Source organism: Lactuca serriola, chromosome 5 (assembly GCF_051521515.1).
Source record: "Lactuca serriola cultivar US96UC23 chromosome 5, Lser_US96UC23_V15, whole genome shotgun sequence".
Lineage (NCBI taxonomy): Eukaryota > Viridiplantae > Streptophyta > Magnoliopsida > Asterales > Asteraceae > Lactuca > Lactuca serriola.
The window spans coordinates 268923430-269067608 of NC_136412.1; the positions used below are offsets into that span (position 1 = coordinate 268923430).

The 144179-nt window shown below is 33.8% G+C and overlaps 2 protein-coding genes, 3 long non-coding RNA genes and 1 pseudogene across 11 annotated transcripts; 2 read left to right on the forward strand and 4 right to left on the reverse strand.

Moving 5' to 3' along the window:
- Positions 1-3034: 3034 nt before the first annotated feature.
- On the reverse strand, positions 3035-50551 carry LOC145054263 (uncharacterized). 5 transcript variants are annotated; one of them, XR_013684740.1, is made up of 14 exons: positions 50258-50551; positions 50136-50184; positions 49924-49957; positions 49351-49485; positions 49013-49070; positions 48894-48940; positions 48691-48778; positions 41693-41758; positions 20797-20997; positions 20488-20709; positions 20276-20310; positions 19736-19870; positions 19547-19634; positions 3770-5256 (listed from the first exon to the last, which is right to left on the reverse strand). It is a non-coding gene; the product is annotated as an uncharacterized LOC145054263 (long non-coding RNA). The 5 variants fall into 5 exon arrangements; XR_013684739.1 differs by lacking the exons at positions 3770-5256; positions 49013-49070 and adding an exon at positions 3035-3373 and having other exon boundaries at positions 48894-48966; XR_013684738.1 differs by lacking the exons at positions 3770-5256; positions 49013-49070 and adding an exon at positions 3403-3763 and having other exon boundaries at positions 48894-48966.
- Positions 50552-58928: 8377 nt separating this feature from the next.
- LOC145051624 (uncharacterized) lies at positions 58929-61580 on the reverse strand. Of its 2 annotated transcripts, XR_013683739.1 has the most exons (7): positions 61478-61580; positions 61199-61398; positions 60962-61121; positions 60318-60498; positions 59590-59765; positions 59293-59368; positions 58929-59180 (listed from the first exon to the last, which is right to left on the reverse strand). It is a non-coding gene; the product is annotated as an uncharacterized LOC145051624 (long non-coding RNA). The 2 variants fall into 2 exon arrangements; XR_013683738.1 differs by having other exon boundaries at positions 58934-59180; positions 61199-61574.
- A 13271-nt stretch (positions 61581-74851) lies between these two features.
- On the reverse strand, positions 74852-75452 carry LOC145051625 (uncharacterized). Its single transcript, XR_013683740.1, has 2 exons — positions 75270-75452; positions 74852-75189 (listed from the first exon to the last, which is right to left on the reverse strand). It is a non-coding gene; the product is annotated as an uncharacterized LOC145051625 (long non-coding RNA).
- A 2278-nt stretch (positions 75453-77730) lies between these two features.
- On the forward strand, positions 77731-81165 carry LOC145054265 (Lycopene beta/epsilon cyclase protein). Of its 2 annotated transcripts, none has more exons than XM_079002417.1 (16): positions 77731-77997; positions 78116-78233; positions 78332-78513; positions 78605-78712; positions 78825-78889; positions 78969-79074; positions 79151-79234; positions 79348-79494; positions 79570-79698; positions 79803-79870; positions 79984-80102; positions 80183-80250; positions 80380-80493; positions 80562-80684; positions 80763-80854; positions 80950-81165. In XM_079002417.1, exons 1-16 carry the CDS (start codon positions 77845-77847, stop codon positions 81071-81073), a joined length of 1800 nt encoding a protein of 599 aa, XP_078858543.1. In that variant the 5' UTR covers positions 77731-77844; the 3' UTR covers positions 81074-81165. The 2 variants fall into 2 exon arrangements, with proteins under 2 accessions (XP_078858543.1, XP_078858544.1); XM_079002418.1 differs by having other exon boundaries at positions 78335-78513.
- LOC145054266 (coiled-coil protein) lies at positions 81113-82775 on the reverse strand. The gene is made up of 5 exons (XM_079002419.1): positions 82320-82775; positions 81918-82039; positions 81665-81756; positions 81479-81565; positions 81113-81387 (listed from the first exon to the last, which is right to left on the reverse strand). Exons 1-5 carry the CDS (start codon positions 82682-82684, stop codon positions 81280-81282), a joined length of 774 nt encoding a protein of 257 aa, XP_078858545.1. The 5' UTR covers positions 82685-82775; the 3' UTR covers positions 81113-81279.
- An 8619-nt stretch (positions 82776-91394) lies between these two features.
- Positions 91395-92630, forward strand: LOC145050484 (U-box domain-containing protein 4 pseudogene; annotated as a pseudogene).
- Positions 92631-144179: the final 51549 nt, after the last annotated feature.

A 144179-nucleotide genomic window follows, 5' to 3' on the forward strand; every position in this document is an offset into this window, starting at 1 on the left:
AACGTCCCTGCTCCTTCCATCAGGGAGAACTGCTCACTCTAGATTCAATATTCCGATTGAATTTTCAGATAATGTTGCATGCAACATTACAAAAAAGACAATGCTTGTTGAGCTACTAAAACAAACTTCCATTATTATATGGGACGAAGCACCAATGAGTGACAGACGTTGCTTTGAATGTCTAGACGGCTCCTTAAAAGATATTCTCGAATGTGAGACGAAAGTTTTTGGTGGTATGTCACTATTATTAGGAAGAGACTTTCATCAAACATTACCTATGTCTCCAAGAAGTACAACCTTTAAACTTATCTCCCCCACCTTACCTAACTCATATGGCCATATTTCAGGTTGTATAAACTAAATGATAATATGCGACTTAAGAACTTCTCCAACTCACTGCACACTGACTTAAGTGTCTCAGAGTTTGCATCTTGGTTACTAACAATTGGTGATGGGGTTATTGGTGAAATTGATGCATTTGATAAAACAAATACTAGATGGGTTGAAATTCCTCATTCATTCATTATACCTCCACCAGAAAATGAGTTAGACCCTTATAAACTTTGTATATGGAGATGGTATTCTAACAAAACCTTCTGCTGTTGTGTTATCTGGTAGAGCAATTGTCTGTCCCAAAAATGAAACTATCCAAAAAAAAACGACATAGTTCTACAGAAAAGTCCTGGGCATTCAAAGATGTATGAAAGTGTTGATAGTATCAACTTTAATGACAACCAAACTACAGACTTTAATATTTTCTATCCATTGGAATATCTTAATATCTTGACCTTCCCTAGCATACCCACACATTCACTATCAGTGAAAATTAACACACCCATCATGTTGATTCGGAACATAAACCAAAAGGAAGGTTTATGCAATGGAACACGGTTGATGGTTTCATAGTTACTGGCAAACGTCATAGAGGCAACAATTATAACCGGGACTTATATTGGCAAAATTGTATTTCTGCCTCGTATTAGATTCATACATAAAGCTCCTGACATACCTTTTACCTTCATTAGGAAACAATTTCCAGTTAAAGTTTGTTACGCTATGACTATTAATAAAAGCCAAGGCCATTCTTTAAAAAAAATAGGCGTTTATCTAACAAAATCAGTTTTCACACATGGGCATCTTTATGTTGCCTTATCTCGTGCTACATCTCCAAAGTCAGTTAAAATACTCATACCAGAAAAACAAAACAAAAAACGTTGTTTTCTAAGACTTTATACATAATCTTAATAACTGAGTGGTCAAATACATATTTACCTTTTACAATTATATAGAACAATGTAACGCATTTATGTTTATTTTATTCACTTCACTATTCTATAAAACATTATATTTATTAGTACATTCAAAAATCATAATTTACTTCCTTTTTTATTATAACATCAGACATGTCTCAAATAGCAACAACGATCTCAGAAATACATTATGGATGTCCAGGAACACCACTACAGGCATATGATTAAGTGTCTCCTCATAAGAAATTTATATTGTTAACAACCATTGCTTATGTGACAACAAAAGTATAATGTTTTTATCATATTTAGGTTTGTATCTTGCGTATATGGACACCACAGATAAGAAATCATGAGACATGGTTCCTGGTTGTTAACAAAAATATAAGTTATTAACTGCCTTGCCAACCTCTGTTTCTTGTGCAATTCTATACTAACTTGCTCTAATTTGTCAATTATATATAAGGGTGATGCTATCCAAATTCTTGGACAACGAAAAGATCAGAGTTTTCTACAATCCGTTCTCATACCTTCTAGGTGCTATACAATCGAGAAGTATGGATGTGGAGTGCCAGATCGTTATCAAAAATGGCGGGACAATGATGTTTATATAACTATTGGGACGGCGTCGTCTATTACAACTGTTCCAGATGTGTTGCATTCCCAAATATTGGTTTAACTTCATTTCCAAAAAACAGATACCAAATTACACAAACCGACATGCAAGTTTTAATATATGTCAACATGAAACATATATTGAAAAAGAAAATTCACATACATTATTAACGTGTAATAATAACTATTTCTATTCTACCTAACATAGTGTGCATGCGTATTGTAAATTAACATTATTTGCTTGCATATTTTGTAGGTGTCTTCACTAAGCTGATTAACTGCAGAAAGAAAGACAAAGAACCATATCTGCTACTAATTCTAAAAAATGAATTATAAGTAATATATTTTCAGCATTATTTTGGTAGGTTACTAACGTATGTGAATCCTGTGAACATTAATGATGATGATATTGCAATAAGTTTGTGGAAAGAATGCACTAACACAACTTCAAAGTTTGATCGTACTGCTCTTCAAAGTGTTGTTGCTCCTGCTGTAGTGGCTATAACTAGTGTCAACATGTATTGCAATATCATCATCATTAATGTTCACAGGATTCACATACGTTAGTAACCTACCAAAATAATGTTGAAAATATATTACTTACAATTCATTTTTTAGAATTAATAGCAGATATGGTTCTTTGTCTTTCTTTCTGCAGTTAATCAGCTTAATGAAGACACCTACAAAATATGATCTAATGCATTACATGTTGATGGTGATGATATTTGCATGTTGCAGTTACAAAACATTCCTTCAGTCACCTGTCATTTTTGATTCCCCAATACTATTGTCAGAAATAATCGAGAAAAGTCATTCAGATCTTACAGTATGTTACACTTCCATCCACATATCAACAAACAAGAAACTTTATTTTATGTTTTTATACAAATTATAAAAAAGTTTCTATATATCCTATGTTAGTGCATTCTTTCCACAAACTTATTGCAATATCATCATCATTAATGTTCACAGGATTCACATTCGTTAGTAACCTACCAAAATAATGTTGAAAATATATTACTTACAGTTCATTTTTTAGAATTAGTAGCAGATATGGTTCTTTGTCTTTCTTTCTGCAGTTAATCAGCTTAGTGAAGACACATACAAAATATGATCTAATGCATTACATGTTGATGGTGATGATATTTGCATGTTGCAGTTACAAAACATTCCTTCAGTCACCTGTCATTTTTTATTCCCCAATACTATTGTCAGAAATAATCGAGAAAAGTCGTTCAGATCTTACAGTATGTTACACTTCCATCCACATATCAACATAAACAAGAAACTTTATGTTTATGTTTTTATACAAATTACAAAAAAGTTTCTATGTATGTTATACAGAACAAAACTTTTACCATAAGGGCTTCCATAAGTGAATACATCTTCTCAGACTGTTGGTAACAGGTTAACTGTCCAAACTGCAAAACTTCAACTTTTAAACAAGGCAAAAATTGGTTTTGTTCGTTAGATGGCATACTCAGCTCTCCAACTAGCACGTAAGTGTACTTCTGTAGAAAATGTTATTTAAAAAAAAAAATCAAATTTAGCATAAATTTAGTGATACATACGTGTAGGTACAAACTAATTTCAATAATTACGGATGAAAGCCATTCCATGACTGTTGTATTAGAGGATGACGCAGACCATAGAAAAGAACTTCCACCAATTGCCATTATATAACAAGGCATACAAAAAAAAAAATGAAAATGCGTAAGACAAATACATCAACAGACAACAACATTCGCTTCATTATTACAGATATTGAAAAATTTACTTCTGAAGAAGTATCATTCATAACAACACCGCCTCCTCACCATGCAACGTCTTCAAAAAAATACCGAGAAGGAGTATAATGTCATCTCCCAACAAAGTAGATTGAATGTTAGAAGATCACTACCCTTTGAAAACCAAGGTAAAAGTTAATATCTGCTATATACATATACGAAAAAAATAAAGTTGTTGACTATGGTAACTTATAAATGCAGAGACAACAAATACTAAACAAAAGGCTGCACGTAAGACATTATCGAAGCTACTTCGTTGTATGTTTATCGTAACATCATCACCAATGTTATGTAATACATTAAAAGTACGTAAAACAACCGTTTGCCTTTCCTGTTTTGTAGAAAGCGACACATACTCTACTCTATGTAAAAAAGACCCATTTGACTACAATCGTACAACAAATGAATGCCTTCTTAAAAAAAAATAACATTTGTTGTTTACAATAATAGTCTAACATGATTAGCACTACTTTTGCATTATAGTATCAAAATACTGATAATTAAATGACAACTAAAATATTTCGTGCTATATGATCATGATACCACTTATCTAAAATACAATGTTATAATTAAATCAGGTGATTAGCTAAAACACAATAATATAATTAAATGCTGATATATATACAATATTAAAATAGGGTACCAATTGTTTACTCCACAAATTATAAACAAAAATAAAAAACAAACTTCATTTTTTTATATTATTATTAAAAAAAAGGTTTTAATCCTTGTTGTAAGATCATAATTAAATAAATATGTAGACGATTAACAAAACACTACGTTAGGTACACCAACAAGACTCATTTTGGTTTAACAATTACGAAAATCCAATGGACTCATAAACAATTTATAGATCATAATTAAATAAATATGTAGACGATTAACAAAAATGAAGAACATTGTAATAAATAAAACTTGCCACCATTTAAAACATATTGACACCAAAACATAGTAATATTATAAACATACACATGTAACTCTACTATCATGTCATCGACTAGAACCTACTATAGCTTCCATTAGGAAGAGATACCATTATAAGCCACATCACATCGACAATTACTTTCTGGAAGGTGGATAAACAGACCTATGAAAAGAAAAACCTCACACATGGACGTCTATAACAATACATAAAATTATTTGTATGCGTAAACTTACAATAATTTGCGTACATAAAATGTCGTTCTCCAAAAAACAATAATACACACCACATAGCATAAACGTATCCTACAAATCAAAATAAATAACACAAATTTCAACAAAAGTATGACGATTATCATTGATTTCCTTAGAGAAATTGGAGATCTACTTGAAGCAGATCAATCAAAGTTAGAAGAAAGCTTCACTCTTGATAAAGATGTCCACCTATACATGGAAAATCACGCAGATGATCCTGACGTTCAAACACTACAGAGCATATTTGAAAAGGCAAAAATAGAAGACCTATCCATGCAGGACAACGTTTCTTTTATGCTCGGATCCATCCATAAAAGAATCGGCAAATATAAACGCGCAATGAAGGACACATCCACTAACTGAAAATTCATCTCGAATCCACCTCTGAGGTAGTTGTGTCGTTGCTCTTGTAATCCTTCCAACGTCTATAACTAAATAAAGGAGACGATGTATGTAAAAAGCAGTTATGTACCAAGTCATGTAATCCTTTGTATGATTATAAATAAATAAATAGATAGATAGATAAACACTTAATGTAACTGTCATTCACAATAAACAAATTATAATATAATCCTAACAAATAACCCAAAAAAACATCAAGGGTTAATGCATGAAATCTTATGTACATAAATAAATTAACAAATGAATATAAACACCGGAATCCCCCCCCCCCCCATCCAATAACCCCTTATCCCCATAAAATATATTATCTCACAATAAATACCCTACGTTACTGACGATACTGACTTTACCATTAATCCACATTTAATAAATTCATGACAACATACTTCCAACTATACATTAACAACAAGCACTAAAAAAAATCTGTTAGTGTAACACGTCACAGTTTCAGAACATCGCAACTCAATAAACATGCATACATCTGTACACCACGTGTTCCCTAACATTAGCTTTGGTACCGGTTTCGTGCAAAAAAATTATTCCACGACCACTATAAATACCACCTTTAACAACAAACATAAACATACCCCATACAACATTTTCACAAAACAACCATCAAATACATCATGAAAGGTAGCGATGTTGGAGACATGGTTGACACAATCCTCCGCCATAAGATACAAACAAGAAACATCATCCGGTCACTAAAACGAAAACTTAGAGCAGATCGTGCTATGAAAAAAAACTCTAGCAAAAACAATATCTAAAAAGCCACACTTCCTCGACTAAGCTATCTCAACAGAAATCCTCAACAGCGAAGATGTATTTAACACCAAAGCAACATACATGATTGTAGCACTGGAGGAAGAAATGAATGAAACTATTACGATACTAAACAAAGTTCCAAACAACCTTCTCGTCAAGTAAATATCTAGTTTCAGTTATTATCTTGTGACATAATGATTGTGTGTTTGCATATCTGTTTATTTTGTTATATTTTTGTTTGATGCTTCAAATTTGTCTAAATTTGTACTTCAGTCCCACCGACTTCTATGTACAATTCAAATAACATCTTAACATATATGTCACCCTGTAAACTCGTTCACTACATTATGTGTATTTTAATTTACTTATATTAAAACGTTTGTTTAATATATACACATAAAAAATTTCAAAAAAAAAATCATACGTAATAAAGGAAAGTTAATCTTCCATACAAATATCTGAAACGACGGCTATAGGTTACATTTATTGCAAATAACCAATCATACACCGTCAACGTCTCGGAAACTAACACCTACATTAGCTATCCACTAACCTTATTAAAGATCGAAGTCTATACATAAAAAGCGAGCAGCTCTTCCAACATTGTCATACCACTACCATCGACACCACAAATAGGCCTCCAAAGGAAAATGAAGCCACAACAAATGGAAACCATCCTTACTACTCTCATCGCCCACCAACAATTAGAGAAACTGTCATTGACCAACATGGAAGAAGAAGCCTGGGAACATCTAAATTACAAAAAAAAAAAACTCCTAACATGGACCCCCAACCGCCGTACAACTACCTAAAGAGGCAGAAAATCGTATTGGAGAGCAACTATGAGACCGCTAAACTGATCAAGACCATGCACGCCATGCAAAAGAAATACGACCAGCCTATCGAAAGTTTTAAAAAAGAAATCAAAAACTTCCCTGATGACAACCATCCTTGCATCTAATATGTTTCTATGCTTATTGTCATCTTTAGCTGCCTTCAAGTATGTTGGCTTTCCAAATATAATGTAGTATTTGGTATGTAACATCTATGTTATATGTAATATCCTTTTGCAACAACTATAGTATGGTTTCTTATTTACTACACCTTTAGGTAACAAAAAAAAAAAATGAAACCCGACGCCAAAGGCGTAGCTAATTTCATCTAGTTTGTATGGAAGATTAACTTTCCTTTATTACATATGATTTTATTTTGAAATTTTTTATGTGCATATATTGAACAAACGTTTCAATATAAGTAAATTAAAATACATATATAATGTAGTCAATGTGTTAAGTAAATTAAAATACATATATAATGTAGTTAATGTGTTGACAAGGAAACATATATGTTAAGATGTTATTTGAGTTGTACATAGAAGTCGGTGAGACTGAAATACAAATTTTGACAAATTTGAAGCATCAAACAAAAAGATAACAAAACAAACAGATATGCAAACACACAATCTTTATGTCATATGATAATAACTAAGACAATATACTTACTTGATAGGAAGGTTGTCTGGAACTTTGTTTAGTATCGTAATAGTTTTTCATTCATTTCTTACTTCGGTGCTACAATCATGTTTAGTGACCGGATGATGTTTCTTGTTTGTATCTTATGGCGGAGGATTGTATTAACCATGTCTCAAACATCGCTACCTTTCATGATGTATTTGATGGTTGTTTTGTGAAAATGTTGTATGGGGTATGTTTATGTTGTTAAAGGTGGTATTCATAATGGTCGTGGAATAATTTTTTTGCACGAAACCGGCACCAAAGCTGATGTTAGGGAACACGTTGTGTACAGATGTATGCATGTTTATTGTGTGGTGATGTTCTGAAACTTTGATGTGTTACAGTAACAGATTTTTTTGAGTGTTTGTCGTTAATGCATAGTTGGAAGTAAGTTGTCATGAACTTATTAAACGTAGATTAATGGTAAAGTCGGAAATTGTCAGTAACGTAGGGTATTTATTGGGGGGGGGGGGGGGGGGTCCTATGTTTATATTCATTTGTTTATTTATTTATGTACATAAGCATTAACCCTTGATTGTTTTTTGGGTTATCTGTTACGATTATATTATAATTTGTTTGTTGTGAATGACAGTTACATTAAATGTTCATCATTTTATTTATTTAATTATTTATTTATTTATAACCATACAAAGGATTACATGACTTGGTACATAACTGTTTTTTACATACGTCTCCTTTATTTAATTATAGACGTTGGAAGGATTACACGAGTGACGGCACAACTACCTCATAGGTGGATCCAAGATTAATTTTCAGTTTGTGGATGTGTCCTTCATTGCGCGTTTATATTTGCCGATTCTTTTATGGATGGATTCAAGCATAAAAGAAATGTTGTCCTGCATGGATAGGTCTTCTATTTTTGCCTTTTCAAATATGTTCTGTAGTGTTTGAACGTTAGGATTATCTGCGTGATTTTCCATGTACAGGTGGACAACTTTATCAAGGGTGAAACTTTCTTCTAACTTTGATTAACCTACTTCAAATAGATCTCCAATTTCTCTAAGGAAATCAATGATAATCATCAGGCTTTTGTTGAAATCTGTGTTATTTATTTTGATTTGTAGGATACGTTTATGTCATGTGGTGTGTATTTTGGTTTGGAGAACGACATTTTATGTACGCAAATTAATGTAAGTTTACGCATACAAATAATTTTGTGTATCGTTGTAGACATCCATGTGTGAGGTTTTTCTTTTCATACGTCTATTTATTCACCTTCCAGAAAGTAATTGTCGATGTGATGTGGCTTATAATGGTATCTCTTACTAATGGAAGCTATAGTAGGTTCTAGTCGACGACATGACAGTAGAGTTACATGTGTATGTTAATAGTATTACTAAGTTCTGGTGTCAATATTTTTTAAATAGTGACAATTTTTATTTACTACAATGTTCTTCGTTTTAATTAATCGTCTACATATTTATTTAATTATGATCTATAAACTGTTTACGAGTCCATTGGATTTTTGTAATTGTAAAACCAAAATAAGTTTTGTCGGTATACCTAACATAGTGTTTTCCAAAAAAAAAAAAAAAACGGAAAAAAAAGCTCTCATATTGTTATGTAGTTGTATAGAAATTTATTTAATTACTATCTTAATTTTGTTGCAAGTATATTCTATATAAAAAAACAGTTCGTTTTTTTATTTTTGTTTATAATTTTTAGAGTAAACAATTGGTAACCTATTTTAATATATATATATATATATATATATATATATATATATATATATATATATATATATATATATATATATATATATATATATATATAGGAATGAGTTCTATGGAAAACAAATAACTAGGGCAACATCTATCGGAACCAATAATCAAATGACACGTGTCCATTTCTTTCTTCACAAGTAATGTATTGTGGAAGTTATTGTGGAAATGATGTGTTTTCATGTTTTCATTGGTTCAAATATGTGTTGCCCTAATCATTCATTTTCCATATAACTCATATATATATATATATATATATATATATATATATATATATATATATATATATATATATATATAGAGAGAGAGAGAGAGAGAGATAGTTAGGTTCAAATGTTTTCTACAATTATTGTGTGCATGTATGCACCAATCACAAATTAGCAAAATATTAAATCATTTTTTAAATCAATAAGGGTAATTTGGTAAATGGCTTATAAAATCAATTAATTGAATTTAATATACAATCCTATAAACTTGGTAACTTTGTTTGATTTTGAACCTATATTTATGTTAATATATTTATTCAAATCTACGTCTTTGATTTCCATTTAAATTTGTGAAATCAGTTTTAAAACCTATAAACCATCGACGCCTTTCAGTATCTCGCCGCTACCTCTTATTCTTCCTCCCCCTCTACTGTCGGCTCGATCAACCATCGACGTGGGTCTGTTAATGTTTATCAGACAAAAAAATGGAAGAAGAAGGTTGTTCTTCGAATACTCTATTTACCGGTGCCGAGGCTGTGATGTTGTTCTTCGAGGTAATTTTGCAATCTTTTACCCTAATTCATATAAATTAAATTACTTTATCTTCATGTTTTGTAACGTGCTTATATATGAATTTTGACTTTTGATGGTCAAATCATTAGCTTTCTATGTTTTAACTACAAAATGTGTAAGAGCTGTGTCGATTATTGAAAGAAACTTGTTAGTTACATTAATTTTATAGAAACGAATTCATATATTGCTATTACAGTTATATGAAACAGATTAATTTGGAATGAGAATTATAGAAAAACAATTGAAAGCCTCATAATTAAAGCTATATGATGGTATGCGTATTATAGAACAACGATTGAAATCATAGTAATTAAATATGAGTATTAAATTATTGTTATATTCTTGATTTAATGATTGTTTTGTTCCTTTATCTATTAATATAAATATTGTTGATTATGGTATTGTTGATATTGCTATGTTTTGGATGACGATTCAAACAATACTTTTTGAAGATATCATTACTATGTCTACTTTTGATTCTTTAATTCTATATTACATTCTTTAATTATGTTATAGTCTTTGTTGATCACACCTAGCACCCAAATTATTATTCTAACTTCATTAATTGTTTTAGATGAATTTTGGCTTGTTTGATGATAATGTCTAACAAGTGTTTGTTGAAATGCCTAAAAGAGAATCTAAAGAATTTAACCTTGTGGTATGCATTCTGTCAGAATTATTAGCAACATATGTTTTATGTAATTGTTTAAAAAGGTAATTAATTTGGAATCTAAAATTATATTAGCAGTAAATACGATACTTTTGAATGTATTGTATGTATTCTATTAGAATGTATTCTGCCAGAATAAAATCTATGTATTCTGCCAGAATGTATTTTTATGTATTCTATCATATTCTATATATTCTACCAGAATATATAAAGTGTTAGTTAATTGCAAGTAACATGTTTTTAACCATTATTAGTTTTTGTTGTATTTGTGATAGGAATGTATGGAAGAATGCGTTGAAGACCTAATAGGAATAACTTGAAGATTGAATAAAGTTTGATCATACTCACAATTTAAGAATGTTGTTATTTTTTAAGAATTTTATTCATTTTTGTTGATATTCTATTAGAATATGTATAATTATATTAAAATGTATAAGTTCGGATGTATGAATTTGTATTTAATTTCAGATGTATAATAGTATATTAGAATGTTGTTATTTTTCAACCTCGGATTCAAGAATTTTGTTATTCTTCAATAATATTCTAATAGAATAAAATTCAGAAAAACATCATTCTAACAAAAAAATATTCTGACAGAATAAAATCAGTTATGTTTACAAATTACGTTAGAATTGAAATTGAATTAATTAAAAAAAAATCAGATTTTTTAAAATTAGGAGAATTAATTATCCCTAAAAATCCGAAAATTTCTTTTTATAAATGTAGTTAATTGTCCAGAGGGTTTTCTAAAATTTGTGTGATTATATGATACATGTTAGCCCATTGTAATATCATACACTCTCAAATAATGTCCATTGATTAATTTCATCCGTTGGTCCAGATATGTGCATTCTGACACACAATAGTTAGTAAAAACAAAATAACCTAACTATATATATATATATATATATATATATATATGAGAAATTAAATATCCTCCTACTTTCTGTTCCTAATTTTCTTCCTACCTATTTAAGATGATGACAAGTGTACAAATTTAACATCAAATTCAAATTTAAATTAAATTAAATAACACTTGTCACCATCTAAAATAGGTAGGAAGATATTAAGCAGAAAAAGTAAGAGTATATATATATATATATATATATATATATATATATATATATATATATATATATATATATATATATATATCAACATTTAGTTATATTATTGTGTTTTAGCTAATTACCTCATTTAATTATATTATTGGACATCTTAATGGTATAACACCAAATCGTCACTCATTTTCTTCCATCCTATATACCACAAACACATAGGATCGTTAACATCACATAGAAGAAGCAAATAATAGAACAAAGAGCGCAACTGAGACGACGTTGTCAATTCAGAAGCCTGAATAATAAAAGCATCCATATATTCACTGTCATCCCCTATTAGACCTAGCGCGTCACAGGCACCACGGAAATGAGGATATACAGTGTCGGAAATGGTACGCAATTCTTCATAAGATTTACAACCTTTTTGATGAGAAAGTAACATCCTTGGGTAAAATAATTCCCCAGCAAATGGATGCAAAAATATAATTTTGCCTAATGCATGGGAAGTGGAACGTTTTCTTCTTTTCCAAGCTTTTACCTCTTTGTCCCACCAATATCCAGTAGGGTAGGAAGTATACGTAAGACCATGACCAAACACATCCTACTTATTATTGTCAAACCAACTTAGTAACACATCCTACTTATTATTGTCAAACCAACCTAGTAACAACAGAGTACTACCAAAAGTGGGATGTTCAACAACCTGCTTAATATGAGTGTTCTCTTTGAAGAAGATAGACTGCATATTTGGCAAATGTACACGAAGTATCACAACAGGTAGATCTCACTCATGAACAGGGTAATCAAATGTATAGGTAGTATCACAACAGGTGGATCTCGCTCATGAATAGGGTAATCAAGTATACGCCACGCAGCCTCATGAGGAACACAGGACGACCATCGATGTAATATTTTATCTCATCAACTACAACACCTTCCACATAAGTAAAGGCTTCAGAAAGTTGCACATCCTTCTGAATAACAAATCTAACACATTCCATTCCCTTTGACATATATTTGAATAAATACTTAATCATCATGTTCCACCCACAACACTCAACATCGATATGTGCGTTGAAACGACTACCCAACCTTTTGTTATACGGGACTATGTACCTGTTATCTATTTGCACACCATTTTGTAACGTATGAAACGCAACTATATCTCTTATATAATGAGCATAACCATCCTTGTCAAAAACTATAGCAGTACGAAAGGGTTTTGGGTTTACATTTACCATCATTCATACATGGAGCCTTAGTATTGACCAAACCACATGGTCTATGTATAATTCAGCGGTAATATAAGCATCAATGGCATACAGGTCCTTTATCTTATGAGAATCTACTATCCATATCAATACATGACAATGTGGTAAACTCCTTTTTTGGAACTGAATGGTATATAAATTTGCAACAAACCCAAAAGAAAAAAAAAATTAAGAAACCTAAGAAACGTATGATCAAATAAATATAAAAAAAATTACTTAAAGTTTTTTAATTTGCAGAGACAGCAACTTACATGCTGATGTTGGGCCAAAAATTTTATAACACTTCAAGTATGCAATAAAGGCGTCAAACTTTCATCCGGAAACCACGTGAAATTATATCAACCCTACTGCGCACATTACATGTAAAGATTATAAAATATTGTGGATTCTCATACTCGCGACAAATAAAAAGAGCATCATGATAGTGGTTGTACATATATCGTGGACCACCAACAAAAGATGGAGACAAAAGTACACGCTTACTAATACATCGACTTTCAGTATCACTCTGTGATATGGCATCGTAAATACCACTAACATACGCTGATCTAAATTGATTTTGATTATGTTCATAAAAATCAAGACGCGAAAGTTCGAAACCAACATACGCATCAACTAAATATTGCTGGAACAATCTACATGAATTCAAGAGAAAAGAGTATACACCATTTCTTGTGTGTATGTGGTAACTGTAATACATGTTAATAGTGAGATTCCTAGCCTTCGAACCAATTTCATTTATTAGCTTCAAACGCGGAGACCAACCGTCCTCACCATAAGGGGAACAAAATAGGATACTACAAGGGCATGTAGCTAGGATGAAGTTTACTGACCTTACGTGGACTTCCAGTTTTGGAATGTACAATTATATCATACGTACTACCAACTGCATCTTCACTAACAACGATACAACCCAAAGTACTAGGCGCGCTGGAGGACCATATAGACGGTCAGGAATATCATTAAAAAGACAAACTGCATACTCAGGTAAGTTCCTTTCACCAAATCATTTGCAGTTTTAAAAGTCCTAACGCATTCATTATGAGCTGTAAAATATCCATAAAAGATTTAACTATTGTTGGATCAAAAGAGTGGCTATCAGTATTTCGCAAGGCAGAAAGCGTATTATGCAACTCATTATCTGTGTCAGCCATATACAACTGCAAGAACTTTGGCCCTGATACAAATCATAATATGGTCATTAGAAGGGCAAATGAACCAAAGCTGCCACATGCATAATCTAGAAGAAGTAAAAGGCTAAATCAAGAATATGGCTAAAATCTGTTATGAAGAGAGATAGAGTAATAAATAGGGAACATGATTTCATTTGTTAGTCGTCTAGACTTTTGATATTTTGATACAGTTTGTATTCGCTTTAAGCCTTGTGGCTGTGAGAGAGGGGTTACCCCTAGAACAATCAATCGATTGTGTTTATCTTCTAAGTGTTATAACATCTTCTTCCTTATCATTCTTCTTTGTTCGGTCCCGACAGGTCGGACCAATGATGAAGAACAGAAATTATGATTGTAATGAAAGTAATTGAGCACAGAAGAATGATAAGGAAGAAGATGTATAACACTTAGAAGATAAACACAATCGATTGATTGTTCCATGGGTAACCCCTCTCTCACAGCCACAAGGCTTAGAGCCAATACAAACTGTATCAAAATATCAAAAGTCTAGACGACTAATAAATGAAATCATCCTCTCTCTCTCTCTAATAGATTTTAGCCATATTCCAGATTTACATTTTTACTTCTTCTAGATTATGCCTGTAGCAGCTTTGGTTCATTTGCCCTTTTAATGACAAGCACCTGAACCGAGACCTAAAGCTGAACCGCTGAAGGAACCTCTTTCTGTTGTTAAAGCAAGTACGCTACCGCCCTTTCCTCTATCAACTAACATCGGAAACGTGGAAAGAGCTCAGTCTTCTAGCATAGCGGAGTGAGATATATCGAAGAATGAACTTAGCCTACCATATTATGATCTGTATCAACCCCTTTTTGTCAACCACACCAAAAACACCTATCCAATGACAAACCTGACCGGATACTTTGAATACATACGGACCAACCGTCTTATTAATATCCTCATCTACCTTACCTCCGAACGATATCATACTGAACATATTATTATAACCCCTTATGTTCTTCATGAAAGGGGGAAAATCATATTTAGGAAGTAACAATTCAGGAGGCAGTAGCGGATATAGCAATACAACAGAACTAGACCTACAACAACGCATAAAGGCAGGGGAATCTGGCCGCGATAGATACAAAACCCTCTCATCAAACTAAAAAAAAAGCACCACATGATTTACAAATATAACTGCAATCACCAATATCATCATAAGAAGGCAAAGGCGAACAACTGTTAGAAAGGGATGAAGATAATCGTTTTTCAAGAGAAGTGAAGCTAAATGAGGAGAGAAATGACGTTTGAATCCCGACATGAGATTGTAACTACGTTAAATTAACAAGCAGTACACAATATACTTAGAAAAGAAACAAAGACATGGACAGAGAATAAAAATATAGAAGCGGAAGAAGAAGGAAAAGTAAAGAAGAAAGGAGGATACAAGGAAAAACAAAGGAAATTGTATTAGACGAGGAGGCCGGCAAGGTGGCAACAAAAACAGATAAGAAGGAAAAGAATAACGAGAAGTATTGGGGCGTTTGAATGAGAAGATCTTCGGTGGCAAAAGAGAAAAGAGAAAAAAATACACTACAACTAAGGTTTTTAGGAATTTATTTATAGTATATACTAATATCTGAAACAACGGCTATAAGTTACATCTATTGCAAATAACCAATCATACACCGTCAACATCTCGGAAAGTAACACCTACATTAACTACCATTCACACCACAAATACCCCTCCAAAGGAAAATGAAGCCACAACAAATGGAAACCATCCTGACTACTCTCATCGCCCACCAACAATCAGAGAAACTGTCAATTGACCAACATGGAAGAAGCATAGGAACATCAAAACTATAAATAAATAAATAAATCCTGGAGCACGTGGACCCCCAACCGCCGTACAACAACTACCTAAAGATGCAGAGAGCAACTATGAGACCAATAAACTGATCAAGACCATGCACGGCATGCAAAAGATATACAACCAGCTTATAGAAAGTCTCAAAAAACAAATTAAAAACCTCCCCGACGACAACCATCCTTACGTCTAATATGTTTCTATGTTTATTGTCATCTTTTGCTGCCTTCAAGTATGTTAGCTTTCCAAATATAATGTGGTATTTGGTATGTAACTCCTATGTTATATGTAATATCCTTTTGCAACAACTATAGTATGGTTTCTTATTTACTACACCTTCAAATAAAAATAAAAATAAATAAATAAATAAAAACGACGCTAAAGGCGCAATTAATTTCATCTAGTTGGTATGATTTTACAAATGAAAATGTGCTTTTAGAAAGAGAACTCAAAGTACAATGCTATGAGTGGTAAATATTTTAGAGTAGATGCCTAGATAAGTATAAATATGTGAAGAAACTTTAACAAAATGTCTTGATAAAAGAATATTTAAAGGAAAAACTGTTATAAACAAACAAAAAAACTAAAAATTGGGATGTTTTTCAAAGGGAATTGTGCTTTAAATAAGAAAACTAAAAGTACAATGCTAAATTTGGTTGGTAAAATTTTTAAAGTAAAACATGTAAAGATTTTTTAATATAATGTGTTGGTAAAAAAATATTTTAAAGTAAGAATGTTGTAATAGAAAAACAAAATCTTAAAAAAATGCAATGCTTTAATTGGGATGATTTTTCAAATGGAAGAGTGCTTTTAATAATATAACATAAAGGAAAAATGTTGTAAAAGAAAAAAAAAAAACAAAACAAAAAAAAAAAAAAAAAAAAAAGTAGAAGGCTTAGATATGTAAAAAAATGTAAAGATTTTTTATGAAATGTCTTGATGAAAGAATATTTGAAAGTAAAAATATTGTAACATAAAAAAACTATGTAGTGCAAAGCTTCAATTGGCATGATTTTTCAAAGAGAATTTGCTTTTAATAAGAAATAAGAAAGGTCAATGCTATAATTGGTTAAATTTTCTAAGTAAAATGTTTGATATGTAAAAATTATACTTTTTTTAATTAAATGTCCTAAAAAAGAATATTTGAAAGTAAAAATGTCATAATAGACAAAAAAAAAATTAAAAAGTGCAATCCTTTAATTAGGAAGATTAAAAATGCTTTTAATAAGAAAACTGGAAGTACAATGCTATAATTGGGAGATTTTTCAAAGTGAAATGCCTGGAAAATGAAAAAAGTGAAAAGATTTTTATGAATAATGTCTTGATTAAAGAATATTTGAACGTAAGAATTTTGTAATAGTAAAAAAAGCATATAAAAAAATGCAATGTTTTAAATGGGATGATTTTTCAAACTCGAAAATGCAAAAAATGAAAAGATTTTTATGAATAATGTCTTTGATTAAAGAATATTTGAATGTAAAAATTTTGTAATAGTAAAAAAAGCATAAAAAAAATGCAATGTTTTAAATGGGATGATTTTTCAAAAGAAATGTGTTTTTAATAGGAAAATTGAATGTACAATTCTATAATTGGTAAAAGTTTCAAAGTAAAACGCCTAGATAAAATGTAAAGATTTTTGTAAAACATGTCTTGATAAAAGAATATTTGAATGTAAAAATGTAACCATGTTGTAAAAAAAATTGCAATGCTTTAATTGAGATGAATTTTTAAAAGAAATGTGCTTTTAATAATGAATTTTAAAGTACAATGCTCTAAGAAAAGGCATAGATAAGTAAAAAATGTGAAGATTTTTGTAAAAAGATGTCTTTATAAAAGAATATTTGAAAGTGAAAATGTGGTAATAGTAAAAAAAAATGCAATGCTTTAATTGGGATAGTTTTTCATAACAACCGTGTTTTTAATATGAAAATTGAAAGTATAATGCTCTAATTGGTAAATTATTCAAAGGAAAATCCATAGATAAGTAAAAAATGTAAAGATTTCTGTAAAAAGATGTCTTTATAAAAGAATATTTGAAAGTGAAAATGTGGTAATAATAAAAAAAGTGCAATGCTTTAACTGGGATAGTTTTTCAAAACAAACGTGTTTTTAATAAGAAAACTTAAAGTACAATGCTCTAATTGGTAAATTTTTCAAAGTAAAATGCCTAGATAAGTAAAAAAACGTAACAAAAAATTATATATAATGTCATGATAAAAGAATATTTTAAAACCAAAAGGTTGCAATAGTAAAAACAAAAATAAATAAATAAATAAATAATAAAAAAATAAAAACAAACTAAAAGTATGTAATGTTTTAATTGAGATGATTTTTCAAAAGAAATTTGCTTTTAACAAGAAAAATTGAAATTACAATTCTATAATTGGTAAATTTTTCAAAGTAAAATACCTAGATAAGTAAAATATGTAAAAATTTTGGTAAAAGATTTCTTGATAAAAGAATATTTGAATGTAAAAATATTGTAATAGTAAAACAAAACTAAAAAAATGCAATGCTTTAATTGAGATGATTTTTCAAAAAAAACAAATGTGCTTTTAATAAAACAACTTAAAGTAAAATGCTATAATTGGTAAATTTTTCAAAGTAAAATGCCTAGATAATTAAAAATGAGATATTTTTGTACAAAATATATATTGACAAAAGAATATGTGAAACTATAATGTTTGAATAGTAAAAAAACTAAAAAAAATGTAATGCTTTAATTGGAATGATATTTGTAAAAATGTCTATAAAAAAGACTATTTGAATGTAAAACTGTTGTAATACAGAGAAAAAAAAACTAAAAATGTGCAATCTCTTTAAATGGGATGAATTTTCAAAAGAAATGTGCTTTTAATAAGAAAATTGAAAGTAGAATGCCATAATTGATAAATTTTAAAAGTAAAATGACTAGATAAGTAAAAAAAATATAATGATTTTTGTAAAAAAATGTCTTGATAAAAGAATATTTGAAAGTAAAAATGTTGTAATAGTAGAAAAAACTAAAAAAAATGCAAAGCTTTTAACTGGTATGATTTTTCAAAAAAAAATGCTCTTTTAATAAGTATACTAAAAGTACAATGCAAAAATTGGTAAATTTTTCAAAGAAAATGCCTAGATAATTAAAAAAAAGTAAAGATTTTTGAAAAAAAATGTATTGATAAAAGAATATTTTAAATTAAAAATGTTGCAATAGTAAAAAAAATACTAAAAAAATGCAGTGCTTTTAATTGGGATGATTTTTCAAAAGAAATGTGTTTTAATAAAAAAGATGAAAAGATAATGCTATAATTGATAAATTCTCAAAGTAAAATGCCTTGATAAGTAAAAAAAATGTAAAGATTTTTGTAGAAAATTTCTTGATAAAAAAATATTTGAAAGTAAAAATGTTGTAATACGAAAAAAAAAATGCAATGCTTGAGTTGGAATGCTGATGAATGTAAGCTATCATACAAAAACAAGACTTAAGAAGACAAAAGAAAATATAAAGATGTTTAGTAGAAATTAAGAAAATACCTGGAATAAGACCTGAAAGTATTTTGGTATCTCTCAAAAAACTTGGAGCATAAGGAAGATTCAGCATCTCCACTATAACTGACAACAACTAACAACACACAACAAAATACACAGAAAGTTTAGTATCACTCTCTATTCTATCTTACAATGTCAATATTGAGTTTATTCAAGAGGAGAAGCAAAGTCTACCTCCTCACAATCGGTTTCCATGATGCTTATTGCATTTCAAGGCTTTGATTCAATGATATCAATGTAGTATTTTTTTTTTTCTTCTTGTTATATCCCACAAGGATGCTAACAACAGGACAAAGTGTTGTCTCTAATCTGCATTGAAAACAGGAAAATATTAGGGGTGTTTTGGTCTGTTTTTTAAAGAATGGAACCTGTCAATGAAAATAAGAAATTCAGGGAATCAGAACTGCAATCTGTCACATTTATTCTTCAATTTAGGGTTGCAGATAGTAGGGAATGGAGGCTTAAATTAGGGATTGTAGACTTGTAGTGAAGTAGTATAGCCCTATTGGTTTATCTTTTTGAGATTCTAAGTTCAGTATTTATCTACTCAATTATTTCACTTTTTTTACTTTGTCATTCCATTCCAACAAAAATGAAAATTGCAAAGCAATTACGAAGTCCACAATTTGTTTGATTGACATCAAAACTCAAGAATGCAAACAGAAGACCAAAAAGTAAACATAACCAGGTAACAACAAGAACACAAGAGCTTACCATATTTACTCTTCTGGCGACACCAATCCTGCAACCTATGTGAAAAACGAAATCAATAAGTAGAGCAACACGCAGAAAGGATTTAAAAAAAAAAAAAAAAACAGATGATTACGTGGACCATCAAATACGATAACCTCAGAGCTGTAAGCATCTCAACCCTGGTGCTGAATCTGAATGCTAAACAAATAAAAACATTCAACTACATGTCTTACTCTTTGTAAAAACAGATCAACAACCTTGCAAAACTCTTATTTGATTACGAAGGCATTCTTTTGGATTCACTTTGCAATGATTCCAATGTCCACGTGGACCAGCAGATAGTGGGCTAATATGTGGTGAAACTCTCAGAAAATGGAACACCACTGGACGTATCTCAGTACTTTCATCGAACACTTGGCGTGCCAACTTTGAAACTCCACCTCAACATGTAATTTCTTTGTGGAAGGACCAAATTTTCGAATCAAATCAGCAGAAGAAATACAATTTAATAAAATATGAAAGAACTAGACATCATTAGTTACCTGATTCAAGATTAAAAAAAAATCTCCAGAAATACGCACATAAAAACAGTCGTATGCTTCACTTCTTGCTAAAATCTTACAGAAATCACCACCACCGCCCTCTATTCAGATAATAACAACCCTAGTTTACTGCGATGGCTTTCCTTTCCGACGTCGTCGCAGGGATGGAGAATGTGTATAGTGGTGTTGGTGGTCCAGGCCCTGTGTGCAAACAAACTGAGATAATAGAAGAATAAAGGAAAAGATATATATATATATATATATCCGATTTTTGTGTGCATCGATTTATGTTTTTTGTGTGCAGAAGAAAGCAAAGCCCCTGTGGAATAGGTCAAGGCGATGGATAATCTGTATTGAAAAGAGATTTCTTATTGGAAGGAAACGGCGGTGAGACAAGAGGTGGCAAAAAGGGGAAGCACAGCTGGCGGAAGTTCAATGGAATAGACATTATTCAGCTGGAAATAACCCCACACACGGCAAACATGCAAGAAATACTGCCGACCGACTCAAATCCAATGGAAAATCACAAAAACCAATCCGAGAAGCAGAAACAGGAAACCGCCAAAAGAATACCATGGTTACTGTTCATAAGAATCATGACTATTGTTAAAGTACATACTAATCTTAAAGTATTAAATAACTTGAAAATATGGAAACTTTAGTTGAACCGACTTTCCAAATTTTGCATATTATTAACCAGTCAAATTACTCATATGACCGAGTAACTTGCGGGTCTACTTTATTATTATTTTTTTTTATCTAATACTAATATTATCATACGGCCGTTCGAAAATAATAGTTTGAAATGTTTTTTATTTAATAATAACTAGGTGAAACCCATGTATTACATGGGTTTATTTAAAAAAAATTAAATATAAAATTTTAACAATTTGAAAACTTTAAATTTATAAGAAAAATAAGAAATTTTTTGAATTATTAAAATTAATAAGACTTTAATGCATTAGATACATTACATATATAAACCATTTTCTAATAAATACCTTACATATATATTACCTTATATATTAAATGTGGATTTTAATTTAACTGTGTCCAAATGAATGAGAAGATGACATGTGGCAAAGTCATTTTCATTTATTAGGGTAGATTATTAGACAAAATTGCAAAAATGGTCCCTGTGGTATGCATTTTTTTAGGGTTTTAGTCCAAACCCTGATTTTTTTGGCTCCGTGGTCCTTTTGACCATGTTTGCTTGTGATTTTGGTCCCTCATAAAACTGAAAAGACTAAAATGCTCTTTCTAATATCATTTTTATGTTTTTTCATTTTAATTTAAAGGAAAAAGAAAATAGTTAATTAATTTGGCTCTCTCTCTCTCTCTCTCTCACACACACACACACTCTCTCTCTCTCTCTAGTTCTTCAATCTGTTCTTCAATAGTATACCAGACCTAAAATTCAACCGTTCCTTCATAAACCAGTTCTTCATTTTCATTCTTCGATACAATTATGGTAATCAAACCCAGTTACAGCTGCTTTAACTTTAAATCAGACCTCATTTTATACATCTTTCCCTCCCTCTTTCTTCCCCAAACTCAAATACCTAAAATCACTAAACCAACATGAATCTGGTAATCATTTTCAAGATTGAGGAACTTTCAAATACCTAAAATCACAAAACCAACAAGAAGGGATGGGGAAGAAAATGGTACTCACTCTTTCCCTAATTTGATGATTTCTTCTCTCCCAACCACCCTTCTCTCTACTTCGCTATTCTCTCATATCTCGACAGCAAACAACCCATCACATTCCATCTACTTCTGTTACGGGATATTCTATCACCAGAAAGAGATCACGAAGATGATGATATGCCTTATTCCTCCTTGTCACTCTGATCTGCAAATGGGGTCACAAACAAGCAAGAACAAGGGACGAAGATAGTGATAATCGGTAGCTGATGATGGTCTCGTTAGGAACTAATAATGAAGATGATGGGAATCTGGGTTATCTTGTACATATTACAATGGCTAAAGCACAAACATCATAAACTTGTGCCCATTAACTATGTGTGTGTAACTTTGAATATTCAAAGTGTTGTTGTAAAGCTTTCATATACGAAACAGGTTCTATGATTGAGATAATGGTTGGTAAGCATCGCTTAGAATATTAAGTTCAAGATATGGGCTAATTTTGGTGTTTAGTATTGTGTGAGGTTTGAAGAACATCATCTGAGTTTCCAATAAACAAGAAAGGGAAGAGTGAAAGTTGGAGTCTGAACCTTGATCGATGAGAGAGAGAGAGAGAGAGAGAGAGCTCTTATCTTTTAAATATTAAAGTAATTAAACAAGTATTAAATTTAAAAATAAAATGAAAGAAAAATAGAAAATAAATACACTAAGGGTATTATAGTCATTTTAATTTTCGGAGGGACCAAATACGCAACGGAACTAGCTCAAAAGGACCATCAATCCAAAAAAGTCGGGGTTTGGACCAAAACCCCAAAAAAATGCATACCATAGGGACCATTTTTGCAATTTTGTCTAATTATTAATTTTTTAACTATAGTTCTTTTTTTGAAAAAACTATAAAAATGATTCTATTTTTTTTTTTTTTGCTAAGGTCCAAAATAGTTTCATATTGCAAAAATTGTCTTTATTTGAGGGTTTTTCATTAGGGATATATCCCTAATTATAACAAACGCTAAAATGTCTCCGAAATACCCGAAATATTGTTAAGGGCCATTTTCTAGTCGGTTGAGGGGTCTGGATATGTTGAAGGCCCTGAGAGGTGGTACAGACGTGTCGAAGGCTCGGAGAGCGGTCCAGATAGACTGAAGGCCTACAAGGTGGTCCAATCATGCTGATGGCTCATTATGCATGCTGTTTGTTTATATGATATGATTATAATTGTATGACGTTGGTATTTTGGGGAAACTCACTAAGCTTCGGGCTTACGGTTGTTGATTTTGTTTTAGATACTACTGATGATCGCGGGAAGGCGAAGGTGTGATCATACACCTCCTTATGTTTTTATAGTTTGATTCTGGGATACTCTGACATTAAACCATTTTGAAAACATGTTTATAATAATTATTGGTTTTTAAATGATTTAAAAAGTTTTAAATTGGCTTTAATTTTATGGATGTTACAAGTTGGTATCAAAGCCTTGGTTTGAGTGCATTGGAGGAAACACTTGTGTGTCTCTAGTCTCAAACTAAGGACAAGATTTTAAAATGATTTTTCAAATGGTTTTCAAAATACTAAAGGAGGATGCAAGTGTACGATCAGCCGGAGCCAGCGAAGTAGAACAACATGCTAGTACTAGGCTAGGGATCTTCAGGAATTGCATGATAGAATTGCTTGATTATATGTTGCCTGCTAGCCTAGGGTTTTTCCTTATGTGAAATTAACATCATTATTGTAGTTGCTTAGTGTATACATCACGGCCGTACATAATTAAGATCTTATAGCCTGAGAATGTTTGGTTTGGCCTTATTTCTTGTTCTTGTCTGATTAAGGGCTTAGGTTAGGATCAAGTATTCGAAAGTCTATAAGGTCCAGCGTTATGTATGGCTAGCATCCACGAGTGTTGCAGAGTTGGTGGAAGTTTCATGGATGGGTGGGTAGTGCGAGACCGGGAGGCCAGTTATGAGATATTTAGCATTCCTCTAGGAGTGAGGATTGAGAGCTCGCCATGTTTATATATATTGTTAGGGCGTTGTGATGATACTTGAGACGAATATGGGTAGGTGTGGAAGGTAGTATGGACCCGTACTACTAAAAGCACAAGACCCATATGTGTAGCAAGGAAGTCACAACCCCTAGGGTTTGGTTGGGAGTAGGTTCCTCGTTGTTTATGCGTATTATATGATATCTTCCTGGTATACTTTCAGTATGGTGGTTACGAGACGATTTAAGGCCGGATCTGGGTTAGGATCAGGAGCTGGCAGCCAGGATAGGCCAGCGGTGACAGAGGATCGCGTCAGGGAGATTATTTGGGAGGAGGTGGTCGAGATTGTACGGGTCGGAGATGTTTGGGTCTATTAAGACCTCCATGGTGAAGTACTTTGAAGAGCGCTATGCAGCCATTACTGAGACGGCTGACGCAGCAACTTCAACAATTGTAACAACGGCAGGGGGAAGAGCTAGCGGCCAGGATAGGTCGGTATTGTCTTTTGATCAAACGCAGGAGATGATTTCCGTAGAGGTATCTCAGATTTTTCAAGAAGAATTGTTGGGTGTCGTAAACCGGGTCACCTCCAGGGTGATCGCCAAGCTCGGGGAGCAAATTGCAGTGCTACAAACTATGAGAGACGTTGCTGCTGGGATGACCATTCGGGGGTCATAACTAGGAAATAGGAGGAGGGAATTTTCAGCAGAGGACGAAGAGTTGGAGGTTGCTGACCTGGGTACTGGAAGTCAGGAAGGTCAGGAGGTGTGTGGAAAGTGTGGGGGAACCCACAGATTTGCTTGTCACAAATTCGGTGCTACAAGTGCGGAGAAAGAGGGCATGTGCAACAGGATTGCAAGAAGGATCATATATGCTTTCACTGTCACCAGCCAGGTCATTTCAGGTCCAACTGTCCTACGTTGGGGGCGGAAAATCTCAGGTAGTTGTTCCTCAGGAGGTCAAAGTCGAGCCGCAAGAAATCTCAGGCATGTAATTGGAAACCTCCCCCCTCCCCCCTCATTCTGTAATAATATTATGGTCAAATCGTCTTTGATCTGTATTGGTCTTGCCTTGGAATCTCGTTGAGTATGGGTAAGCAACAACTTCGGGTTAGTTACCTATTTTGTTTAATCTATGTGTGGCGGAGCTCATAAGTCGTTAGGTCACTAGAGGTGCCAGGAGAATTTTATTATCAAAAGATTGTAGGTAGTTAGAGTTCAGAGATTTATTAGAGGATGGGCAGTAGAATGGTTGATCGGTGGATCGGAATTTTATCATCTATGGCACGGGTTGTACCCTTTCAGTTCCTCCGAGTTCACAGGAGGGAGCAGGCTTGTGACCCAGGGTCAGGTGGTATTTCCAGCCTGGGGTCCGTTGGTCGCAGAAGTTGGCAGCAGTATTTCAGAACTGGTAAGCACAGGTGAGTTAATGTGGCGAGAACATCTTGTGAGGCAAGTAGGTAACATATTCTCAAGATAGGTCGGGTGCCAGATTATCTGTTGGATTGCAAACAGGGATCAATTCATGTCACCTGGGATTGAAAGGGGGAGTTTTCCTGCATACCCTCACGATGGTCAGGGTAACCCAGGAGGAAGAAGTCAAGATTTCTTCGAATGCTCTTAAGAGTGTGACATCTCCTGTATTCTTCGGGGTAATATCATGAAATTGTATTGTGTTCGAATGTTGTTGTATTGGGTAAGTTATATCCCGGGGTGACTTTCTGCTATGCTCGAGCTGATTTCTAACCAGTAGGTAGTGGTTAGTGTCCCAAGTGGGGGTGAATTGGGAATTCTCAGATGGAGCATCAGCCACTGAGGGTTATGTTTAGCTAACAGGGTTCGATGGTACTTTCGACACGAGTGTGCGGGTTCTTTAGCTTATGTGGTGGATACGCGGGTCAGGGATCAGACCACGGTTTCCCGAGAAGGTTGGGCGATCAACATGAGTTCTAGAGTTAGGTCGGGATTATAGTCTGCGGATTGGATCAGGAGTTTGAAACCCCAAGTGGGAGAGAGTTGGCTATATGGGAGAGGGCACCAGGATGAGTCCAAGGTTATGCTCAACAGACTTAGGGCGGTTTGGATAGACTGAAGGCCCGCAGGGCGTACCAATCAGGCCGAAGGCCCGGAGAATGGTCCAGACAGGCTGAGGCCCAGAGAGACGGTCCAGACATGCTGAAGGTTCTAAGAGTGGTCCAGATAGGCTGGAGGTCCGGTGAGGCAGTCCAGTCATGCTGAAGACTCTGTATGTATTTTATTGGATCTACGTTTTGGCAATGAGCGTACTGTTTTGTGATAATAACCCGTGGAACTATATGTTAGTTGTGCTTGTTGGTTATCACCTATGGGGTGCCCTTAGGGAATGTCGACGGTCATGTAAGAGAGCCTGAAGACTCTTGGGCAACAATTTGTTCTAAAAGGAAATCGTGTATGGTAGGACTTTTGTATTGTGATGCTTGTTTGGTGTTGTGTGGGACAGCGATTAGGTCCCCTCAAGGCAGTGAAAGGAGGAGAGTATCTCTAGGACTCATGAGGATGGACAATCAATGTAATATCGACAAGGTCGGTATGAGATTAGGAGCATTTCAGCCATGGACTGAGGACCTGGTAGGGGCATTCCAGTCATGGGCTGCAGGCCAAATAGCCCGAATTGATGCGTTGATGGAGATCGAAAGACCCATTAACTAGTTGGTTTGGATAGGAAATGGTCAATGACCGTTGGGAGTGTCAGTCGGGTATCATAATGCATATGGGGAATGGTTGCCCCGTATCCGTGCTTGTTTGTAAGTTGTTGTTAGGGATCAGATGTAATGTGGAAGTTATTGGTTGATCATCTCCGTTCGTCGCTCCAGCGATTGGTAATGGCATGGTAAAGAGTCAGAGGTTATACTAAGGTCTTTGTGTATTATATGGATTTGGAATGTGAAAGGTTCACTATTAACCTGTTTGAGGGTCTTTTCTGCATGATTTGTGGTAGTTTCAGTCAGGAACTTGAGGTGGATTATGGACGGCCATTTCAAGATGTCTTATAGCGGAAACTTACGTTGTGCATCCGTGTGAGGCATGCACTCTGGAGGTTGGTGAGGTAAATGGGGGAAAACTTTTGCTTGTAGGGTGGATCGCGAGTAGCAGGCGAAAGGTATGATATCATCTACATGAATCGAGGGTTGTTGGATTAGAGCATCCCTATATGTCAGGTTCTGAGAACCAGGTTAGATCTTGCTCCTGATTATCTATGGCAACACATTGTGTTGGGAGTGTTGAGGCGGTCCTTCTTGATGCAGTAGACCAAGATACCTGGTGCGGGCCGACTGTAAGTCGTAGGCACGGAGACTCAAGAGGAGCAGTAGGGTTGCGACAGTAGGCCAAGATACCCGGTGTGGGTCGACTGTAAGTCGTAGGAACGAAGGCCAGGAGGGGTGGTAGGGTTGAGGCGATAGGTCGGCAAACCCTGAGGATTTCAATCCGGTGGTTAATTGGATTCGACATATTGATATTCCAGCCCGAGGCTGATCAGTCCAGTCACAGGTGTTTGTGGTTATGCGTTAGCAGTTAACTGTTATTATATGTAGATTCGGGAGCTGAAGGAAGCATTATCCTGTCGGCACAACAAGGGTTCATCTCCTAGTTTGCCTCCCGTAGTCCGTGTTATCTCTGAAAATTCGGTCATCGAATAAGTTCCCTTGAAAGAATATATAATCTTTTCTCCAGTAGAGAATTATCGGCAGCCGCGTATGATCCATGATTGTGTTCTGGGAAGGACTCCAGGTTTTCATGGTGCGGTCTGCTTTAGGAAGAAGGGAATTTGGGTTTCCGATATATCAGGTCATTTCGGGTTTTGCCAAGGTTGGAAAGGCATCGTATTGACTGGGTCTCCTGGAGGAGCTTGGTCAGGTTCACAACACTTCTTATGTCTTGCGGTTGCGGAAGTGCGTGTTAGGCGAGGACGTCGTGGCATCATTAAGTGATCTTCACGACGATGAACGCCTGAACTACGTCTAGAGGCCGGTGGTCGTCTTGGAACGAGAGGTAAAGGTTCTGCATAACAAGGAGGTACTTTTGGTATATGTATAAGTGGCAGTGTCGAAAGGGATACGATTGGGTTTGGGAGTCAGAGGTTGGAATGCAAGAGCATTGTTCGAATGTGTCCAATGTAGTAGGCTTCGAGGACGAAGCCTAGTTCAAGTGGGAGAGAGTTGTAACATCCCAATTTTCAAGAATGAGATTTACGGATATCATGCAATTAAGGAAGTCTACTCGACGAGTTAGAGTGTAGAGTTTTAGTCAGCCCGCGTGATTTATGAGGACTACTCGACGAGTCGGAGGATCCCAACTCAACGAGTAGGAGCTGGAAAATGAAACCCTAATTTCCAGGGTTTTGCACCTTATTTAAAGGGTCATTAGCCTCCCTCGGCCTCCCTTACCGTCCCTCTTGAGCTCAGAAAACCCTAATCTCGCGTACTCTCCATTATTGTGTGTAAAGAAGCTTGGAAGGTGGATCTTGTGAAGAAGGCTTGAAGTCTAAGGAGCTTGGAGCAAAGAGAAGCTGGTGGATCCAACTCTACTTCATCTTGACATCATTTTGAAGGTAACAAGTCGTTACCTTGACTTATCTTTAGCTAGCTCTCTTCATGTAAAGGTTTAAGGCAATTTTCTAGTTGATTGAGGGTTATTTCGGGTATTGGGCAAGATCTGAAGTTGTAACTTCAGATGTGGACTCCTCTAAGTCCCTATACTCATAAAGTTATTAGATTTAGCAAGCTTTGGCCCTTCTCTTTGGGTTAAACCTTTCCCTTAGCTTGGTTTTGGCATTTAGGACCATACATGTACGTAAATTTTGCAACTTTACGTGGAAACCATGCCCTAGGAGGTTAGATCTGCCATTTGGAGCTTTAGGGTAGCTTAAAATTGTTTGAATGAGAAATTGACTGAAGGGACTCAACGAGTTGCCTAGTTAACTCGACGAGTCGAATGAAGATTGGACGAGGTGGGTTTCTACAAGGACTCGGCGAGTCAATGAGACGACTCGACGAGTCCGTTAGGGTTTTCCCGACATTTGGACACGCATGGACTCGACGAGTTGTCTGGAAACTCGGCGAGTCAACTAGCGTTTTCATGATTTCTCGAGTCCTGGAAGGACTCGACGAGTCAGTGAACTGCACTCGACACATTGGGTCAACATGGACTGTTGACCTTGACCATTGACTTTGATTTTGACCAAGGGTTGACCAGTTTGACCTCTGGGGGTATTTGAGTAATTTAGGAATTTATGGAAGTGGATCATTGGTGGATGTAGGTCTTGGAGTTGGAACAGTATTTGGATGAATTTGACATTATCATTCCGAGCTACTTCTGAGGTGAGTTGTCCTCACTATACTAACAAGGTCGAAGGCACTAATGTCGGCCCTTTTCGGATTTGTATCTGGGTTATTTGCATGTTATGCTTGTTGGTCGGTATCTTGGTTATAGGATGTTGCTATGATTAGTGATCTGTTAGATCAGTTTGACTGTTATATACATGCTATCGTATGATATTTATGTGGACATGATTGTTTGATTGGGGTTGGGTTGAGGCGAACCTGCTTTGTGTTGAAGGCCAACATACCTGGGTGGACCGGATAGACTACAGACCCGGGAGGGCATCTTAGTCAGGCCGAAGGCCCGGCGAGCGGTCCGAATAGGCTGAAGGCCCTGAGAGGCGGTCCAAACGTGCCGAAGGCTCTGAGAGCGGTCCAGATAGACTAAAGGCCTGCGACGCGGTCCAGTCAGGCTGATGGCTCATTATGCATGTTGTTTGATTTTATGATATGATTATGATTGTATGGTGTTGGTATTTTGGGGAAACTCACTAAGCTTCGGGCTTACAGTTGTTGATTTTGTTTAAAGTACTTCTGATGATTGCGGGAAGGCAAATGCGTGATCGTGCACCTCCTTACGTTTTTATAATTTGATTATGGGATACTTTTAAACCATTTTGAAAACATGTTTGTAATGATTATCGATTTTTGAATGATTTAAAAAGTTTTAAATTGGCTTGAAATTTATGGATGTTACATTTAAAAAACTCACTTGAGTAATCGAATAAAGTATCGATGTTTAGTTTGACAGATTTTATAGTAGGAAGATAGATCGTGAACAATTTAGTTCCCAAATGGTTCGTCATATTGTTCAAATCCGGCTTCACCTGTTTATGTTCCTAACTTTAATAATGACCGTGATTTACTTTTTGCTCCTCCGAAAACCACTTAAGATTATGAAACTCTAATCAGTCAAAATGTTTATATTTGAACTACTTTGCCTAACACAAACAGAACAACAACAACAACAATAGTTGTCAACTCAATCATTCCTACTAATCACCAAGTTTATGGAAAACTACCATCTACAAGTTCACATATGTAGGGTTTTGATCGGGTATAACTTTCGGGTTTTGGGTAGTTCACGTAGGGTAGATCGAGTATTATCTAATAAAAGAATAGTCGATAACCGAACTGAATAAAATTTAGGTAATCGGTTACAAGTAAGTCGGGTATTAGGTCGGGTTTAGGTATTTTGGGTATTACCCGGAAAAAAAAACTTTCCTTTTATTTTGATCATTTATGCTAATTAAATATCAAAATGACACTTGTGTCTTAATTTTATACATAAATAATTGATTATTGCATTGAACTATAACAACAAGAAGAATTACAATTCATTTGTGTAGGTATAACCGATGACAAAATTCTATTTTGTTTCTTGTAGCAAGAGTTCTACTTGGACATAAGATAAAATACATGGACCTTTTGTTTAAAAAGTTTCATTTATTAATAGATAAATGATATATGTGGCATTTATTCATATAAATTATAAATCTCTATACTAATAAAAGAATAGTTTCAATCTTCTTTTGTCATGTGTAACTCTAATACAATTCAACATTAATAATATGACATGTGTCAAGGAGATATATTAGGCAAATCACTATCATTATTAACGAGGTTAAGGTTTTAAATAATAGATTTTAAACTTTTTATAGAAACATTTACTTTTTTAATTATATGTTAAATTTGAAGTTATAACTAACTTTAAAAATTTGGTATATCTTTTAATTAATAATTTATTTAAAATACTTGATTAATAATTATGAATTTTTGCTATAAAAATTGATTTAATTTCGTAACCGCGGTTTCTGCGGGTTATAAACTAGTTATTTATATAATTGAAGTTTGGGTTAGGGTTGCAAGATCATGGATGCAGCAACGCAATTATGGACATTACCTTATCCAAATATGGAACTCATTTAGTATTTGTAACTATGTAACTAAAATTGTACGCAAATTAGTTTTTTTTTCAAAATAAACAAATTTGAAAGTTGGGGAAAGAGGATCTCTAGAGAATCTTATATTCTTTGCCAAGATATATCCCATTTTTTTCCTCAATATTCACGCCATATTTACTATAGGATTATATATTATTACAACAATATATGAATTTGGTTGAATTGAGATTTGACATTTGTTTCAGGTTGAATTTGGTTATTATTTCTATCACAAACCATTTTATAGAAGTTAATAGTGAAGTCAATAACTATGTAAATTAATAAATAAATACAAATTCAATAGTTATTATAACTAGTATATTGTTTTTATTTTATTTTGAAAGAAAATCAGGTATTCAAGTAATCAGTCAATGCAAGGCTTACGTACGTTCAGCGTACCTCTGGGTACGCTCCACATTACCACATACTCGCATGGATTAGCCAATTTGAGTTAACTCGATTGGGTTGACTTAGTGGAATTATGATGTTTGACCAAGTTTGACTTTTGAGGGTATTTTGGGTATTTTTGGGATTTTGATGGAATTGGTCAATTGGTGGTTGTAGGCATTCGAGTTGAGAGCTGAGATTCGGAGTCGAGCCTTATCAATTTTCTGCAGCTTGTGAGGTGAGTTTTCCTCACTATACTTTCGGGTCGAAGACACCAAGGTCGGCACATTGGTTTCATAACCCGATGTTGTTGATATGTTGAGTATGGTATAAATATGCATACTGCTCTTGATATGCTAGTCTGGTAGATCTGTAAGACTAATGTAACTGCCTGTTTATATGTATATGATATTATCTGTTATATGTTGACATATTATGTATGGTGGTTGAGGTTGTATTGCTCCGTGTTGTAGCCAACAAACCCTGGAGCAAACCAGATATGAGATGAGGGTTAGGGAAGGCATGCCAAACTCATACTAAGGGCACATGAGCATTCCAGATACAAGCTGAGGACCGGGAAGTGCATGCCAGACTCATACTGACGGCTTAGTGGTATTCAGTCTGAGGACTGATCAGGCCAGGGAGCAAGCCAGACATAAGTTGTGGGTCCAGGGGGCAAGCCAAACTTGTGCTGTGGGCTCAGGGGTAATCCAGTCTGTTAGTTGTGGACTCATTGCATGTTGTTATTATATTTATGCTATTTGCTTGTGTATTGGTATTTTGGGGGAAACTCACTAAGCTATGTGCTACAAATAATCATGTGGCAAATAAATAGATATGTGCTACAAATAATCATGTGGCTACTAGAAATTTACACACACACACACAAAAAAAAAAAAAAAAAAAAAAAAAAAAAAAAAAAAACCAAGTAATTGTGCCATAAATGTTTATGAGCATAAAACTTATTTAAAATCGGATAACTTGGTAAAACATGAATTGTATATTATGTCTCAGAATGTCACGATTACATAAGTATTAATAATACATATATTTAGACTACGATCCCTCTAGATTATAAAATTAATGCCTAATATTTATAACATTTGTCTAATATTCCTCCGCAAGCTAAGGTCGGGGAGCGACTCTTAGCTTGGACCGCAAGAACTAAAAACGGTGAGAAGGTAGCGGTTTGGTGAACACGTCTGCAATCTGGTTATCTGTATTGATGAACTGAACCAGGAGTTGTTTTCGGGCAACCTTTTCTCTAACAAAATGAAAGTCAACCTCAACATGTTTGGTACGAGCATGAGAGACAGGATTAGCAGATAGGTATGTATCACCAAGATTATCACACCATAGAACTGGAACAATACGAGTAGAAAATCGTAGTTCCGGTAGAAGAGTTTGAAGCCATGTGAGTTCAGCAACTATATCAGCTAAGGCTTTGTACTCAGATTCTGTTGATAATCGCGAGACAGTCTTTTGTTTCCTAGCAGACCATGAGACAAGATTAGAACCGAGATATATAGCATATCCCCTGATGGATCGACGGTCATCCGGGCAACCAGCCCAATCAGAATCAGAGAAAGCATTCAAGGCATTAAAAGTGGAATCTGTGTAAGAATGAAGAACACTATCGGAATTGCGTTGAAATAAAAGTCCACTTGTTACTGTACCAAGTAAGTAACGCAAAATGCGTTTAACCGCAGACCAATGATTCTGATTCGGAGAGTGCATAAATTGACACACTTTGTTTACCGTAAACGAAATATTCGGGCATGAAAGAGTCACATATTGAAGTGCACCAACTGTTTGGCGATATTTAATCGGGTCTTCAAATGGTGGAATGTCGCCTAGGGCAAGATTGGTGGTGGTAGTAATCGGAAATGATACAGATTTGGCATTAGACAAATTCGCTCGTTCAAGTAGCTCGAGTATGTATTTTCTTTGAGACAAAACAATGTCGGACCCCTATTTAACAATTTCAACCCCTAAAAAATAAGATAAAGACCCCAAATCTTGTAGAGCAAAAGTGCGACTAAGATTCTGAACAACCCGGTCGATATCAGCGGTACTGTTTCCTGTGAGAATAATGTCATCAACATAAACAAGCATATACAAGAGAACATCGTTAGAGGAGTATTTAGAAAGTGAAGGGTCCGTTTTAAATACACGAAAACCAAGAGCATGAAGTGCTGTCAACAACCGATGAAACCATGCTCAGGGAGCTTGCTTAAGTCCATAGAGAGACTTGTGGAGAAGACAAACATGATCAGGTTTGTCCAGATCAACAAAACCCGGTGGTTGTTGCAAGTAGACTGTCTGTGTGAGAGCGTCATGTAAGAAGGCATTTTGAACATCAAGTTGTCGTAAGGGCCAATTCTGTGAGACTGTCAAGGATAGAACCACCCGAATTGTAGTCGCTTTGACAACTGGACTAAAAGTCTCATGATAATCAAGACCATGTTGCTCACGATAACCCTTTGCAACAAGACACGCTTTGTAACGTGTAATTGCCCCATTCGGACCCCTTTTGAGCTTATAGACTCATTTACAACCAACAACATTAGCATTCGATGGAGGAGGCACTAAGGACCAGTAGTAGTATGATAGGAGGCAGGATTATATGGTTGAGAGGGTTTAGGATTATGACGCAAATTAGAGGGACGAGGACGAGGTAGAGAGGAGGAAGTTTCGGGTTGGGAGGTAGAAGTTGCTTGTTGAGATGTGGTGTTTTCTGGTTGAGAGGTGGTGGTAGTTTTAGGGCGTCATGCAAAAGGTATAAAGGAGAGGCGGAAGAGGAGGTTCGTGTGGAGATGTAAGGGAAGAAGATGATGAAGGAGATGGTGTAGGTGATGTAAGAGATGTATTGGAAGGAGATGGTGTAGGTGATGTAGGAGGTGTAGGGGATGTTGCGTTGAAGAGCAGAATACTCGTCGGCCATGACCTGACACCATTGAGGCGATTTTTTAGCAACGTTAAAGGTGGCTGGTTCGGTAGGAATAGTAGTAGTATGATAGGAGGCAGGATTATATGGTTGAGAGGGTTTAGGATTATGACGCAAATTAGAGGGACGAGGACGAGGTAGAGGAGGAAGTTTCGGGTTGGGAGGTAGAAGTTGCTTGTTGAGATGTGGTGATTTCTGGTTGAGAGGTGGTGGTAGTTTTAGGGCGTCGTGCAAAAGGTATAAAGGAGAGGCGGAAGAGGAGGTTCGTGTGGAGATATAGGGGAAGAAGATGATGAAGGAGATGGTGTAGGTGATGTAAGAGATGTATTGGAAGGAGATGGTGTAGGTGATGTATTGGAAGGAGTGGATATGTCAGGTCCAGGATTAGGATAAGAGGATGTATAAGGATCAAAGGAAGATGTGGGTGGAGATGGGGGGCTGATTTGGTAAGGGAATAATTGTTCATGAAAACGGAATGACGAGCGATATAAAGGCGTTCGGAAAGAGGGTCGAAGCACGGATAACCATGGTAGGAGGTGCTATATCCAAGAAAAACGCATGGAAAGATCTAAAATCCATTGTATGCTTGTTATACGGACGGAGATGTGGATAACATCGACAACCAAACACACGAAGAAAGGAAAAATCAGGTTTCTGTTTGAAAACATGTTCGAAAGGTGAGATATTGGAGTTGGTGCTAGAAGGCATACGATTTATGAGATAGACGGTTGGGTCAAAATCATAATGCCAAAATCGTTGTGGAACACCAGATTGAGCAAGAGTGAGGTCGGTTTCGACCACATGATGGTGACGACGCTCAACAACGTCATTCTAAGACAAGCGATGAGTAATGTCGAGAGATGAGAAAAACTTAGAGAGGTTTCGAAATTCACCTCCCCAATCAGCTTGAACATATTTTAGTTTGGTTTGAAATTGTCGTTCTACTGTAAGAAGAAACTGTTGGAAAGTACCATAAACATCAGATTTGGATTTTAACAGAAAAATCCACATAAAACTAGAAAAATGATCAACACATAGTAAGAAATATCAATGGTCTTCAAAAGAAGTAACAGGGGTTGGTCCCCAAACATCACAAAAGAGTGAATCTAAAATATGAGAACTTTTATAATTAGAAGATGATAGATGAAGTTTTGAAGATTTTCCAATAGAACAAGAATCACAAGGTGAACTGACAAAATTGTTTGATAAAGGTAAACTATATCATGAAATCATTGACTTCAACAGTTGCGGATGGGGATGTCCAAGTCGTTGATGCCAAGTGACGAAAGAAGCACGGGTAGCGGAGAAAGCAACTTTAGACGAGGTAGACTGCAACTGCGGAAGGTGAAAGGAGTAAAGGCCGCCACTATTTGGACCATGAGGAGGATAGTGTGAGTATTCTTGTCCTTCACAGCAAAAAAAGAAGGGTGAAATTCAAAATAAACATTATTATCATCGCATAAATTTTGAACAGAAAGAAGGTTTTGTTTGATTATCGGAACATGAAGAATTTGTTAGAGATGAAAAGTTTTATTAAGAGAATAGAGTTTAGAGGAGCCAATATGGAGAATGGGTAAACCTTTACCGTTGCCAACATATAAGTTGTCATGGCCATGGTATGCCTCGGAGTGATCAAAGATCGAGAGATCGGATGCAACATGATGACTAGACCTAGTATCAGTGACCCGGGAAGAGGAGGCCCGGGATCGATAATCTGCAAAAATAGCAGATGGTTGTTGTTCCCTCACACGTATGGTGGAGGGATCTCAAAAAAATGACAATTTTTATTAGCTCAAAGATTAACATGTCACATCATTTATTAAATGTCTCGGACTCGAGACTAACACTAGGTCTTGTTAATTTGCATTTTCTTGTTTGACTTTATTTGTAGGGTTATGTTTAAATTCTTCACAAATAGAACCCAAGACAAAGAATTCACAAACAAAGTCGGACAAGAAAATGAAAATGAACAAAGGATCAACGCAAAACCTTAAGAGTAGAAAGAAAATAAATGGAAAAGATCTCTACAAACAAAGTCACACAAGTAAATGCAGTTAGAGAAGAAATCTAAAGCATAGCCCCACAAACTTAACCCAAGAAAAGAATTCTAACGCAAGATAAGAAAATGAAGCCATATAAGAAAATGAAAATGGGAAATACTTCTAAAATAAAGCCCTACAACAAAGAGAACCCATTAAAACAATCCAAAAGAAAAATCCAACAAACAAAGCCACCAAGAACTCTAAAAACAAACAGAACCTATAAATAAAGCCAAATAAGAACTTTACAAAATAAATAAAATGCAAATGGATAAGAACCCCAATAACTCTACATAAAAAGTAAATCCCTACAAACAAAGCCACATAAGACAATGCAAATGGATAAGAACCCCCAAAGTGGATTCCTTCAAACATAACTCTAGACAAGACCTCCAAGAAAAATCCTATAAACAGAGCTCACATAACATCTCTACAAACCAAGCACTAGCCTACAAATAAAAGACACAAGAATCGTACAAACAAGGCAATCCCACTAAACAAAGCCACACAAGAAACGAGGCATGGATTCAAGTAGAACCCTACAAACTGAACTCAACACATGAATTCCAAAGCAAAATCTTACAAACAAAGCCACACGTGAAACAAAGAAAGCAAAATCACACAAGAACTTCAAAGTAAAATCCTACAAACTGAATCAGGACACAAATACTAAAGCAAAATCCTACAAACAAAGCCACACAAGAACCAAACAAAATAGAACCCTACAAATAAAGCCACAAAAGTACTATCTACAAAGTAAAACCTTATAAACAAAGTTACTCCACGAACAACGTAGAACCCTACAAACAATATAAAACCCTACAAACAAAGCCACACAACAAAATACAAACAAATAAATGTATAAACAAGGCATATAATAACTTTGCAAATAAATAAAAACTCTACAAACAAAGCAAAACAAGCCATACAAGAAAAAAAGACACAGTTTCAAACATAGAAACCTATAAACTAAACCTAAGACGTGAATTCCAAAGTAGAATCCTACAAACAAGACCACACTAGAACCCTACAAACAAAGTCACACAAAAAAGGGACACAAATTCAAAAGTAGAACCCTACAAATTGAACCAAAGACATGAATTCCAATGCAGAATCTTACAAACAAAGCCACATAAGAACACGAACACAAAAATAGATCCCTCCAAACTGAACCAAGACATGAATTCCAAAGCAGGATCCTACAAATTAATCCACACAAGGAACAAATAAAGTACAACCCTACAAACAAAGCCACACAAGAAGTCTATTAAAAAAAAAGTAGAATCTTATAGGCAAAGCTACTCTACTAACAAAGTAGAACCCTGCAAACAAAGCCACATAAGAAAAGGGACACAAATTCAAAAGTAGAATCATACAAACAAAGCCACACAAGAAACAAACAAAGTAGAACCCTATAAACAAAGCCTCACAATAAAATAAAAATTGATAATTGTAAAAACAAAGCCACATAAGAACTTTGCAGACAAAGCAAAACCCTATAAACAAAGCCACAATAACTCTCCAAACAAAGTAGAACCCTACAAACAAAGCCATACAAGAAAATACAAATGAGAAGAATTCCAAAGTAGAACCCTACAAACATAACCATAAAAACAAAACCATAGAACTCCACAAATAAACCCTACAAAAGAAATCTACACAAGGCCTCTACTAATAAAGCTACACAAGAAAATGCAAGTTGACAAACAATATCCAAAGCAGAACCCTACAAAAAAAGCCACACAAGAACTCTACAAATAAAGCAAAACCTCGCAAACAAAGCAAGTACCATACAAAAACTCTACAAACAAAACAAATCCCTACAAATAAAGCCACAAAAGAACACAAACAAAGCGCAACAACCCTAGAAACAAAGCTACACAAGAAAATGCAAATGGACAAAGAATTCCAAATCCGAAGCGTACAAACAAATTGTGTTTAATTAAGATGTAAAATATATTGATAACCTAGGAAGAGTAATGACACCTTAATGGTTGATGATTGGCGGAGGGCAACTAGGGTTTGAACAAAAGTAACTATTTATGGAACTCTCAAGCATGACCAAAACTATAAAAAACCAATCTTGCTATCGCCCAAAAAAAAAGAAACAAAACTTGTAATCAACACAAAATATGTTTAGGGCATTAAAGAAATGGATAGAAAGTAAGAAAGTGTGTTTAACTAAAGCAAGAAAGAATCAGGGAACATGACTGCAATAGCTTATGCAAATTTTTGTCGGTGGCTTTTTGAACCTATTACTAGATTTTTCTAAAACAAATATTATTAACCGTAAACAATTAACTAAAAGCAAGTCTCTACAAAAAACACTGATGGTGCATAAAATGATTAATGACTTACCAATTAAGGGATACTTTAAAGTAAAACTACATTTGGAAAAAAAATCTATATACATGTGAAATTAAACAACCAAAAGTAGAAAATAACACTATGATCAGGCTTATAACCAAGACACAATAGTTGTATTAGCCAATAATAATATATCTGAAATCAAATAAGCATTAGTAACTAATAAATGCTCATGGACAAAGGCAGAAACCATAAAAATAAGAAATAACAATACTAAATTGGGAAAGCTTTCAACAGATTCAAGAAAGAAAATTATCGGCAATAACATATCAACCATCCCAATCAGATATAATTAATGTTATTGAATTGTATATCCTATCCATTACAAACAAATATATGAGAACCATAAACACACAACACCAATTATGAACTATGACAGATTATCAATACACATTGGAGGAATTCAAACACGAACAAACATTGAATCCATCAAAGAATATGGGGTTGGAAATCTTCCTGGAATTTCTTCTTACCTTTAGCTTAAAACATAAATAAAACTTAAAGACATATTAGTAAATATTTCACAGCATTGTCGATTAAATAAATAGCCAACATAAAAAAAACCCTAGCAACCCTACCTAAAGATAAAACTGCAATTGGACATGAAAATGTAAACAAGAAGATATTTTCAGTTGTGAAAAGTCAAGTCTGACCAAGAAAAAGTTGTATCGGGTTTTAATATAAAAATTACAAGACAACATGCATAAAACACACCATATACAAGTAAATGATTTGATGAAAACACTGCAAAACAAGAGCTAAAATGATGTGTTGATTGCTGTTAAAGATCATATATATTCTAAAACTCTTTTAAGGATCCAGTAAGAATTACACTTACATTTCCAACTAAAATGAGGCAAATAAATAAATGTTACATAAATTCAAAGACAGAAACTAAATATCCCTAAGTAATAAACAACAACACGAGTAAGTAATAAAAAATCAAGTGTTGGAAAGAACACTTGTCACCAAAAGTAAAATTCAAAACAAAGAAAACCATAACTTATTTCCTTGACACAGGAGAGTTTATGAACATAAAACTTAATTAAAATCGAATCAGAATCAGATAATTAACTCATAAAAGATATTTGAAACAATTAAACTAAATATATTTACAAAACATAACAGATAAATACATCAATCAAAACAAGTAATCCACACAAGAAACAAATAAAGTAACCCTATAAACAAGCCACACAAGAACTCTCTACAAAAAAAAAAAAAGTAGAACCTTTTAAGCAAAGCTACTCTAGTAACACAGTAGAACCCTACAAACAAAGCCACACATTTACTCTACCCAAAAAAAAGAACACTACAAACAAGAAAAGAGACACAAATTCAAAAGTAAAACCCTACAAACTAAACCAAGACATGAATCCCAAGGCAGAATCATTCACACAAAGCCACACAAGAAACAAACAAAGTAGAACCCTAGAAACAAAGCCACATAACCAAAACAAAACCATACAACTCTACAAACAAACCCTACAAAAGAAATCTACACAAGACCTCTACAAATAAAGCAAAACCTTGCAAACAAAGCCACACAATAACTCTACATACGAACAAAGCAGATCCCTACAAATAAAGCCACATAAGAACACAAACAAAGCGCAACCACCCTAGAAACAAAGCTACACAAGAAAATGCAAATGGAAAAAGAAGCATAGTGTCTAACATATTATTACTAACCTAGCAAGACCAATGACACCCTAATGGTTGATGATTGGCAGAGGGCAACTAGGCTTTGAAAAAAGTTAACTATTTATGGAACTCTCAAAAAACTATAAAACACCAATCTTGCTATCACCAAAAACAAAAATAATCAAATATCTTTTTGACATAAAAGAAATGGATAGAAAGTAAGAAAGTGCATTTAACTATAGCAAGAAAGAATCAGGGAACACGAACCTGCTATTGCCTATGCAAATTTTGGTCTGAGTGGCTTTTTGTAGGAATCAAATATCTGTTAAGAGATTTTTCTAAAGCACATAATATGAACCGTAAACAATTAACTAAGAGCAAGTCTATACAAAAATAAACCAATTAAGAGCTCTTTTATAACAAAAAAAAAAAAATTAATGGTGCATAAAATGATTAATGCCTTACTAATTAAGGGCTCTTCTTATAACAAAGAGAATGAGAACTCTCATTAATCTCAATATTAAGAAACACCACCTATGTTATCAAAAAACTTGTAAATAAACTTAATATAATAATGAAGCTAACCTGCCATAGATGCCGCAAATTTTGATCAGGTGGCTCTTTGAATCTGCCACTAGACTCGGTAAGAAACTGAGAGGGAAAAAAAATAAATCAAAAGTGAGTCTTGATATATACCAATAATAAATAAATAAATAAGTGAGTAATTTGACCATTAAATATAAATAAATAAAGCCAGAAATGGTGTAAGTTTTGAATTGACAGCTTTTTGCATTTCACATGTATGATAAATTTAGAACAAAAACTAATTAGTAATATTAAATGGAAAATATAAAAGTAGCTAGCCCAAGTGGGTGAGGGATATTATAAAGTAAAACTACGTACATTAGGATAAAAAAAAGTAAGACGAGAATCATATACAGGCAAAATTAAACAACCAAAAGTACAAGACACAATAGTTCTATTAGACAATAATAATATATCTGAAATCAAATGAGCATAAAAATGTAAACAATATATTTTCAGAGGTAAAAATGTCAACTCTGACCAAAAAAAAAAGTTGTATTGGCTTTTTATATAAAAACTACAAGACTACCTACCACCTTTTACAAAACACAATATACAAATGATTTGATGAAAACACAGCAAAACAAAAACTAAAATGATGTGTTGATTGCTCTTATAGATCATACATTCTAAAACTTTTTTTTTTTACATTTCTAAATACATAGCAGTATAAAATGAGGCAAATAAATAGATACATACTACAAATAATCGTGTGGCTACAAGAAATTAATAAAAAAAAGTAACAATGCCATAAATGTGACATAACTTCAAAAGACAGAAACTAAATATCCATACAAGTAATAAAAAAGCAAGTGTTGGCAAGAAAACTTGTCACCAAAAGTAAAATTTCAAAACAAAGAAAACCATAACTTATGTCCTTGACACAAGAGAGTTTATGAACATAAAACTTATTTAAAATCAAATCAGATATATAACTATTAAAAGATATGAATATATTTCATTAACTTGAGTAAACAATTAAATAATTTATTTACAAAATAGAACAGGTAAATACATCAATCAAAACAAGTAAACATTTTACAAATTAAAAGTAAGAAACAAGAAACGCAAACCTGCCCATATGCAAATATTTGATCAAGTGGCTTCTGAAACTGATTTTTCTAAAACAAATATTATCAACTACTAAAAACAAATAACCATCAACAGAGCATACAAAAATGTAAGGAATAAAATACATTTCAAAACCTGTCATAAACATAGATATGCTGTACAATGCTTTTAATGGTAGGTTGTCAATGTAAAATGTCTTGATAAAAAAATATCTGAATGTTGTAACACAAAGAAAACGGAATACTGCAATGGGTTGATTTTACAAGAGAAATGTGTTGTGATTGCTAAATTTTTCAAAGTAAAATGACTAGATACTAGATAAGAAAAAAAAATGCAAAGATTTTTTAAAGTAAAATGTCTTGATAAGAAAATTTTTGAAAGTAACAATGTTGTAGTGGAAAAAAAAAACTAATAGGTGCATTGTTTAAAATTGGGTTGATTTTCATAATAAAAGACCTTGGTAAGAAATTTTTGAAGCAGAAAGAAAACTGAAAAATCAAATGCTATAATTTTTAACAGGATATGTGCTTAAAATATAAAAAGTGAAAGTACAATGCTATAACTCATAGATTTTCCAAAGTAAAATGATTTGATTATGAAAATTTATTTAAACTGTAAATACAATGCTAAAATTGTTAAATTTTTCGAGGTAAAATGACTTGATAAGATAAGATTAAAAAAAAGTTGTAATATTGCAACTAAAAGAAAACAATTGGGTTGATTTTTCAAAGAGACAGGCGCTTATAATTGGTAGGATTTTTCAATGCTCTAATTGGGATGAGTTTTCAAAAGAAATTCGCTTTGATAAAAAAAATCTGAAAGTATAATGGTATAATTGTTAAAATTTTCAAAGTAAAATGCCTAGATAAGTTAAAAATGTAAAGACTTTAGTAAAAATGTCTTGATAAAAATATCTAAAATTAAGCACGTTTTATTAGCAAAAAAAAACTAGGGTAAATTACACCAATCGTCCCTCGTGCACATACCAGAAAGCATGTTTAGTCCCTATTTTCAAAAATTAACTCCGACCGTCCCTCGTTTGCTTAAAACTTGCTAACTTCGTCCCTGATATGTGTTTTTGTTGCGAATTTAGTCCACTCCACATTTGAAATGACCATTATGCCCTAGGATCTTTATTTTTAATTAATTTTAATATTATTTATTATTAATAACAATTAAGAAAACAAATCTCTAATATCTATCTCTCTCACACGTATGAAAAATTGAAAATACCACCACCACCTCTAATGTCTCTCTCCCCCCCCCCTCTCTCTCTCTCTATCTCCATTCTTCTTCAATACAAAACAAACACACACACACACACACACAAGAAGCCATCACATTGACTTGAAGAACCTCAAATCACTTCACTCTGACTTGAAGAAGCCATCAGACTACAAACTGAATCCTCAATGAAGCTATAATCTACATCACGAGGTAAATTAGCCATCGTCGACTTACACCATCTATGAGGAAGATGAAGTAGTGGTGGATGGAATCCTCCTCGATTTGGTGGCGGTGGACATCACGTTCGTCGATATGATTCTGTCGATCGAAATCCTATTTCTTCTCCTGCAACTCGTTAGTTCCAATTTGCAGGTTTAGGGTTTAGTTAGTTTTGATTTGTAGGTTTAGGGTTTGATCTTTGAGGTTTGATTTTTCCGATTTGTAGGTTTGGGGTCTCGTCGGATCTGTGTGGAGGAAAGAGTGGGATGGTTCCAGAAATTGAAGTCGACATCTAAATTATACGTTGGTGGTGGTCGTCGTTCTTTAGCAATCGGCGAGTTTAGACCATGGATGGCGATTGGAGAGTCTAGATCAGACAATTTATGTGACATTTATAAAATCACATATTGCAGGGATGGAAACTGGCTCCTACGATTCACCGGTGGAAATTTTTGGTTGGTTTAAGATACGAATGATCGCCGACGATGTATCAATTTTTTGAGAGATTATTTTGGTTGTGGATGTATCAATTTGATTTCTTGAGAGATTATTTTGTTTTTTTTTTAATTTAAAACTGATAAATAAATAAAAGAAATAAAAAAAGAAATTATTAAGGGTAAAATGGTCATTTCATGTCAATAGGGACTACGCATGCAAGAAAAAAACAAATTAGGGACGGTCCGAGTTAATTTTTGAAAATAGGGACTAAACACGCTTTTTGGCATGTGCACGAGGGACGATTGGTGTAATTTACCCAAAAAACTAAAAAAAATGCAATGCTTTAATTGGAATGATTTTTCAAAATAAATGTGCTTTTATTAAGAAAGCATAATGTATAATGCTATAAATGGTAAATTTTCTAAGTAAATTGCCTAGATAAGTAAAAAATGTACAGATTTTTGTAGAAAATGTCTTGATAAAAAAATATCTGAGAGAAAAAACCAAAAAATGCAATGCTTTTATTGGAATGATTTTTCAAAATAAAAGTTCTCTTATTAAGAAAACAGAAAGTAAATAATATAAATGGTAAATTTGTCAAAGTAAAATTCCTAACTAAATAAAAAAATGAAAAGATTTTTGTAAAAAATGTCTTGATAAAAAATAATCTGAAAGTAAATATGTTTTATTAAAAAAAATAGAAAAATGTAATGCTTTAATTGGGATGATTTTTAAAAAAAAAATGTGCTTTTATTAAGAAAATTGAAAGTAAAATGCTATCATTGGAAAAAATTTCAAAGTCAAATGCCTAGATAAGTAAAAATTGTAAAGCTTTTTTAAAAAATGTCTTGATAAAAAATATTTGAAAATAAACATGTTTTAATAAGAAAAAAAAAACTAAAAAAATGCAATGCTTTAATCAGATATTTTTCAAAAGAAATGTGCTTTTATTAAAAAAAATTGAAAGTACAATGCTGTAATTGGTAACTTTTTCAAACTAAAATGCTTTGATAAGTAAAAAATGTGAAGACTTTGTAAAAAATGTCTTGATATAAAATTATTTGAAAATAAAATAGCTTTACTAGAAAAAAAAAACAAAAAACAAAAAATGCAATGCTTTATATGGGATGTTTTTTTCAAAAGAAGTGTGCTTTTAATAAAAAACTAAAAAGTACAATGCTATATCTTGTAAAATTTCCAGAGTAAAATACTTGTACAAGTAAAAAATGTAAATATTTCTTGTAAAAAAATGCCTTGATAAATGAAGATTTGAAAGTCAAAATGTTGCATTACAAAAAAAAAAAGCAAGCCTTTAATTGGGATGAATTTTTAGAAGAAATGAGTTTTAATAAGAAAACTGAAAGCACAATGCTGTAAATTGTAAAATTTTCAAAGTTAAATGCCTACATAAGTAAAAAAAAAACATTTTTTGTAAAATATGTCTTGATAAAAGAATATTTGAAAGAACAATGTTGTAATTGATAAACTTTTCAAATTAAAGTGCCTAGGTAAGTAAAAAATGTACAAAATTTTACAAAAAATGTCTTGTTAAAAAGATATTTGAAAGTAAAATGGTTTAATAGGAAAAAAAACTAAAAAAAATGCAATGCTATAATTGGGATGATTTTTCAAAAAAAAATGTGCTTTTATTAAGAAAAAAGTACAAATGTTGTAATTGATAAACTTTTCAAAGTAAAATGCCTAAATAACTAAAAAATGTAAAGAATTTGGTAAAAAATATAAAGATTTTTGTAAAAAATGTCTTGATGAAAAATATCTGAAAAAAAATATGTTTTATTAGAAAAAAAAAAAAAAATAAATAAATAAATAAATAAATATAATGCTTTAATTGGGATGATTTTTCAAATGAAATATGATTTTATTAAGAAAATTGAAAGTAAAATGCTATCATATATAAATTTTTCAAAGTAAAATGCTTTGATAAGTAAAAAATATAAAGATTTTGTAAAAAATGTCTTGATATAAAATTATTTTAAAGTAAAATAGCTTTACTAGAAAAAAAAAACTAAAAAAAAAAAAACTAAAAAAATGCAATGCTTTATACGGGATGTTTTTTTCAAAAGAAGCGTGCTATATCTAGTAAATTTTTCATAGTAAAATACTTTTATAAGTAAAATATGTAAATATTCCTTGTAAATAATACCTTGATAAAAGAAGATTTGAAAGTAAAAATGTTACATTGCAGAAAAAAAAAACGATGCTTTAATTGAGATGAATTTTTAGAAGAAATGTGTTTTTAAAAAGAAAACTGAATGAACAATGCTCTAAATTGTAAAATTTTCAAATTAAAATGCCTACATAAGTAAAAAAAAAAAAAACATTGATAAAAAATATTTGAAAGTAAAAATGTAGTAATAATTAAAAAAAAACTAAAAGATGCAATGCCTTAATCGGAATTATTTTTCAAAAGAAATGTGATTTTAATAAGAAAATTGAAAGTTCAATGCTGTAATTGGTAAACTTTCCAAAGTAAAACGCCCAGATCAGTAAAAAATGTAAGATTTTTTTTAAAATTGTCTTGATAAAAAAAATATCTGAAAGTAAACATGATTTAATAGTAAAAAAAAACTAAAAAAATGCAATGCTCTAATTGGGATGAATTTTCAAAAGAAATCTGCTTTGATAAAAATAATCTAAAAGTACAATACTATAATTGGTAAACTTTTCAAAGTAAAAGTCCTAAATAAGTAAAAAATGTAAATATTTTTGTAAAAAATGTCTTGATAAAAAACTATCTAAAAGTAAATATGTTTTATTAGGAAAAAAACTAAAAAAAAAATGCAACGCTTTAATTGGGATGATTTTTCATTAAAATGTTCTTTTAATAAGAAATAGAAAGTACAATGCCGTAATTGGTAAACTTTTCAAAGTGAAATGCCTAAATAACTAAAAAAATGTAAAAAATTTTGTAAAAAATGTCTTGATAAAAAACATCTGAAAGTAAACATGTTTTATTAGAAAATAAAAAATTAAAAAAATGCAATGCTTTAATTAGGATGATTTTTCAAAAGAAATGTGCTTTTATTAATAAAATTGAAAGTACAATGCTATAATTGGTAAAAATTTCAAAGTAAAATGTCAATAAAAGATGTTTAGATTTTTTAATAAAATGTCTTGATAAATAAATATTTGAAATTAAAATTGTTATCATAAGAAAAAAAAACTAAAAAAACACAATACTTTTATAAGGAAACTGAAAGTAGAATGCTAAAATTTGTAAAACTTTCAAAGTAAAATGCCTAATTGTAAAACATGTATAAAATTTTTAATAAAACGTCTTGATAAAAAATTTGAAAGTAACAATGTTCTTAAAAAAACAAAAGAAAAAAAAAGAAAGAAAACTAAAATGGTGCAAAGCTTTGATTGGGCTGATTTTTCAATCGGAAATGAGCTTTTAATAAGAAAACTTAAAGTACGATGTTGAAATTCATAAAAAATTCATAGTAAAATGCCTTAATGAGTAAAACATGTACAGACTTTTTAAAAATATCTCTTGATAAAAAAAATTGAAAGTAACAATATTGTAAAATTAAAATAAACAAAAAAACACTAAAAAGGTGCAAAGCTTTAATTGGGATAATTTTTTTAAGTAAAAGTGTGCTTTTAACAAGAAATCTTAGTGCAATGCTATAACTGTTATAAATTATAAAGTAAAATGCCTAGAGAAGAAAATAATGTAAGGACTTTTTAACAAAATGTCTTGATATGAAAATATTTGAAAAAAACAATGTTGTAAAAGAAAAAAAACTAAAATAGTACAAAGCTTTTAATTGCAATGATTTTTCAAAGGGGAATCTGATTTTAATAAGAAAATTGGGAGTAACATTGTTGTTACAGAAAAGTCCAAAAAAGTGCAATGTCATTATTGGGTTGATCTTTAAAGAGAATGTTTTAAAGAAAAAAAAAACAGAAACAGAATCTAAAATGCATAGATATGAAATGCTAATCATTGTAAACTACCATAGAAAACAAGAATGAAGAAGACACAAAAACATAAAGATGTTAAGTAGAACAGAGCAAACCTGGAATAAAAGCTGAAAGTAATTTGGTATCTCTCAGAAAACTTGGAGCATAAGAAAGATTCAGTATCTCCACTATAACTGACAACAACTAACAACACACAACAAAATATACAAAAGTTTAGTATCATTCTCAATTCTATCTTACTCTTACATTGTCACTAAGAATATTCAAATTAGAAAAGATTGAAAACAGCAAAACATGCCTAGCACTGAGAAAGAATTCCCACATCTCAACTTAAGTGTCAAAAGCCTTCAGTTTCACCTTCAAATTGGTGTCTGTTATAAAGAATCAAAAAAGAAAACAACAAAAGATTTACTTGACCTTAAAAGAGCATACAATCTTCTTCCTGATCCTATAAACAGGTTGAATTTTGGTTCCTCTGGTTGCAAAAGGATAAAATGAAAAACAAAAAAGAATAATAATTACTCGCATATAAAATTAAATAGCAATGTATTTTACTGTTTTGAAAAATAATATGTAACAAAAGTGCAATGTCAATATTGTTATCAAAGTGAAGGAAGGTTGCTACTATAGATAAAAATATATATAAGTTTGTTGCAATTATGGGAAAAAGTACATATGTACATTTCTATTATGCATAAAAAAATTAAGTGCAATGCCTAAATTGATGAAAAAAATGAGTATATCATATTGTTTACCTCACAATCGATTTCAACGTTGCTTATTGCATTTGAAGGCTTTGATTCAATTATATCAATGTAGAATTTATTGTTGTTATATCCCACTATAATTCTATCTCCTGTCCTGTTGTTAAACAAGACAAGTTCTTTAATCTGCATTGAAAACAGGAATGGAATCTGTCAATGAAAAAAAGAAATTCAGGGAATCGGAATTGTAATCTGTCGCATGTTTATTATTCTTCAATTTAGGGTTCCAAATAGGAGGGAATGGAGGCTTTAAAATTGGGATTGCAGTGGAGTAGTAATGTAGTATAGGTATTAGTTACTTAGTTTTTCTTTTTGATATTCTAAGTTCAGTACATATCTACTCATTTATCCCACTTTTTACTCTGTCATTCCATTCCAAAAAAAATGAAGTGCTCCAAAAGAAAAAGAATTATGGTAGCTTTTGAACCCAATCCTGATATTTCTCAAACTCAAGATTATTTGACAAAGTCCATTGTTCGTTTGTTTGACATCAAAACTCCAGAATGTAAACAGAACACCAACAAGTAAACATAACCAGGTAACAACAAGAACACGAAAACTTACCATTTTACTCTTCCGGAGAGACCAATCCTGCAACCTAAGTGAAAAACGAAATTAATAAGTAGAGCAACACGTAGAAAGGATTTTAAAAAATGGAACATATGCGCACCAATTGAACCAATTAAGGGCTTTTTTGTAACAAAAATAAACCAATTAAGGGCTCTTTTTATAACAAACAAAAAAATTGATGGTACATAAAATGATTAATGACTTACCAATTAAGAGCTCTTCTTATAACAAAAAAAAATTAGATCTCTCCCATATCTGCAAAGTTAAAAAACACCACCTACATCATCAAAAAATTTGTAAATAAACTTAGCATAATGATGAAGCTAACCTGCCATAGATGCTGCAAATTTTGATCAGGTGGCTATTTGAATCTGCCACTAGACTTGGTAATAAATTGAGAGGGAAAAAAAAATCAAAAGTGAGTCTTGATAAATACCAATAATCAATAAATTAAAAGTGAGTAATTTGACCAATAAAGAAAGCCAGAAATGGTGTAAGTTTTGAATTGACAGCTTTTTGCATTTCATATGTATGATAAATTTAGAACAATAACTATTTAGTATTATTAAATGGAATATATAAAAGTAGCTAGCCCAAGTGGGTGAGGGATATTTTAAAGTAAAACTACGTACACTAGGAAAAAAAGTCATATATATATATATATATATATATATATATATATATATATATATATATATATATATATATATGAAATTAAACAAGCAAAACTACAAAAATAACATTATGATCAGGCTTATAACCAAGACACAATAGTTGTACGTATTAGCCTATAATAATATATCTGAAATCAAAGCATTAGTAACTAATAAATGCTTATGGACAAAGGCAGAAACCACACAATACATAAAGATGTAAACAAGATATTAAGAAAAAGTTGTATAAAAAACTACAAGACTACCTACCACCTTTTACAAAACAACATGCATAAAACACCATATACAAATGATTTGATGAAAACACTGCAAAACAAGAACTAAAATGATGTGTTGATTGCTCTTAAAGATCATATATTCTAAAACTCTTAATAAGAATTACACTTACATTTCTAACTACATAGCAGCATAAAACGAGGCAAATAAATAGATACATACTACAGATAATCATGTCGCTACTAGAAATTTATAACAAAAAAAAGTAACAATGCCATAAATGTGACAAACTCAAAAGACAGAAACTAAATATCCATAAGTAAACAATAACACAAGTAAGTAATAAAAATGCAAGTGTTGGAAAGAAAACTCGTCATCAAAAGTAAAATTTCAAAACAAAGTAAACCATAACATAAAACTTATTTAAAATCAAATCCGATAATTAACTCATAAAAGATATATAAATATATTTCATTAACTTGAGTAAACAATTAAATAATTTATTTACAAAATAGAACAGGTAAATACATCAATCAAAACAAGTAAACAATTTACAAATTAAAAGTAAGAAACAGGAAACACAAACCTGCCCATATGCAAATATTTGATAAAGTGACTTCTGAAGCAGATTTTTCTAAAACAATTATTATCAACTACTGAAAACAAATAACCAGCAAAAGAGCATACAAAAATGTAAGGAATAAAATACATTTCAAAACCTCTCATAAGGATACACATGCTGATAATTAGTACAACATATTTTCTTATTGAATGTTGTAACAGAAAGAAAACAGGACACTGCAATGCTTTAATTGGTTGATTATATAAGAAAAATGTGCTATGATTGGAAATGACAATGTTATAATGGGTTGATTTTCAAAGTAAAGACCTTGGTAAGAAAATTTTGAAGCAGAAAGAATACTTAAAAATGAAATGCTATAATTGGATTAAATTTCGAAGAAAATGTGTTTGTTTTAAGAAAACTAAAAGCGCAATGCTTTAAATTGTAGCTTATAATAAAAAAATTAAAAGGACAATTTGATAGATTTTCAAGCTAAAATGCTATAATTGACATTTACAATGTTGTAACAGAAAGAAAACCGAAAAGCATAGTGCTATAATTAAAAGATTTTTCGAAATAAAATGATGTAGAAAAAAGAAAAAAGAAAAATGCAATGCTATAAATCATAGATTTTTCAAGTAACATGCCTTCATTAGAAAAAACTGATAGATTTTTCAAAGTAACATGACATTACAAGAAAAAAAAAACATGAAAGTTACAATGCAATAACAGAAAGAAAATTGAAAAGTGCAATGCTATAAACGGGTTGATTTTTCAAAGGTAAATATGCTTATAATAATAAAACTGAAAATGCAATGCAATATTTTATAGATTTTTCAATGTTGTAGTAGAAAAGAAACATACTGAAAGTGCAATGCTAAAATGGGGTTGATTTTTCAACAAGATATGTGCTCAAAATAACTCAATAGATTTTTTATAATGAAAAATTTTGATAGATTAAAATAAAAAGAGTTGATAAGATTTAAACAAAAAAAAGTTGTAATGTTGCAACTATAAGAAAACAAATGGGTTGATTTTTCAAAGTAAAATGCCTTTATAAAAAAAAAATGATAAAATTTTCAAATAAAATGATTTCATAAGACTTTTTAGACTTAAGATTATTAGATTTTTCAAATTAAAAAGTTGTAATGATGGATTATTCAAAAAATAAAGTGTTTTGATGAGCAAAAAACCAGGATAAATTTTCTAAAGTAAAATACCTTAATAAAAAAAAAGTTGATAGACTTTTTAGACTTGATAAAATAAAATATGAAAGTAATAATGATGAACAAACAGCAAAATGCAATGCTATAAATGTGTTAACTTTTGAAAGAAAAATGTGCTTATTTGAAGAAAACTGAAAGTACAATGCTATAGTGGGTAGGTTTTCTAAAGTAAAAAGCTTTGATATAAAAAAATGATAAATTTTTCAAAGTAAAATGCTTTGAAAGAAAATGAAATAGATTTTTCAAAATAAAATCACTAGATAAGAAAAAATTTGATGGATTTTTCAAAATAACATGCCTTGATGAGAAAACTATTATTATTTTTTCAAAGTAAAAAAAAAATGATAGATATTTCAAAGTAAAGTGACTTGATATGATAAAATACATTGATAACAAAAAACTGCAATTCTATAAATGGAATTTTTTTGAAACAAAATGTGCTAATAAGATTTTTTTGAAAGTTACAATGCTATAAACTGTAAAGATTTATACTGTATGATTTTTCAAAGGGAAATGTGCATTTAATAAGAAAACAGAAAGTATAATGCTATAACTGGTAAAATTTTCAAAGTAAAATGACAAGATAAGTAAAAAAAATGTAAAGATTTTTAATAAAATGTCTTGATAAAAAATTATTGGAAAGTAAAAATGTTATAATAGAAAAAAAATCTTAAAAAGTGCAATGCTTTAATTGCGATGATTTTTTAAAGTACAATGCTAAAATTGGTACAAAGGAAAATGTTTTTTAATAATAAAACTAAAGCTATAATGCTAAAAGTAGTAGGCTTAGATATGTAAAAGATGTAAAGTTTTTTTTTCTAAATTTGTCATAAAATAATATTTGAAATAAAAAATGTTATAAAAAAGCAATAAAATAAAATAAACTAGAAAACTGTAAAGTTATAATTGGGATGATTTTCAAAAAGAAAATGTGCATTTAGTAAAAAAAACTGAAAGTACAAAGCTATAATTTGTAAAAGTTTAAAAGTAAAAAGCCTGATATGTATAAATTTAAAGATTTTTTAATAAAAAGTGCAAAACTTTATTGGGATGATTTTACTAAAGAAAATGTGCTTTTAATAACAAAATTGAAAAAAACAGTGCTATACTTAGTAAATTTTTCAAAGTAAAACGCTTAGATAAGTAAAAAAAAATATAAAGATTTTTGTAAAAAAATGCCTTGAAAAAGAATATTTGCAAGTAAAAATGATGCAATAGTAAGAAAAACAAGAAAAACATTTAATGCTTTAATTGAGATGATTTTTTTCAAAAGAATTGTGCTTTAAAAGAAAATTGAAAGTACAACGCTATATATGGTAAAAAATTTGAAGTAAGAAGTTTGAGAATTTTTGTAAAAAATGTCTTGATAAATGAATATTTGAAAGTAAAAATGTTGTAATAGTAAAAAAAAGCTACAAAATGAGATGCTTTAATTGCTTTTTCTATGGAAATATGCTTTTAATAAGAAAACTGAAATTACCATGCTATAATTTGTATGTTTTCAAAGTAAATGCCTTAAAAAGTAAAAAAAAAATGTAAAGATTTTTGTAACAAATGTCTTGATAAAAGAATAACCGAGTATAAAAATGTTGTAATAGTAAAAAAAAAAACTAAAAAAATGCAATGCTGTAATTGGTAAGTTTTCAAAGTAAAATGCCTAGATAAGCAAAATGCAATGATAAGTAAAAAAAGTAGAGATTTTGTAAAAAAGTATTTGGTAAAATGTTTTCCAATGTAAAATGGTTTTATATAAAAAATTATAAATTTTTCAAAGTAAAATGCTTTCATAAGAAAAGAAATACTACTTTTTCAAAGTAAAGTGACTTGATACGGTTAAATGCCTTGATAGCAAAAAAGTGCAATGCTATAAATGGAAATTTTTTGAAATAAAATGCACTAATAAAGTTTTTTTTAAAGTTACAATTCTATATAGCGCAAAGATTTAATTTTATGATTTTTCAAAAGAAAAGTGCTTTTAATAAGAAACCCGAAAGTATAATGCTATAATTACTAAATTTTTCAAAGTAAAATGCCTAGATAAGTAAAAAATTGTAAAGATTTTTGTAAAAAATGTTTTGAAAAAAGATTATTTGCAATGCTATAATTGCTAAAAAAAATTAAAGTAAAATGCCTAAATAAGTTAAGAATGTGAAGATTTTTGTCAAAAAAGTCTAGATAAAATAATATTTGAAAGTAAAAATGTTGTAATAATAAATAAATAAATAAATAAAAAAATACAATGCTTTAAATGAGATGATTTTTAAAAAGAAATGTATCTTTCTCAAAAGAAATGTATCTTTCTCAAAAGAAAGATACCTAGATAAATAAATATATGTAAAGATTTTTATAAAAAATGTTTTGAAAAACAAATATTTACAAGTAAAATGATGTAATAGTAAAAAAAGTAAAAAAAGTAAAAAAAGAAAAAACGGATTGCTTAAATTGGGATAAGTTTTCAAAAGAAAAATGCTTTTTAAAACGAAACTCGAAAGTACAATTCTATATTTGCTAAATTTTAAGTAAAATACCTTAAGAAGTTAAAAATGTCAAGATTTTTGTAAAAAAAATCTTGATAAAAAATATTTGATAGTAAAGATGTTGTTATATTAAATGTAAAGATTTTTGTAAAAAAATGCCTGGATAAGAAAACAATTTAAAAATTTATATAAAAAATGTCTTTGCTAAAAGATAATTTGAAAGTAAAATTGTTGTAATAAGAAAAAAAAACTAAAAAATGCAATGCTTTAATTGGGATGATTTTTTCAAACGAAATGTACTTTTAATAAGAAAAATGAAAATACAATGCTATAATTGGTAATTTTTCAAAGTAAAATGCCCATATAAGTAAAAAAATGTAAAGATTTTTGTAAAAAAATCTCTTGATAAAAAAATATTTGCAAGTAAAAGTGATATAATAATAAAAAAAAAAACAAAAACAAAATCCAATGCTTTAATTGGGATGTTTTTTCAAACAAAATGTGCTTTTAATTACAAAACTAAAACTACAATGCTTTACTTGTTAAAGTTTTCAAAGTAAAATACCTTATGAAGTTAAAAATGCGAACATTTTTGTAAAAAAATTCTTGATAAAAGAATATTTGATAGTAGAAATGTTGTAATAATAAATGCAAAGATTTTTGTAAAAAAAAAAAAGATTTTTCTAAAAAATGCCTAGATAAGTAAAAAATGTAAAGATTTATATAAAAATGTCTTGATAAAAGAATATTTGAAAGTAAAAATGTTGTAATAGAAAAAAAAAACTAAAAAAATGCAATACTTTAATTAAGATGAATTTTTCAAACGAAATGTGCTTTTAATAAGAAAATTGAAAATACAATGTTATAATTGGTAAATTTTTCAAAGTAAAATGCTTAGATAAGTAAAAAATGTAGAGATTTATATAAAAAAAATGTCTTGATAAAAGAGTATTTAAAAGTAAAAATGTTGTAGTAGTAAAAAAAATTTTAAAAATGCAATGCTTTAATTGGAATGATTTTTCAAAAGAAATGTGTTTTTATCAAGAAAAATGAAAGTACAATGCTATAATTGGTAACTTTTCCAAGTAAAATGACTAGATAAGTAAAAAATGTAAAGATTTTTGTAAAAAATTTCTTGATAAAAGAATGTTTATAAAGTAAAAATGATATAACAGGAAAAAAACTAAACATTGCAATGTTTTAATTTGGATGACTTTTCTTAAAAGGAAATGTTTTTAATAAGGAAACTGAAGGTACAGTGCTATAATTGGTAAAGTAAAATGTCTGGAAATATATAAAAAAAATTATCGATTTTTTGATAAAATGTCTTGATAAAAGAATATTTGAAAGTAGATATGGTGTAACTGAAAAGAAAATAAACTAAAAAAAAAAAGCAATGCTTTAATTGGGATGACTTTTCAAAAGAAATGTTCTTTTAACAAGAAAACTAAAAGTACAATGCTATAATTGGTAAAATTATCAAAGTAATACGCCTATATAAGTAAAAAAATGTAAAGATTTTTGTGCTTTAGATAGAATGAATTTTCAACATATATGTGCTTTAAAAAGAAAAGAGAAAGTACAATGCTAATAACTGGTAAAATTTTCAAAATAAAATGCCTACACAAGTAAAAAAATGTAAAGATTTTTGCAAACAATGTCTTGATAAACGAATACTTGAAAGTAAAAATGTTTTAATAGTAAACAAAAAAACTAAAAAATGCCTATATAAGTGAAAATTGTATGATTTTTGTAAAAAAAATGTCTTGACAAAAAAATACAAAAATGTTGTAATAGTAAAAAAAACTAAAAAAATGCAATGCTTTAAGTAGGATGATTTAATAAAAGATATGTGTTTTTAATAAAAAAAAACTAAAAGTACAAAGCTATTATTGGTAATTTTTTCAAAGTAAAATGCCTAAAAAAATGTTCTGATAAAAGAATATTTGCAAGTAAAAATGATGTAAAAGTAAAAAAAACTAAAAAAAAATGCAATGCTTTAAGTAGGATGATTTTATAAAAGATATGTTCTTTTAATAAATGAATAAAAGTACAAAGATATAATTGGTAAATTTTTCAAACTAAAATGCCTATATAAGTAAAAAAATGCAAAAAATTTTGTAAAAAATGTCTTGAAAAAAGAATATTTGCAAGTAAAAATGATGTAATATTAATTAGAAAAAAAGTAAAAAAAATGCAATAAGAAAACTGTACAACGCTGTAATTGGTAAAATTTTCAAAGTAAAATGCCTAGATAAGTAAAAGATGTAAAGACTTTTTAATAAAATGTCTTGATAAAATAATAATTTGAAATTAAAATTGTTTTAATAGGAAAAAAAACTTAAAAATTCAATGCTATATTTGGTATTATTTTTCAAAAAAAATGTGCTTTTAAAAAGAAAACTGAAAGTACAATGCTATAACTGGTAAATTTTTCAAATTAAAATGCATACTTGTAAAACATTTATAAATTAAATTTTAATAAAATGTCTTGATCAAAATGTTTGAAAGTAACTATGTATCTAAAAAGGTGCAAAGCTTTGATTGGGATGATTTTTCAAAGTAACTGTACTTTTAATAAGAAAACTTAAAGTACAATGCTGCAATTGGTAAAATTTTCAAAGTAAACAGCCTACATAAGTGAAAAATGTAAAGATTTTTGTAAAGAAATGTCTTGATAAAAGAATATTTGAAAGTTTAAATGTTGAAATAGTAAAAAAAAACTAAAAAAATGCAATGCTTTAATTGGAATATTTTTCAAAAGAAATCTGCTTTTAATAAGAACAATGAAAGTACAGTGCTATATTTGGTAATTTTTTTCAAAGTAAAATGCCTAGATAACTAAAAATGAAAATATTTTTGAAAACAATTTCTTGATAAATGATATTTGAAAGTAAAAATGTTGTAAAAGGAAGAAAAATTAAAAAACGTAAGGCTTTAATTGGGATGATTTTTCAAAAGAAATGTTCTTTTAATAAGAAAACTGAAATTACAATGCTATAATTGATAAATTTTTCAAAGTAAAATGCCTAGAATAGATAAGTAAGAAATGTAAAGATTTTGTATAAAATGTCTTTGATAAAAGAATATTTGAAAGTAAAAATGTTGTATTGGTAAACAAAAATTAAACAAATACAATGCTTTAGATGGGATGATTTTTCAAAAAAATATGTGCTTTTAATAAAAAAAAAACTAAAAGTACAATGCTATAATTGGTAACCCTTTCAAAGTAAAATGCCTAGATAATTTAAAGATATTTTGATAAAAGAATATTTTGATTTAAAAATGTTGTAACAGGAAAAAAAACAATGCTTTAAACGGGATGATTTTTTTAAAAGAAAATGTCTTTTAATAAGAAAATTGAAAGTACAATGCTATAAACAGTAATTTTCAAAGTAAAATGCCTAGATGAGTACAAAATGTGGATAATTTTGTAAAAAATGTCTTGATAAAAGAATATTTGAAACTAAAAATGTTGTAATAGTAAAAGAAAATTTAAAAATGCAATGCTTTAATTGAGATGATTTTTCATAAGATATGTCTTGAAAAAAAAATATTTATTCTAAAAAACTGCAAAGCTTTAATTGAGATATTTATTCTAAGGAAAATGTGCTTTTAATAATAAAACTTAATACAATGCTATAATTGTTAAAAATTTCATAGTAAAATGCCCAAAGAAGAAAATAATGAAAGGACTTTTTAACAAAATGTCTTGATATGAAAATATTTGAAAGTAACAATGTTGTAAAAGAAAAAAAAACTAAAAAAAATTGCGATGATTTTCAAAGGGAAATGTGGTTTTTAATAAGAAATTTGAAAGTAACATTGTTGTTACAGAAAAGATCTAAAAAAATGCAATGTCATAATTGGGTTGATTTTTAAAGAGAAAATGTTTTTTATAAAAAACAGAATCTAAAATGCGTAGATATGAAATGCTAATCAATGTAAAGTATCATACAAAAACAAGAATGAAGAAGACACAAGAAAATATAAAGATGTTTAGTAGAACAGAGCATGCCTGGAATAAGAGCTGAAAGTATTTTGCTATCTCTCAGTAAACTTGAAGTATCAGTTTCTCCACTATAAGTGACAAGAACTAAAAACACACAACAAAATATATAGAAGTTTAGTATCACTCTCAATTGTATCTTACATTGTCAATATTGAGTTTATTCAAATTGTAAAAGATTGAAAACAGCAGAACATACCCAACACTGAAAGAGAATTCCTACATCTCAACTTAAGTGTCAAATGCCTTCAGTTTCATCTTCAAATAATTGGTGCCTGTTATAAAGAAAAAAAACTAACAAAAGATTAACTTAACCCTATAAAAACAGGACACTTCAACACACAAATACCCTAATATTAAATGGTAAAGTTAACTAATCATTTACTTTTAGTTCAATTTGTTATCCACAATAGCAACTTCCAAGATATTTTTAACCAATAATAGCAAAATATATTAGTAAGCAAAGTGCAAGTACATTCCTATTAATAAAATATACCTTTTGCTTTTGAGAGGCGGCATTAGAACTGAACACGAGTTTTCCCTGAGTTTGGTGGGAGCTAGAACCGGTAGGAGGCGGCAGTGGCACACCTCCGCCAGTTGTTTTCCATTGGAGGCGGAAGTGGTGGAAACAGGAGGTGGTTGGTATTTTAAACAGGTTGAATTTTGCTTCCTCTGCTTGCAAAAGGATAAAAGGGAAAACAAAAGGAATGGTAATTACTCACATATAAAATTATGGATGAATTGCAGTTAAATATCAATTTACTTTACTGTTTTAAAAATTAATATAGACAATCTACTCTATTTCTCTTTACCCACGAGATAGCAATATACTTAACAGCACTTTACCTATAACAGCCAACCTACTTACATACTTTTACCAAAATGTGGCCCAAAATAGCAATCTACTTACATTTTTATTTACTGATAATCGCAATATATGTAACAAAAGTGCATTGTCAATATTGTTATCAAAGTGAAAGTAGGATGCTACTATAGGTAAAAATATATGAAAGGATTGCTTTTTATGGATAAAGAAACCTAAGCATGTTGCCATTATGAGAAAAAGTACATAAGTACATTGCTTATATGCATAAAAAATGAAGTACAATGCCTATATTGATAAAATAAAAAAGTATAGCATGTTACTTCCTACATTTTTCCCTAAAATCATCAGATAACATAAGATCAAATTTATAAAACTGCTTGAAAACATGCAAGTAATACCTTGGTCAGGTGGCAAGGATGATAGGGGTGGGGCCTCTTTGGTTCCTTGTAATCAAGACCACAATCGGTTTCAATGATGGTTATTGGATTTGAAGGCTTTGATTCAATGATATCAATGTAGTATTTCTTGTTGTTATATCCCACAATGATCCTAACAACAATCCAAAGTGTTGTCTCTAATCTGCATTGAAAACAGGAAAATATTAGGGGCATTTTGGTCCGTAGAATGTCTTTTTTAGGAATGAAAGCTGTCAATGAAAATAAGAAATTCAGGAAATCAGAATTGTAATCTGTCACATTTTTTGTTTCGTATCATTCTTCAATTTAGGGTTGCAAATAGGAGGGAATGAAGGCTTAAATTTGGGATTGTAGTCGAGTAGTATAGCCTTATTAGTATTAGTTACTCTTTGTTTAACATCAAAGCTCAAGAATGCAAACAGAACACCAAAAAGTAAACATAACCAGGAAACAACAAGAGGGTTAGTTATATTTGGTGATCGATTTTTCACACTAAATCAAAGTGCATAGCTGAAATCGGAGTAATTCCATTCAGAATCCAAGATTACGCACACCTTAATATCATATGATTAATTACAAAAATAATATATAAATAAATAAATCAAAGAAGGGAGAAACAATGTTACCGAGTAAGCAAGTGTGAATGATTCGAATTGTTGCAGGAGATTTGGAGAGCGGAAAGGTTTGTGGAAAAGAGAAATTGTGGTTGGAGTTGGATAGAAATAGGTTTTGGGGAAGACACAAAGGCAAAAACGCGTCGGGGTCGTAGTGTGGATCACACATCTCCTAAACCAAAACCAGAAGAATTCCGTTAGAGGATTATTTCGTTTCTATTAACTTGTTTAGAGAACGGATAAAAATACCTGAAGAAAAAATGCAGAGCATGAAAGAAGAACAGCTAAGAACGCTTGCTCTCCGACATCATCGTCTGTTCCACTGTCGCCAATTTCTAGAGATTAGTTCTGTTTTGGAAGTGGCATTATTTACTGGAACCGGAGAAAACGACTAAAATCTAAGTGTTCCTTTCAGAACCCAAGAATCTACATATAGTGTGTTTAAAACCCTACAAAAACGCATATGTATTTTCGATGAAGAGAAAGAAAACGACTAAGAGCATACCAAGAACGAGGAAAACGATTAACCTCGTAATTTGATGAAAACAAAGGTGGATACGAGAGATCAGGAAGAAGAAATATGAAGACCGAAGAGTACAAGAGCCTGGCGCTCTTTTGTAGTCAAACGAACCGTTTATGGAAGATCATGATTTTAATTAAGAATTGGCATTAAATAACTTGAAAATATGGAAAGTTTAGTTAAACCGACATTCCAAATTTTGCATCTATTTCGTATTAGGGTTCCTTCATATTATTAAGGGAATTTGACTTATTAAGGTAATTAAGTATTTCAAATGTTCACATATGGGTAATATTGTTTTTTTTTGTACTCATTTACCCAACTAACTTATTTCAGCCGTTCAAAAATAACCAACATTACCGGCTATTGTAGGTTTTGGGTGATGTGGCATCTACGTGGCTTGTACGCTACAATAGTCATCACCTACGTGGCATTGAGAATTGTTTACATTATAAGAAGGGTGAGATACGACAGCTTATTAATTAAAACCCTAGATCGATCGATGGCATCTTCTTCCTCATCCTTTTCTTCCAAACGACAAGACGAATTGCAATCGGATCATCCATGTGATTGCGATTTGCCATCTCGTGTGAAGACATCAAGAACCCCAGACAATCCTGGAAGGAAATTCAGAGTTTGTCAAAACTCACTGGTAATTCATACTTTTTATTTCTTCTTCATCCTTCAATTTAACATGTTTTATAAATTTCTTGAAGAATGGAAAAACTCCAAGCTGTAAATTTTGGCAATGGTTGGATGAGGATGAAGGGAGGAAAGATGGAAGAGGGCATTACAGGATGAAAGCAGAAGAAAGCTGCAATCTTACCTTGAAAATTTGTACATTGGAGAATGAAATCAGCATATGCAGGATGAAGATTGAAGAAGAGAAGAACAGGAATAAACAAGAACTTGACAAAGTCAACTGGAAATTGTTTACCCATAGACTTGCATTAATTTTCTTGTTTCTCTTGTATGTCAAAATGCTGTTTTAAATTATGTATTATGATGTAGTATGACTAAATTATGTATGCTTTTGTGATGTTTTCAATGAAAAAGCTTATATTCTATCATTGGAATGGAATAGTATATTGTAATGGAATGGGTATTAAACTTGGTAGTATAAAAGATAGTAATAAACATTGTTATGATTGTAATGGAATGGGTATTAAACTTGGTAGTATAAAAGATAGTAATAAACATTGTTATGGAATTGAATCATTGTAATTGAATCATTGGAATGGTAGTGTACAAAACTTGTAATGTTATTGTTAATCACTGGAATTGAATTGTTCAAACAATGTAATGGAATTATGATTACACTGTAAAGGAATTGTGATTACAGTTGATATTCTAAAAGTTGGTAATAAATTATAAATAATACAAATGGTATTAGAAAGATGTGCAAAAGATGGTAATGTATTATAGACATTCCAGGGAACATTGACTTCAAAAGATGTGACAAAAGTTTTACATAACATAGTTAAACATTCATTACACCCAAAAGATGTGCAAAAAGTTAAGCTATTCCAACTAGTTTTCAAAAGATGTGCCAAAAGATTCTAAAGTTAAAAGATGTCAGTCAAAGATGCCAAAAATATTAACAACAGTACAATAAGCCAAAAGTTAATCCAACTCATACGGATTGTCATCACTACTGCCCTGTTTTCCCTCCCACATCTTTCTTATCTTTAGTTTTGTAATTCTTTCTGAAGGTTTCCTTGCCCTCTTTCCCACTACAACTTGAAAAGCTGGTATTTCCACTTGATCTTGAACTACAATTTGGTTAGCATCTTCAACTTGAACTTGCACTTCAGGTTCAACTTCAGCTTGAACTGCAAGGTGAACTTCAACTTGGTTAGCATCATGAACTTCAGGATGATTTTCAGGTTCAACTTCAGCTTGCACTTCATCTTGAACTTCATGTTGCACTCCATCTTGGACTTCAGGTTCTACTCCATCTTCAACTTCAGGTTGCACATCATCTTCAAATTCAATATCAAAAGAGTCAACATCACTTTCAGGTTCTATTTCAACTTCACTTTCACTGTCAATATCAACTTCATGTGCCAATACAACCTTCACTTTATCTGTTTTGTATTACTTGAAAAGTTAAGTTATGCCAAATATGTTAATTTATACAAGTTATATATAAATAAATATATCAAACATACCAGCTTTCTTGGATTTCTTTTTCTTTGAACTTGCATTTGATGATTCCCCAATTGGTTTTTGAGGACAAGTTGTTTTATTATGCCCACTTTCCCTACATATGCTGCATTTCATCACACTACCTCTTTTTGTGATTGAATGCTTTTTTCCTTGGTTTTCCCTCTCAATCTGATCCCTTTTCCTTTTTGTTGATGGTCTTCCTGGTAGCCTTCTCCTTTTGGGGGGCAATGGGTTGATGTAGTCTACATGAGGCCACATGTCACTACCATTTAGTGGGTTAATGGTATACCTGTAACAGTTTAGGTACATTGATGTGGTAAACCATGGTGACACATACTCCTCTACATCCCTGTTGAGGCTTGCAATGCAAGCATACCCATGCACACAAGGGTAACCTGTTAACTGCCAAGTTCTGCAAGCACATGTCCTGCTACCAATATCCACAACATATGCATCATACCCAAGTCTGACTTCATACTGTTGATAACTAGATGGTATTACTTTCCAAAACCTGTGTATATACACATGTTTAAAGACAAACAAACATATATAAGGACAAACATGTTTAAAGACAAACATATATAAGGACAAACAGTTTTAAGCACTTACCTTTGAAGATCCTTAAGCTTGGACAACTTCAGCCTAATGGTAGGACATATGGTTAAATCCCAAGATTGCCCCTTAATCTTCTGTCTATAAAGCCTCTCCATCACATAAATTCGAATTTCTTCTAACATGGTGATTAGTGGTCTCTTCCTAGCAACTTCAATCACAGAGTTGAAACTCTCAGATATACCATTTTCATATGCATCACAAGCCCTATCAGTCTGAAAAAATGCTTTACTCCAAGTTTTAGGGTCCCTTTCCATCAAATGGTCATAAGCTAGTGGCTCTAATTTCTTGATTTCATTCATGTGTTGTTCAAATTTTGCAGGGGTAGTAGCTGCAGCAGCATACCAGAAAAGCTTTCTAAACACTTGGCCCTTAAACCTTTTCAGGAAGTTAGCACATATGTGCCTAGCACATTGCCTATGCTCTGCTGCTGGGACCCTTTCCTTCACAGCCTCAAGTAATCCCTATTAGCAATAGACACAAAATTTAAACAACAAAAACATAACATAAGCTAAAATAAAGATGAAAATAATAGAAATTTATTACTTTGTGTTGGTCTGATATCAAGGTTAGTCCATGCCCAACTCCCATTCCAAGGTCCTGAATTAGAAGGTCAATAAACCACTTCCATGTTTCTTTACTTTCCACTGATACGACAGCCCAAGCAATGGGATATATATATGGTTATTTGCATCTCTACCTATAGCAGAGAGCAACTGACCTCTGCATATGCCCTTTAGGAAGCAACCATCTAGTCCAATTACCCTCCTACAACCTTCAATCCATCCATCCTTCAGTCCCTTGAAACATACATAAAACTTTGAGAAATATGTGGTTCCATCAAGCATGACATCTACATCCATCTTCACTGTTGATCCAGGGTTAGTCCTTCTTATCTCTTCTCCATAGCTCCATGTTTTTGCATAATGCTCTTTCAAAGTACCCTCTATCTCCTGAAATGCATACTTCCTTGCATTTCTGCATTGACCAACACTTGCAATCAAATTAAATTTCTTGCTGACTTTAGCTTTCAACTTCCTTATACTCATCTTTGGTTTCTGAAGTATATGATTCATGAAATGCTTTGCTATCCATTTATAGGTAACAATGGACCCAAATTTGAACACTCTTGCACAATTATGCATACCATTCAGAGATTTAATCTGGAATGATTTTTCACTGCTCATCCAGGTTGCCCATAACCTAAAAGGACAACCTTTACCCTGTTTATTTGTCTTACCTTTACAACATTTTACCAATAACCTTTCATGATCACTTTTCTCATACCATAAATCATATCCATTTTTTACTGCATAGTTGGTGATACACAACTTCAATTCCAATGGATTAGAAAACTTCATACCCAAAACTGGCACCATTTGCTCCCATTCTTGATTCTCATTATGGACAGGGAACACAACATCCTTAAGTTTCCCATTGTTTGCTTCCTCTTCATCATCATCACTAATATGCCCTGAAAGTTTGTCCAAGAATGGGTCTCCAACAGTTTTATCAAAAGTATGTTCCTCTTCATCATCCCATTCATGTTCATATTCCATTGTCATTGAAACTTCAGAATCCTTGTCATCCTCTTCATCCATATAATCTGACTCATACCCTTTACCATCTGCTAAGAACTCGTTATCAGCCCAATCAAGAATTGGTTCATTTCGGTGGTCAATGTACACATCTAACTTACTCTCAAGACTATCACTCTCCAGACTATAAACAGTTTCCACAAACTCCCAATAATCAGCATCACTGTCGATTCTTCTAATACCCTCACACAAGCTTTCCTTTCTCACACAGTAGTAGACATTATCACATGCTCCATTTGTTAATTTCGTAAGCCACAAAAGAAACTCTTTATACGTAAATCCCCCAAAATCCACATCACGTACATTTGTTTTTACGGGGTCTAAGTACACCAATGGGTTTGGCGAAAAGAATCCATTGTAATGAAAATCTACAGATATATACATACCTGTAGATGAGGATGCCATGCTAGCAGTCGACTACAATTCCAACTTCAATTCCAAGCCCTAATCGTCGATTTGATGTATCGATTGATTTCTCACAGAAGAATGTAATCGAGGTGTGTTAGCTGACGATGACGAACCCTAATTAAATGAGAAAGGGGTGTAATAGACACGTAACATTCCACGTAAGCTTTTAAACCGAGCTAAATCAATGTTACCGGCTAAAACAGGTAATAGCCGGTAATGTTGGTTATTTTTAAACGGATGAAACAAGTTAGTTGGGTAAATGAGTACAAAAAAAACAATATTACCCATATGTGAACATTTGAAATACTTAATTACCTTAATAAGTCAAATTCCCTATTATTAACCAGCCAAATTGCTCTTACGAGTACCGAGAGTATCTTTTAGTATCTAATATAATCATGATTGAGAAATTAAATATTTTCTTATTTTGTTCCTATATCTTCCTATCTATTTTAGATTGTCACAATATCTTTTACTTTTTGTTCCTAATATTTTCCTATCTATTTTAGATGGTGACAAGTGTTTAAATTTGATTAGGATGTTAAATTTGTACACATCTCATCATCTTAAATAGATAGGAAAAAAAAATATGAAGATTTTTAATTTCTCATAATCATATTGGTCGTTCAAATTAATTGTTTAAAATGTTCTTTTACCAATAATCATTATTTTTTATTATAGCTCTTTTTTTTAAAAAAAACTGCAAAATTGTTCATCTTATTTGTAATTTTTTTTACTAAGGTCCAAAATAGTTTCAAATTGCAAAAATTGTCCTTATTTATGAGTTTTTCATTATGGAATTATCTGTTTTCTTCAACATGTGCCCCTCATATGAGGCTAGTTTTGTCTTTTCTTCTTGAGGAACCAATTTCACAAGTAAATGTTTGAATTTCAGCTATTAAATGTCGTCTTCCGAACCTGAGTGTTATTTCAAACCCACGACCAAGAAGATAGTGCTATGCTACTATGTAAATTTTGTTGTTGAAAGAAAAAACAAAATCCAACAATGAAGTTGCCTAATTAATGCTTATATTTGCTCACATGTCTTATAGTATTTTTGGGATGAAGCAAATACAAGTACATGCTTTACACATAATTGGTCTTTGATCGATTGTAAATTAAATGTTACTATTTATGAAGCCATGAACAAATGAAAACCAAATGTTAAATTATTTCATATTCTTGGTCAGTGGCGAATCTAGAACCAAAATTCACGTGGTTCCTTATTTAAGTGAAACCGAAGAAATGAAAGATTAAACAAAATAGGATCGGGTCAGGTCATATATCTTAAAATATTTAAACATAAACTCAAATTTTATATTAAAGTTCCCACAATTATAGTCATTTTCATTATTTTATCTAAATCAAAGGCGATCTTGTTACCTACATATCTCGAAGTCGGAGATGTTGTTGATAGGCGACGTTTCACAAAATATAGTTATGTTAATTTTTTTTCTTCATTTAAGTTTAAATAGACGAGGCTATTACCAATTGATTAAGATTTAAGTGGAATGTGACATTAGACTATTTTAAATGGATTGAGATATAAGATATGACTTCAAATGGTTTGACACATTTGTTTTCTAGACATTATTAGGTAGGTCCTTATAATTTGTAAGGTAGGTCTCCAATTTTTTTATATATAATATATAATAGATTTTAAAATGTTAGTAAAATGTTAGGTGGGTCCTAGGACCCACCTTCAATACACATGCCTTCGGTTGTTGATGCTTCATAAAGAATAATAAAGATAACTTAGGAAAGTTTGAATGTAAATCAGAAAGATGGGTCTTCTTAGTCTACTATTTCACTTCTGCATCTTTTCTCAAAATCCCACTTAACCTATTTATGTTACTAGATTTATGATTGATCGTGATTTACTTTTTGTTCATCCTTACGATTATGAAACTCTAATTACTCCAAATGTTCATATATTAAATACTTTGCCTAAAACAAACACAAGAGTACATCTTTCGGTTCACAATAAATCCAACAAGAGCTGTCAAATCAATCATTCCCAATAATCATCAAGTTAAGGGGAAACTACCATCTCCCGGTTCACATATGTACATTCATAGAACATCTGTCCAACACATCTCAGGTCCATCTAAAGCATTTATTTAGCTAGAACATACGCTTATTCGACCATTACGGGACATAGTGCGAGTGTATTTTGGGTGATGGCCTTGTCAAAGCTTAGGGTGACATTTATGTTATTACGTTTTAAACATCACTTATTTGACTTTTAGGTTACTTTAAGTTCCTGATTCTTTTTGGGTCATGGCTACATTTTTATATTTTGTAATTTTGTGATATGCTTCATTATCTATACACAACCATGTGAGTTTCACCACAAGTTTTATGTTATTTAATTATGAGGGTGTGGGTAGATTGGTATCACGGTGGAGTGTTGTAGGTTCATTGGTATCACAGTGGAGGTTGAGGGCAACAATGCCTAAATATCAACATATAAAGTTTATTATGGGTGGGAAATAATAAGGTACATGACTCGTGTGTTTTTCTAAAGGATTCACATGGCCCACAATATCTATGGATATAAAACTACAAACGAGAATAAAAAAAAGTTTAAAATTGGTTACAGATGATGATGTGTTGAACTTTAATTTAAATATAATCTATTTTATTTCAGGCAATATATATATATATATATATATATATATATATATATATATATATATATATATATATAGGGTTAGGTTATAATGTGGATGGAGAACTATTGCGCGGATGTATGGACAGTGTTATTCTATAAGATTTACTAATAGAATAGGTTGTTTAGTAATGTAAATGCGTCCAATCTCACAAAACTATTGTCATTTTCATACATTCTCACTATTTTTATTCATTTTTGTTCTCACGCATCGTTTTTCACTCATTTTCATTCTTACAGAATACGACTCAATAAACAATCCGACAACAGTCTGACAGAAAGAGAATAATAAAAAGAAATATAATAACCTTGTAGATAGTTTAATTAGTGAGAATGTGTGATAAAGACAATAGTAACAAAAATAACGTCTCCCTCAAGTCCTCACCACCACCTCTCTTTCTCTCTACAACTAATTGGACGATCGACCGACACTGCCGCCTCTCTTTCTCTCTACGAATAATCTAATGATCTCTTACACTTCCATCCTTCACGCTCTCACCATCAATGGGCTCACCTATAACCAATTCTAAATTGGAGAAGAGATTCTGAATCCGAAATATTTTGTTCAATCTATAATCGATTATGAACAAAATTCCTAATTCAATTATGCTTCCGGATTGATTTGTTCCTCCGATATCAAGTTTTGATAATGATCGAGGCAGGAAATTGGATCTCAAAAAAGTTATTTGTGATCGGTACATGTGATTCAATAAACTCAACAACAATACGATGTTTCAGATTTTGTGATTTCCAAATGCTTTCACCTTCACCGTCAATAGATCTGTTAGATCTACAGTGTCCTCTTCGTTAATCATGGTAATTCCCCAAAATCGTTTGACCTAATTAGTATAGGTGTTTTAGATCATCGTTCATCTTTATCGTTTTTCTAATGCATGTATTATGTTTTTTTTATGAAACTAATACATCAATTTTTGAGTTAATTGTTCCAGAGTTGCTTTTTAAACGTCATTTCCTTATTTCATGTCCTGAGTATTATGTTTCAGTTATCTTCACTCTTAGGGGCTGTTTGGCAGGATCTGAATTTTTAAGAGGTCTGAATTTCTAAGAGGGTAAATTTTTAAGATCTGAATTTTCAAATGTTGTTTGGTTGGAACCTCTGAATTACAGTGCTGAATTATAAAAATGATTATTTTACCCTTCTATTTTATTTTGCGCTTAATGTAATGATTTTTTTTATAAAATAACCAAATCAACTTTTTTTATAAACACTATATAAAATCCAGATTAAACATAATTGAAAATTAATATTAATCCAAATCAAACATAACACTATCAACAATAAATTTCAACATATCAGCACATAATAACAAGATCAGCAACAGATTTCAACAAATGAAAAAAATCAGCAACTTATAATAGCAGTTAGGAACACATTTTCTATAAAAATTCTATCTGAAGAATCAGTTGAACTTCTATAAAAAATTTCTGAAGAACCAGTCCTGTCATGTATATTCTTCATTGCCTAACCATGAGCTGCACCACAAATCAATGGAAACATGAGGAAGGAAGCACCAATCAAGTATGCATCAAAATAATTATACCTAATTACATCTACTGTTCATTGATTTCCTATATGATAAAAGCAAAATTAATACCTATGAAAAGAAAAAAAAAATGCAGAAAAACATAAAAACGGGAATGAATTTCAAAAGTCGATTTTTAGACATAATTTTCAGCATAGATTCTTTAAAATCTCGATTTCAAACAATTTTCAGGTTTCGATTTCGATTTCAATAACTAGATTATGAGAAAACCAATTTCAAAACTCGATTATGAGAAAATCGATTTCAAAATTGGAGAATGAAAAACACACCAACAGAGAAAGACCGGAGGAAGGCAATGATCGGTGGTGGTTGTTGGGGAAATCCATTACATGAACTCAATTTCATAAAATTTGGGAGTGATAGAATTTCAGCGATTGGAGAAGAACGAAAGCCATACTTGATGCCTTGCTGTCGGACCGAGGGTCTAGGACGGTGGCATCGGAGGTCTCGTGTAACAACATAAATTTTCAAACAAAATTTTCATTTAAAAATCGCATACTTTTCATAACATATTGTATAAAAATCTCGTTTATTCAAATTACAAAACATAACTCCATTAATAATCCATGATCCTCATAACTCTTTCTCTGGTGTGTACAATCAAGCCGATGCCCTCCCGCGATCCTGAGAAACCTGAAACACATAACACATTACACGGTAAGCACAAAGCTTAGTGAGTTCCCCAAAATACCACATACAACACATAAGCCACTGGAGGCTATAACTCGGTATGACCCTCCGGTCAATGTGTCTCAGCGGGACCCTCCAGTCCCGTAGCTCGTTGGACCCTCAAGTCCGGTCTAGCTCGTTGGACCCTCAGGTCCGGTCTAGCTCGTTGGACCCTCTGGTTCGGTCTGATCGAGGATCCTCTGGCCTCATGAGTCGTTGGACCCTATGGTCCGGTCTATATAACACATAACATACATATAACACAATGCACATAAATCTCAAACATACACATACACATAAGACCCTCCGGTCTGCACATAGATACCACTCTAGGTAATGTATACTGAGAAGACTCACCTCGGGTAAACTCGGATGATCTCGAACCCGAAACACTGATCTAGCCTCCACCTAATCACATACAGAAATTACCTCTAATTAACAATGGCTCTCAAAGGTTAGACTATTCCCTTCCCATGCTCTCTCTCTCTCTCTCTCTCAGATGGGTAAAAGACCATTCTACCCTTCCTGACCTCTTTCACTCATTTTGACCAAACCCTAAGGTCAACAAAAGTCAACTCTAGTTTTGACCAGACTCGTCGAGTGCACTCGGGAGACTCGTCGAGTCCATTCGATTCATGACAACTCCACCAAGCTCCAACTCGGCGAGCTAACCCCTAACTCGTCGGATCACCACCTGACTCAGATCATCGGGACAAAACCCTGGCTACTCGTCGAGTCAGCGGCTCAACTCGGCGAGTCTATTCAGACTCTTTTGCATTCAGACCATTTTAGTGCAAGATATTTTCCCAAACTTCAGATCTATGCTCACAAGGCTCATTAATCACGTAAAGGTTCAATCTTTATGATCATGCATTGCACATCTAGCTCTAACTGACAAAATAACCCTCATAATGGTGTTTTAGGCTCAATACTCTTATGTGACTGCATAAAGCTGGGATCATGGGACTCTATGGACCTCTCAAGGTCCAGATCTGATGTCTATGCCTCAAGGGGTCTTCACTTTCATCATAACTCAGCTTAAAAGAGGGTAAAGAAACCCTAAATTCATGAGATCTACTAACCATACGAAAACAGGTGGAGATTTATACCTTAAACAACAACTTTGAATGGAATAGTAGTACATCTGAGCCCTTCCAACAATTTAGCTTGAACATTCTCTTTCTTCCTTGCAAGAATGCACCCAAAATGATGAAAAATAGCTCCCTCTTTCTCTCTATGCTCTCTGGATCAATTAGGGTCTCTCAAGGGAAGTGTGGCCGCAAATGAAGGCCATAAGGGCCTTTAAATAGGTCACAAACCCGGACAATTAGGGTTTTTCTCAGCAGCGCTGACTCGGCGAGTCAGATACCTGACTCGTCGAGTCCATTCATTAACACGTCACCAAAACGCGACCCTACTTGACGAGTTAAGGCATCAACTCGTCGAGTCATTCCTCGTATCTCGAAATGAATACTCAAAAATATTATCCCTGGAAATCCGGATGTTACATCTCGTGTCGGCGGTGTACAATGAGTTCGACCGAGAGGATTGGCATGGAGACGTTGAAGAGGGCAGAGGAAAGAAGAGGGAGGAATTCTTCGGTAGCGAGAAGAGAATGAACAGAGGCAGTATGGTAGGGTTGGGGCATAAAGGGAAACACGTCTTTTTTTTTTTCTTTCAGATGTGGCCTAGAGTCTGACCGAATAAGAGGTTATTTTAAGATTAAGATGCAAAAGTAAGAGATAAACAAACACACTTAATTGGATGGATTCATACATGCTTATTTTTAAGAGGTATTAAGTGGTAACAAACAGCCCCTTAGTCTAATTTGCACCATGAATATTGATTTGAAGGTATAAAAATCGTGTTGCTAAGGAATGCGATAAAATTATGATATTATATGCAGGCATAAAGTATTGATATTATTAAAAATTTAATGTTAAAGCATACAAAATATAATAGATAAAAATGAATCTACATATCACTTAGGATGGATAAAGCTCCATTATTTGATTGGTTTTCACATTGATTAATGCATTATTAAATTGTCAATAAGAATCTTAAATTGCTTTATTAAATTATGAATGATAGTCGTAAACCGGTTTATTAAACAATGAATGGGAGTTCTGATGTATGTGTTTCACACAAAGTGTTTGATGAAATGCCTTAACAAAATTCAGTAAGTTATTAAGCTTTGAATATATGTTTTTATGTATAAATTTGTGAATATGTAAGTTAAAGTTGTGAATGTGTATTTTTTGATGCACTAAGTTGTGAATTAGTGTTTGAAATATTGAATTAAGCTGTGAATTAGTGATTTAAATATTATATTAAACTGTGAATTCGGTTTTTTTATCCATATCTGAATTTTGGAGGGAATGATGTTGGTGGTATTGGCACATGTGGTTGATGGCGACATATGGTAGTTGGCAGTGTTGATGGTGGTGGTATAGTATGTATATGTTTTATTTATCATTCTCCGTCTTTGTTGATTTCAGATAAGTTATCCTCTTTTATGATTCATGTATATGTTTTTCTTTCGATGTTTGCCTCTGAAATATGAGATAATTTATATATGTCCTAAACTGTGAATAAGTTGTCTAATACACTGAAATATGAGATTATACTTATAAATGAGATGTGAATGTATTGTATTAAATTATTAAATTGTCAATAAGAATCTTGAATTGCTTTATTAAATTGTGAATGATAGTCCTAAACTGTTTTATTAAAATGTGAATGGGAGTTCTAATGTATGTGTTGCACACAAAGTGTTTGATGAAATGTCTTAAAACGAAATTCGGTAAGTTGTTAAGCTATGAATATATGTTTTTATGTATTAATTTGTGAATGTGTAAGTTATTAAGTTGTGAATGTGTACTTTTTTGACGCACTAACTTGTGAATTAGTGTATGAATTAAGTTGTGAATTATTGTTTGCAATATTGTATTAAACTGTGAATTATATTTTTTTTTAGATATGATTTTTGGAGGGAATGATGTTAGTGGTGTTGGCACCGATGGTTGATGGCGACATATGGTAGTTGGCGGTGTTGATGGTGGTATAGTATGGATATGTTCTATCTCTCATTCTTCTTTTTCGTTGATTTCAGATAAGTTATCATCTTTTATGATTCATGTATATGTTTTTCTTCTGATGTTTGCCTCTGAAAAATATGAGATAATTTATATATGCACAAATGGTCCCTGTGGTTAGCTCAAAATTGTCACTTTGGTCCAAAAATATTTGGACTAGCACCAGTGGTCCAAACTTTTCATTTTGTTGCGAGTTTAGTCCAAAGCATTTTAAAAATTCTTCAAATGACGGATTTGACCTTTTTTATTTATTTTTTCCTTTTCTTTTCTTTTCTTTTATTTGGTATTATTTACTTACAAATGGTCTCTCTCTCTCACACACACACTTAAACTCATTCATCCCCTACAGATCCCATACTCATCTCCGATGACCCACCATCAACATCAACAAGTTCAACTGTTCAAGAAATCAGGACTTACCCCGACTTCTTATTCATGAGTTTCGAATCAGGTCGCAGGAATTAAAATTCCATCATGATTTATGACATTAATGATGGTTTACAACAAAAACAATACTACTTTACCCCTTTTATGTGTTCTTTAGCAAACGATTTTTGTTTGCCTTTTTCAACCTAAGAATCGAAGAAACCCATCATTCCAAAAATTAGAAATCAAAACCCAATTTCCAAAACAACATTATAGAAATGTTTTTAAGAAACCCACAATAAAAAATCTAAGATTTGGAGAACTCATACATGTGTATAATCTCCTTATAGATCATGCTGAAGAAACCCAGATGCAGATGAACAAACAGGTGAAGATGAACATACACAAAGACTCAAATATCGACCCAATCACATAAACACACACAAACACATGTCTCTCCCTCCTCCCTGTTCTGCCATGGTTCAAGAAATAGCGGAGAAACAAAAAGGAATCACCGGCGACAAGAATTTCAACAGAGAACCCTCATTTGAAAGTAACGCAGGTACGCTGGGAAAAAGGCTATTGATGCTGTCGTTGATTGGTTAAGAAATTTATTGGACGAAAGCTAGGGTTTAATGGAAGCACACCTGTGACGACGTTAGGCGGGCGATTACCGACATGTTCCATCGACGGAGCACGAATCCTATGTAAATGAGAGCTTTATGGTTTCGCCGGTTGAATTGGAGTCGTAGGGAACAAGAAGAAGCAGCAGACGAGGTGGGGTAATTGGATGAGGGTTTCTTGTGTGTGAGAAAGAGAGAGAGAGAGAGAGAGAGAGAGAGAGAGAGAGAGAGAGAGGAGTTGTAATTAAATAATACCAAAGAAAAGAAAAGGAAAAAATAAATAGAAAAGAGCAAATCCGCCATTTGAAGAATTTTTAAAATGATTTGGATCAAACTCACAGCAAAATGAAAAGTTTGGACCTCTTATGCTAATCCAAACCTTTTTGGACCAAATGACAATTTTGAGCTAACCACAGGGACCATTTGTGCAGTTTAGTCTTTATATATATATATATATATATATATATATATATATATATATATATATATATATATATACTAAACTATGAATAAGCTGTCTAATACACTGAAATATGAGATTATACTCATAAATGAGTTGTGAATGTATTGTATTAAATTGTGATTTTTTTTGTATTAAGTTGTGAGTTTTATTCATAACTTAATATAATAAATTCACAATTTAATACATAGAAATGTCTGCAGATATGAATGCATAAATATAAAATTTAAGTTGAGAATATGGATGTAAGTATATAGTTTTTGTGTATTAAACTATGATTTGTTGTAGTAAGCTATGAATTTTATGAATATATATATTTTTTGTGTATTAAATTGTAAAATTTGTTGTATTAACTATTAAGCTGTGACTTTTGTATATTAAATTGTAAATTGACTGTATTAAGCTGTGAAACAACTGTGTTAATCTGTAAATTAACTGTATTAAGCTGTGATTTTTTTTTCTTTTTATAAATTATGTGTTTAATTCTGAAATGAGAGGAGCAAGAATCATTATATATAGATCTTGTTTTCTGTAATTTTAAATACATTATGTAAAACTTAAACTGTGAATATGGTGTAAATTAAAATATGAAAGAAGCACTGCCTTTAGATCTAAAGGTGTAAATGTAAGTTTTAAGTTAAGAATATGACAATTTTGTATATTAAATTATTAATTTGTTATATTAAGCTGTGAACTCTATGTATCAAATTGTATTAAGTTTTCAATTGATTGTTTTTTGCTTTGAGTTTTTCATGAACCTTTTGTTAAAATATGAAATATTTATGTTTTATTTTTCTGATGAATATTTTTTGTTGTTGTATAAGTATGTAATAATGCATTACTCTTTATATTTGTTTTGCATTAAATTCAAAATGAATGAATTAATAGGTTTATTAAACTGTGAATGTAGTATTTAAGCTGTCAATACATGAATTTATATACATATATGATTTTGAAGGAATAATGGTTGTGATGGTGGCACGGCTGGTTAGTGGCGGCATGTGGTGGTGGTGGAAGTAGAGTTTGAGTTTGACTTCTTTAAATATGTGAATTATTGTAAAATGAATTGTATTAAGTTATGAATTGTGTATTAAATTGTAAATAGGTTGTATAAAGTTGTATTTTATATAAATTTTATGTTAGAATATAAATGAATGTATGAATATAAATAGTAGACTATAAAAATTATGATCTTGCCATTTTTTTTTTACCAAAAAGACAAAAATCAGGATTTTAACATTTTTAGTAATATTCACTGTACATATTTACTTATGAACTAAAGGTTCCTAGGGTTTTTAATCTTCTGTGCTTCTCATTTGAACCACTTTATATATATATATATATATATATATATATATATATATATATATATATATATATATATATATATATATATATATATATATATATAAAAGACATTTTGAAAAATCAATTCATTTAATTTGAGAAGGTGTTTTGAGATTGTTTATTTAAGATGTTTATTATAGTTTGGTACTATTAACAATCATTTTTTTAGTGTTTAGATAGAATAAATAAAAAGTGATTATTGACTTATATAAATAATTTAGATAAGTTATTTCCTCTTATAACTTATTTGAAGGTGGTTTATAACCAAGGTCGGTCCTGAAAAATTAAGTATCCTTAAAAGCTTAGGACGAACAAGAAAAACGGGTCCTTATTATTATTCTAAGTTTTTATTTTTAAATAAAGATATATAATAAAAAAATTAGGCCATGTGGAGCTGCTTATTTTGCTCCCCTCAATTGTTAATAACTTATTTGAAAGTGTTTAGAATAACACCTCCAAGTGGTTTACTTTTTGTCAATTCGATCTTCATATGTTTGCAATAATATTCACCACAAAACAAACTGAGGGTGTAAATTGATAAGTAAACCACCTGGAGAGGGTACTCTAGACATATATTATAACCATTGGGCATATGAAGCCTTATCTTTAAACTTGAGGGTGTGAAATCTCATAATATGGATTGGCTTGCTTTTAACTTTAACGTGTACCATGCTCCTACGCATATCCAATTGGCACATCCAATTGAATGATCCCGAACAAATGTCATGTACTCGAATAATAAACTCGGATTTCAAATACATCTCCCGTAGAAGAAAGTAACACCAACACCGTATGATGGTTGTGATTCAAGTTCAGCTTCGACCACACCCATCCAGCTCCAACCTCAATGGCAATGGCTTTTCTCTACACCCTTCTGTTTACAATAATATCCAGAGATCAAAGAAGCTATCTCTGCAACTAAGAGCGGCCTCTTCAAGAACTCAGGTACACATTTCTTGCTTCTGAATCCTCAGTTCCGTTTGTATAATATATTGCACACAAGGTGTTTGATATTCGTCCTAGCTGAACCATGTGTCTAAAATTCGGTTCCCTTGCCTTTTAGAGGATAATGGAGAGCATTTCAGTAGGTGGGGAAGTTGGAGGAGCTGGTGGGGCATACTCTTATGATGCTTTAAAGAGATTGGATAATTTGTGGTCTACTATCTGCTCTGCTGAAACAGGTCGATAGTTAATTTCAATACCATCATCAATTCAATGTTATGCTTTCCCACAATTTGGCAAAATTTAATATGAAATTTACATGTGAATTGCATTGCAGCAGCTATTCAAGAACCCAAAAAAATTGTGACAAATACCCTTGGATTGTTTGATAATGACATGAATGAAGTGGATAAATTTGATGTGTTGGTTTGTGGAGGTACTTTAGGGATCTTCATTGCCACTGCATTAAGTTTGAAAGGCCTCCGTGTTGGAGTGGTGGAAAGGAACTTACTAAAAGGGGTATGTATGTACTATGTGCTTTCTTGTGTGCTATTTTTTTTTTAATTTTAAGTGAATTAAGCTATTGACATTTTGGTTGGATTAATATCAGAGGGAACAAGAGTGGAATATATCAAAGAAAGAGCTCCTGGAACTTGTTGAAGTTGGCATCTTAACAGAAGATGACATTGAAGAGGCCACAACTTCAGTTTTTAATCCCGTAAAATAATACTTTATTACAATAGCATCCAGCTTTCAGTTAACAAAATTTTAATTGGTTTATTTATTTTAAACTCAAAAGATCATTCATTCTTGTTATTTCTAATTTGCAGAACAGATGTGGATTTGAGAGGAAAGGGGAGATATGGGTTGAAAACATTCTTAATCTTGGTGTTTCGTAAGTTTTTCATTTGAGTTTTTTCTTCTATAATAAATAATTAATTAATTCATGATTTAGTGGTTTATATATATTGTAGGCCTGCAAAACTTATAGATATTATGAGGAAGCGATTTGATTCACTTGGTGGAGTAGTCCTTGAGGGCTGCAGTGTGTCTAGCATAAATGTTTATCAAGATACAGCAGTAAGATCTTTATTACCTATTTGCTTAAATAAAAAGCTTTGGTTGATGAATATTGATAACTGACTCTGTTTTGAAGGTATTGGAACTAATGGAGGGAAAGATTTTGTCAGCTAGTCTCATAATTGATGCAATGGGGAATTTTTCGCCTGTGCTAAAACAGGTTATGACAAAACTAAAACAATTCTTTTCTTTTTTCTTCCGATTATAATTAAACATAATATAAGAAGCTGATTTTAGTAGAAGCATAATAGTAATATAATAAATAAACAACAGATCAGAGGTGGCAGGAAGCCGGATGGTGTTTGCCTTGTTGTTGGTTCTTGTTGTCGTGGTTTCAAGGAAAATTCTAGAAGCGATGTCATTTATAGCAGTGCAGAAGCAAAGCCAGTTGGAAACTCTCAAGCACAATACTTTTGGGAGGTAATTCACTAATTATCATTTGGAATTGGATTAAAATACTAATTGAATTAATGTTTTTTGGTAAACCAACAACAGGCATTCCCTGCTGGTTCTGGACCGTTGGATCGAACTACTTACATGTTCACTTACATTGATCCACAACCTACTAGCCCTAAACTTGAAGATTTACTAGAAGATTATTGGGATTTAATGCCAAAATACCAGGTAACATTTATTAATTAAAAAAAAAAAAATAGACGTCTCTTGATTTCATGCTAATATTTACTGATTGATACCCAAGATTTTGATCTTCTTCCACTTCCACCCAGGAAGTCTCGTTGGATGATCTAGAGATTCTGAGGGTTATATATGGAATTTTCCCAACTTATCGTGACAGGTAAGTAAAAAAAATGCAATCTGATAAAATCTTTTTCTTTTTGTCTTTTTCCCATATAGTATAAAAATCTAATTTTTCTCATTTTAATTCATTGTGGAGAAATGAATCTGCAGTCCACTGCCAGCAGCTTTCAATCGTGTTCTACAGTTTGGTGATGCAAGTGGAATACAGTCTCCAGTTTCCTTTGGTGGTTTCGGGAGTTTGACTAGACACCTTGGAAGAATATCAAATGGTAATTAAAAAGTCAAAAGTCAAAAGTCAAAGTCAAACCAGCCTCCATGATTATCATTCATTTCATCTTTTTTTTGTCAGGAATACATGAAGCTATCAGTTCCAATCTCCTGGATTCTGACAATCTATCGTTATTAAATCCATACATGGTCCCCATTTCCTCCCCAATAAACCCTAATTAAATTAATATTACTGTTTTAGTTTAATATAATAAAATATATATATATATATATATATATATATATATATATATATATATATATATTTTTTTTTTTCAGCCAAACTTAAGTGCATCTTGGTTATTCCAAAGAGCCATGTCAGCAAGAAAACAAGCCGGGGTCCCACCAGATTTCATCAACGACCTTCTCCATGCCAATTTCATCAGCATGCAGGTATGAACCTTTTCTAGCTTTTAACTCGCCATATTAACCATGGTTAATTATTCATAGCATTTCCTCAGAGACTAGGGGAACCAGTGTTAAGACCGTTTCTTCAAGATGTTATACAATTTGGTCCTCTCGTGAAGACACTAGGCCTAGTTATGCTAACCAAACCTCAAATCCTTCCTTCAATATTTAAACAGGTAATAATTTTATATATTTATATTCACTAAAAGAACATCAGATTTATAAACTAACTTAACCATGGTTTGGTTTAACAGGTTGGGTTACCTGTACTCATAGACTGGCTAGGACATTTTTCGCTTTTGGGTTCTTATACATTTCTTTCCATATTCATTGACCCATTATTAAGGTATTATCTTTCATATAATTATAATTTATTAATTATTATATAATATGTCTTTTACATTGTAAGATGATTATACCAAATTTTTAACTTTCTGATAGGCCTGTGATTGATACGTTTTCAACCGAGACAAAGTACAAATGGAATAGGAAACTTGAAGCATGGAAATATGGAGCTGGTTTAGACTACAAATTTGAAAGTGAAGAAGTAACCAAGAGTACATAGAACCAAAGGCAATAGTATCAAATTTGTGGTTATTTAAAGTGTAAAACATGAGTTTATATATTAATAAATGCTTTTCTAGCATAGTGTAAACATATGATACAAGTATACAACAAGATTGACTAAATTAGTTATTCATTGAACTTATTTACAAAAATGATCATAGGCATGTATAACAAAGTAGAAGAAATCTACTGACTTTTGACTTATTAGGTAGATCTTTTGGCACCCAACATTCTTGAAAGCTCTTTAATCAGAGGCTTCTCTTTAATGTCTTCCTTCTTCTCCATATGCCATTCCTTAGCTACTCCTTCTGCCTGAAAATTTTGTAAACCACATTAAACTGATTTGAACTTTAGTAAACTAATTAAAAATCTTAGCGAAAAGTTATTTGATATTTTAACATACCCAAGTTCTTAAAGGGCCCATTTGTTCCTTGATTGATTCGAATTTTGGTTGAATGATATCTTTTCCTTTGGTTCGAATATCATCAGTCTGAAAAACACATGAAAAGTTCATTGAAATGTCAACAATGTAATCTTCACAGATAATCAATAACTTTAAAGATCAAGAAACTGCAAAAATATCACTTACTGTATGTAGCTCAAGCTGTGAAACTGCAAGTCCAATAGTCAATGTGGCTCCACCAAAGATAATAACAGTGGCAGCAGCAAATGCTTTTGCAACTAGGGTTCAAAAAAGATAAGGTTCTTCAATCAATATAATAACAAATACTACAAACAGCAAATCTCAGTTTCAGAACTTGTAATGATTATGCATCAGTATGAAGTCATCTAGTGAGTGAGTGAAAGATGAACAAGTTATGAAAACATGAAGCGAAACCTACTTTGTGATAATCCAACAGCTGCAGCCTTCAACTTCTCAGGATTAATCGGGGTGTACTTGTCATTACGCAGCTCATTTGCTGTTGAAGGAGAAAATGAATGCTCTGTGTTAGGAAACTGCCATCTGCAAGTAAGATAAAAACCTCAGAGATCGATTTGAAAACTGAAAACCATGGTTCCTAAAACAACAAGGCTTATCGGGATTTACTGAAACACAAAGTTAATTATCTTCTTTAATGAGATTTCATAATGTTCTTGCATTCCAGAAAGCAAAACCATATGATTTAGAGCTTGAGAAAATAAATCAAATGCTTCATTTAACATTAAGCTCGAAATTACATACGTTTGTCCAAAAATCGAGCGAGTTATATGTAAGGCTAACAGAGTACGCAAAACTGAAGTACCTTTTGGGTCCAAAAGTAACTTGGGGAAGGGATACGTAAGCCCTAAGAGGGTTTATAGCATCACGCGATACAGAAGAGACGCCGTTGCTTTCATCGGAGTTGAGAAGCCACTTGGATCCATTCGACAGCGTCGAATCGGAAGGTGGTCGGAAAATCCTTGACGGTAAATTATGCTTCAAAATCTCCGGAAGGATATCGCTTTGGTTGTCAGGGACTTCATGAATTGTGGGCGCCGGAGGACGATTAGTGGCGGCAGTGGTGGACTTATTGGTTTTTTCAACGAGTCGACCGACGGCGTGCTTGGATTCTTGTAAGAAGTAAGCGCCTTCTTTGCCTGCCGCCAATCTTCCGACGATAAAACTCATCACAAAACCTCTGAACTGAGATGGAATTTGGTTGATTTTGTGTTTTGGCAATGGCAGATGAATTTGTATGAGGTGATTTATATAGGGTGAAAAGATATGGTGGTGTTTGGTTATGGGAGAAAGTCTATCCCCTTTTTGTTTTTCTTAAAATAGAAATGGGTAAAAATGCATTTTTACTACAAAACCGACCTAGTGACTAGTGTTATATGTGTGCGGTTGTTGGGTTAACGTTGATAGACTATAAATTGTTTTTTTTATAATATTATATATAAATGTCAAAATATTTGAGGAATTTAAATTTTTTTAAAAATAAAAAAAAATAATGAATTATTATAATAAAAATATTTTTATCTTTTAAATTAAAAAAAAATAATTTAAATAAATAAAAGAAACTAATAAACTTTAATTTTGAGAAGACTAAACTGTACAAATGGTTCGTGTGGTTTACTCAAAATTATCACCTTGATCCAAAAATATTTGTATTAGCACCGCAGGTCCAAAATTTTCATTTTTATTGCTACTTTGGTCCAATTTGTTTTAGAAGTATTTAAAATGACAGATTTACCATTGATATATTCTTTTTCAATATTTTTTATTAATAAAATAAAAAAATTATCTCTCTCTCCCCACATCTTTTTTCTTTTTACCCAAGAAGAACACTTCATCTTCTTCGTCTCTTCCTTCTTAAATCGATATGGGTTTGTGCAAACCAGATTCTGGAGTTTCTGGATCTATTCTCCATGATTCCATCATCGTCTCTCAAAAACCCATAAAGCAATATAAAAAAAAAACCCCAAGAAATCGATCTAGGTGCAGATTCAGAAATCAACCTAAAATCCATACATGCGGATCTTGATCTAGATGTGGATTCTTCAATAATGTAACGACGGGAAAAGAAAGGAAAGATATCTGAAAATCTGTCTGATGACCTTCATCGGCTGTTACTTTGAGTTTTCGATTTCCATCACATCTTTAAGAATCTTGAGCTCACCTTGAGCTTGCTCCAGTTGAGTCTCCAACCCTATAATTTGCGTTCAAAGCTTCTATTAGTTAATCGGCTCAAAAGTTGCACTTCTCGACGATCATTCAGTCATTAGATGGTGGTGTAGCAGATTAGAGTCGAAAAAAAAACATTGAAACTCAAGAACCGATGATCTGGAAAAAAAAAAAAAAAAAAAAACACACAGAACCCTAGATCAACGTTTTTAATGGTGTCCAGATTCGAAGATACGTATGTGTTCATCTTCACCTGATTGTTCTTGTTTTTTCATCTTTATCTAGGTTCTTGAAATCTTGGGTTGTTCGGTGGTAGGTTTTTTTTGAATTTGGGTTTTTTTTATTCATTTTCGTAATGGTGGATTTCTCAAAAATCAAGAACATGAACTCAGAGATGAACACATATTTCTGTAAAAATCTCCTTAGATATTCGATTCTATTCTTGGTTTGAAGATTAAAAAGAAAAATCATTTCCTGAAGAACACACATTTGATTTCTCTTATTTTTTAATGATTTCTGGAAATGTATATATTCTTGAAATTGGGTTTTCATTTTTGATTTTTGGAATGATGGGCTTTCTAAAAATATATAACATAAACTCAGACATGAAAATATATTTCTACAAAAATCTCCTCATATCTTTGATTATTTGGTTGAGGAACACACATAAAATCGTAGAGAGAGAGAGAGAAGGGGAGAGAGAGACAGAGAGAGATCGTTGAGAGAGAGGGAGAGAATTTTTTTTCTTTTAATAAAAAAACATTTAAATAAACTAAAATTTTGAAAAAGAAAATATCAAGGTAAATTTTTCATTTTAAATATTTTTAAAACAAATTGGACCAAAGTGACAACAAAATAAAAATTTTGGACCTGTGGTGCTAGTCCAAATATTTTTGGACCAAAGTGTCAATTTTAAGTAAACCATAATGACTATTTGTACAGTTTAGTCTTTTGAAAATTTTGAATTTAAAAGATAAGTTTATTAACGAAATTGATTTTCACTTATTACTATATTTGTTGCAATTATTATATTAAAATATTATATAAAATTTAATAAAATAAAAAAACTTATAAAATAATATGTGGAAAAAAAATTATTTCAAAATAACAACAAATGACATTTGACAAATTGAATGAGAATATGACAAATGACAAAAAAAACCCTCATTTATTTGAGAGGATTCTATTTTCATTTGTTATCGTTATACTGTGAAATTGTTTATTTAATAAAAATTATAAAAGTTTAACTAATATTATAAGGTTTACTTAATATTTTTTTTTAAATGGTGAAATGGCATTTTTACATGTCATAAAGACAAACATAAATGTAGAAAAAAATGTTTACATAGATCATTTTATACATTTAATAACATGTGTTTTATGATTGCTGAAAATACTAAAAATAATGAAAATTGGATTTTGGTTAAGTTTAAGCAAGTGTCCAAAGTGTAGGTCTAAAATGAAACATTGGCCGTTTTTAAAAAATATTTCCAATTTTGGTCCTTATTACTGTAACGTCCAAAATTTCAAAACAATTAAAACTTTTCAAAAACCACTCATTTTAATAACGTTGTTACAAAAGGTTTTCAATACATTATTTAATAGAGTATTTTCCCAGGTTCATATCATAAACATCAACGCGAGGAACGGTACGATCACGCATTTGCCTTGCCACAGACTCTTGAGAACCTGAAACATAAAACCACAACTGTAAGCCCGAAAGCTTAGTGAGATACCCCCAAAATACCAACCACATATACGCCCTTCCAGGCCACGACCTTCCGGTCCATGTGTCTCAGGGGACTTCCGTCCCTGCTGGGTAAACCTTCCGGTCCTACCCACGCCGACCTTCCGGTCCACAACACAACATATTGCCTTCCGGCCCATAACATATTGCCTTCCGGCCCATAGCATAAAATGCATACATAACATAACAAATCATAGATCGACCCTACATATCGGGTCACACCCCAGATCTAGCAATCATAACACATAATCATATAGCAGTTCACAGACAACAATCGATCAACAGATCACATATCATAGCATTACTCTAAACAAGATACCGGTCTAGCCGGTCACTAGCATAACATTACCCTACAAATCAGTCAACATACTAAATGCATACATACACCTTTCCAGGCCATGACCTTCCGGTCCACATAGCAATGCCTTCCGGCCCATATCATGTAATGACAACTACCCGGATTTCCATCCGATAAAAGGGTCGGCCTTGGTGCCATGAACCCTAGCGATATAGTGAGGATAACTCACCTCGAAACTGCCGACTGAACAGATAGCTCAAGCTGCTCCGATCACTGATACGATCTCCACCTCTGGACAGCCACCAATGCACTGAACTCAAACAATAAACAACAATTACCAAAATACCCCTGGAACCACTGGTCAATCCTTGGTCAAAGACAAGGTCAAAGTCAACCCCTGACTGACCCTACTCGCCGAGTCAACCCTATGACTCGCCGAGTCCCCATACTCAGAACTTCACTCAACCCGCGATCTAACTCGCCGAGTCACCCTAAGACTCGCCGAGTTCAACAACTCTGAGTCCACTCGCCCTTGACTCACCGATTCTCTAAGATTCCCTTTCTACACGTCGAGTATCCCCCTTGGCTCGACGAGTTCCTCCTGGACGAATCGCGGGGCCACCTCGACTCAACTCGCCGAGTCTGAAGAACAACTCGACGAGTCCCAGTTAATCTTCAAGCTACTCGCCGAGCCTGTTCATCGGACTCGGCGAGTCCATGCCATGCAACCGCTCAAACTGCTTTCTAAGGTCAGAACCGCTCCGACCATTCATAGGTCTGGCCTTCCTAGACTGATTCATCACGTAAGGTCCTCATTTCGGTGCTCATAATACACCCCATGACTCATAATTACATTTTGACCTAAGGTATAAGGATTCCAATCCAAAACCTCCATTGATTTCCGAAATACTCAGGCATGGGACATTCTGGACTTCCAAAGGTCCCAATACATGGTTCCAATCGCTTGGGGGACTAAGGTAACACTCAATCTAGCCACAAAAGGGTTCAATAAACCCTAAATCCATATACACATCAACATAGAAGAATGTAACTCGAAATATTACCTGAATAATGTGCTCTCTGTGTCCCCAATCCACAGAACGTGACTTCTCTTGTTGTTCCCTTAACCAAGCCTCCTCTTCCTTGCAAAACAACACTTCCAAAATCAACAATGGTCTTCTACCTTGCTCCAGATGCTCACAATCGAATTAGGGTTTCTCTCAGAGGACTAGGGTGAACAATGACGGCCATAAGGTCCCTCATATACGTCCCAACCCTGAACGGTTAGGGTTTTCGCTTAACAGCGCAGACTCGCCGAGTCCATATCCGGACTCGTCGAGTCCAGTCGCGAACCCGCGACCAGATCCGCGATCCTACTCGGCGAGTCTAGGCTCCAACTCGCCGAGTCCCCTCTTAAAACACTCAAAATCATAAATATAACAATACCTGGAATTTCGGGCTGTTACAATTACATTTTCCACCCATTTTTGCACACTATAATCCTAGCAGAAGTAGAAAGGAAGAAAGAGGAGAATCTGCATGAGCAGACTATAAATCTAACTTTCATCTCATAAAAATAATTCCTAGCAATACAGACACAACATGAAATAGCATTGTACTTTTGTTTCTTTGACATTATTAGCGTCCTACTTTCATTTTTTTTTAAAACAACAGTAAAGGTGCATAACAATCTAGATACACTACACACATATAAAATGAAACTACATTAACATTCCCACACAAACATCAGCACACACGTAAATAACATGAAATAACATTGTACTTTTATTTCTTTGAAATCTTAGCATCGTACTTTCGTTTCTTTGAAATAGACAAAACAATTAAAATACATTAATATGCCCACACACAAACATTGTAACGCCCCGACTCTCGAATACCAATTTATGGTTATAAATTCTTATGAATTCAAGATCTACTCCACGAGTTGGTTGTCTGAATCGTCGAGTAGCAGCGGGTTTAGGCCTCGTGTTTAAGTGACAAACTCGCCGAGTCGGAAGAGTGACTCGACGAGTTGGAGCTGGAGGGTGAAACCCTAATTTCCGGGGTTTGGCACCCTATTTAAGGGACCATTAGCCTCACTTAGTTCCTTCGTATCCTCTTGAAAGTCCAGAAACCCTAATTCGTGTGTGTGCTCCATATTAGTGTAAATTTAAAGCTTGGAAAGAAGACCTTGATGCAAGAAGCTTGAAGATCAAAAGGTTTGAGGCAAGAACGTTTGTGGGTCTGAAGTCTATCTCAGCTAGCTTCAATTGAGGTATCAATTCATGATCTTGGCCTTATTCCTTTCTAGATCTCTTTGGATGAAGTTAGGGCTTCTTGGCTTGGTTATGAAGCTATTCTTGGTTATGAGCTCAGATCTGAAGTTGTAACTTCAGATCTGAACTCTCTTTGATTTGTAAGTCCATAAAGCTATCATCATTGGCAAGTATGAACCCCTTCTTAAGTGTAAAACCCCATCTCAAGCTTGGTTTTGGCATTTTGGGTCATTAGAGCCTTGCATGCACGTAAAGTTTGCAACTTTACGTGATAAGCATGCCTTTGGGAAGTTGAATCTGCAGTATGGAGCCTTAGCATGACTTAAAAAGCATATGTATGGATGAAGGATTGAAGGGACTCGGTGAGTCGTAGGGTAGACTCGGCGAGTCATATGAAGATGGTCTTGAACTTGACGGGTTGGATGAACAACTCGGCGAGTCCGATGAAGATTGCCTTGGGCTCGGCGAGTGGCATGGTGACTCGGCGAGTTGGCAAGTTATGCAAGGAACTAGGCGAGTAGATGAGGGTACTCGACGAGTTGAGGTCAACATGGACTGTTGACCTTGATAGTTGACTTTGACTTTGACCAAGGGTTGACCGTTTTGACTTTTGAGGATGATTGGTACGCGGATATTTATGAATTGGATCATTGATGGTTATAGGTATTGGAGTTTGGGGCAATGTTTCGGGAGCGTGATTTCGTGGTTCGGTCCGACATTGGAAGGTGAGTTATCCTCACTATATCAACAAGGTCTAAGGCACCAAGGTCGACCCTTTCTCAGATTGTATACTTGTATTTGTTTGATATGCTTATTGATTTGTTAGATCGGCATCCTGGTAATTAGGACGGTATTATGTTTAGTGACTTGGTTTAGGTCGTTATCCTGGTATATAGGATGATGCTATGTTAGTGACCGGTTAGGTCGGTATCCTGGTTAGGATGTTGCTATACTATATGATCTGCTAGATCAGTTTATTTGTCTACGGACTGTTATGTGATTATCTATTATATGTGCACATGGTTATTTGTTTGGGGGTTGGGTTGAGGCGGGTCTTGCTTTGTGTTGTAGGCCAACATACCACTACTAGAAAAAAGGCCTTTTACGATGCTCATTGCGCGTCGTAAAACGCTCAGACGACGCGCAAATGCGTGTCAAGGAAGGCCCTGTCATAAAGAGAGACGACGCGCATTTACGATGCGCGGTTATGACACGCAATGCGTATCAAGGAAGGCCCTGTCATAAAGGAAGATGACACGCATTTGCGTGTCGTAACCTTACGACGCGCGTGTTTATGATACGCAATGCGTATCAAGGAAGCCCCTGTCAAGAAAGGCCATGTCATAAATAAAGATGACACTCATTTTTGCGTATCGTAATTTTAAATGTTAAAAAAAATATTATTTATAGATTTACTAATTTTCAAATTAAATTTGCATTTAATATTAAATGCAAATTTAATTTGAAAATTAGTAAATCTATAAATAATATTTTTTAACAACATATTGAAATTATCATAAGAACGATAATTCATTTCAAAAAAATATCACATGTCAAACAAGTTACCTAAGCATTACATGTCAAACAACACTACATGTCAACACTAATAACACTTAAAAACATGTTTTTTCCTGCATTTGGAGCATCCACAATTCCTATATCAGCAACCAACTTTAGGTCCAATTCTAACCACCTGTAAAAGAACAACATTGTAAAAGAACATTAGAAGATCAACATTTGCTTGATTTGACGATTCAACATTACTTGCCCTTGGACCAATTTTAGGTGTAGAGTGTGGTGTAGCAAGTTTTGAAGGGTACCTTTTTGATGAGAACGCCCTTGCATTGTCGTTCCCCCTAAAGATAAACATGAAGCACAAACTAAGTTTGCTCTTGTCAGAAGCTGCAATTTCTGCTGTCATGAGTTTGTATAAGTTTTGAAGGGTACCCTGAGACATACAATCTCCTCCATCAGACCATCTCTTGTCCATGCTAAAAAAGAGATAATTCCAGTGAAATTCCTTCAACTATGCCCATGTAACTTATAATTCCAATGCAATTACTTCAACTATGGGTGTTTTAGTCTCGGGTGTCAGGTTCACTATTGGGGCATGTGTATCTGTGTTGGTTAATACTCGGGCAGATAGATCGGGCAGTTGTGATTCATTAGTTCCAAAAGTGGCAATTGGGCTGTGGCAAACTGGATACCACCTGAACACTTATCCTAATAAATATCAATCAGAAACTTATCAATAAGCATAATCATTATCATTAAAGAGGGATAAAAGGAGGGAGGGGTAATTAAGTAAATAAACCTGGCACCAGTTGAAACTTATCAATAAGCCTAATCAGTGGCAGACCCTACAACACCATAACTGCCTTTTCCAACCACGTCTTGAACTTCATATCTTCCTGCCTCTCCATATTCGGTGAAGAACTCTCTTTCGAGCTGTATACAAGAAACAATTACTTGGTTTTTGTCAACAGTAACAGTCTTTAGTAAACAGTAACTTTAATTTTAAAATTAAATTTCACATTAGAAATAAAGAGATTTTACATCTTAAATGGGGTTGATTCAATATTCAAGATTCAAGGAATGGGGTTGATCTTACATTCTAAGGTGAAAAAGTTAATATTTTCAAAACATAATGGTTGTTTTCACATATAGGGTTGATTCAAAATTCAAGATTCTCTCTCTGCTCAGATTTATATTTACTTTTACTACTATAAAAACTTGTAAAATGTTTCTAAGAAGATAGTGTATGTGTGTATCAATCATTACTTTCCATGGATTCTTTCAGCAGAGAGACTATAAAATGTTTCCACCAATAGTAAATTGGGACAACATGGATTAGTCTACCAGGAGACCACAAATGGATTTCCCTGTTCAGGTATTACACACTTCAAGAAATCTAAATCGATGATAGCATGCAAAACGAACATTTCCAACAGAGATTATTTTGAGAATGTGATGCATGTCAATGAAAAAAGTTTTTGCACTGCTTGCAACAGGAAAGAGATCAACAGAATCTGAGAGTTGAAAACAAATGATTAGTATAAGTGTAAAATCATAATTTAATTTACAGACTTACCCTTTTCACTTGCATAAACATGTATAACTCCATCTTCCATCTTGAAATGAGAGTTTGCAATCAAGTCCCATACAAGAATATTTCCATTTTGATCATCAGATATCAGCTCAGTCTGCACACCCAAAAACAAACCAATAAACCAAATTATATATAGGTACATGGCCAAAAAAACAAATCTAATTTTCACAAGGAACAGAATCATGGACACCTGATTTGGATACAGAACCATAGTGTTAAAAGATTCAAAACTAGTAGAATTCAGCCAAACCTCTTCACCATCGAAGGCCAAACCAATAAACCAAATGAAACATATGGGATATGAAAAGCCATCGGCTATTGTCTTAAAAGCTATAAGGAAACAAGTGGAAGGATCTGATCCCAGCTCAGAAACTAGGTCAAAAATTGCTGATTTGTTAAGCTTAAGAACAAATCAAGAACTTCTAATCGAAGCTGTTGCACTTGAAAACTTGAAGGAGAATGCTGAACAAGCAGAAAAGATTGGGGATTTGGAGTATATTGAAGAAATGATTGCTCTTGTTACACACATGCATGATTGCTTTGTGGAAATGAAACAATCAGAAAGCTCTAACCCTGTTCCAATTCCTCCAGACTTCTGTTGTCCACTGTCACTTGAATTGATGACAGACCCTGTGATTGTAGCTTCTGGGCAGACATATGAGCGGGGGTATATTCGTAATTGGATCGATCTTGGACTCAATGTTTGCCCTAAAACAATGCAAACTCTTGTTCATAATAATTTGATTCCTAATTACACTGTGAAAGCATTGATTGCTAATTGGTGTGAATCCCACAATGTTAAACTCCCAGATCCTATAAAGCAGCCATTAAGGTTAACCTTGAATCAACCTACTTCACCTAGATCGAATGGAATCCATCAGGAAGAAGCTTCTTCTCCAGTGCATCGTCATGTTCATTCATCTTCAGAAGATTCTGGAAAGGGGAATGAGTTTAATACGGTTGAATCCGGTGAGAAAAGTTTGGATTCCGGTGGACCTGGACCTGGACCATCTGGAGTGGATGAAGGATCACCACCGGAGGCACCTGCAATTGAGTCGTCTTCTTTAGCTCCGGCAACCGCTTACAACAGTGATGCTTCAGGGGAGCTGGCGGCAGAGCCTCAGGCTGCCATTGCTGCTTCCCAGCATGCAGTTTCACCTCGATTTGGAAACAGAGCACGAAACCAAATATGGTGGAGATCATCTTTTGGGCCGAGAGTTGTTTCTTCTGCTACTGAAGCGAGACCTGATCTCACGGAACTCGAAACGCAGGTGAAGAAATTGGTCAGCGACTTGAGCAGCGCTTCCATTGATACAGTCAGGAACGCCACCGGTGAACTCAGATTACTTGCGAGACAAATGAAATTGAAAGGTAGAGGCGCTACACTCCTTTTTTTGTTCGTGTCACCACACATCAACATAGAGAAATCGAGAACCCCTGCAGGTTTGATCTGTTCAGAAGACGGGATCAAAGATTTGGTGATATTGCGATTTTGTTGTGGGAGAAAAGAGGATTTGTGATGATATTAGGTTTTTTTTGGGTATTAGAGTAAGAGAGATAGAGAAAGAGAGAGAGTGAGTGAGTGAGAGAGAGAGAGAGAGAGAAGAAAGATGGAAATAAGATAGAGGATATGTAACGACCCGTTTCCGGTATGTTAATTAATTTGATTTGGGCTAAGTTTTCAAGAGGGACTCGGCGAGTTCTAGCCTGACTCGCCGAGTCGGGTCGCGCATCTTGTGCACGCGGGAGCCGGCGACTCGGCGAGTCCGTCCGTCTGGGTGAAACCCTAACTCCCCGGGTTGCTCACTATTTAAACCCCATTATAGCCTCCATCTCGTCACTTTCCCCCTGAGAGCACTGTGAGAAACCCTAAACCTTCCTCTTGTGAGCTTATAAGTGATCTTGTTCCATTTTGTGAAGGGGTGAAGAAGGAGAAGAAGAAGGAAGCAAGGAAACGAGTTCTAGTGCCAAGATCCAAGATCAAGTGTGAACTTATTGAGGTATTTTCGGAGTTCTCTTCTGGTTTCATGCTTAAACTTCCATTAGAGCTCTTTTAAGGGCTATTTGATGCTTGTTCCAAGCTTTATGCTTGCTTGATTGTGTTATTGAGCCGAAATACCTTTGGATCTGAGTGTTGGGGTGTTGAAGAGTCCAGATCCACTGTCTTTTTGGAGTTACATTGCTTATTAGCCATGGATCTACCCTTATTGTGCATATTTTAGTCTTATTTCCCTCATTCATGTGGTTGTGCATGTAAAGTTGGAAACTTTACGTGGTAAAACAGCTTAATGGACCTAGATCTATCATTTGCATGTGTTGGATTCAAGAGAAATCGAGTAAAAATATGTTGCATGGCGGCGACTCGGCGAGTCGGAGGAACGACTCGACGAGTCAGGTCGCAAGTCCCGAGTTCTTCAGTTTCTTCAGTGTCGAGTGTACGAGGTGAGTTAGGGAGTGGACTCAGCGAGTTAAGAGTAGACTCAGTAATGGAGGGACTCGGCGAGTTTGTTCATACAACTCGGCGAGTCCAAGACAATCTCCTTGAGGATTAAGAACAACTCGTCGAGTCTGTTCATCTGACTCGGCGAGTCGGATGAAGATCATCTGAGTTCTTGGATCCAGAGGGTACTCGTCGAGTCGATGCCACACTCGACGAGTAACAGCAGGTAAGAGTTGAACGGAGAGTCTAGGACTCGGCGAGTCGGGTATCCCGACTCGGCGAGTCAGCCCTGAGTAAGTCAACTTTGACCAAGGGTAAAAGAGTCATTTTACCCTGAGTGTAGTGCTAGTGATTGATTGAGTGTGTTTATGGATTTGTAGCCGAGGAGATTCAGGAGCAGCAGCCGTTAGCTTTCCGAGCCGCACTCTCATCCGCTAGCTTACGAGGTGAGTTTCCTTCCCGTAGGGGCGGGTCTAAGGCCACAATGCCGGCCCGTCCAGTTAATAGTAGTTTCCGGACTTCGGTCCGATGTAGTAGTTAGTATGTTTGATGCCTTCGTGGTTCAGACATGTTTTATGTGCTATGTGTATGTGTTTATGTTCCGGGCCACGGCCCGATGCAGTATGCAGTATAAATTGTTATGATATGCTATGCTATGTGCAGTCAGTCCCGGACCTCGGTCCGATGCAGGGGACACGGTCCCAGTTAGTTCCGGACTTCGGTCCGATGCAGTCAGTTCCGGACTTCGGTCCGATGCAGTCAGTTCCGGACTTCGGTCCGATGCAGTTAGTTCCGGACTTCGGTCTGATGCAGGGGACAAGGTCCCAGTCAGTTCCGGACTTCGGTCCGATGCAGTTTTCCGGGTCCCGACCCGATGCAGTGGGCAAGGCCCAATATGTGTTTATATGTTGTTGTATGGTATGTGGTAAGTTGGGGGAGCTCACTAAGCTTCGTGCTTACAGTTTCAGTTTTGGTTTCAGGTACTTCCGCAAGCAAAGGGAAGAGCTCTGGATGACGGCATCGCACACACCACCGTTTCAGCTTTAGTTTGGATTTGATTTAGTTGTTGTTTTGGATATAGCATGTTACATTTTCCGCACAGTACTTTATTATCTTTTGGGACATATCACGCATGGTTTATCTATATGATACTCTGATTATAGTTTTGATGGTATTAAAAACGAAATTTTTGGGTCGTATTTTTGGGTCGTTTCAAGTTGGTATCAGAGCCCTGGTTTGAGGGATTCGGATACACTCTCGGGTGTATCTGAACTCAAACTAAAGGGAAATAAAAGATTTTTAATAAAATGTTTTTACAAAAGAATTTTGAAAACACTTAGAAGGAAAAGAATTGTTTTAAGAAAAAGGTGTGTGCATGCGGTCAACCGAGCTCAAGTAAGTACTCCCAAATTACCCATACAAGTTATTTGTTCAATTTCAGTTTAGTAGAACAGCATGCTAGAATAGGACTAAGGGTGTAGGAGAACGCCTTATGTGCCTGCTTATGTGTTACAGCTCTATGAATATTGCATGCTAGAATTGAGTAGACAGCAGTAGGATAGCCTGTTTAGGTTACGCCTGATCGTATGAGCTTAGCATCCTATGCTAGTGCAGTTTCTTGTTATAAGAATAGCTTGCGTGAGTCTGTTTCCCTTGTCCGAATGCTGCTTGCTTTGTGCTTAGTGGGATTCCGAGTAATGGGAGTTAGCCATTAAGTGGACACGTCACACCACATGTAATCAGGTTTGAATAATCCCAGAGTGCTGGAACTGGCCCTACTGCGCAGCTCTTGTTTGAGTCCAACCGTTGTAGGGACGGATCTTTTACTTGAAGGATTATCCGATCCTCATCACATGTGATGGTGTTCAGGTGATGGCTAACTGGCAGTGCAAGGAGACCTACAGCAGCTGAGGACCAGTCGTATTGAGCTCGAGTTTTCTCTAGGGCAAGCCTAGGGTGAGAGTAGCAGGGAATAGCAGCGGTAGAAGTGACTTGGGGAAGTCGAGGCAGTTCTTGAGGAAAGTATGGATAGATGTGGAAGGTAGTAGGGGCCCATACTACTGGAAGCAGAGGATCCGTATTCGAATCAAGGAAGGCCAAGATTAGACCAGGAAGCTAGTAGTCGTATCATGATCCCTTGAAATATTTCAATGTTCTGATGTTGTTATGATATGTTTCAGAATGGTAGTTTTGCGTCCGAGGCCAGCAGCCGGCAGTTCAGATGCCGGAGGAGGATCAGGATCGGGATCCGACCCGGAGGTCGGACAGATCGATGAGCAGACCAGAGAGTTCCTTTCTTCTGAGATTACTCGCATCATACTTGAGCAGACTCCTGTGATCTTCGGTTCGATCAAGGAGGGCATTTTGGAGATGATGGATGAGAGACTGAGTACCTTCCGTACTGAGATGGCGGCCGTGATGGGGTCGCGCACACTCACTTTCAGGGAGTTCAGGGCATGCGGGGCTCCTGACTATCACGGGGCACGGGACCCCATAGCGAGTACCAGGTGGTTGGCGGATGTGGCCAACGCATTCCGCACTAGCAGATGTCCCGAGGGGGACAAGGTCAGATTGGCGTCCTGTCTCCTGAAGGACAGGGCACGTGACTGGTGGGAGGAGGTAGGACATACCATCGGGGATGATGCGGCATTGGATGCCATGACCTGGGCTGATTTCTCTACCAGGTTCAGAGCGGAGTTCGCACCGGTCATTGAGGTGCAACAGTTAGCCAGGGAGTTCCAGGATCTTACCCAGACTACCGAGACAGTGGCGGAGATCACCGCCAAGTTCAGGGAGCGGGCCCTTCTTGTTCCTCAGTATGCAGCAGACGAGGAGATGAAGAAGGCCCGTTATCACGAGATGTTGCGGAGCGACATTCGTATGTTTGTGAGCCGGTCCAGTTGCAAAACACTGGACGACATGATTGCTAGAGCCAGAGAGAGGGAGATTGATCTCGAGATGGAGAGGAAGAGGAAACCGGAGGCGGTTTCGGGTGCAGGCAGTGTGGGCAAAAAGCCCAAGGTTTCAGATCACAGGTCCAGGGGTCAGCAGAGCCACGGTCGATGTGGCAAGTGTGGGAGGTTGCACGAGGGGGCATGCAAGGCAGGGAGTTCCGGCTGCTACAAGTGCGGTCGGACCGGGCATATGAGTAGGGATTGTGCGGCCCCTGCCACTACGGTTACAGCATCGGATCTGATTTGCTTTCAGTGCAATCAGAGGGGACACAAAAGGTCCCAGTGTCCCAGTTTAGCTGCAGCAGGGAAGGTGCATGCACCCGCCCCTGCTACTTTGAGGATCACAGATGGCCGTCAGGGCCGAGCTGATGCGCCGGTGGCGAAGAGCAGGGCATTTCAGATGACAGCAGAGGAGGCGCGAGCGACTCCTGATGTGGTGACGGGTATGTATATTTCTTTCATCTCTTAATTATTAATATATCGTTTGAATATTATTTGATGGTACGCTTTATTTAGGGTCGTTCTCGGTGAACGGCATCCCTGCTTTGGTATTGTTTGACTCGGGGGCCACCCGATCATTTGTATCGCTTGCGCTTAGCAAGAGATTTAGCAGAGCTCCGGGGGAACTGGATTGTCCGTTAGAGGTTGAGATAGCAGATGATAGGACCGTGAGGGTCGACAAAGTATATAGAGGGTGTTCCCTTCAGATATTTGAGGAGCAGTTTTCAGTGGATTTGGTTCCGATTCCCCTGCGCGGGAATAAAGTTATTGTGGGAATGGATTGGCTAAGCCCCAATGGGGCGGTGATTGATTGTGAGCTTCAGCTAGTGAGGGTTCGCACTCCCAGTGGGGGAGAGATAGTGGTTCAGGGCGAGAGGCCCCAACGAGGATTGACCTTCTGCTCTGCCGCTAGGGCGAGGCGCTACGTTCAGCAGGGTTGCGCCGGTTATGTAGCCTACGTCTTGGATGCCCGGGATAAGGGCAAGACGACGATCGATGATGTTCCTATTGTTCGAGATTACCCGGATGTGTTTCCCGAGGATTTGCCGGGGATACCTCCTGAGAGGCAGGTTGAGTTCAGGATCGATCTGGTTCCTGGTGCGGCTCCGATAGCCAAAGCACCATATCGACTTGCTCCCTCTGAGATGCAGGAGTTGTCTACACAGCTTCAGGAGCTGTTAGACAAGGGTTTCATTCGACCGAGCAGTTCGCCTTGGGGAGCGCCGATCTTATTTGTGAGGAAGAAAGACGGGTCGCATCGGATGTGTATTGATTACCGGGAGTTGAACAAGGTAACGGTGAAGAACCGTTACCCACTTCCGAGGATAGATGACTTGTTTGATCAGCTCCAGGGAGCGTCTTGGTTCTCCAAGATCGACCTACGCTCCGGTTACCACCAGATGAGGGTCAGGGATGAGGATGTACAAAAGACTGCTTTCAGGACCCGGTATGGTCATTATGAGTTTGTGGTGATGCCATTTGGGCTCACCAATGCCCCAGCCGCGTTCATGGATCTCATGAACCGCGTGTGTAGACCGATGCTGGATCGGTCAGTGATAGTGTTCATCGATGACATCTTGGTGTATTCCAAGACGCAGGGACAGCACGAGGAGCACCTGCGGGAGGTATTGGAGACTTTGAGGAGGGAGAGACTGTTTGCTAAGTTCTCCAAGTGCGAGTTCTGGTTACGCGAGGTGCAGTTTCTTGGGCATCTCGTTAATCAGAAGGGTATTTTGGTTGACCCGGCCAAGATTGAGGCCGTGATGCAATGGGAGGTCCCGAGGTCTCCATCTGAGATTCGGAGCTTCCTAGGATTGGCAGGGTATTATCGGAGGTTTATTCAGGATTTCTCCAAGATAGCAGTGCCGCTCACCCGACTAACCAAGAAGTCGGTAGTTTTTCGTTGGGGGCCTGAGCAGCAGGCGGCGTTCGAGACTCTCAGGCAGAGATTGTGCGAGGCTCCGATCCTTACCTTGCCAGAGGGTGTTGAGGATTTCGTGGTCTATTGTGATGCTTCGATCACAGGTATGGGAGCAGTGTTGATGCAGCGAGGCCATGTGGTGGCTTATGCTTCGAGACAGTTGAAGCCTCACGAGGCTAATTATCCTACCCACGACTTGGAGCTGGGGGCAGTTGTATTTGCCCTCAAGATTTGGAGGCATTACCTGTATGGGGTCCGCTGTACTATCTACACGGACCACAAGAGTTTACGATACCTTATGGATCAGCCGAGTTTGAATATGAGACAAAGGAGGTGGTTGGACGTGCTGAAGGACTATGACTGTGAGATCCTGTATCATCCAGGGAAGGCCAACGTGGTGGCCGATGCCCTGAGCCGCAAGGTGTCGGCGGCCCCTATCAGGGATTTGTGTATGAGGATGACGGTAATCACTCCTTTGTTGGAGCGGATCAAGGAGGCTCAGATGGAGGGTCTCAAGGAGGAGAGGCAGAAGTGCGAGAGGATAGTGGGTCGAGTAGCTTCGTTCGACTACGACAGTCGGGGTTTGATGACGCTTCATGGTAGGGTGTGGGTACCGTACTGGGGTGGGGTACGGCAGGTATTGATGGACGAGGCTCATAAGTCTCGATTTTCTATCCATCCAGGGGCGACGAAGATGTATCGAGATCTTCGACCTGATTATTGGTGGCCCTGCATGAAGCGGGACGTCGCTTGGTACGTTGAGAGGTGCCTGACCTGCCGAAAGGTCAAGGCGGAGCACCAGAGACCTCACGGCAAGATGCAGCCGTTGGATATTCCCGTGTGGAAATGGGAGGACATCACCATGGATTTTATCACCAAACTTCCCAGGACCGCACGTGGAGTAGATTCGATATGGGTAGTGGTGGATCGGTTGACGAAGAGTGCCCATTTTATTCCGATCCAGGAGAGTATATCGGCGGAAAGGTTAGCCGATATCTATGTGCGAGAGATTGTGGCACGTCATGGAGTGCCGGTATCGGTAGTGTCGGACCGAGATGTTCGCTTCACGTCCAGATTCTGGAAGCGGTTTCACGACGAGATGGGTACTCGTCTCCATTTCAGCACCGCTTTTCATCCTCAGACTGACGGGCAGAGCGAGAGGACGATTCAGACTCTCGAGGACATGCTTAGGGCATGCGTTCTGGATTTTGGGGGCTGTTGGGATACGTATCTTCCCTTAGCGGAATTCTCGTATAACAACAGCTATCATGCGAGCATTGATCGACCTCCTTTTGAGATGTTATATGGCAGGAAGTGCAGGACCCCGATTTGTTGGGGTGAGGTCGGTCAGCGGGTTATGGGGAGCACTGAAGTGGTGCTCAAGACGACGGAACTGATCCAGCAGGTCCGTAGTAGACTGCAGACTACGCAGAGTCGGCAGAAGAGCTACGCCGACAAGAGGCGTTCAGACTTGGAGTTCCAGGTAGGAGACATGGTTCTTCTGAAAGTCTCACCTTGGAAAGGTGTCATCAGGTTCCGGAAGAGGGGCAAATTGGGCCCCAGATTTATTGGTCCTTTCAGGGTTTTGGCCCGGGTGGGTCGGGTTGCTTACCGGTTAGATCTTCCTGAGGAGCTCAGTTTGATACACAACACCTTCCACGTGTCGCAGTTGAGGAAGTGTCTAGTGGACGAGACAACGGTCGTTCCCTTGGAGGATATCCAGGTCGATAGCGGCTTGAATTATATCGAGAAGCCGATAGCAATTTTGGAACGGAAGACCAAGACCTTGAGGAACAAGGTAATTCAGCTGGTAAAGGTGCAGTGGCAGCATCGGAAGGGGTCTGAGTGGACATGGGAGGCTGAAGAAGAAATGAGAACGCACTACCCGGAGTTATTCGCAGATCCAGCCGTAGCAGACTTCGAGGACGAAGTCTGAAACAAGTGGGGGAGAATTGTAACGACCCGTTTCCGGTATGTTAATTAATTTGATTTGGGCTAAGTTTTCAAGAGGGACTCGGCGAGTTCTAGCCTGACTCGCCGAGTCGGGTCGCGCATCTTGTGCACGCGGGAGCCGGCGACTCGGCGAGTCCGTCCGTCTGGGTGAAACCCTAACTCCCCGGGTTGCTCACTATTTAAACCCCATTATAGCCTCCATCTCGTCACTTTCCCCCTGAGAGCACTGTGAGAAACCCTAAACCTTCCTCTTGTGAGCTTATAAGTGATCTTGTTCCATTTTGTGAAGGGGTGAAGAAGGAGAAGAAGAAGGAAGCAAGGAAACGAGTTCTAGTGCCAAGATCCAAGATCAAGTGTGAACTTATTGAGGTATTTTTGGAGTTCTCTTCTGGTTTCATGCTTAAACTTCCATTAGAGCTCTTTTAAGGGCTATTTGATGCTTGTTCCAAGCTTTATGCTTGCTTGATTGTGTTATTGAGCCAAAATACCTTTGGATCTGAGTGTTGGGGTGTTGAAGAGTCCAGATCCACTGTCTTTTTGGAGTTACATTGCTTATTAGCCATGGATCTACCCTTATTGTGCATATTTTAGTCTTATTTCCCTCATTCATGTGGTTGTGCACGTAAAGTTGGAAACTTTACGTGGTAAAACAGCTTAATGGACCTAGATCTATCATTTGCATGTGTTGGATTCAAGAGAAATCGAGTAAAAATATGTTGCATGGCGGCGACTCGGCGAGTCGGAGGAACGACTCGACGAGTCAGGTCGCGAGTCCCGAGTTCTTCAGTTTCTTCAGTGTCGAGTGTACGAGGTGAGTTAGGGAGTGGACTCAGCGAGTTAAGAGTAGACTCAGTAATGGAGGGACTCGGCGAGTTTGTTCATACAACTCGGCGAGTCCAAGGCAATCTCCTTGAGGATTAAGAACAACTCGTCGAGTCTGTTCATCTGACTCGGCGAGTCGGATGAAGATCATCTGAGTTCTTGGATCCAGAGGGTACTCGTCGAGTCGATGCCACACTCGACGAGTAACAGCAGGTAAGAGTTGAACGGAGAGTCTAGGACTCGGCGAGTCGGGTATCCCGACTCGGCGAGTCAGCCCTGAGTAAGTCAACTTTGACCAAGGGTAAAAGAGTCATTTTACCCTGAGTGTAGTGCTAGTGATTGATTGAGTGTGTTTATGGATTTGTAGCCGAGGAGATTCAGGAGCAGCAGCCGTTAGCTTTCCGAGCCGCACTCTCATCCGCTAGCTTACGAGGTGAGTTTCCTTCCCGTAGGGGCGGGTCTAAGGCCACAATGCCGGCCCGTCCAGTTAATAGTAGTTTCCGGACTTCGGTCCGATGTAGTAGTTAGTATGTTTGATGCCTTCGTGGTTCAGACATGTTTTATGTGCTATGTGTATGTGTTTATGTTCCGGGCCACGGCCCGATGCAGTATGCAGTATAAATTGTTATGATATGCTATGCTATGTGCAGTCAGTCCCGGACCTCGGTCCGATGCAGGGGACACGGTCCCAGTTAGTTCCGGACTTCGGTCCGATGCAGTCAGTTCCGGACTTCGGTCCGATGCAGTTAGTTCCGGACTTCGGTCCGATGCAGTCAGTTCCGGACTTCGGTCCGATGCAGTTAGTTCCGGACTTCGGTCCGATGCAGTTTTCCGGGTCCCGACCCGATGCAGTGGGCAAGGCCCAATATGTGTTTATATGTTGTTGTATGGTATGTGGTAAGTTGGGGGAGCTCACTAAGCTTCGTGCTTACAGTTTCAGTTTTGGTTTCAGGTACTTCCGCAAGCAAAGGGAAGAGCTCTGGATGACGGCATCGCACACACCACCGTTTCAGCTTTAGTTTGGATTTGATTTAGTTGTTGTTTTGGATATAGCATGTTACATTATCCGCACAGTACTTTATTATCTTTTGGGACATATCACGCATGGTTTATCTATATGATACTCTGATTATAGTTTTGATGGTATTAAAAACGAAATTTTTGGGTCGTATTTTTGGGTCGTTTCAGGATAACAATGGCGGCATTTCAAACTTTTGGGATTTTCGTTTCCCCCCAGCTGCAAAAAAAGAGAACGCGCCTTTCATTCAAAAAATATAAAGCGACATTTCTAGACGACGCCCATTTTTAAATAAGTGCCCTCCGTGTTTTTAATTTTTTTTTCTTGGACATTAATTTTAGGGCACGCACAAAAGCGTGACCTCTATCCTTCAAAAGTTTGAAGAGATGACATTATTTTTAGAGCGCACGCTTTTGCGTATCGTAAATCACCGCGTGTCATTGTTTGCGCGTCATTAAAGGCTGTTTTTCTAGTAGTGTACCCAGGGCATACCGGATAGACTATAGGCCTAGGAGGGCACCTAGTTAGGCCGAAGGCCCGACGAGTGGTCCGGATAGGCTGAAGGCCCCAAGAGTGCGGTCCAGACATGCCAAGGCTCGGAGAGTGGGCCAGATAGACTGAAGGCCCGGTGCGGGCGGTCCAGTCATACTGTAGACTCAAAGAGTGGACCAGGTGGACTGAAGGCTCAGTGCGGGTGTACCAGTCACACTGTAGAATCGAGATGCATGGTTGTTCTGTATTTGTTGATATGATATGATTATGGTTATATGAGGTTGGTATTTTGGGGGTAACTCAATAAGCTTTTGAGCTTACAGTTTCAGTTTGTTGTTTCAGGTTCAGCGGATGGCCGCGGGTAGGCGAACGCGTAACCGTACACTTCCTCGATTAACGATTATGATTCCTGGGAACTCTGATGTATAAACTATTTTGAAATCAAATTGTAATAATTGAATGGTTTCAAATGATTTAAAAAAGTTTTAAATTTGCTCGAATTTTATGGGTGTTACAAACATGTTGCTTTCACTTTGCGCCTTTGTGTCATTTTAGATCCCTCATAACCCAACACATGGTTGATTCTTCAGTTACACAAGATATTTCAGTTAATACGAACCATAATCAACTAAGTTTTGTTTAGATGGCCACTTCATCATTGATGAATTTGGTGATGAGGGTAAGTGGTGGTGTTGTATGGTTGTTTCTGATGGCTTATAGTGTAACATCCCAAAAATTAAGGCCAAAAACACGGGCGTGTAACGCCCAGATTTTTTTCTACCAAGGTACACCTAAATTTATCAAAAATCATTTAAAAGTTTTACAAATAATCTTAGTGTACAATGGCACTTTGGTATACAAGAAGTTATCACAAGGATCGTGCTGGCAGCAAGCACATGATCGAGCCAGGCGTCACAATAAATCTACCTGCAAAATAGATCATCACAAAAATGTAAGCCTCATGGCTTAGTAAATAACAACTACTAAAACATAATCAAATAAATCATAAATCATACAAATAATGTAAATCATGTATATTCCACATAATTGTCACATACGTAATCATTTCATCAAAGGACTCATTTCTTCGGTAATAATCTATCTATCAAATACCTGTCCAATCAATAATCAATATCACACTCATATTAAATCTCATGCTCAATGACCAATATATCAAATGTGTTATATCTTCCAATCATAATATATCTACGGATCAAATATTAATCTATTAATATATCATAATATATCTCAATATTTCTTCAATCTCCCAGTCAACAATTAATATTCTAAATAACAATCAATTATATAATAATCATCACAATTATCACAACTATGAATATTAGAGCAGCGTTACTTACCTAGTAAGTCGACATGCTATGTTGGATTAGGTGTCTAAGCCCGTAAATACAATTGGTATATACTTGAATTGAAAGTAGCACAGTCCTTTTGGGTTGCCTTCACTCTCGTAACTTGACATAATGACTTAGAGAGAGAGAGAGGTTGAATTTGTTATTTGAAATAATAAATTGATATAATTGATTTATTAATGTATTATGAGAATGATATATTAATTAGAAATCATGTTGTTTAATTAATATTTAATCAGAAATTAATTTGGAATTAATTTTGGGATTAAAGGAATTAATTAAAAGTGCATGGTTGTTTTGCAATTTATTGGTAGTTATGAAATTGGACTATTTGATCCCTTAGACCAGAAGGAGTGGGAGGGAAGCTTCCCTAACTTTTTGTGGGCCATACCCTCCTTTCCCACACTTTTCTTTCCATCACCTAAAACCCAAGGAATGGGTGGGAAGCCCTTCCCTCATTTTTTTTATTAAATAAAATTAATTTTTTTGTTATGAATTATAATTTTTAAATTAATACTAAACACAAAATTTAATTAAAAATAAAAAGCATTTCATTAATTAAAATAAAACTTACATTAAACCTAAAATTTAAAAAAGTAGAAAATTAAAAAAAACACACACACACACACACACACAAACTAAAAATCAAAAAAACAACAACGACCTACGGAAAATATTTTTTCAGAATTTTTTCCCTCTACTTCATCACGAGCTCGAGAGCCGGTCCCGAGAGATGATCGACGTTTTCTATCAAAAACTTTATGTATTCCATTTCTTGTCTCTCCGCCCGCTCCTTTTTCCCTGTTTCTTCTTTTTCTTTGTCGAAAGCCAAACGTTCGGAGAAATTTAGATTATATCGATCAAACGACGATGTTATCTTCCGCATTTCGTCAATGTCCACGCTAAAATCAGATGCACTCGAAGAAGTCCCTTTTCCCTTTCTCTTCGCTTTGTCCCTACCCATTGGGCGGACAGTTTCTTCTAGCTTGAGTTTGTCGTCCTGATTTAAATCTAGACCGACCCGAACATCGGAGGAGGTTGTGTAACCATTAGAGCCCGTTTTCGTTCGCTTTGATTGTTGGACTCCAAAAATAAAATCCCGCTCATATTTTTTCCACCTAGGACTTCGGACCAATAATTTCCAACAATCGTGCCACTTGAATGGTTTTCCGACTTCCTCAAGGTAAAACTGCAACGCTTCTTGAAGTATTTTCTTCATCGCCTTGGCCGCTTTTTCGTTGGGTTTTTAGGTTGTTGTACAACCTGTTAATTTTTGAAATCCACTTTGCTATTTCTCGAAACTTCGAATTAAGTTGATGTTTCGTACGATAGTCGTCACATTTTCCTAGCTCCTCTCGAAATCGTTCTAAAATGTGAAACCAAAAATGTTCTCCCGGTTGTGCGTTTCCCTGAATCGAATCTTCAGAAATATCAACCCAAGCTTTGACCAAAACTAGCTCTTCGTGTGGAAACCATGTTGTCGGCTTTTGTCTTCCCGGTTGTGCGACACCCTCGCGCGTTTGTTTTTTTTTCCCTTTACGCCTTTGTGGTGGTGGTGTTGGTTGAGTTTCAGGAACCATGCCTTCTTCTTCCGCGTCATCCGATTCATCGACAAGTTAGTGTTGTTATTGGGTTTGGGTTTGAGTTTCAGTTTGAGTTTGGGGTTGAGGTTGATTTGATGATTGTTGATCCGGAAACACAACAAAGTTCGAAAACATTTGCGATGGAACATTTGAAACTTGCATTGGGTAATATTTGCCAACATTTTGGTATTGGAATTGCAGTGGGGATTGAATGGGGGCATTGAGTTGGGGGCAGTAAACTCCTTGCGGGGATGAATCGATAGCAAAAATGTTGCGATGAGGGATGTTTATACTCGAACCATGGCTTTTTTTTTTCCTTCGATCGGAAGTGGGGATTTGATTGTCGGGATTCATATTTTTTGTTGATATAAAATAGAGAGAATAAAGGATAGTGTGATGTGTTTTAAGTTATATTTATGTATTTATAGGAGTGGTAAAAGGATAAAAAAAATTAAAAAAATAAATATAACCACAAGTAGCCGTTATAGCAAAAAAAATTACATTTTTTACCGTTAAATAACGGTTGTTTTTCAAAAAAAAAAATGACGGCCAATCGCAGCAAGAGAGAGAGAGAGAGAGAGAGAGAGAGAGAGAGAGAGAGCGGGAGAGGCTCCCCTTTCCGTTTCCCGCACCGACGGTGCGGTGTTCCGCCGGACGGGAAGCTACCCGCTTCCGTTCCCCGTGCCCGCTCCGTCCGGCCTTAGAAAGGAGTGGACGACAATTATAGAGATGACCTATAAGTTTTCGTCCAAGACTTTTAGATAAGGAGTCAATGGGCTCCTTAGGCCCTTAGCTAAAAACTAGGGTTCCTCCAGCAAACCCTACCTTTGGGACTAAGCAACCAACAACTATATAAGTAACACCCCGCTCCCGAGTTCAACTTAAGGAGAGAAAAGAAAGGAAATGGGAGGAAATGAGAGGAAAGCAAGAGAGAATGATGCTCCCGAATTTCATTAAAGGAAGGACGTGGAAGGAAATGGAAGGAAAACTTTCCCTCCTACCTTTCCTCCCGATTTAGGAGGATTTTAAAAGAAAGAACAAAATGTTTAACTTTCCTTCCATTTCTTTCCAACTCGGGAGTACAAATGACAATTTCTTTTTCCTTTCTTTTCTCTTCTTTTCTCTCCTTACTTTCTTTTCTCTTCTCTTCTTTTCTTTGCTATAACTCGGGAGCGGGGTGTTAGAATTTAGGACCCCCATGCTATCAAATCCTAGTAGAGCCAAATTCTAGTGCTTACTCCTCCTCTCTCCTCTCATCCTCTTGCATAGAGTGTTGTAAGCCATTAGAGATTAAACTACATTTTTAACACAACTAATTTCGCAGATACACAGATATTGATGTATCTCAATATCTTAAAAGTTAAAACATATTTTGCATTGGCCAAAAACATAACGACTATTTAAAAAGCAATTATATATCATAGCGATAAATATTGTATTCTATGCTAATTTACATGTACAAGAGTTTTCCACTTTCCAACAAAAATTTACTAAAAGAGGCGAATAAAATATTTCGCATCAACCAAGAACATTAAAAACGTCTCTCATAGCACATTCAGAAATGACTATTTAAAAAAAAAAAACTGTTATATGTTGTAGTATCAAAATAACATCTTATGCTAGATTATATGTATCAAAGTTTCAGTAAAGAAAAAGATAAACTAAAAATGGTCAAAAACAAAATGATAGGGCCACAAACTTTTTTCAGGGCATCTTGAGAAACGGCTACTAAAAAACAATTCCTAGTGCTAAAATATGTATCAAAGTTTCCAGTAAAGAAAAAGATAAACTAAAAATGGTCAAAAACAAATTGGAGTGTTATATTCTACTTTATATGTATAACAGCTTCAAGCAGAAAAGATCAATAATATGTTTCACAAAGCCAAGAACATCCAATAACATTTCTTAAGGTGTCACGAGAAATGATTGTGGTCTAATATATATATATATATATATATATATATATATATATATATATATATATATATATATATATATATATATATATATATATTGCTATCAAAGACTTTTACATGTATATTAGCATACCATCAATTTATTACTTTGCCACTATGAAATGTTCTTGGCCATTGCTCTTAGACAAACTCCAATCGACATACAAAATGGTAATTTGTCAGGCCAAAAAAGTTCCAATCGACCAATATATGGAACATTATAACGGTGATTTAGAATAATAACCATGGTTCTAAAAGGCATGACTAAGTCATCAAAAAACCTTCATTGCGGCGATGTTAGATGTGGCTTTGACAACACGTTACCAAAGTATGTTATGGCCAGGGGCTCATCCACTAGGTGGTTAGGTAGGTCCTAGGACCTACCTAAGTTCTCAATTTCATTTACAATCTTTTCTAATAAATGAAATTTTTTTTGTCACTTGTCACACTTTCATTTAAATTGTTAAATGTCATTTTGTGGTTATTTTGAATTAATTTTTTTTTCCACATGTCATTTTATAATTTTTTTATTTTTTAAATTCTACATAATGTTAATGTAATAATTGCAATAAATCTACCATAATAAATAAAGATCTTTTTGTCATATGTCATATTCTTATTCATTTAACCAAATGTAATTTTATAGTTATTTTAAATTAATTTTTATTCCACATGTCATTTTATAGTTTTTTCTATTTTATTAAATTCCACATATTATTTAAATTTAGTAATAAATGCATATCAATTTCATTAATGGATTTTGATTCTAATTTCAAAATTACTAAATTAAAGTTTCATTAATTTCTTTTATTTATTTATCTAAATTATCTGTTTAAATTGAAAAGAGAAAAAAAAAACAATTTAATTTTTATAATTCAATATTTTTCTTACTTTTCTTATAAATTCAAACTTTTCAAATATTTTGAATTTTATATTTAAATTTTCTTTTAAAGGAACTCATATAATACATGGGTCTAACGTTTAGTTTATATAGTAGAAAAATTATGAATTGACTTAGAAAAAATAGATGACCTACCTTGAGTTTGTTTTTTTTAAAAAGCTTCTTAAAAAAAACCATTTTAAAAAGAGAAATATATAAGTTATTAAAGACAAATTGTTATTTTAAATTATGAGATTGATAACAAAAAGTTAATCACTCTTAATCGACACTCTTAAAATATTAATAAATAAATAAGTTGTTCTAATAAAATGAAAGCCCACATGCCAAAGACTCTCACTCTCCGTTCACTGCTTTATCAATGAACTAATAATCAACTAGTTTTTCGTTAAAACATATGCATTTTTCAGTTATATTTCAATCGGGTTTTTAAAATTTATAATCGGTGGCACAAGGTGCATGAGCCGATTGAGCTGGTTCAGTTCTTTTAAGGTACATAAGCCGACCCGACCCCAAAAGTGTTGTTGATTTTTTTTTTATTGGCATCACTTAATTTAGAAACCACATGATTTTTAGTTTTAGATTCGTCACTGACTATGACACGAGGTTGGTTTTTTTTTTAGATCATGAATGAAACTATTGAATATGTGTTAAACCTTTTATTATTAAAGAGTTGATATAGTTCTTCTAAAACCTTGAGGTGGAACTCGATGATCTAGAGTCCGATGGTCTCAACACCACTCCCCAAGATAATCTCATTAGCCATTTAGCCCCACTTTGAAATCACTTTGTTTCAAATATTTCCTATATTATCCCCCATATTTGGCAATGTTCCTACCAAAATCCAAATGGATGGTTAGTATCGAATTTTTCATAATATTTGGTTACTTTTTTTTAAAAAACTTAAAAACAATTATTTATTATAAAAAACAAAATTATGACTATTTTTATTCGCTTACATCATAAAATTTGTAGATATATAGTTATACACTATATTGAAACAAATAGTAATGAAAGGTTAAACCTAGGGGTGTTCAAAAATATCCGCATCCGAAATATCCGATCCGAAATTATCCGAAATTTCGGATATCCGGATTTTCGGATATCCGAATTTCGGATATCCGGTTTTTCGGATACGGATAGTGAATTTATAAAGTTTCGGATATTTCAGATATCCGATATCCGAAAAAAATAATTTTTCTTTATTTTTTAATATTTTAAAATGAGAAATTAGAAACATTGACATGCTTAATGGACTAATGTTCCCCACCATTTTCAACTTTTTCGTGACCATTCTTTTCAAACTTTTATTGCAAACCTTTCCTTTTACAATCGTTATATATTTGTTTGTTATAATCCAGGTTCGTTGACTTATAATCAAAAACTATTTAGTAAATGCTACATATATTTATTTGTTGCTATCGATATCCATCTATGTCGCAAGATTTAACATAGTTGCTATTATTAATTTTAAGAGTTGCAGTAATTTTTACAGATCGGATGTTCGGATGCGGTTTAAAACTAATGAAGTTCGGATATCCGTTTTAATATCCGAAATTTCGGATACGGATTCGGATATCAAAAATCAACTATCCGAATTTTCGGATATCCGGTTTTAAACATCCCTAGACTTAAACCATATTATCATGTCAACATTATGTCAAAGGTCAACATTACTTGGAGTATGTCCCAAGAAATATTGACTAAAACAAATAAACTGAATACAATAAAATAGTGCGATTATACGTAAATCTAACAAAGTTTTTCCATGACTCGTCTTTATCAAGAACAATTCATAATCAAGAGAAATGGCCAATAAAAATGGAAGGATTTCATATTTTATTAAACATGTATTTATCGTTAGATGACTTGTAAAAAAAGTCATGGATTCTGATTTTTATATATAAAATATAGTTGAATACTGAACTATGGCCTAAGGGTCAAGGATGTTGACGTGATGTACTGATGTTAATATAAAAATTAATAAAATTAGACAATGAGTCTTAGATTATAATGCGAAATGGAATATGTTTGAATGAAATAATATTATATCCATAATGTAATTATTATGGATAATCATTTGAGAAAAAGTAACAAACTTTTAATTTTGGTTATATTTAGTCATTAATTTTTTTTTCGTGTTTGATTTACCTTTGAATTATTCGAAATTGTTCATATTTATCCTTATGACCGGTAAAATTGTTTACATTTTATCCTTATGACCAGATGTTACCGGTCATAAGGGTAAAATATGAACAATTTCGAATAATTCAAGGGTAAATCAAGTACGAAAAAGTTCATAAATATGAACAAAATTGAAAATTTGTTACTCTTTTAAGTAATTATTCTGTAATTGGTTCTAAGCGGAATATGAAGGTCATTTTGTGATATTATTGTATAAGGTATCAAAAACAACATTTAGAAATGCACCAAAATCGACTTTAATCACAAAGAAATTGAAGGAAAAAAATTGTGGTGGTTTCATACATACTTAGAACACAGGCAGCGGTTTTCACTCCGGATAGTGGAGACGGTCGTTATAGATCGATACTTTTCTTCCTAGTTGTTACTTGCATCTACCTTTTCTATTTGTATGTTGGTTCTATATGTACTTCCCATTGTGCTCCTTTTGATTTTCTTTTTAGTTTTATTGCTCGTATGTGTACTTTTGCTTTTGTGAAACTCTACTGATTATTTCTTCTTTGTGGGTTGACGTTTTATTTACAGTTGAATAAAAATATTCTAGTTAAACGTTTATCTCATGAACTAGGATTTAAAGTCATGAACTAAAACATGGTTATTTGGTACGTACTCTATTATGTAATACTCTTTACAAACACAAAACAAAACAAATCATAGTGAATGAAATCAAAATTATTAATCTAAGTAATTTTTAACGGTAAACAAATAAACTAACAAATTATTACAAAAATGGACAATGACTTGAAAGGGTAATAAACTTTCAACTTTGTCCATATTTAGTCGCTGAACTTATTTTTGTGATTGATTTACCCTTGAATTATTTGAAATTGTTCATATTTTACCCTTATGACCGGTTGTTACCGGTCATAAGGGCAAAATGTGAACAATAATTCAAGGGAAAATCAAACACGAAAAAAATTTAGTGACTAAATATGACCAAAGTTGAAAGTTCTTTACCCTCTCAAGTTATTATCCCAGTAATTATTAACTCGAAACTTATTAGATGTAGTAGTTTCATTGTTTTAAGATCATTAGGTCGAAATTATATATTAATGTTTGTTTTTCAAAAGACGTGCCTTATTTTTTTATTATTAAAACCTAAGACATTTAGTATTTAGTATTAACTAGAAATTGCCTCTTTCCCGATTTGCGGGGAGGCACCGGTAATTTCCACATCCCTTTGGTAAACTCATAAGTTTTAATGTCCGCTCTGTGGATGACATAATCTATAAATTTTCTATTAGACAGAGACCCTTTTTCTAGTTTTTTTAAACACATAGACCATTTATTGTAAAAAAAACATCCACACAAGAACTTTTTTTGTAGATTATAGGGACAATTTTGTAATTTATTTTCTACAAAGTGACTAAACCTGTCAACATACAAAAGTCTTGTAACTAAAATCTCAAACCCAAAGAATATACTATTTAAATATATTGATCATTTCTTAAAAAAAAACTACACATAGACATTTTCTATAAATTATATACACAACTTTTATAATATTTTCTAAACATGGACCAACCTATCACCATTCAAAAATATTGTGGCCAAATTAAGTCTAAAACACAAATCTATACTATTCATATACCGGTTGTTTTTTATTTTATATAATAATGTATTCTTTTTCTAAATGATTCAATTTTAAATCTAGTAAAAGTTGAAAAAACATAAAAATAAAAAGTCGGATCATTGATCCCTCGTATACAATTACATTTTTTCTACTATATTTACTTGAAAAGCAAAAAAGAAAATAGTAAAAGGTAATAAAAATGGTTGAGACACAATACTATCAAACAAATTAGTGCCATTTTATAGATGCCTATGATTAAAAAGTGTCGAATTTTTATCATCCATAAACCCATATGATATCAACCTCAAACTTTTTTTTTCTAAAATACTCTAATCCGTAAATGATTACCCCCTAACAAATACACTTTTCAGCAAAAGAGAAACCTATAAATGAACATTAGAACAGGCACAGAAGACCAACTCGTTGCCATATAGAGATCACCAAAGGGCAAGTAGCAAAAAGATGGTCCAAAATCTATGCAATGCCTTCACAAATAGGGCATATAAGTGAATCCACATCCACTCCATACACATACAAATTTACCCTTGCTGGAAATATGTAAGTATCAAAACACCAACCCAAAGTATTTACTTTATAGGTTTAAACTTAGTCTACTAAGTCGGTTGACCACACATATCGAAGGTACAAACATTAATTAGATGTCTTGTAGAAGCAAATAAAAACTCCAGTGGTATCAAGATCCCAAACTCACTCATTACCTACCATTGATTGAATGGAAGCTCTAACGGCTCTTTGAAGCTCATGCAATTGCAATATCTCAACCCCATCTTGGTTTTCCTCACCATTTCCATATTCATACCCATTACCGATTTAAGCACTCACTCTACACTCTTTATTCACATAAAAAGCATAAACTTTTAGAAATCTATGACGAAACGATGATACTCATAACCAAATTTCTTCCCAAAAAAGTAGAATCGTCATTATCAACCTTTTAATGAAAGTATACCTCGAAATTGATTCATTTACTCCCTCCGTCCCAAAATTATAGTCCATCTTTCCTTTTTAGTTTGTCCCAAAATAATAGTCCACTTCTAAAAATAAATTATATTTTTACCAAAATACCCCATAATTATTACTTAACCAACCAAACATTTAATAAAACATATATTAAATGCAAAATAAGGACAAAACTGTCATTTATTATATAAAGTTAGTGATAATTAATGTTTTTCTTAATCTGTGCGTTTTTTTGTTTGTGAACAATAATATTGGGATAGAGGGAATATATTAAAGGTGTTTAAAGGACAAAAATGTTACTCGAGACACTTTTAGTTTTCCAAAAACCTATAAATTTATATTAAAGTTGTTTAAAGAGACAACAATATATAGGCATTGATGGCAAAGCTTTAGCAAAATGTAGTATTCCCGCTACTTGGCTTTCGATTTCTAAAACTAAAGAGGAGCTTGAGGAATAGAACATTTCATTTGACAACCTTCTTGTAAGGAAGATTGGGGTCGGAGACAATACGTATTTCTGGAAATATATTTGGTTTGATAGCAGGCTCTCAAGGATGTTTCTCCGGGTTTATACAACATCAAATCTGACAAAAATTACAAAATCACTGATTGGATTCTTAGACCAGGTGCTTCGGGGAATTGGTGTCGGAAAGGGAATCCGAGGGGGAGGAATGGTGTTGAACACACACAATTACATGCCATTAACTATTTAGTAGTTGATGTCTAACTCATTTCGACCCATGATTCTTGGTATTAGGTACTAGCATCAAATCTTCTTTGTAAGCTCATTGAGAACTCTCATGGATAAGATGGTTATTGGAGATGACTTATTAGTTTTTCAATGGGTGAATTGGGTTTCTATTAAAGCAAATTGTTTTGTCTGACGGATTTTGCTTAACAGAATCCATGTGGCTGTCAATCTTACAAGGAGAGGCGTTAATTTGGAAGATAAGGTGCTTTTTGACTTGGTATTAAGAATCTCTGCTCTTGTTAAAAAACACAAGTCATTAAAAACTATTTACTTCCACAACTTTTCTAGATTCGATGGTATTCTCTTGCTAAAGCACCTCTCCTACCCATTCTATTCAACTATTGATAAGGGTATCGACCATCACTTCTTTGGGTGCTACTTATCGGCGAATATCTGGAGTTAATTTTATAAATGGTCAAATCTTTTACCCTCTCCCTCGGTTTCCATCTCGGATCTGTTTGCAAAGTTGAATTATTGTGGTCTTAGCAAGAAGTTTAAAAGATTAAGCTTGATCTTATCTACTTTGTTATTTGGTTGACTTCGTAAGCCCGTAATGCTCTTGTTTACAAAAGGATAAGAAGCTTTGCTTTAAAGACGATGAAAGAGATTCAACTTATTTCGTACAAGTGGTTTAAGCATCGAGTCAATCTTGATTCTCTTAAATTGAATGTTTGGTGTTGTTCTCCTAGTTATGCTTGTAATAACTTCTTGTAAATTTTTTCTAGCAACTTGCTAGCTTTTTTAATGTTATTTTCACCGTTTTATAAGAAAAAGTTACTTAAGTTATTGGTTTGGTGATGTTTTAAAATGTTTTGAACTCTTAAAAATATGGGTTAATGGTGTTTTAACTTTTAACGTAAGTTATTAAAATTTGTCGTTTTTAAGATGTTAATCGTAAATATTTAATTTATTAATTTGTTTGTTTTTAAATTATTGCCTTATGTCTTATTGATTTTGATATCGTTACAACTAATAGTCTTTAAACTCTTAAAACCACAAATAAGTTAACAAATTCACACGGTTAAAATTGCATAAAAAACACGACACCAACCCCACAGAGTTAAAAACTTCAACCACATAAAACTAAACCATATAAAATAACCGCATAGCCTCACTGTTACATTAACCGCACGACCATTCGGTTTCTAAAATTTAATAACCCCATTCCGCCTAGTTAGGCCGAAGGGTGCGTGCCGGAAGTTTTTCCTCGCTTTTTGGATGCCACATCATCATTTCCTCCACTTTTCTTTCCCTCACCAAAAGCGCGTGGGGGAAGATTCCTTCATTTTTTATAAATAATAATAATTGATTTTTATGATTTATAATTATTTTTGAATGAGTAATAAACATAAAATTAATTAAAAATAAAAACCACTACATTAATTGAAATAAAAATTACATAAAAAATCTAAGATTTAAATAACTAGAAAAAACAAACAAACAACAATCTACGAAAAATATTTTTGCATAATCCGCTCATTTTTCTTCAAAACGAGCTCCAAAGCATGTCCCTAAAAATGGTCGGTGTTTTCCATCAAGAACCTCATATCCTCTATTTCTCGTTTATCTATGTGCTCTTTCTTTTTTGCTTCCTCTTTTTCTTTGTTGAACGCCAAACGTTCAAAGAAATTAAGATTAATTTTCCAGAGTTTGGGGTGCTTGAATTCGAAACATTTATTTTTTTTTCTTTCTATCGGAGTTTGAGGTTTGGTTGTTGGGATTCATTTTTTTTGAAAAAAGTAGAGAGAAACTGATAGAAGGAGGTGTGAGTTTGAACATTAAAGTATATATATATATATATATATATATATATATATATATATATATATATATATATATATATATATATAGATGTTGTACATGGTAAAAACTTTAAAAACTCAAATTTTGGATATGTAGCCGTTAAGTAAAAAAAATATATATATTTTTTATTTATTATCGTTGAAAAACGGTTGGATTGGAAAACAAAATTTATTTATTACCATTTTTCAACGGCTAAATTGAAAAAAAAAGAAACAAAAATTCGGCCAATAATAAAAAGAAAGAATGCGGCAACCCCTCCCCGCACCGGCATTCCCGCACTCCCGGTGCGGTGTTTCGTTGAGCGGGAAAGCGTCCCGCTGCCCTTCCCCCGACGCTCTGTCGGATCTTACAACACACACCCTTCCCGAGCTACATGCAATTTATTAGAGTCTTTTTTATCAAATCTTCAAATTTACCAATATGATAACTAAATTGTTTATAAATAAAAAACCAACTCTTAAGTAAATTGCTTCAAATTTCATCCTTAAAACAACCAAAAGAAAATAAAAAAAATCTAAAACTTGATTTTTTTTATTTAATGCACCACTTGGTTCATTTTTTTCAGCATCACATTAGAAATTACTTATTTCTTAAAACTACTAAATATTTTAAAATATAAATTTAATTTAATTAGTAGTTCTTGAGTTCTTGGTATATTGTTTTCATAAAGATACTAATAAATATATAATAAAAACAAAAATGCTCGCATGCATAAACCAATTAAAAATATAACAACATAATCATTCAAAACAGCACGCACAAACCTACGGTCAAGTAAAGTGGAGCTATGTGTTACCATGTCCATGAGCACTACTATACTCCACTCCTTTAATTTCTTATATGTTATCGACTTTTTCTTAAACCCTAAAAAGCTATATTCATTGATACATTTTTTATAATTAATTAAGTACAAAATATTTGAAAACTATATTCAAATGTACCTAGAGATAAAATGAAGAGGGTTTTTTCACGAATTAATAAAATTTGTACTATGCACAATAAGGTACATGTACAAATGAGTACACAAAATAATGCACATAGTACATGCAGAGGAAGCAAGATTCTGAAAAATGAAAATAGAGTTGTAATATGTAAAATACATATGTGGCTAGGTTGAAAGGACACATGAGGAAGAGAAACACATGCATGCACTTTATTTGTGTAAGAGTGTGATATAAGTGCATGGTGGATTGGTGGTTGTATGTTATAATTATTGGAATTAAACACTATCCTATTCAATTAATTCAGGGCCCTCGATCGACTTCTATTTTTGCTACAATTTTAATCATCATAACAACAAAGATCCAAAATATATATTCTGTTTTTACTTTAATCGTATCTAATTGTAATAATATGCACAACCAAATGAATAAGATTATCTAATTAATCACTAATTAAGGGTTAGTATTGACTTGTGTAAATTCTGTACAAAATTGGAAGACAAACAACTACAATCAAACATAATTTAAGCTTAGTGGCTAGTTTATATATTTTTAAAAACCTATGTTTGTGAAAACTCTATAAGGTGTTCTTCAAATTCTATGACTTAAATCCTAGCGTGAATCAAGCGAAGAGAATGGGAACAAGGGGAAGAAACAGATTGTTATATAAACATGAAATCCGAGGAGATTTGGATAAGAAGCTAGAAATATGATTAATTTAACCTAATTTCATCCATGGATCATCGTCGTGATTTTCAGGTTTTCAATCGGAGGAACAAAACTGAAGCTATATCCGATGACGATCAAGAGCGTTGATCGATCGTGTATGTCAGTTTAAGATTTCCGATTACAATTATAAACAATATTCAACAGATATCTAAATAGAATGATTTAATAATTAAAATAATTCGTAAGAGCCTATACATATAACTCAACACATCCTTGATTCAGAATCTATTAAAAGTAAGATAAGTTAACAATAGATTCTGAATCACCAACCTCTCGTAACTCTATATACTATATCTGATACAATCAAAAGGATGTATATATACGAAGAGTAACCTGCTTATGATATGATGATATTCTACAAATAATCTCCTTGCAGGTTGCTCTAGAACTTTCGTTTGTTATGCAGTGGATTTGAACCTGTGGGAACTCTTCGCTTCTCAGATCTAATAAGATCTGTGGAATCTGCAGGCGGCATAGTTGTAGTAGAGGGAAGAAAGAGCTGTTCCGTTGCGTGCAATTGGCCGGGAAAGGCTGCCGGAGGTAGGGCCTTGAATCGTGAAGATGAAGTGATGACGGAGCTATAGGTAGCAAAGAGGAGGAAGAGGAAAGAGAGAGTGATGTGAAAGCGTATCATGGTTTTGAAGAATTGAGGAATGTAAAATGCGGGCTTTGCCTAACACCAAAGATGGAAAGGTAGGTGTAGTGACTTTGAAACCCCCACTTTTATACATGCAAATTGTAGGTTGCTCAATTTTTTAGTTTTATTTATTTATTGTATATTTTAAAAATATATACAAATGATATCGAATTATATGTAAAGTTTAAATAGGTTATTGAACAAAAATTAATCAAACCGTGCACACAATTAAATATTGTAGCATGTTTATGTAGACAAAAATCTTTCCCTTTCGAGAGTCTAACGTTGAGGTTTGAAATTTCATAATCTAGAGGTTCAATCTTAGCATGCAAATAATATTACAAGTACTTTGTGATTTACTCTCACATTAGGAGCTCAAAAACGAGTTCCACGTGATATGTGGAAATGATATGATTTACGGAGTGTACGTTTGTATAAAAGGAGTTTGATCTCGGTTCGACCAAATAGCGGAAGTCAAGGGGGTTGCTCCCCCTTGTGGGGTCCTAGGGGTAAAGCCTCTTGTGGGGTCCAAGGGCAACAATTAATGTTGATTTAATCTTATCTTTGGTAATCATATAATTTGAAAGGCTATAAAACCATAGTTTGTGGTCTTATATCAGTGCCTTGATACGAAACTGTTCCTTGAAGGATTATTCTCATGATTTGGATTTCGTATAACCTTAACAAAGAGTCAAAATATTATATTCGGAAAGTGATCACACAATGCATCCTTCAAGCAGATCAAGTTTTATCATCAATTTCAAAAACCTTCTTCCCATCCTCCAAACCCTAACAATCCATGCCTAAAACCTCGAAGGGAAAAGAAAAATCATGCAATGCTTAAAGGTTTAACAAAACGAATCATTAAACCTTTAGGGCGTAGTATGGTTGTTTTTTAGGGAGTATACTTGTATAAAATGTCACATATTTTAATATGAGGAGTTGTAAGGTGAGAGTTCTAATTAATTCATATATGGGTCGAGTAATTTTGAACATTGAACCCTTTATATAAGTAGCCACCTAATGAATAATTATGGGCGTGTTCGGCACGAAGTGTTTGAGAGCTTCTAGTTTCTAACGTTCGTTTGAACATGAAGTCTTGTTCAGCACTACAAGTTTCTAGCGTTTAGTTTAAACAAAACGCTCCAAATGCAATTGCTACTTCATGTAGCGTTTAACAAAACGCTATACGCTACAAGTTACTCGCTACCCGCTACAAACCACCCGCCACTAGATAATTTTGTCGAACACACCCTATGTATCATATTAGATATGTATTCACTTTATATCTCATATGGTCATTATGGAAGGGAAGAATGTATGTTAGTTTTGGCGAACGGTAAAGAAAAAATAGCTTTTGGTTAATAACTTTTTGACATTAAATAACTTAATTACATGATAGTCATTTCATCATACCGACAACAATAATAGATTAATGTGTGCTAATGTATCTCATACTCATACATACAACGTGGTTCAATATGTCTTTATATATGTTTTGAAAAATTTCTATTTCCACAAGTGTTATAATCTAAGGACTCTATATGACTATATATATCTAACAATGTAAGGAAACATAATCACAAATTAAGCAAACACTCTCTTTGATCGCTTTTTAGTTCAAAGATTTACAGAAAATATTTATGCATAGTTCGGTAACTTTCTTACGTATTTAGTTGTAAATATCCTTAAATTCACCATTGTGAATTTAATTTAAAATTAACATATTAAGATAAAGAATATTAATCATATCAATTACCGTAGTCTTTTGAAATTGTGTGAAATCAAATATTTAGGTTTAAAATATCCGCAATACGCGTTTGGTCAAATTAATATGATAAAATGGAATTCCGACCAAGTGAGGACGGCATGAGACGGTTGTTGAAGGTGGTGGGAGGTGGCGGTGACGTTGTAGGTATTGAAAAAAAGACACCGAGTGCCTAATATGAAATATTATTTTGACTTTTGAAAACTCCTCTAAATGGAAACTAGACAATGGGTTCCACACACGAGGGTATAATCGTTATTAAATGAATATTTAAAGTCAAAATGCCGACGCACTCAATTAGATGGTTGAAGCTCTATAAGTTTGAAGCAACGCGTATGGCGCTCCTCACATCCGAACAGCATTTATTTTGACTTTCATCGGTGGAAGTGGTTTGATTTCGACTTTTCACCTTTTTAAATTCCTCTTTCATTTTTACCCAAAACTAATTAATAGACATTTTTGTATATTTATTGGTGTTACCAACGACGTGACACCATATGACAGAAAATAACGAAAGGTCTAATAATTACAAGTCTATGCCATAAAATATGTTGGTGGAATAGGTACGAAAACAAGTCGACATAATTTATTTTTTTAATATGGATTAAAATAGATTAGATCGAATTAATTGACGTACTGATCTCTATACTTCATAGAATTTATTGTATCAAATATGATAAGAGGTCAAAAGGCATTCTTGCTCAAGAATGTGAAGACCATGTTTTTTGGCCTTGTTCAAGAATGTCGGAAATGATAAGGATTGTCTAGTTATTGATCGGGTGATGAGTTGCCATTGGAACTGTCATAGAATGGTTCTACGAGTGGAGGAAGAAAATCAACTCACGAGGATTCTTCTTTAAATCAAAGATGTTTATTCCGTTGTGAAAAATGGATTTGGGATACAAATAACTTTGTTAGTGTGTAGACTATAGATTTAGGGTTCCAGACATCCTTAGGGTTTAAGTATTCTTTATAGTAATTAACTCTTATCTATTTTAATAAATGAAGATTTTTTTGTCAAAATGTGATAATCTCATTCAATTTGTCAAATATCAATTTTGTAGTTATTAATATATATATATATATATATATATATATATATATATATATATATATATATATATATATATATATATATATATATATATATATATGAAAGTTAGGAATAGTAAACTTCTTAAGTATTTGACAAGATTGGTCCCTAAGGTTATGTATGTTTGCTTCTTTTTTTGTCACTTTTGGTCCTCCAACTTATGTTGGTTTTAAAAAACTACTTATATCCTTCACCTTTATGCTTTTGTTCACAAACAACCTTTTCACTTTCGTTTGAATTTTTCATAACCATTGCCTTTTGTTACATATTATTAGTATTTAGTCTTTTAACAGAAATGGTCCCTCATTATTATTATTATTATTATTATTATTATTATTGTTAAACAAAATTACACGATTAGTCCCTATGGTTTACCAGATTTAACATATTGAGGACAATGATGGAAACCGAAATCACTCTTTTACTCCTAATCCTATTTGTTTTTTTATTAATTTATATTTCTCTTTTTGGTTTTAAATTAATGTTTTATTTATTTGAAAATACTCATCCAATACCATAAAGTCACCCACCAGCTGCCATCACCACCACCACCACCACCGCCAAAATTACATAAATGGTCTATATGGTTTACCCGTCGTCACAATTCAATCCCTACTACCTTAAAAGACCAAATTACCCTCATGTTAACGGACAAAAAACAACGGTCTATATTTTCCGGATTGGTTTTTCGGCCACTGCCATACATGACAATAAAGTTCAATTTGTGAGATCATTTCTTTATTTTCCTCATTTATTGCAAGAAATAATTATTTAGATTTATTTACTTATGTAATTAGATAACATTGTTTATCTTCCTTTACTAGATTATCTCAATGCAATTCAACATGCTACTTTACTTTACAAAGCAATACCTTTCGACCCCGACAACGCCGGTGAATCTTTTCTAGTTTTGAATTAATTTTTTTTTCCACATGTCATTTTATGAGTTTTTTTGTATAAATAAATTTCACATAATATTTTAATGTAATAATTATAATAAATGTAGTAATAAATGGTTATCAATTTCATTAATGGACTACCTTCTAATTTTGAAATCCCCAAATTAAAGCCCATTAGTTTGTTTTATTTAAATTATTTGTTTAAATTTAAAAGACAAAAAAACACATTTCAATTTTAATAATTCATTATTTTTTTTTATTTTCTTATAAATGCAAAGTTCTCAAATATTTAGACCTTCATAATTAACTTTTTTTTTAATTAACTCATGTAATACATGAGTCTCACAACTAATTTGAGTAATAAAACAAGTTGTTATCTATCATGATACTAGGTTTAAGTTAAACCATATGCGTGCTAACCATAACTGCTGGTCGTTGACATCTAACGACCTTTTGTAGTCGTCGGATTCCATGTCCCTTTCTTAAATTTTCTCATCTTTCTCATCCTAAAGAAAACTCTAGCTACTTCCGACCTCGACTTCGCTAGAGAATCAATTCTTCCCCACCATCACTATATCTAGTTATAACCGCTAAAGTCGTCGCTGCCACTACAGCCGCATGTATATCTAGTGCTTGTGTCAAGTTTATTTTATTTATTTATTTTTATATCATCGACCATTTTTGCCCATAAGATTCAATATAATCAATATCGTCATAACCTTACCGTTTACGACATCGACTTCACTGGGGCTCTAGTCTGTGCAATTATCTTCATATATGTTTTATGTTCTATGTCTTTGTTTTTTAGTTTAATAGTCTCCTCCCAATCAAATTTTAGGGAGTGGGTTGGTGAGGGGTTGGTGTGTAGGATTAGAGTTTATGTATTTTCTATATTTCTATTTAATAGTCATTTGAGTTATCAAAGAAGCTATTATCTATCAAGCTTTTAGGAGTTCATGTCTAATGTCACGAGAAAGTGTTTTGATAAGTATTTTTTTGCCAGTAGCAAATCGTACGACTAGATAAAATTGTTTCGTTCTTAAGATAATAAATATTTTTATTTCGCGTAGGTGAATAGACTCCCTAATACGACCAATGTAAAGTATAAGGGCATTGATGTCCCTTCGGTTCTTTATCCGGTTTGCAAAGATAATATAGAAGTTTTTGATATTTTTGTATGAAATTATTGCGGAACTTGGAACACCATTTTTGTTTGGCTTGAATTGTAGGTCTTGGTATTTGGTTTGTTTTTGGAAATGATCCCGTGGATATACTCGATTCGGCTTTTTAGTTATACAAAATAGTTATCGAGGTGATTTCGTTCACAACTTGTTGGGACAATATGACGTTTTAATTATAAATCTCTTTGTCTTTGTTGACAAAAAGCATAGAAAAGAAACAATTGTTGAGTCAATTAAAGAAATGTTGTATTTATGGTTTGAAAAAAGATTTGTCATTACTAGGTGTTTTGGGCTTAAAACTCAGCTAACACTACTCATGTAATTTTTGTTTCTAACATAACGTATTGCTACCATTGGTACCTTCCCCCACCCCCCAAATTATCTATCTCCAACCCAACCATCTAATCCACCGTCGATCTCCTCTTTCTCCTAAATTCCGGCAACCTCTTCTAAATTTGAACATGCTCTCTCCATTGTCTTTCTCTCGCCTACCATTAAAACCCTCGTTAACAAAAGTGGTCGTATGGTGGAGTTTGTAACACCCAAGGGATCATGTGTGGGTCTTGGGTCATGTACTACAAATGGAGTCTAACACTCTGTTACCGAATTCAACTTAACGATAGAAAGGAAAGGAAATGAGTGCAAGTGTGAAGATGGTAAAAGAAATTGGTGTTTCAGAATTTTATTAAAGGAAGGAAGTGAAAGGAAATAGAAATATCATTTTCCCTCATAACTTTCCTTCCGATTTGGAAGAATTTGGAGAGAAATAACAAAATATTTAATTTTCCTCTTAGTTCTCTCCAACTCGAGAACACAAAATATTTTTTTTTGCTTTCATTTCTCTCCTTACTCTTTTTTTTTTCCTTTCTTTTCTTTTCTTAAACTCAGTAACTAGACATAAGGGAGGAGGGAGTCGTTCCATTCCAACTCACTCAACATATTGCCACACCAGCTCTACTTCCATTCTTCCCAACCCACAACGTATGAAAACTTCATCTTTCTCAATTCACTAAATTAATATATATATATATATATATATATATATATATATATATATATATATATATATATACACACACACACACACACAAAACAACTAAAATACAAGTCTTAAAACACATAGTACAAAAACAAAAGATAAAAAAAGGGAAATGATTCGTATACAACAGTTTTTTTGCCATACACAACAATTCATGCATTATATAGTTGTACAATACAACATTTTAAAGCATAAAATGTTGTGTATGAAAAAAATTGTTGTATACGGATCAGCTCCCTAAAAAAAGAGAGGAAACAGGTTAGTAAAACTACAAAAACGTGTAAATGAGCCGAGTCGAGCCGAATACTACCAAGCTCGAAGCTCGGCTCGACTAAAATACTCGAGCTCGAAACTCGGCTCGAACTCGACTCGAGCCTTGATTTTAAGCTCAAGCTCGAGCTCGTGAAATACTCGACAGTCTCGAGCTCGACTCGACTAATATTTAAAAAAAATCAAAATCACTAAATTGAGTAAAAAATATTAAACATTCCACATGTAAATGTCCAAACTACAAAAGAAAAAACCACTATTAATCACCTAATATCAATATAACATCAACCATATATATCATAAATGAATAATTATAAAGAAATGACATATATCTTATAAATGAACAATTATAAAGAAATGACATATATGTAAATTACACTAAGCTCGCGAGCCTTACGAGTTGAGTATTTTTGTACTCAAGCTCAGCTCGATAAGGTACTCGAGTAGCTTGAGTTCGAGCTCGGCTCGATTAAGGTCGAGTCGATTTCGAGTATTTTCCGAGTTGGTCTCGAGTTTCTCGCGAGTTAGCTTGTCTCACTTACACCCCTACAGTTACCACTTCCAACCTACGGAGGAGAGAATGGTATCTTGGAGGTACCAAGCTACCAAGGGTACCTCCCCTCTTTTTGCCATGTCGGCAAACTAAAAATAAATATTATAAGAAAAAAAGATAAAATGTGTAAAGGGAAAAAATAAATGCTCAATCTACATTTATTGAGATGGGATATAGAGCCCTAATTTAAATTTACTTAACATGGGATTCATGTCCAATTTACACTCATGTAACATGGGATTCATGATGGATTTGGCAACTGATCAATGGTGTTAAATTTTCAAAATTAGTAAAATATATAAATCGTAAGGACCAAAACTAATTTAATCTATACCTAAATTATTAAATAGTGCTCGAATGGAAATAGTTGTATCTAAATTAAATTTTATAATACGAACGAAATATGAGATGTTATAATTTTACATATATTTTTCTGTATTTGAACCGAAATTATATTGTGACAAACCTTCAATTCACTGCAACAGACTATTCAAGATATTTTCCATTTCGTTTACTTTATACATTGTATTCTTGTTCATTGGTATTTTGAAAACACCCTAAGTATAAATAAAGACACTTCCCCAGTATAAATAAAGACACTTTTTTTAGTCATCCCTAGTATATTCTTTGTAAACTTTTCTTTTAACAATCAAGTATAAATTAAGTATAGTTGTATATATAACCAGTTTCGGATCGGTCTCAGACAATATAGTTTGTTTTGGTCTTTAGCAAATTGGTGATGAATTCGATATCATCTTAATTCATTCAAAGATCATAAGGTCCTTTCATAATACAATAAAAGGAAAAGAAATCTAGCTAGAAAATAGGAGATAATAACAAACATAAAATAAATCAATGCTAATACACCCTCTCAAGCTGGAGCATGGAGATCACAAATGCCCAACTTGTCTAGAAGAAAACGATGATGTTGACCGCCTAAACCTTTCGTGAACAAATCAACAAGCTGGAACTTGGTATCAACATGCATAGGTTGTGCTTCCTTTGAATCCACTCTCTCACGGACAATATAACAATCCATCTCCACATGCTTGGTGCGTTCATGAAAGATATGGTTATTAGCTATGTGACGGGCAACTTGATTATAACAAAAAAGTGTAGTAGAACCATGTTGATCAACGCCTAATTCCTTGAACAACCAACACATCCACATAATTGATGGGGTTTGAGCAATACATCAATCCTATGGTGTACATGCAAACCCTAATAACTTTGGATCTAGTTTGTCTAATGAACATGCAATTGATAATCCAAAACCATAAACCCTAGATCTAACATATTATGAACTGAAATAAGGTTTAGAGATTACATTTGATTGTTATGTAGCAATAACAATCAATTCCTTGCTTTGATTGGCTTTAGAAAGCTTAGTGCCTCAAGTGTTGCACCTCTAATGGAGTCACAAACACCACTAAGAAACTTGGACGAAGAGGGAGGAGAGATGAGGCACCAAAAACGGATGGAAACCCTAAAGGAAGTATTCACCACGTTTTTGGGGCTATAAGGGTTCCTTATATATGCTGGCTATTAGGGTTTACAGCTAGGAAACCCTAATCTGACTGCTTAAGCCCTAAGCAGCCCATGGACTCCCTCTTTAGAAGCCTTGGACGATTTCTAATGGGTTCCCCATAAAATTCATCCACTCCAACTTCTATGGAGTCCATTAGCCCATCTATGTAATTATCTTATAATTACACAATAAGTCCCTTAAGTTGAATTAATCTCTTTTAGCCACAAAATTAATTCTTAATTAATTCTTGACTAATACTAATTAAACAATATGATTTCTCCTTTAATATATTATTCTTATAATATATTAATAAATCATAATTAAACCTTTCTCTCCTTAATTCATCCTACATATTGTTATGGTGAAGGCAACCCAAAAGGACCATGCTCATAATCGGGTCAAGTACATACCAAAATAGTTATGGACTTAGACACTAATCCAACAGTCTCCCACTTGGATAAGTCTAATAACTATTTTGCATAACTTCAGAACCTGATCAACAATCGTAGCTTTCAAAAGCCGCTGTCAACTTTAATCTTATCTGATAGCGAGTCCTTTAGATAAGGGATCATATATTCCTCCATTCTCAAGACATCGTATAGACACAAGACATGAATTTTAATCATTCTCTCTATACTGTTTCCCGACTTCTAATTTATGATGACTGAAAACATACTATAACTGAACACATCAACTTAGTCATGGTTTGGCCAAGCGCTTAGGTGTCATCACCAAATCATCAAGGGGCCCACATATATTGCTTTTATCCCACTTTGGGTAAAAGGAGTGGATAAACTTTGACTCAAATGCTCGCTTGCACCTACTGATCGAATCACACACAACAATAAGTTTTATAACACCAAGTTACTGGTGCGTTTGCTTATCATCAATGTGCAACCGCCTAACAAATAACAACTCACACGTCTCGGTTTCAAGAATATACAATATTATCGTCTCACAATCACTCGTGATAAATTCATGAAGTGATTCACGTGAGCATGAGTTTAATCCAATACTCTACTCTTATCAAAGCACTCGTGAACTCTGCAACAAACTTTTGCTATGTCTAGACACTTTAAACAATCTATAGACATATTCATGACAGTCTTCCTTCATACCTATTCCCAACGTATGACCGACTGTGGAGGTTCGAATAACCCAGTTATTCTGGAAGTCAAAACATGCAAGCTGAAACACAACAATAATACTTAATCCTATATGGCCCCAAACTTGTGAGAACAAATAAAACACTTCTGTTTAACCACTATATTGATTACTCATTATTTATCATTTAATGTTTGGATAATCAACTCATTACTTGAATTACAACAACAATTGTCCCATGCTCCAAGCATGCACACTTTGTTTCCTTTGGTCCATGCTTTGTGAAATAGATCAATTGAAAACTTTTCCAATGATGCTCATTTCACAATTCCTAATCCTCATCGTTAGTGTAAGAACACAAGGTTCTTGCCACTACTAGAATATGTTAGATTCTAACATTTTATGCAACGATCCTTTCGCAAAGTCATAGCACAAAAGTCACCAAGACTTGGCCAATAAAATTACAAGGTCTCTATCAGAAATTGTTACAAACAATTCTATAGATGTGATATCTCTCACTCAAAGTACATTCCTTTGAACATCCTTTTGCATAAAATTTTCTAATCTAGACATAAATTCTCAATTTCCAACTCCCAATATGGAAACATTTCCATATTTGCCATACGACAACTCATTCTTAATAGAATCTTATCTATTCATAATAATGTCGATATGGTCCATCCAACACTATACTTCCAACTACTCACAAGCGACAAATCCTTAGCGAACCTCAAATCATCCTTTGACAGTTGTTTAATTATTTTATTCAAACTTGGTTCTAGTCCTTTTCTCTCTTAATGCCCCTGGCACTTGGAAAATTAGAACGGTCGAATATTATGGCATATGCAATCGAACCTATACCCAAAGCATATAGAACACGATTGATAATATCTCACATGAAGACGTGATACTTTACCAGTCTTCTGCTATAATATTTCTAATTGCCATGTTCTCACAATTTTGATTATTAAAAGGGATGCCGTAATCATAACCAAATTTTGAGAATGCAATTATCCTTTCCATATATAGAATTTCCTCATGTTGAACCATTCAAACACAACATTCATATATATATATATATATATATATATATATATATATATATATATATATATATATATATTTGACTAAATTTGAAAATTTCACAATCTAAGCCTTTAGATTTGAAATAAAGTAAATATTCTCTCCCTTAATTATAGCAAAATAACTTTTCAACCCCTACAACTCTGCCAAGTGAATCTTTGTTTTCTATAATTAATATTGTTAATTTGCAATACTTGAAATAATAATCATGCTCCCACTAACACGATGATTATTACCATACAAGCATAACACTTATGCTCCTACTAGCTTTGACATATATCTAGAAAACATCTGAACTTTCAGAAAACAATGCTTATTGAATTCCTTAAGTTTATATTTCTAAATACTTGATGCTTTGATAAGACTTTATCTAAGCTTCTTAAACTCATACACCTTTGTCTTAGAAAGCTCACATGTGTGTCTAAACAACTTCAGAGCTTATGTTACTAAGTCCCAACTGTTCAGACTAATTGCCAAATCTCACAATTCGAACTATTAAAAGGGATGCCGTAATCATAATTGAATTTGAGAATATAATTTTCACAATTGCAATCTTCTTAAAATCTCTCTTAGTGAAAGCATTTCTTTACAATCATTTTCATGAAGGAGGGAAACCTTATGACACTTAGATTTTAAAGTGTATGTGTTCCTATCCATGTGAATTTGTCATAACAACAATCACAAGACAATGTTTGTGCCAAATCCAACTCATACGGACTGAATTTGTTCAATCTTAATTTCTCGCCTTATGGCAGTATGAATGCCCACCATTGCTTCCAGGTTATTAACAAGCTCACCCTTACCTTATCAATGTACTTTCAATCGATCAGGGTGCCTTGCCTTTATGCAATCCAATTGAGAACTCATAGAACTCATATTGCATAGTTGACTTAATCTAGAATGGCACAAAAACAAAATTATGTCAACAAGATAGGTCGCCAACCTCAAGTTGTGTGCTAGTGATTTACTTATCGATTTATTCTTGACTTGTTCTTGAAATTTTCAAGACAATTGAGACTCTGTCACACCCCAAAACCGGAACGGCGGAAACGTTCCGGGGTGGATGACGTCATGTCAAGTATCACAACACATGCATATAGTAATCAAAGTACAACAAAACATTGCATTAATAGTAATAATTTTACATAGTTACATTACATAGTATCAAAATAATACAAGCAAAATATATATAAAGTGCAACAAGGTACTTAAGCCATCTTCATTAGCAGCTCCAGGGGATGTACTTGTCTAATTGCTGACCTGGGATTACAAGTTATTTGAAAAGCGAGTATCAACATTTTTACAAATGCTGGTGAGTTCATAAGTATTTAATGTCATTTAGTCAAATAACTTTAATAAGTAGTAGTTTAAGTGTTTTCTGAGCATCAGTGTTCTTTCCAGAAAATCCTATATTTTCTTTAAATAAAGCAGCCTTCTACCAAGACTGTTCAGTGTATTGTGGTAAGAGGTATTTTCCCTTAATTGCTATTATTATCAAAATACTGAATTTGATTATTAAAGAAAGCAAGAGACATCAGGGAATAACATATGCCTCAGCAGTGAGGACTGCTGGCTAAGGCAAAGAATCATAGACCCCAGGAGGGTATCGAACTAACGACATGCCTGGTTCAGTCTAACAAAGGGGAGACGCAGACCCCAGAAGGTACTAGGTGAAAGGTACAACTAGTAAGGTCTAAAACAGTGAATATAGACCGCAGACGATATCAAAAGAAAAGTACATCTCGCAAGGTCAAAACAAGGACTACAGACCCCAGACAGTATCAATTGAAAGATACAGCTAGCAAGGTCAAAACAGAGACTATAGACCCCAGACAGTATCAAATGAAAGATACAGCTAGCAAGGTCAAAACAAAGACTATAGACCCCAGACAGTATCAAATGAAAGATACAGCTAGCAAGGTCAAAACAAAGACTATAGACCCCAGACAGTATCAAATGAAAGATACAGCTAGCAAGGTCGAAACAGAGACTATAGACCCCAGACAGTATCAAATGAAAGATACAGCTAGCAAGGTCAAAACAAAGACTATAGACCCCAGACAGTATCAAATGAAAGATACAGCTAGCAAGGTCGAAACAGAGACTATAGACCCCAGACAGTATCAAATGAAAGATACAGCTAGCAAGGTCAAAACAGAGACTATAGACCCCAGACAGTATCAAATGAAAGATACCGCTAGCAAGGTCGAAACAATGTGACTCTGAAAAGTGACATCAGCATACAGTGTAAATTGCTGACGAAATACCGTTACCTTAAAGCCATGAATTATAAGGCAACCCAGGATACTCGTAACCATACTGACTAGAGTTCCAGACCCCCTACAAGCATCTATAGAATGTGACATTTGTCACCCCTTGGCTTGGTGGGCCGTGGACTGTAGCTAGCAGTCAGGGTGCGGGGTTGTCAATCCCGTATACGCCTATACACATAATGTCCGCTCTCCCTACAGGAGACTCTGGTTACCAACTAGACGACGGAGAAGGCCGCGTCCCGAAGATGCATCCCAAATAGAGGGTAGTGTGTTTCTTGAGAGGAGTGGGTTTCTAATGTAAGTGATATACTAGAGGTAAAGACTTTCAAACAGTGGGTAGTGTGTTTCTAAAGTAAGTGTAGAATAGAGGTAGAGATTCTTAACTGACTTGACTAGAGAATTTCCTGTATGTCCATACTCATATACATAGTATTTAACTAATGAACCAAACGACCTTCGGACGGCTACCCGATCCCACCAGACCACATCTCAACGAAGAAAAGGAAATAGGGCCGACGAGCCTTCCTAAGTCTTTCAATCATTACTTATATATACCTATATAAGCACGAACATACATCTAACTATGACTAAGTGCGTTTTAAGTAGAAGTGATCCTTGTGAAGTAGTAGCGCCTAATAAGTGAAGTAAAAGCGTTCGCAAGTGAAGTAGAAGTGTCGCACAAGTATAAGCGTATCATGAAGTAGAGGCGACAATAAGTGAAGCGAAAGCGTATCAAGTATAAGTGAAGTAGAGTTGATATCAAGTATAAGCGAGGAAGAATCGTATCACTAAGTAAGAGGGTGAATAAGTATAAGCGTTATCAGGTATAAGTGACTTCAGGTATAAGCGAAAGCATTACAGAGTAGGAGTATAAAATAAGTATAAGCGAAGCAGCGGTATCTAACAATCAAAAGTGTTCATGAAAACCTTTGAAGACTTTATTACTCAGGAAAATCGCATTTGTATTCTTTGATAAAATGGGTGTGAAAACCTTTAGAAATCTTTGGGAATCTTTTATAAATCAGTTTGAAAATGAATCTTTGATAAGCTATGAAAGTAAGAACTTGAACAATTTAAAAACCCTTTTTGAAAGCCATTTACAGTGTCCTACTCGGTAAAACAGTGTACAGTGGTAAAATCTTGTGCATGCGGGTTATCAATTACATGTGATTGATATGATAACTGGCATGTTTAACTTGTAATCCCCCCCTTTAAAACATTTAAAAGCATTTAAAAGGTTCATTCAGGGGTATGAACTCACCTGGTGTAAGTAGGTCCGATGGTAGTGCCGTTTAGGCGTTCGGGGTCACGCAAGGACTTGAACACACACAAGGACCTATTTTAACATATGATAACATATGTTCACATACAATTAGCATATAATATACTAATTAAACAATTATTCACACTCAAAGGAGTGGAAAACACTTTTGGTTGAGTGTTTGGGGTCCCGGGTAGTGTTTAAGGGTGCTAAGGGTCTCCTATCAGCTGTGGGACTTTGCTATACTCACATATCTAGTGTGTGAATGGACTTAAAGCATCAACATGGACCAAACAAGGAGTTTACGGCCCAACCTAAGGGAGTTTAGGCCGTAAACTCCCATGGTCAATTTCTTGGGTGTTTGATGCTTCTAGCTTGTTCATAGGATTATTCTAAGCACTTTTCCTCAAAGGCATGATTGGATTTGAGACTTCTAAGGGTACTTTATAGGATTTTACGGCCTAGGAACTCTCCCAAGGGAGTTTACGGCCGTAAACTCTCAATCTTTGAGTTTAGTGAAGTTTTAAGCCCCTAATGCCTTTCTAGTGATTTCTAATGAAGTGTGATGCCATTTTGGGTGATTAAAACCAACATTTGAGGGGGTTTTTGGGGAGTTTATGGCCTAGATAATGCTTGGGCCGTAAACTCCAAGAAATCCCTCATTTTTCTTGTGTTTAAGCCCTTAATTCCTTTCTAGCATTTTATAGAAATAGCCTTTGGTCATTTGGGGGGCAAAAACTACTATTTTGGGCATGAATTAGGGTGTTTACGGCCTTGACCATGTCTGGGCCGTAAACTCCTTTCTTTAATTCATTTTGGAGTGTTTCAAGGGTCTAAACTCAAGAGGATAAGTCCCTAAATTATGTAATAAGCCCTAGGATGAGTTTGGGAGTGTTTTGGGGCACTTTTGACATGATTTTGAGGAGTTTACGGCCTAAGCTTGTGCTTGGGCCGTAAACTCTCCTTTACCCCCTAATTCCATGAGTTTTTGTGTTAAAACACTCCTAGGCTATTACCTCAATTTATTTCCTAGCCAATGGGGACAAGTTTGGGTCGTTTAGGCCTTGTTTTAGGTGTTTACGGCCTAAGAAAAAGCTTAGGCCGTAAACTCCTTTTCTATTGCTTCTAAGTCCGTATTTTGGTCCATACACATGAATCAATATGTTTAGAATAGGCTAGGGTAAGCGGACTTACAATATGGAAGCGTTTGGTTACGAATTCGGGGCGAAAACGGGTCTAGAGAGAGTATAGAGAGAGAGTGTAAAAAGTCTCCCATTTGACTCCACTCACCCATATATAGGTTTCACAGTCGGGGCTCAGTGGAATTTTACCCGATACTGCCGTTAAACGAGGCTTTTGGTCGCACCCGATTTAGTGGTCGTAATATTAATACTTGACATTTTCCAATTGAATGAAAATGTGTGTCCTGTGTTTTTATTTCCTTTTATTACGACTTAACGGCATGTTAAATGTAATCAAATGGAGTGTTTATTAAATTGATGCCCTCTAATTAACGGAACTTTTATACAGTGGAATATTCCGTTAACGGCAACGGGGAAATGTAACGGGGTAACTTGGGTTGTCACAGACTCCCACTGACTTCTTGTCATATATGATTCTCTTTGTCAAGGAAATTTTATTGACAAAACAAATATTCAAGAGTTAGTGCGAAATCCTATCAAGACTAACACTTAGCTCAATTGGTTCTTGTTGGTCTTTGTCTTCTACAAGACATCACAACTTACCTAATTTCAAATGTGCAGGAATAAGAAGACTTTTTCCAATTCTACATTTGTTGAGTGTTATAAACCTACTAAAGATGTGTCACTCAATTTGCAATCTTGGAGTATGACTCTAAGATTCGATATTGGAACGAAGTATGATTGACTTCTTGATTTAACCATTTTAACAATTCCAGTTCCTCTTCTTAGGCATACAAGTGCACTAAGATTCACTTAGAGTATCAATTGAGATATGGTTCTTAATCATTAAGACTTATCATAAAACACAATAAAAGGTACTCTCCTTTCTTCTTCGAATAGAGAAACTTTTATCTTTCTGCTTACTTGATTCTTCATATTCGTTTTGCTATTTATTGAAACCTTTTCAATCAACTCAGAATTACATTTAATCTTATAAGTATAATCATATTTACTAAACTTTAGTAAATCATGACGAATATCTTTATCACTCTTGTGGTGGACTTGACCACCGCACAACCAAGTGTACCAGATCCCTAGCCCTTCACTTGACTCTTTGTCAAGGAATTAGTCTAATTTCCAAATATGAAAGTTTTTCATTCATCACACAATGCAGGTTGCATGATTCCAAGTTTCTGTCAAATTGAAACTTGGGCAATGAGAAACTCTCCGTATTTGGCAAATCCTCGACATTTCCACAAATAACATAATCAAGAATCAAATCCATTATTTCTAATAGTAAAAACATTCAAACATCAACTTTTTCATACATGCCATTGCAAGGATAAATAAATAAGATAAAAACAAATTTTATTTTATTGCGGAAAAACTTTGTCCTTACAATGCAATTCAACTGAAAAACTCTGCTATTACATATTCATAAGCAATCTATTCTAACTCCAAGTAGTAGCTCAAAAATCCAATCTTCAAACAATGCGATTGAAATCCATTTTCTTCACGATTAGATTCAGCTCACTTCTTCCCTTAAGCTTCCTTTTTTTTTTCTTTGATCCTACAAAAACATCAAAATGTAATCTTATTACATCATGCATTAAGAATCAAAAAATAGGAACTTAAAGGAGCTAGATAGTGGATTTCATACCTGAAGAAGAGTCATAACACTAGACTCTCCCATCTCTTAGATCTCCCAGGTAGACAGTGCAGCTTCGTCTCCAATGCCCCTTCGCTTGGCAATAAAAGCAAATGGGCTCCTTTGGCAAAGCACATGGGACAATCTCATACTTAGTCCTTTATGGACTTCCAATGTTGCCAGTGTCCATTGAAGTTTGGGATTTTGATTCACCAGACAAATTTGCTTGATCAGCATGCCAAATCATTGCTGATTCAGCAGCTATAAGAAAATAGGTCAAATCAATGAGGGTCACATCGTGGTCCATCATATAGTACTCTTTAACAAACTCACTATATGATTCAGGAAGTGACTGAAGAACCCAGTCAACATCCAACTCACCTGAAATCTCGACACCCAATATCCTTAACCTGTCAATGTGTGACTTCATCTCTAAGACGTGTGCACACATAGGTTTCCCATCTTCGTGTTTACTTGCCAAAAGGGCTTAAGCGAGCTTGAACTTTTCAAGCCTTCGAACTTGTGGGCCAGGGAGAATAATTGGAGGAAGTGGAGGAAGTGAAGCATGATCTCTGGTTCCTCGATCATATCGTGGAATATCATCTCCATTTGGAAAACTTCTTCCATGGGATTTGGGAAGACCATTGTTAGATTCAAACATCTACAAAACGGGAGAAATGAAAGTTAATTGATAACAATCCTTGATGTAACACCCAAATGAAACATCAAGGCTAGGATCCAACACAATACTCTACAACCTAGAAGAGGGATGCCGTAATCTAGTTGCAGAATATTTGAAGGAAGGTAAATGACGATTTACCAATTTCCACCATGAAAAACGAAAAAGAAATTTAAGTATTAAATGAATTGAAACTCCTAGATATTGAGATTCATTGAACTTTTCAATGGCATGTTTAATCTCGATTATGCCCTTCAAGTTTGCGACTGGGATGCCGATGATCACAAACAAGGTGTGAATAACCATGCGAATGTACATGGCGCACTCAATGTCATGCTCACCTAATCAATGTGCCGGTTAACCACACACGCTCCATTGATCTATGACAGACATCGAATCACCCTTCACTACCAATTTCAATCCCAAATTAGTGTGCCGGTTAACCACACACGCTCCACTAACGTTTCAACAAGGGTACAAAGTGTAATTCCATGGATTAGCATACAATTTCACATTTTTCCTAAAGTAACTATGATTTGGGAATTTGTAAAAGCATGTAGTTACTTTGTACTTCATTATACATATAATGGAAGGTTTCTGTCATATCCTACCCGTTCGGCTAACGACCTTCCACTAGTCAATAGTGCGGTGGGTAAGAGTGGATACCCATTCAATCGCCATTTTATAGGCAATTTTCTTAAACACCCCTTATAGACCAACTTCGTGAATAAGGCCTACTAACGGTAAGACTGACTCTTTACTCATATATATATATATATATATATATATATATATATATATATAATATTAGACTTTTAATGTTACATATATATAGTATAGGGTATAGGGTGTATTTTACACTTTTAAAATAATAGGTGATTTTATTAACTTTCTCTTTTAATTAAACTTTTAATTAACTTAACAAAACCATGTGGGTGTAATTTGAACTTTTCAAAATACTGGGGTTTTAGAATTTAAATATTACATAATTAAACTATTAATCAAAATTTTAAATTCCAAAACTTGAGGACAAGTTTTGAAACATTTCAAAACATTAGGGTTTAGAATTTAAATATTTCAAAATTAAACTTTTAATTAAAAATTTAAATTCCAAAACTTGAGGGCAAGTTTTGAAACTTTTCAAAACATTAGGGTTTAACTATTTAAATTTCAAAAGCAAAACTTTTAAGTTCAAATTTAAACTATAAAACCTAAAAGGGAAAATTGAAACTTTTTCACAAGATAATTCAAATCTAAATTACAAATAATCAATCTTTATCTAATAAAACAAAAGATTATCCAAATTTTGACAATTATCTTCTATTTTGGCAAGGATAATCTCCAAATATTGATAAAAATCGTTTTTTTATTAATAAAATTTGTTTCAGGTAATTATCCACAGCCAAAATAGGTCAAAATCCTGAAATCAGCTCCATCTGACTCTCTGACTCGTCGAGTCAGACTTGGACTCGTCGAGTTCGCTATGGACTCGACGAGTTAGCCAGTTGACTAGGCGAGTCAATTCGAAAAACCTCAAGAATTTATATTTTCAGCCAATTTTCGATCAAATAAGCCTCAAATTCACTAACAAACAACCCTAGGCTCTGATACCACTGATGGGTTTTGAGCAATACATCAATCCTATGGTGTACATGCAAACCCTAATAGCTTTGGATCTAGTTTGTCTAATGAACATGCAATTGATAATCCAAAACCATAAACCCTAGATCTAACATATTATAAACTGAAATAAGGTTTAGAGATTACCTTTGATTGTTATGTAGCAATAACAATCAATTCCTCGCTTTGATTGGCTTTAGAAAGCTTAGTACCTCAAGTGTTGCACCTCTAATGGAGTCACAAACACCACTAAGCAACTTGGATGAAGAGGGAGGAGAGATGAGGCACCAAAAACGGCTGGAAACCCTAAAGGAAGTATTCACCATGTTTTTGGGGCCATAAGGGTTCCTTATATATGCTGGCTATTAGGGTTTACAGCTAGGAAACCCTAATCTGATTGCTTAAGCCCTAAGCAGCCCATGGACTCCCTCTTTAGAAGCCTTGGACGATTTCTAATGGGTTCCCCATGGAATTCGTCTACTCCAACTTCTATGGAGTCCATTAGCCCATCTATGTAATTATATTATAATTACACAATAAGTCCCTTAAGTTTAATTAATCTATTTTAGCCACAAAATTAATTCTTAATTAATTCATGACTAATATTAATTAAACAATATGATTTATCCTTTAATATATTATTCTCATAATATATTAATAAATCATAATTAAACCTTTCTCTCCTTAATTCATCCTACATATTGCTATGGTGAAGGCAACCCAAAAGGACCATGCTCATAATCGGGTCAAGTACATACCAAAATAGTTATGGACTTAGACACTAATCCAACAATAATTTCACACAGTAGTGGTCATTGCTTGGTATTCAGCTTTGGTAGAAAATCAGGAAACCGCAAATTGTTTTTTAGTTTAAGATATTGTAGCATGGCATCGTAACAATTGGATAGACAAAATGAGAAAAAAGATACTAGTGATTTATATTAATGTATTATAAGTTCTAATATATTAATACGGAATCATATTATTTAATTAATATTGATCAAAAATTAATTTAGAATTAATCTAGTGATAAAAAAGAACTAATTAAATATGGACTCTTATATAAAATGGTGGGCCAAGTTCATTTAGGTTGGGCTAAGCTTTCATGGATAGTCCATGGAGTGTTTAACCCATGGATCCTATGGAAATGAAAGGTCATGGGTATTAGGGTTTACATGAATGTAACCCTAATCCTCCACACTATATAAAGAGGTATATGGTTCATGAAATAGGGCTAGGTGCTAGACACGAGAGTGCATGTACACAAAGAGGGCAAACCAATTTCTTGAGGGTGAACCTAAGTATCCTTATTCTCTAGTTATTCCAGGGGTTCTTTGTGTTGTGTGAACCATTTGAGGTGCAAAACTTGAGGCACTAGGCTCTTAAAGGTTCAAGACTTCAAGCTCCATCAAAAGGTATGTCATTCTACTAGATTCTTGTAGTATAGTTACTTCATATTATGCTAGTTAGGATGAAACCTTGGAATATTTAATATTTGCATGTATAATAGAGAAAACATTGATCCAAGGTTTATAGGGTTGCATGTACAACATAGGAGTGTTAGGATGCTCAAAACTTATCACAAACTCTGTCTTGTATGTGAAGGCATTGGTATACTCATCAATGGACATGTTGCCGTTTTTCAGTGTAAGAAACTGGTTCTCCAATTCTAGCATGTTTTGTGTTGAGCATAACTTGCGTTTAAAGTGTACCAAGAATTCTACCCATGTCAGTTGTAGTAGCTCATTGGGGCTTATGGTCTTTCCCAAAGTGTTCCACCAACGAACAGCCCCACCCTAAACTGACGCACAACATAAGTGGTTTGTAGCTTGCCCTTGCAACCACATGTTATGAAAGCTAGCTCCATCTCAGAGATCCAGTCCATTACTCCGATCGGATCTTCTTTCCCTGTAAAAGTTGACGGTTTGCAACTTGTGAAGTCTTTATACTTGCATCCATTCTTTTCAATTCCTTCATCACGGTTCTTTCTCCTAACCACTTGTGGTTCAGCTTGAATAACGGTTCTACTATAATTTCCTTCCTCTGAATGTTCCTCATTTAGTTCAGGTTGAACAACTAGTTCAGCAGGTTCATCCCTACTCTCTAGAAGCAGACGCCTTGTCTCTACTCCATTTATCGATCTAGCATGACTTGTATCATTGACTGAACTCCTGCTATTGTGATAGGTTCTGGAGCAGGTGCGGCGACTGGTGCACGCTCATGCCCAGGTTGTTTAGGGATGTTCGTTTGGATGGATCGGTTTGATCCGATCCAATCAAGTGAATCCAAATTGATTTCAGTTTTCAAAACATGAATCCGAATAGTCCAAACTAAATTTAAATCCAATCTGATCCGATCCAATACAGTTCGGTTGGATCGGTTTTCATAATTCGGTTTTCAAAAACCAAAACATTTTAAAATGACAAATAATTATAATATTACTTAACTTTACACAAGAAGCAAAAACAAATTACTTAGTTGTGATTTGAAATTTATAAACAACTAATAAGAAGATATACTATAGTTAAATTTTTTATAGATAGAAAACTTTTGAGTGAAAATACATATTAATGTTTCTTTATCGGGTGAAACTTTCCTATTTGAAAAAATAAATTACAAAATTAATAAAAAAACTATAGATATATATTATAAATAGATAAAAATTAAATGTTTATTCGGTTATTTTGGACTATTCGGTTCTTATTTTATAAACCAAAATCAATCCGAAATCCAAAATAATAATTCGGTTTTGTTGAAAACAAATCCAAAAATCCAAATATCCGAACCAAATATTCCAATCAAAATTGTCCAATTGGATAATTCGGTTTTATCCGAATAGTGAACAGTCCTAAGGTTGTTGGTTTCCATTACTATTTCCCAATCCACTACGAGTTCTCACCATGACGTTCTGCAAACCAAAGCAGTTTTTCAACATACTGGGACGCGTGTTTATTTGATAAAGAATGTTTTAGTTACGTATATCCTCATTATCACTCCGAAAAGTTACATGTCAGTTCTAATACAATAACTAAACTTTTAGAATCCTGAACACATAAAATTTCTTAAATCAAGCTCGGTAATAAACCTTAAGTCTAATCAAGTAATAGCAAGTTAAGTAAGCAGCCTAAATCAAGCTATAATACAAATCAATTAGCACATAACAACAAATTAGGTATCTTATTCTAAAGTAAGCAAGTGCTTTGTGTCAATTCAGGTATGCAACCTAGAATATTTTAGACACACACACCTCATCATCATCACTTAGCATTATAAGTTTAAGTCTAGAAATCCTCAAAATTCCTAGTTCGCTCAAACTAATGCTTTGATACCAACTGTGACATCCCCAATTTCTCGGCCAGAAAACACCAATTTGATTATGCTTATTTAAATCAGAGTATTATTTTCAAAAGAGAAATAGTGCGAAATTTGTTCCCAAAAAAACATGAGAATATCATTATCAAAGAATTTCCGAGGAAATGTATTTCATTTATATTTAAAAACCTTGGGATGTCATGGTCAATACAACAACATAAGCATAAACATAATATTACAGGCCTTACAATAGTTTATTATTCTATTGGCCTATTCTCCTTTAAATCTCACTCCAGATTTAAACTCATCACACCTGTGCTCTTATGCCGCTACCTGTGATACAAAGAAACAGAAGGCTTGGGAGCCTGATGAACACATAGGGTTTTCAATCCACAATAATAATCTTTAAAATCTTTTTAAATATAAACACACAACACCAAATAAATAAACTGATTACCCGTTCCCGTTATTTTCACTCATTGACCCTAAAATTATGATCACAAGGGACCTATCCTAAAGGATCTTTATAGCAACGGGTAGACAATATCACTCTGGGGATACCTGAGCGATATATGTCAATAAGACAACCATGCCGGAGATAGAGTACACCGAATGAACACACCGTTCATTAAGACCTATAGGTTGTGAGCCTTCAATTATAAGCTACTTGATATATGTCGTCTAGGAGCTACATTTGTTTTCTTTCTTTATTTTGTTTTATTTACAAGAATGAATGAACGAATAATGGAGCTACATTTGTTTTCTTTATTTATTTTGTTCTATTTACAAGAATGAATGAACGAATAATGATTGATTTTAAGAATAATGCTTGTAATTTTTGTTTTTTATCGTAAAGTAATGGTTTGTTTTATTTCATTCTAATAAGAATATCTCACATTTCCTTAAGAATATTTTCATATTATTAAATAAATATATTTTTTATAGATTTTATTTATTTCCAACTGATATTCTTTTAGTAATATTGTCTTGTTTCAACAAAAAAAATCACATTATTTCAAAATGTAAAACACATTCTGTTAATTTTAAGAATGAAATTGTACTCTTTTATAAAATTTCAAAACGAAGTTAATACTTTAATTAATGGGTTTTGAAATTTTCAAAAGTTTTGTTCAAACCTAATAAAAAAAGTCAAACAGAATCTCATGAAATTTGAAATTTCCTATAATAAGAATACACAAAATGTCCATAATACCATTTCATTTATTTGAATAAAATATTTAATAATTTTGTTTTTTCATTCTCTCAAAAATCATTTTGATTTTCATTGATCAAATGGTAGGATCGAATTGTACAGTTACACAGTCCTTATTAGTTATAAATGAATTTAACCATCTCTCTCTCTCTCTCTCTCTCTCTCTCTCTATATATATATATATATATATATATATATATATATATATATATATATATATATGGTTGAATTATTGTGACAACTAAAAAAAAGCATGTGAACTTGGGAATTCATAATCAATTTATCATTTTTCACACCAAAAACACCAATCTTTTTCAAATGGTCAAATAGTCATATGGATTAAAAATGCGAACAATCGGCAACCATATAGACTGCTGATGAGCAATCATCAGTCCATATGACTGTTGATTGTGCTCATCATTAGTCCGTATAACTACTGATTGTGCTCATCAACAATCATACACAAATAAAAAAAAAACTTCAAATATGTTTTTTGAGCATAAATATGGCTTAGACGCACCATTCAGAAAAGATTGATGTTTTTGGTATTAAAAAATGATGAGTTGATTATAAGCTCGCAAGTTCTCATAAATCTTTTGGTTCTAAAAAAACATAGCTCTCTCTTTCTCTGTTTGTCTCTCTCTCTCTCTCTCTCTCTCTCTCTATATATATATATATATATATATATATATATATATATATATATATATATATATCTTCCTATCTAATAAATGAATAGAGTTAATCTTATTCTGTCATGTGTCAAACTATTAAATCAGCCACATGTAACCTAAATTCAAATTCAAAATAGTCTATAATTAATTCCATATATTATTTGAAACAATTTCCGCATATTATTTGAAACATAAAAGTAATTTGGAAAGTAATAAATGATAAGATAATAAGATAACACAACAAATTTTCGTTCTTGTAGAGGAACACCAAATATATTTTCTTTATTTTAAGATAATTACCAAGTTAGCAATGTCGATTTTCCAAGTTTGTAATACATATAATCGGAAAATTTCAAATTTACTTTAATAATAATTATAACTTCAATGTCCAATCTAATTTACCTTTATTATTTTGATTGGGAACAAAACTTCAAGCTCGAATCATTAATGATAATTTTTTTTTTATAATATTTGAAACATCTATATTTATAAATTAATAAATTTTATCTTATCTTTGTTCAATTATAATCTTATGATTTATTAATATTTTTTTTTCTTTCTTATCCGTGGTGTCCACGGGTTTTAACCTAGTATATATATATATATATATATATATATATATATATATATATATATATATATATATATATATAATTTTCAAACTTTGTGATATTTCCCGAGATCAAACCTTTTAGTTTCACACAAGAATTTAATAATCATAAAAAATAATAGACATGTTTCAAAATATTTTATAAGCGTTGTCATTTCAATAATAACTCCCTTCTATTGGACATTTAGCGATTCAAAAACCGTCAAATTTTTATTATTTCACAAATGTTAACCAAAACAACTCTTGATGTTGGAAAAAGGTTACGATAGTCGATAGACAATCCTTTTCAATATATAATATTTCAAAAAATTCAACAACCAAACATTCGTTACTATTCTAGACTCCATTTTCTGAGTTATATCTACAAATTTTACGATTAAAACTAATAATTACATTAGTGAAATTCAAATTAAAGATTATAAATAAAGTAAACTAATTATAATCAAATTATGCTAAAAAATCTAACCATTTAGATGACTTTCACCCAAATATGGGTCCGGTTATGCCTTAGATCGGCCCCAATAAACTTAAAAATGAGACCGGAGTGGAACCGACTTGAATTGTGATCCTTTTATTTCGATCTAATCCAATACAATGTCATTTTTTGTGTTTATTTTAGCAGTTTTTAATCTTGTGGATGCAAGCCCAAAGCAAATAAAAGTGCTACCCCATGATATTATGGACAGAAGTCCAAGATAATAAGAAACCAACGGTTCAAAGTCCAGCAAGCCAATGGGAACATTTCGCCTAAAGTCAAAGTTCGGAAGTTTACTATTTTCAATTTTCTAGTACTGTAGCACAAGCCCGTTATCGTGGAGAAAAAAAAAATTCAGAACACGATCTGAAATTTTTAATTATTTCGTACGTTATAGATTTTACTTTTTAGCATGAGAGGGCAAAGTGGGCAGCTGCAGAGTCCAATTTTTTTTATTATATATTTTTATTTAAAAATACAAAATTATAATAAAAATAAGGACTCTTTTTGTCTTGTTCGTCCTAACATTTAAGAATATTTCATTTTTCAGGACCGGCCCTGTTTTTTCGTAGATCACATTGTTTTCTATTTGGATTTCACTTTACATGGATTTGTTCATTTCAA

What these genes read in the sequence shown, in the direction of transcription:
- LOC145054265 (XM_079002417.1), top strand. Translation starts at nt 77,845, where the DNA reads ATGATGGTTGTGATTCAAGTTCAGCTTCGACCACACCCATCCAGCTCC. An exon ending in CGGCCTCTTCAAGAACTCAG is followed by an intron (nt 77,998 to 78,115) that starts GTACACATTTCT and finishes CTTGCCTTTTAG; the next exon opens with AGGATAATGGAGAGCATTTC. An exon ending in ATTCTTAATCTTGGTGTTTC is followed by an intron (nt 78,890 to 78,968) that starts GTAAGTTTTTCA and finishes TATATATTGTAG; the next exon opens with GCCTGCAAAACTTATAGATA.
- LOC145054266 (XM_079002419.1), bottom strand. Translation starts at nt 82,684, where the DNA reads ATGAGTTTTATCGTCGGAAGATTGGCGGCAGGCAAAGAAGGCGCTTAC. An exon ending in GTTACTTTTGGACCCAAAAG is followed by an intron (nt 82,040 to 82,319) that starts GTACTTCAGTTT and finishes TCTTACTTGCAG; the next exon opens with ATGGCAGTTTCCTAACACAG. An exon ending in TGGGCCCTTTAAGAACTTGG is followed by an intron (nt 81,388 to 81,478) that starts GTATGTTAAAAT and finishes CAAAATTTTCAG; the next exon opens with GCAGAAGGAGTAGCTAAGGA.